The sequence below is a fragment of the Cervus elaphus genome, chromosome 9 (genome assembly GCF_910594005.1).
Source record: "Cervus elaphus chromosome 9, mCerEla1.1, whole genome shotgun sequence".
In the NCBI taxonomy this organism is placed as follows: Eukaryota; Metazoa; Chordata; class Mammalia; order Artiodactyla; family Cervidae; genus Cervus; species Cervus elaphus.
In genome coordinates, this window is record NC_057823.1 from 10,445,399 (window position 1) to 10,585,143 (window position 139,745).

At 52.3% G+C, this 139,745-nt stretch overlaps 3 protein-coding genes across 9 annotated transcripts; 2 read left to right on the forward strand and 1 right to left on the reverse strand.

Annotated features, from left to right (window-relative positions):
- Positions 1–2,023: 2,023 nt before the first annotated feature.
- On the forward strand, positions 2,024–107,552 carry EPS15L1 (epidermal growth factor receptor pathway substrate 15 like 1). Of its 4 annotated transcripts, XM_043911085.1 has the most exons (26): positions 2,024–2,147; positions 26,747–26,788; positions 26,987–27,076; positions 27,547–27,594; positions 29,412–29,507; positions 30,204–30,266; positions 37,360–37,485; positions 41,143–41,202; positions 44,417–44,650; positions 48,627–48,784; positions 50,475–50,631; positions 50,915–51,000; positions 53,769–53,841; positions 60,969–61,130; positions 61,635–61,832; positions 63,886–64,050; positions 68,571–68,694; positions 69,582–69,632; positions 71,368–71,504; positions 77,404–77,464; positions 78,463–78,545; positions 85,591–85,723; positions 88,085–88,132; positions 90,210–90,308; positions 101,608–101,813; positions 106,943–107,552. In XM_043911085.1, exons 1-26 carry the CDS (start codon positions 2,115–2,117, stop codon positions 107,087–107,089), a joined length of 2,880 nt encoding a protein of 959 aa, XP_043767020.1. In that variant the 5' UTR covers positions 2,024–2,114; the 3' UTR covers positions 107,090–107,552. The 4 variants fall into 4 exon arrangements, with proteins under 4 accessions (XP_043767020.1, XP_043767021.1, XP_043767022.1 ...); XM_043911086.1 differs by lacking the exons at positions 88,085–88,132; positions 90,210–90,308; XM_043911087.1 differs by lacking the exons at positions 85,591–85,723; positions 88,085–88,132; positions 90,210–90,308; positions 101,608–101,813.
- On the forward strand, positions 90,315–101,598 carry LOC122699308. 4 transcript variants are annotated; one of them, XM_043911101.1, is made up of 3 exons: positions 90,315–93,766; positions 93,843–94,136; positions 94,547–101,598. In XM_043911101.1, the coding sequence occupies exon 3, from the start codon at positions 98,291–98,293 to the stop codon at positions 99,221–99,223; it is 933 nt and encodes a 310-aa protein (XP_043767036.1). In that variant the 5' UTR covers positions 90,315–93,766; positions 93,843–94,136; positions 94,547–98,290; the 3' UTR covers positions 99,224–101,598. The 4 variants fall into 4 exon arrangements, with proteins under 4 accessions (XP_043767036.1, XP_043767037.1, XP_043767034.1 ...); XM_043911102.1 differs by having other exon boundaries at positions 93,989–94,136; XM_043911099.1 differs by having other exon boundaries at positions 90,315–94,136.
- Positions 107,553–132,348: 24,796 nt separating the features above from the next.
- On the reverse strand, positions 132,349–134,746 carry KLF2 (Kruppel like factor 2). The gene is made up of 3 exons (XM_043911107.1): positions 134,554–134,746; positions 133,548–134,370; positions 132,349–133,022 (listed from the first exon to the last, which is right to left on the reverse strand). Exons 1-3 carry the CDS (start codon positions 134,626–134,628, stop codon positions 132,847–132,849), a joined length of 1,074 nt encoding a protein of 357 aa, XP_043767042.1. The 5' UTR covers positions 134,629–134,746; the 3' UTR covers positions 132,349–132,846.
- Between the last annotated feature and the right edge of the window lie 4,999 nt (positions 134,747–139,745).

Sequence of the window (139,745 nt, forward strand, 5' to 3'; positions counted from 1 at the left end):
TCTGTAGCACTTATCACTGTGTCTACTTATCTATTTCCTCACGTGATTTTTTTTTTTCTTTTGGATTTTTTTTTTCCGTTCTAGACTTGTGGTTCTCACAATGGTAGGGGCACGGGGGTGGCCTGAGACCAGCAGCTTCAGCACCTCCTGGGGATTTGTATGTTGTTGTTCAGTCGCTGAGTCGTGTCCAACTCTTTTTGACCCTATGGACTGCAGCACCCCAGGCTTCCCTGCCCTCTACTGTCTCCTGGAATTTGCTCAAATTCATGTCCACTGAGTCGGTGATGCCATACTCTGCCACCCCCTTCTCCTTCTTTGCCTTCAGTCTTCCCAGCATCAGGGTCTTTTCCATCAGAGTCTTTGCATCAGGTGGCCAAAGTACTGCAGCATCAGCTTCAGCACCAGTCCTTGCAGTGGCTAATCGGGGTTGATTTCCTTTAGGATGGACTGGTTTGATCTCCTTGCAGCCCAGCAGACTCAGGTCCCACCCAGAGCTATAAATCAGAATCAGAGACCCAGTCTGTTTAGCAGACCTTCTGGGTAGCTCCAGGGTGAGACCCATTTGTGGAGAGCGTGTTGTGTGCCCAGCTCACCAATGGAGCACCTGTGTTCAGTGAACATTTGACTGTGAATAGTTTGTTGGATGAATCACAAAGCACGTTGTGCTCATTTGAGTGGCACAGGGTACATCAAGTTGCTGAAGACCCTGGAGCAGGAAGCTCGTGAGACTTCAGAGTGGAGGAGGTGGACCGGAAGCTGTGCCCTCACCACCTCAGGATTGCTCAACCTTTCAGCTTGACTGCCTAAGAAGTGCCGCTGTCACAAGAAAGACCACAGAAGGGGAACCTGTGCTGAAGAAGCCTGTGTCACTGTGGGCAGTGCCCAGTGGGACCTTCCTTCATCATCCTTTCAGTGGAAATTGGCTAAGGATCAGTGGAAAGAAAGAGTTGTGTTTGATTCTTTTTGACCCCATGGACTGTAGCCCACCAGGCTTCTCTGTCCATGGGATTCTCCAGGCAAGAATACTGGAGTGGGTTGCCATACCCTCCTCCAGGGGATCTTCCTGACCCAGGGATCGAACTCCGTTATTCTGTGTTGAAGGCAGATTGTTTACCGTCTGAGCCACAGATGAGCAGGTGTCCATAGCTAAAAGAAGGCAACACATGTCTCAAGAAATAAATGCCTCTCCAGTAATGGTCCTCCGGCAAACATCAAATGCCTGCCCTGTGCAGGGTACAGTGCAGAGGTAGAACGACAGCAAATACATACTACCATTTCCTCTTTTCAGAAGTGGGGACTAGGGGTGTAGAGAGGCTACTTGCCAAGGTCACACATCAAGAAGGTGGCGGTTGGGAAATAATCTCAGGTGTTGTGGGTGCTGCTGCGGTGCAGAGAGGTGAAAATACTGCAACCCTGTTTAGCTGACACCCATATGACACACACACACACACACGCACACGCACGCACGCACACACACACACACACACACACACACGCCCCTATCCTGGGACAGGGTGCCTTGTTGGGAAGGGTGGTATACACATACACACACACACACACACACACACACACACACACACACACACACAGGGCCCTTTGTTGGGAAGGGTGGTGTACACACACACACAGAGACCCCTATCCTAGGAACAGTTGTTGGGAAGGGTGGTGTGTACACACACACACACATAGACACACACACCCTATCCTAGGAACTGGGCGCCTTGTTGGGAAGCGTGAGGATCCTTTTTGCCAGGCGCACGGGAATGGGAACGGCATCCCTTGCAGAGGGCCCAGAATCGCCAGGGACCTGGAGAGCTAAGGGACCTTGGCACAAGAACGGAGAAATCCTGGAAGACATGGTGAAGGAATGCAGGAGGAATTCTGCAAAGGTCCCGGATCCGCGCACCTCCCAGGCCCCGCCCCTCTCGGCTGGGGCTTGGCGCGCGCGGCCCCGCCCTCGACCCCGCCCCTTCAGCTTAGCGGATCGTGCACCGCCCCGCTTTGGCCCCGCCCTCCCCTGGGCTCGGCTGCGCGCGCACCGCCCCTCGCACCAGTGCGCGCGCGCGGCCCCGCCCCATTCCCCGCCGGCGCTGGGAGCCCGAGTCCGCGGGAAGATGGCGGCCCCGCTCATCCCCCTTTCCCAGCAGGTACGGGCCAGACGGGCGAGGGTGCGGCGTCGCCGTGCGGGGCGCGAGGCGGGTGCTGCGGGGAGGCCTAGGCGTGGGGAGGCCCAGCAGGGTGACGGCGGCTCGCGCTGAGGGTCCCCGGAGGAGAGCGGGCGAGTGGGCGGGCGGTCCTGAAGGTGACAGGCCGGTCCGGCCCGCGGCCTCCCGCACCCTGGCGACCCTCTGCGGGCGGCAACCCCGCAGGCAGGGCCGCATCGCGTGTCGGCTCCGTCCGGCGCCCGGTATTCTCCGCAGCTTCCATGCCGGGTGATGCATGGTAGCATTCGGCTGCCTCCCGGTGAGGTGGGCGAGGGGCACGAGCATTTTTGCGGGTGCGGCGGCCCCACGGGTCTTTGTCTCCTGTCGGGTCCCAGCGCCGGGGCGGCCAGCATTTCCGCCGCGGTGGAGGGCAGAGCCCCCCCGGAGCCGGGACCCACCAGCATTGCGACCCCGGACTCGTCTCGTCCCTTGGGAGCCCCTTCCGGCACCCCTGCGCTGTGAAAGGGAGTTGGGGGTCTCAAGTCTCCGGACTCCTTGCTGTGCCTCAGATCAGCCTGATGCTCTTACCGAGGGGCGACACAGACCTGAAGTGAGAGCCGTGCACAGGCAGCCCTGCCTTCTGGGAGGCACGTTCATTCATTTACCCATCCTTCAAATGTGCATAGGGCCAGGTGCTGGGAGCGCAGCAGTCACCCAGACTAACAAGGTCGCTGCTCTCCTGGAGGTGACACACTCGTGGGACCTAGAAAGTACCCATGTCCTGCTGATAACAGCTGCCCTTATTTGCTGAATTTCTGTGTCGTACCAGGCACCAAATTTTATGCAGTTTGCCAGAATGATCTAGCACAGCGTTGGGATTCAGAGTGAGGACACAGGGTTACATTATCACGTGTTCAGATCTTGGCTCTGGGTCTTACTTCTCTGGGTGTCCTTGGATGACGCCCTTATCTTCTCCATGCCTCAGTCACCTTATTTGGAAAATGGGAATATTAAAAAAGTATTGGGATCAGGTGAAGATTAAGCATGTCAAGCGCTTACAGCAATGCTTGGCATATTGATATCACTCAGTGATCGTGTAATTAGGACCATTATTTCCTTCTCTGGCAGATTGGGACATTTGGAAGTAGAGATGACAGCAGTGAGAATGCCCAACCCCAGAAGAGCTCTTAGGCAGATTATCATGACTGGTCAGCTGATCCATGGAGAGAGATGGTGCCTACTTGCTAGATATTGCCAGAACTAGCCAATTTGTAACACTGTCACTAAATTCAAAGCACTGGAGACCTGTGGTTATTAATTAACAGATATGAAAGTGCTCTGTAAACTATTAAGTTCCCTGCAGATGTTGCATATTATTATTAATGGCCAGTCGCTGCATTTTAGGGTATGGGGGGGTGAAACACCCATAGGCTCATTTAATGATGAAGCGCCTCTGGTTTTTAAAGCTTCCGATCCAAATGACACTTGCCTTAATTTGCACTTTGATGACAGTAGCTAATGTTAATTGAGTGCTTTAGAGTTTATTAAATAATTTCTAACTTGTGCTTATCCACACAACAGAGAGGGGATTCTTTACCGATGAAGGATTAGCTTTAGAGAATGGCAGTGGTTTTTAGAGAAAGGCTGCTGTGAGGTCAGGTGTGAAAACCTGAATCAGGTCATGTGATTCACCTGCTTAGAATCCTTTAGACTAAAGTCCCAATCCACCCCCTCGCCCCCGCAACACCGCCACCTCGCCACCGCCCTGCAGGAATCCCTGGTGGCCAGGTACCTGTCAGCCTCTCCTGCCTCTTCCCCACTCTGGCACCCACATTGCAGCCCTTCTTGTGGCTTTTCTCCTCCCATAGCCTGAGCTCTGTCTGTCCTCCCGGTGTCCTGCAGGCTGTTCCTCCTTCCTGAAGCGTCCATCCCTGTTTCTTCCCTTGATGCTGCCAGAGCCTGGCTCCCTTCAGGTGGCAGCTCACGTGTTGTTCTGAGAGGCCTTCGCTGCTTACCTGTCCTAAGTAGCCCCCTCGCGCAGCAGTGTGCTGCCCTGACACCACCCATCGGCACCAGCCGTGGTCCACAGACGTCTGTGGGTCTCTCTGCTGTGTCCCCATTCGACCAGGCGCAGGCCTCTTGCTCAGCGCCCCTGACTGTGCTCAGCACCCAGGGGGTGTTAGGTAAACCCGTGAAGCAAGGACCGAGGAGTTACACCACCCAGCACCCTTCACGGGTGGCCTTTCTTCTCTCCATCTGGCCAGGGATCTGGGCCTTGGGGGTAGGGAGCTCCACCGAGTGGATCCCCTGGTCTCTGACAAGTTCAGGTCATTCATTGGCTGGTGTGCTTTTTCCTGTTTCTTTCTCTGTACATTTGTTGAATAATGCCATGGCCAGACTTTCTTCCTTGGATAATCTTGTCAACTGTTGACACTTGTTAAGTGAAGCGCTGCACCACGGATTCCTGTCGACCCAGATCTACCAGCCGCTTCCAGTCTAGCTGAGGGCCTCCCAAAAGTTCACGATTATTACTGGGGAAGCATGGGTATGATTCCAGGGTAGTTTCTGTTTGGGGGCAGTAGGGGAGCCCCCTCTGGATCAGGAGGCCGTGAGCTGGCTGGATTGAGGTGTAGGGCAGCATTGGAATGTGAATGGCCAGTTGAAGGTGAGTGAAGCTAGTAGCCAGTGAGTTTGTGGAGGGTGGGGTGTTTTTCCTCTGCCTCCAGCCCTGTCTGGGTTTTTCTTATCAGCCTCATTCCTGCTCTGCTCCCTACTCAGCTGTATCTGTGATGTCCTCGCCCCATATAGTCTCTGCTGACCCTGAATATAAATCTTGTCAATTTGAAGAGTGGATAGTTCTTCCTTTAACGGTGATTTTTTTTTTCCCTCCGTCAACATCTCATTGATTTTTCTTTCTCCCATGCCCCCCTCTACCTCTCCTCTTGCAGCCTGCCCAGAAGTGCACCTGTGTTTCTTACCCTCTTTGTCCCAGGTGCTCTTGTAGTTTACCGGCCGCCTTGCTGACCTTAACCTGAGTGGCCTATCTTTGGGGCTGGTCCTCCTCGAGCCCTGCAACACTTGTCAGCCACTGTAGCCCGCCCTCAGCCTTTACCGTCTTCTCTCCTGCTTGCATCCTTTCTTTCTGTGTGTTCCCGCCTCTGGTGCAGAGCACTCTAACCTCCTCTCCCACCCCAGACTCCCTGGCCAGAGCCTCATGCCGCGACCTCCTGTCGAATGCTGTCTGCCCCAGAGGCCTCTTTGGTGTGATCTCCGCTCAGCTCCACTGGGAGTTCTCCCCCGTGTACCTTCTGTGGGTCCCTTACGTGGCCCCCAGACCGAAGGAGCAGTGGTAACGGGAGGAGAGCATTGGGCCCAGTGGTAATGAGTCTGCTCAGCGCTCACGGAGTTCCTTCTTCCTTCCTTTCCTCTTTGTCATGAGTTTCTTTTTAAAAAATATTTATTTTTATTTTGCTTATTTTGGGCTGTGCCGGTGTCTGTTGCTGCGCGCAGCTTCCTTTAGTTGTGGTCCGCAGGCTTCTCATTGCGGTGGCTTCTCTTGCCATGGAGCACAGGCTCTAGACATGAGGGCTGAGTGGTTGTGGCTTGCAGGCTCCAGAGCACAGGCTTGGTCGTTGTGGCACACAGCTTGGTCGCTCCTCACTTCTTGTTAATGCGTGCCACTCTTCCGAGGAGCTTTTATTCCCATTTTACAAACGGGAAACAGAGACTCAGAGAGATGAAGTGTTAATAACTCGCTGAAGTGCCATTGCTGCTGAGTGCAGAGATGGAGCTAAACCCACTTGTGTCTGCCTGCAGAGCCCTGCAGTTTCTGCTCTTCCAGGCGGCCCACTGGGAGCCCCGCCCACAGCATCACCCAGCAGATGTGTCTGGAGTGAAGGCTCAGGGCTTGGGACCCTTGTTTGTCCTTTCCTCCCTTGTTTCTCCCTCCAAAGTAATCGCTAGTTTCTTTATCTCACTCAGATGCTAATGCGGTATAACTTGGGGGTGGATGGGGTAGAGAGTCAGGCTTTAGAGTAAACCTGGCCCACCCTGTAAGATCCAGAGATCCCGGCTGTCTCTGTCTTAGTGACCCACATCAACCTGGTTTTTGTTGACTATGTGGCTCCCAGTCACGCAAAGAACATGTAAGTTTTGTCTCTTCTGCCCCAGCTTTGAGCTTTAAAACAACTTTTTCCATGCCTGGTTCTTAATCCCGATCAGCTGATGGGGGAAGTGAGTGAGCATCTTTGATCAGATGTACCGAATAGAGGGTTTTTCCTTTAGTCATGTGTGGATGTGAGACTTGGACTATAAAGAAAGCTGAATGCCAAAGAATTGATGCTTTTGAACTGTGGTGTTGGAGAAGACTCTTGAGAGTCCCTTGGACTGCAAGGAGATCAAACCAGTCCATCCTGAAGGAGATCAGTCCTGGGTGTTCATTGGAAGGACTGAGGCTGAAGCTGAAACTCCAGTACTCTGGCCACCTGCTGCGAAGAACTGACTCATTTGAAAAGACCCTGATGCTGGGAAAGATTGAGGGCAGGAGGAGAAGGGGACGACAGAGGATGAGATGGCTGGATGACATCACCGACTTAATGAACATGAGTTTGAGTAAACTCCGGGCGTTGTTGATGGACAGGGAGGCCTGGCGTGCTGCAGTCCATGGGGTCGCAAAGAGTTGGACACAACTGAGCAATTGAACTGAACTGAATAGAGTGGTCTTCCCAGGTGGCGCTAGTGGTAAGGAACCTGCCTGCCAATGCAGGAGACATAAGAGACATGGGTTCGATCCCTGGGTTGGGAAGATCCCCTGGAGAAGGGCATGGCAACCCATTCCAGTATTCTTGCCTGGAGAATCCTATAGACGGGGGAGCCTGGTGGGCTGTGGTCCATAGTGTTGCAAACAGGCAGATGTGACTGAAGTGACCTAGCACGCACGCACCGGATGGAGTGTCCACTCTCTGGTGCCTCAGGCTGTGCCAACAGACCCAGTCAGCTCCCAGATGAGAGGCACCTCGTGAACCGCACTCCAAGGAGGGGTCTTGGGTTCCCTCCGCCTGACCTGACCTGAGCAGAAAGCTGCTTGATATTCTTCCATGGGACGGTGCTCGCAGGGCCCCATTATCCTTTGAAGCCCCATCAGGGTGCCTGTTTTTCCATGTTCGGGTATTCTTTCAGTGACCTTAGTTGTGCAGTACTTTCTGTACCTCAGTTTCCCCATCTGCAGATTGGGAATACTCCTCTACTTGTTCTGTCGGCTTCACGATAGTGGAGTGTCAGGATCCCTCAGAGTGGTAGATGTGTGCGCAGTGTGCCTCCATTGTCTTGTTCGTTCAAGTGTTTTTACTGGGCATCTTCTCTGGGCAGGTGCTTTCCGGGCAGCAGGTTATGCCTGTGACCCTGAAGACCCCCCTGCCTCAGGGAGCGGAGGTTCTAAGGAGGGGCCTGTCGTTGACCTTTAGTCACTAAGTTGTGTCCGCCTCTTTGCCACCCCATGGACCGTGGCTCCTCTGTCCATGGGATTTCCCAGGCAAGAATACTGGAGCAGGTTACTGTCTGCTTTTCCAGGGGCATCTTCCCGACCCAGGGATCAAACCTGCATGTCTTGCATTGCCAGGTGGATTCTTTACCACTGAGCCACTTGGGAAGCACGGACATGCAGAAATGCACAGACATGTCCACAGTGAAGCGATGCCATCTGCACTCTGAAAAGTATAAAGCTGGGGAGGGCGGTCAGCTGTGGAGGTCTGGGAAGGCCTGGAGTCCATGCAGCCTCCCAAGGACTGAGCAGGACAGGCATTTGGTTGGCTCAGATCGTTCTCCCAGTCGGTCTTCTCCTTGGCTTTATAAAGTGGTAAACGGGGCCCAGAGACCTTGTGTTATTTGCCAAAGGTCGCACCCAGCAAGCTTATGCCGATATGGCTCTTCTGACCATCTCCCTGGGCTCTTCGTTGCTCTGTAGTTTCCTGTCTTGGAGTTTGTTTGTATTTTGAAGCTGCCAAACGTTACAATAGTGTGAAGTCTCATCTGTTTTTAAACAGTGTTCATGCTGCTTCATCATTGGGTTCTGCAGAGTCTAGTGGGGAGAAAATCACTTGGTTATGTTTTTATCGATTTATTTTTGGCTGCGCTGGGTCTTCGTTGCTGCACGGGCTCTTCTCTAGTTGCAGAAAGTGGAGGCTACTTTCTTGATGCGCAGCATGGACTTTAGGGTGTGGACTTCAGTAGTTGGCGGTACGTGGATTCAATAGTTGCAGCTCCCGGGCTTACTTGCTCCATAGCATGTGGAATCTTCCCCAATCAAGGATCGAGCCTGTGTCGGAGATGCTTTATCACTGAGCCTCCAGGGAAGCCCTACATTTTAATTTTATTGTTTTAATCTTGTCTCAGTGGAAGGGGGAGGGGGTGGGGGAGATGCAAAAACCTCCTCATTATCTTTATGAGGGGACAGCAAGTTTCCCTGCTGGCGTGGCTCCTCAGTGCTTCCAGAGGCTGACGAGGAATGAGCGGGCCTCGCCCAGCCCAGAGGGAGCTCGGACTCTGCTCAGGCCAGGGCGGCTCAGGTCCAAGCTGGAGGAGGGGCGGCTGACTTGCTTGGGTGTGTTGGAGACAGCTGCGCGGACAGGGCCGTGGGGATCCTGGGAGGGGAGATAGGCATGCCTTTCTGACAGAGGCAGGACAGAATGAGGTGAAGCCGAGAAACTGGAGCTCCAGCTCACAGGGCTGTCGTGGCTGGGACTTTGGGGTACATGTCCTGCTTTTAACTAGGGTGACTTAGGGTTGGAGGGAAGAAGGTGGCTTGGTAAAACGGGACACAGGAGTCTGTGCCTGGCCTACAAATCAGCCTGAGACAAAAGGGCCTGACGGGTGTCCGCTCGCCCAGAGAGGGGCTGACGCAGACGCGGGGGAGGAAGGGAGATGTGCTGGCTCACAGGCCCCATGGCTGCTCCTGCGTGCAGGCCCGCCACGGCCATCCCGGTTCTTACTGCCACTCGCTAATGGGGGGAAGCAGAGGTTACAGATGACCACAGACAGCCATCTTCGCAAACAGCCATCTCCTTGGATTGCCACTCGCTCTGCCTGCTGGGCGGGATTCCTACAGTGTTTGGTCGTAGGATTTACTGGCTGTGTTCTGGCCTGGCTGACACAGAGTCGGTTCTCCTTTTGTGCACGCTGGCTGAAAGCAGGGGATGGTGGTGCCTGGCCTCCACTGTCTGTGGACTGGATCGGGGCCCCTGCCCTGCCCCGCCCCACCCTGGGCACCCCTGTAGCCTGCCCCTCCCAGACCTGTCGCTCTGCCCTGCAGCCCCCAGGCCCTGCTTTCAGTAGCTTGCCCCAGGGCCTTTGCACATGCTTCTTATGGCCTTGCTGGAGTGTCCTTTTCTCTCTTCAGCTCTGGGTAATCCCATCTGCTCTTCATATCTCAGCTAGCACATCGCTACCCTGACAGACTGGCCCAGCTTTTCTGTACTGCCTTAGGGGAGATCTTGTACTTTTCTACATACCAGTTTGTAATTTTGTGCTGGTGGGAGTCTTCGATTGATGGAGTTTCTTCCCCACTGCGTGGACTGTGTCTACGAAGGCATGGACTGTGCTGGTTTTAATTTGTCCTTGGGTGTGCTTCCCCGATGGTTCACTGGTAAAGAATCTGCCTGCGATATAGGAGCCATGGGTTTGATCCCTGGGTCAGGAAGGTGGCCTGGAGAAGGAAATAGCAACCCACTTTGGTATTCTTGCCTGGGAAATCCCGTAGACAGGGGTGCCTGGTGGGCTACAGTCCATGGGGTTGCATGAATCGGATACGACTTAGTGACTGAACATCAGCTTTAGGTGCTGGTAATCATCTGTTGAGCTAAAGGGTGACTGGTTGGGCAAGTCCACTTTATAAGAGAGAGTTAGGCTCTCTGGCAGTTCTTGAGGAGTGAAGCGACAGGCATAGATTGTCTGTCTGCTTCTCCAGGGAATGGCCAGAGTTGGTACTAGCTCGGAGACATCTGCTGTGATGGGCCCTGCGGTGACACAGAGCAGCCTGGCCGGAGAGGGCCGGAGGGCAGAAGGGCTGGTGGTCAAAGCAGTGTGTGGATTGGCTGCTCAAACGGGGTCCTCCGAGGGCGCGTGGAAAGCAGCTGTGGTGTGGGCAGGCAGCAGGACCAGACGGGCCTTCCTGGGAGCCGGTGGGTGGCGCCAGGCGGTGGCTGTCTCCACTGAGACCAGACCGTATTTACCTTTGCAGCAGTCGTCCAGGCCGGGCTAGACTCCACACAGAGATGCAGCCCGTCCCCTGGGGACACCCCCATGATGTTTACCGAGCACTTAACTAAGTGTGCTGGCTCAGGCCCAAGATGAATAAAGCCAAGCTCCCGCCCTTCAGACAGCTGAACTGGGGCCGGGCTCCCAGACGATCAGAGGTCTCGTGGAGGTCAGGTGGCAGCCGGCAGAGGTGGAGTGAATGGCCTCCACTGGGCGGGAAGTGAGGAGAGGGGAAGAGCGGACCTGCCTCTCCCCTCTCCCACCCCTTGCGGCCAGTCAGAGCCCTGGCTCCTGGACTCTGGTCACCCGGGTCCCCCAGAGCGGTGCTGGGGAGAGATTTGGGGCACAGGTCTTGCGTGGAAGTAAGGGGGTATGGCTGGACACCCCTTTGTGCCCCTTCACCACTGATTCCTTGTCAGGGAGGTGTCATCGCCATCATCCCTATGCTTATTGATTCATCGCTTTTAATATTTATTTATTTATTTGGCTGAGCTGGGTCTTAGTTATGGCATGCACTGTCTTTAGCTGTGGCGTGTGAACTCCCAGTTGCGGCAGGTGGTATCTAGTTCCCTCACCAGGGATCGAACCCTGGCCCTCTGCACTGGGTGTGCAGAGTCTTAGCCACTGGACCACCAGGCAAGTCCGAGGATGGGCTTTTCAGTTTTACGTTTCCAGTGGAAACAAAACTGTTCTTCCAGGCTGTTTTTAAAGAGGAAAGATTGAACAAGAAAACAGCTTGACAATGAGGCTCTCTTTTGGAGACAGTATAACCATTAGGACTCTGAAGTTTTGGGGCTGGGACCAGCCTCTAAGTCGCCCCACACCCGAGAGACAGCCGTGTTGGAGGTCCCAGAACCTGATTGACTTCGGTGTGTGTGATTACAAATGTTTCTCCCTTTGGATGGTTTCTTTGATAAGGGTTAGAACGGCTTCTGTGCCCTCAGCACACTCCTGTGTCCATTTTGAACATGAAAAAAATATTTATTTGGCTGTGCTGAGTCTTAGTTGCAGGATCTTTAGTTGCAGCACATGGGATCTAATTCCCTGACCAGGGATCAAACCCAGGCCCCCTGCATTGGGAGTGTGGAATCTTAGCCACTGGACCACCAGGGAATACTCCCCATTTTGAACACTGTCTATGCAGAAGGGGGGCTCCCCAGTGGATGAGCCGACACCCACGATGCTGAGTGAGTTGGGCAAGCCTGTGGGTCACTCTGGTGCTCACACATCAGGCCGTGGAATCAGCAGCTTTTTCCACCAAGGTTCTAGTATTGGCTTTCTACTTTTTGATTTTATTCTGTTGCCTTCTTGCCACTAGAAAATATTCTTTCATTCACAGTCCTGTATGTGGGTTTTTGTTGGTATGTACTTAGCATACTGTGGGCTTTCCTGGTGGCTCAAACGGTAAAGAATCTGCCTGCAATGCAGGAGACCTGGGTTCATTCCCTGGGTTGGGAAGGCCCCCTGGGAAGGTCATGGCAACCCACTCCAGTATTCTTGCCTGGAGAATTCCATGGACAGAGGAGCCTGGTGGGCTGCAGTCCATGGGGTTGTGAAGAAATCAGACGTGACTGAGCAACTTTGTTTCTTTCTTTCTTTAGCCCACTATGTGTGAGATTATATGTGAAATAAAAATGAACCACAGAAACTAAGAGAACTGAAAGACTGTTCTGTCCTGGTGTTGAGAGAGAAAACGAGAGTGATGTGTACCATCGTGTAGCCAGCACTTGGTGAAATATTTTACTGTTTGCTGAAAAGATCGTTCGGCATGGCCAGCTGCAACATGGTTTGATGTCGCAGCACACGTCCTAACAGCTTTGTCTGACTTCTATCCCAACAGTTCTTTGTAGATAAAACCTGGTCTTCTGTCTCGGTGACAATAATAAAAGCCACCATGATGATAGATCTTGTAAGTGCTTCCCTTTGCAGAGTGTGCTTTATCTACGTTTTCTCACTTGATAGAGGAGCAGATGTCTTACAGATGGGGAAACTGAGGCCCCGAGAGGCTTCAAGCTCGTCTTCACTTTGCCACCTCCAAGTGGGAGCCTTGTCTGCCGGAGGGCTGACCACCTTCCACCCATCTCAGCCCCTCCCTTCCAAGGCCAATCTAAATCTCACCCATCCCACGAATAACCTTTTTCTGACCCACCTGTTGTGGGTGGGGCTCATAACATGTGAGTGTGAAACTCCATCCTCGAAGAAGTGAAATGTAGGGAAGGGGGCCCAATCAGTATAGTAGTCTTAACATAAATTAGGCTTGAAGAAGTGTCTCTTTTGTAAATTTGGGGCTACGTAAGCGTGGAAGAGAGGCGCTCACTTCAGTGGGGAATTCGCACTACTTCTTAGAGCCGGAGATTTGATACGGGGGATGGAAGGTAATTGGCTTTCAGCAGGCAGACACACACAGCCACATGCCCCACTAGGGGTGATCTGTGCTCAGACAGGGTGAGAGGTGCCCAGCATGTAGAGTGGGGCATCCGCCAGACCGGGAGGGAGGGCAGGCAGGGTTTGACGGCTGTGTGTGTGCGTGTGCGTGTGCGGGTGGGTTTGGGGGGCAGTTAAGCCATCAGGGCCAGACGGTGGCACGGGAGCGCGGTGAGCAGGACCGGGTGGGACTCCATACGCCTTCAGCAGCCACCGAGGGTCTCTCTGAGCCGAGCTGTGACCCGGGGATGCCCAGTGGGATGCAGAGGGAGCGGGCGAGTGCGGGTGCCAGCTGAGAGGCCGAGGTGTGTGCGGAGCGCGGCGCGGGTTGGAAGGCCGCCCTCGCTGCTCTGTCTCCATGGCCCTTCCCTCCTTCAGGCCGAGGCTTCATTCCTACGCTGTCCCTGCCCGTGCCTTTGCTCGTCTACCTTTGTGGTTTGGTCTCTGACCAGAGCTGATGCTCTGCCCTGTGGTCGCAGGGACTGTCTTTTCACTCACTGTGAAACGGGGGAGCCTGGCTCGGTGCCGGGAACTCCGAGAGCCCCTGGGCTCTCCAGAGCTGGGCGCTGGGAGGCCTGACGGTGCCACCTGCAGAGGGGAGCAGGGAGGCGGCACGGAGAGCTGCTGACCCCACCTGGCCTGGGTCCTGGTGTCATTTGCACCAGGGCTCAGAAGATGGCAGGGATGTTGGGACCCTGGGGTGGCCGACATAGGGATTTGGGGAAGGCTCAGGGCATGTTTGGGGCTTCCCTGGTGGCTCAATGATAAAGAATCCGCCTGTCATGCAGGAGACGTAGGAGACTGGGGTTTGATCCCTGGGTCGGGAAGATCCCCTGGAGAAGGAAATGGCAACCCGCTGCAGTGTTCTTGCTGGAGAATCCCATGGACAGAGGACCCGGCAGGCGGCAGTGCATGGAGTCACAGAGTTGGGCACGACTGAGAATAGCAGGAGGGCACGCTTGGGGGAAGTTGGGAGCACTGTGAGGAGCGGGCACCTTCACGGAGGGCAATCAGTGCCTGCTGTGTGTAGGGGGCCCTGACTGCTGAGGCGTCACCCCTGTGAGTCTCTACAGGGCCTGGTCCCTCAGATGGAGGAGGGGAAGAGACAATGGAAACGACGGGGGAGGGGCTGCTCTCTGAGACGCCTGGAGGAGCCCTGTCTAGGAGGGCTACGAGCTTCCCTGGTGGCTCAGAGGCTAAAGAATCTGCCTGCAGTGCAGGAGACCCGGGTTCGATCACTGGGTGCGAAGATCCCCTGGAGAAGGGCATGGCAACCCACTCTAGTATTCTTACCTGGAGAATTACATGGACAGAGGAGCCTGGCGGGCTACAGTCCGTGGGGAGCCCATGGACAGAGGAGCCTGGTGGGCTACAGTCCGTGGGGAGGCCAGGGCTGCGCTGATCTTCAGCAGGAGTTTGGGGCTGGAAGCTGCTCCCTGCTGCATCCAGGCGGCCTGGGCAAGGTCCCTGTCCTGTCCCGCCCACCTGCTCCACCGCGTGGCTGCACTTAGCCCCGTACCCCTCCCTCTGTGCCTGGCAGTCCCCCCAGGACCCCACCCCCTGGGTGTTTTCTTGCCAGTGGCGCCTCCTTGTGGCCTGTCAGGGCCCGTCTTCCCCCAGAGCTTCAGCGCAGGTGCTCAGCGTCTGGGGTCCCCTCGGGCAGGCTCGCCCGAGGTGGCCGCCGTCTCTCCCTGCGGCTCGGTGTCTGTGGGCCCCTGAGTCGCTCCCCATCCCGCCTTCTCCTCACAGCTTGCGCCCCGCTGTTTTCATTGTCATGTCTAATGCCTCCTTCAGAGCAGGAGCTCCAGGAGGCTGAGGGGGGATCCCCTTATTCACTGTTGCACCCCCACTGAGGCCAGTGCCCAGAACCAGGCAGGCACTCCGTAGGTACTGCGGAGTGGAGAAGGGATTGCCACCTCGGTGCCCCGTAGAGACCTCACAGAGAGACATGTTCGGGGCGAGCAGCCCCTGTTCTTGTGTTTCTGCACGATGGATGGCTGCATTCTTGGGTGTCGTTCCTGGAGGGCAGGGCAGTGTCTCCCCAGCTTCCTCCACTCCCTGCTATCACCCTCTCCCAGTAGCTGAGTGTATACTCAGTTCTCCTCCTCACAAGCGCATCTGCCCAGCTCGCCTTCAGGAGGATGGGATGATGTTCTGACCTCTCAGCAAGGGGTGGGCAGACCTGTTGTCACTGTGCCTGCCCTTCCTATCTCACTGAAGCGGCTGAGTGACCCCGAGTCCCTGCTGGGGGACTTGCTCCAGAGCCTCGCCCGTCCCTGACCTCTCCCTCTGACTCTGCGGGCCTGGGACGTGTCTCCCATTGTCACATCCGAGGCTCCTGCACTGGAGTCCTGGGCTCACTTTGCCTGCCTCTCCCCTTTCTTGAGCCTCAGAGCTCAAGTTACGAACCTGTATCTGCATTGGCAGGTAGATTCTTTACTACTGAGCCACCAGGGAAGTCCAATGTGTACACATTAATAAGTGAATGAATGAATTCGTAAGTTCCAGAGCAGAAAACTGGCAAATCCAAGGGCGTGCCACTGTTCTAAGAAGTTGTCTGTGAAGGACAGGAGGAGCTTGGTAGTTTGAGATGCAGTCATGATGGGGCGGGCATTTCAGAGCATAAAGGAGCTGGTGGAAGGAGAGTGATGTGCGAGAGGATAGGACTTGACAGGCCAGTGTTTGACGGGTGCTTACCACATGTCAGCGGCCAGCGGCGGGAGTCCTTGTCCTCTTTCCAAATGAAGAAATCAAGGCACAGAAAGGCTGCTCAGCCTCCGCAGGGTTGCACAGCATCCCAGTGGTGGGATAGGACTTGAGTCTACACGTGTGTGGTGGCGCTGTTGACCTCTGTTTGGCTCTGCTTCCCCTGGTGATGAGAAGACCCGGCCAAGAGGTGTGGGCAGAGGCTTTCTTGGGGAACGTCGGGGCTCCGCGTAGGTCCTGCATCCCACGTGGATCAGTGTGTTGGAGCCAGAAGGTGGCCTGTAGTGACTTCATTCCTTTCTCCCTTCCATTTCTGGTAGACGGGGCGGAGAGCTCTGGTCTCCCGGGAGCATGGAAGCTGTCCCACCTCGGTTCTGTGTTCCTCCAAGTGGCTTCTCGCCCTGAACTCCCCAGCCTGCCGTGTTCCCCTTGACGCGTCACGGTCTGCCGGGACCTTCTGAGCGCTCCTGCTCCATGGTCCTCCTTGTGTGTGTGCTCAGTTGCTCATGCTTCTCTGACTTTTTGCAACCCCGTGGACCGCAGCCCGCCAGGCTCTTCTGTTCATGGAATTGTCCAGGCAAGAATACTGAAGTGGGTTGTCATTTCCTTCTCCAGGGGATCTTCCTCACCCAGGGATCGAACCTGAATTCCTGCCTCTTCTGCACTGAGCGGAGTCTTTAGCACTGCGCCTCCTGCGGAGTCTCCTTGTAGGCGGGGACTGTAAACATAAAAGGCCCCGAGGTCTGCATGGCTCGCAGGGAGGCCCTGCCTCCTCTGCCACAGGGCAGGTGGGCACTTTCATGGCCTTCATCGTGGCGTCATTTGGGTCTCCAGGGAGAATCATGTATCTTCCTTCAGATCCCTCATCTTCCGCAGCTCCTTTTCCCTTTTCTGTTCTGTCTACAGAAGCAGTGTGTGTTACCTGGAGAACTCAGAAAGCCGGGGGAGGTCCCAGCTCACAGGGAAGAGTCACTGCACACCTGTGGCGTCCGTCCCGCCAGGTTTAGATCCCCGGGGACGTGGTCGCTGTGTGCTCCCCAGCCAGGTCATCACCGGGCCTTCTGCTCTGGGCCCTTTTCACTTAGGCAGACTTCTTAAATGTTCTGTCTGGGCTGCTTTTACTGTTGTATGGTATTCTGTCCCCAGGAGACACAGTAATCCATTTGTTGGCTTAACCAGTTATTGACTGCTTGCAGTCCTTCACTGTCAGCTGCAGTCCCCGCCCGCAAGAAGGGCACACGTATCCAGTCTTCTGGCCCTTCTGCCTTCCTGCATATCCGATCGTCAGTGAATCCCTGGGCTTGTGTGTTAAAGAAATTCTGGTTATTATTATTTGACAAAAGCATGATCCTGCGCATGGTAAAGCTGCTCTTCATTTATCACACTTGAACCTGAAGCAGCTTGTATCATGGAAATCCTTGCCAGAGCAGAAACACATCAATTGTTGGTCTTTAGTTATGTGAAAATTTTAAACAGACTAAAAGCAGAGGGAAGAATTCAATGAACTCCCATGTACTCACCACAAGTTCACAACAGATGCCAACATTTTGCAAATATCTTTACCCAAGTTTGTTTTCACCTTAGAAATCATATTTCGAGACTTCCCTGATACTCCAGTGGCTAAGACTCTGTACTTCCAATTCAGGGCTCCTGGGTTTGGTCTCAGGTCAGGGAACTAAATTGCACATACTACAACTAAGAAGTTTGCATGTGGCTTTGAAGGCCTCAGAGCAGCAAAACAAATAAATATTAAAAAAAAATTCATTTCAATATGCTCCTCTAGTAGTTGAGACTGTTTTCTTTACATCACCGCCGTGCCCTACCACAACATAAAACAGTTAGTAAGAATTGCTTAGTATTATTTGATACCCAGTCCATAATTCAAATTTCCCTAATTAGCTAAAAATATCACCTTGCATTTGGTTGTGAAATCTCCTGAGTCTCCCTTTAAAATTTTTTGAGTTTGGTGGCAGTCCACTCCAGTGTTCTTGCCTGGAGAATCCCCACGGACAGAGGACCCTACAGTCTATAGGGTTGCAGAGTCGGACGTGACTGCAGCGACTGAGCTCGCACCTAACCAGAAAGTCACGTGCTCTACAGGTGGACGCGGAACAGTTCCGTCCCCGCGGGATCTCTGGTCGCCCTTTTACAGCCACACCCTCTTCCCTCCTACCTCGTTCCTTCCTCAACCCTTGGCAACCACTGATCTGTCCATTTCCGTGATTTCAGCATTTTGATGATGTGCAGTGGACTCATACAGTATGGAACCTCTGGAGATGGGCCTTTTTCACTCAGTATTGGTAGAGAATCCACCTGCCAATGCAGGAGACGTGGGTTTGTTCCCTGGGTCAGGAAGATCCCCTGGAGAAGGAGATGGCAACCCACTCCAGTATTCTTGGCTGGGAATGGACAGAGGCGCCTGGCGGGCTGCAGTCCCTGGGGTCGCAAAGAGTCGGACACGACTGAGCAACTACACAGCAACCACTACAGTGGTGCTCTGGAGATTCTCCTGGGTGGCTGTGTCTATCCGTAGTGGGTTCCTTTTCATTGCCAGGTAGTAGTCCATGGTGCTGTGGGACCATGGTCCATTAGAACAAAGACCCATTGAAGGAGGTCTGGCGTGTCTTCAGTTTCGCAAGACTATTAGTAATAAAGCTGCACTCAGCGTTTGACTAAGGGTATTCTGTGAATTTAAATCTCATTTCTCTGAATGCCCAGGATAGTTGCTGGTCTGTGACAGTTGTCTGTTTAGTTAGTTGTTTTTTTGTTTTTTTAAAGAAACTGCATGCCAGGGTGTTTTCCAGAGTAATTGTACCTTTTTACATTCCCACTAGCAATGTATAAGTGACCTAGTTTCTCTGCATGCTCACCAGTGTCACTGTTTGCTGTTCAGCCGTTCTGATAGCTGTGTGGTGGCCTCATTCTGTGGTTTTTCAAGAGAATTTTTTTTTTTTTAATTGAAGTATGGTTGATTTGCAATATTGGGTTAGTTTCAGATGCACAGAAAAGTGATTCAGTTATAAATATAACTTCTCAGATTCTTTTCCATTATAGGTTATTACAGTATATTGAATATAGCTCCCTGTCACTATGGTTTTTAATTTGCAGTTTGCAGCCGAAGGTATACTGACCATCTTTTCATGTCCGTATTTGCCATCTGTACATCCTGTTTAGTGAAATATCCCTTCATGTCTTTTGCTCATGTTCTCATTGAATTGTTTCCTTTTTGTGTTGTTGAGTTTTGAGAGTTCTTTCTGTATTCCTTCCTGGCTTCTGTGGTGGCCCAGATGGTAAAGAATCTGCCTGCAATGTGGGACACCCGTGTTTGATCCCTGGGTTGGGATGATCCCCTGGAGAAGGGCATGGCTACCCACTCCAGTATTCTTAACCTGCAGAATTCCATGGACAGAGGAGCCTGGCAGGCTACAGTCCATGGGGTCTCAAAGAGTCGGACATGACTGAGTGACTAACACTTCCACTTTTACTTTATGTATTCCAGGTACCAGTCCTTTGTTGGATATGTGATTTACAAATACAGTTACCCTTGAACAACACAGGTTTGAACTGTGCAGGTCCACTTATATGTGAATTTTTTCTTTTCTTTTTACTTTCTTGAGCAGGCCAACCCTGAAGGAGTGGCCTCTTTTTCTTTATTTTTAAAACTTTTTTTTTTTAAGTAAATGTGTACTACAATCAAGTACTACTTGATCCGAGTTTGGTTGACTCCATAGATGTGGAACAGAGGAGCCGCATACAGAGGGCCGACTATAAGTTACACTTGGATTTTAAACTGTGCAGAGGGTGGGTGCCCTAACCTCCACAGTCAGTGTTCAAGGATCAGCAGTATTTCCTTCTAGTCTGTGGCTTGTCTTTGCATCCACTTATCAGAGTCTTTCATAGATCAAACATTTTAAATTTTGTTGAGGTCCGGTTTATCGATTTCCTTCTTTTTTTTTGATTCCTTTTGAATCAGGCTTTTGGTGGCAAGTCTGAACTCTCTCTTCAGCCCCCGATCCTGAATATTTTCTCCTTTGTTTTTCTTCTGAAAGTTTTCTGGCTTTACATTTAAGTTCGTGGTCCCCTTGGCATTAATTTTGTAGAAAGTGTGAGACTTAACGTCTCCAGGCTCATTCTCCCTCTGGAGGGTGGCCCGTTGCTCCAGCACCAGTGGACACAGGCCTCTTTCCTCCTGGCTGGCTTCCGCACCTGTGTCAGAAGTCCGTTGGGCATGGGTCTGCTGCTGGGCTCATTGCTGTGGGCCATGGTTCTGTGTGTCTTTACCTCCATCAGTGCCACACTGTCTGCGTTCCTGGAACTTTATAGCAGGCCTTGGGATCGGGTGGACAGAGTCCTCCCACTCTATTCCTTTGCAACATCGTTTCAGCTATCTTAGTTGCTTTGCCTTTCTATTTAATTTTAGAGTAATCATATCTGTATCAACGAAGACTTGGTGGAGTCACGTTAGACCATTAGACCTGCGTGTCGGGGGCATGCAGGTGTACCACATGTTGCCTTGGCCTCCAGAAAACCCCTCCACCCACTTCATTTTCCTACTGGCAGGGCCCGGGTCGTGTTTCACCTTTGCCAGCCTCATGGCACACACTGGCATTTCCTGCTGTTTTGCAGTATCTAAACTGAACATCTCCCCTAACTTTGCTGCATCCCTTCTTTCAGAATTGCCTTTTTCTTATCCTTTGCTGGTTTTTTAAATTTGGGATATCTCTGTCCTCAGTATTTATGAAGGCTCTTTCTGCTGTCTCAGTTCTTCCTGCAGTGTTTGCCTTAGCTGTGGCTTAGGAGCCTTGGATCCAGCAGTTGGAGGGAGCTGTCAGTTTCAGGGAGGTTCAGGATGCCCCAGTGTTTGCTGATGCTCTGTGAGAGCTACAGAGTTATATCCTGGTTTCCTTAGCTGCAGAGTGTGGTCTGGCCTGCCTGGAGGGCTGTACACACAGCTGGGGTGATGGTTGTGCACACAGCCGGGGTGATGGTTGTGCACACCGCAGGGGGAACCTAAGAGGAAGGCGAAATGCAGGGATTAACAAGTGAGCACTTCTCTAGCCCTGTTTTGGCCTCAGTATCTGGCTTTCCGAGTTGGAACTCACACAGGGATGTCTTCTGGTGGTATGTGCCTAACTTCCTGCAAAACTTGGCAATAGATTTGAGAAACATGGCCATTATGGAGTCTCAGTTTTCCTGAGGAAATGGCAGGCTGCCCTGGTTTTCAGGTCAGTTCTTGTGCTGAAGTCAAGTGTTGCACTTTGACCACGTCCGTTGACTGCAGTCTACCACGACACAGTCACGTGTTTGCAGCTTCTCAGGCGAGTGTGCACAGGAGGCTGTGCAGTGGGCCTGTGTCCAGCTCTGTCACGCCCTGGCTGTTTTTGCAGAGTGGGTTTGTGTCTCATGGCCTGGGTCTCCTCTGGCTCCATCACTCCTGGGCTGTGTGACCCCAGGCAAGGTAACTTCGGTCCCTTCACCCGTATATTGGGGCAAACAGTAGTATCTACCCCGTAGCATTGTTGAAAACAATTAAATGAGATACAGGACAGAAAACAGTGAGCATTCAGTGAATGTGATCCACTATTTATCAGAACAAGGAATTATAGATACTTTTTTCTAAAAGTAAAAGTGAAAATGGGTTTACGTTAGAAACGTTTTGAAACAAGCAAGGGAGCGATCATGGTTTTGTTTTGCAGAGGAGCTCCTGCCCTGTATGAAAGCAGGAGTCAGAGCTGATGGACTCAGTCCTGAGAGGATTAGAAAGCCCAATCCTCAGGGCTTCCCCTCCAAAGTAGTAACTGCTGTGTTCCTCATCTCAAGCTGCTTTTCCCCGAGTGTTAAGATTGCACACACTTGCATGAACTGTGGAGTTTTAAAGGCCTCCCGGCAAAAGGATGTGAACTTGTTCCCTGCTGTGTTCCCCTCCCTGTCTGTCTCCCCATCTGTACATTGCCTCTTGGGCTTCCCCTGTGGCTCAGCTGGTAAAGAATCCGCCTGCAATGCGGGAGACCTGGGTTTGATCCCTGGGTTGGGAAGATCCCCTGGAGAAGGGAAAGGCTACCCACTCCAGTATTCTGGCCTGGAGAATCCCATAGACTGTATAGTCCATGGTTGCAGAGTCAGACACGACTGAGCGACCTTCACTTCTGGGCTGGAGGATAGAGTGAAGAGGCCCTGGAAACTTCTCTTAGTGTTTTAGGAGACCAGCTGAAGGATCAGATTCAGAGGTTTTTATTTATTGGGGTGTGCCAGGTCTTAGTTGTGGTATGCAGAATCTAGTTCCCTGACCAGGGTTTGAACCCGGGACCCCTGCATTGGGAGTGCAGAGTCTTCACCACTGGACCTACAGGAAAGTCCCCAAAGTGAAAGTCATACTGAATGTCAGTGAATAATGCAGAGTCAAAGGTGGCCCCTTAGCACCCTGGTCTGGTGGAGGAGAACGCCCTCCTGCACAGGCTCTGTCTGACTTCCGTTCTTGAAGCCATCTCTGAGTTGTCCGCAGCCTCTGAAGACTGGAGGCCTTGTCCCCTGGCCTGTTCCCTTTCTGCCTTTGCCCTGGCCTCACTTCGGGGTTGGACAGAGGTGGGCAGCTCTGGTGCCCACTCTCAGCACTCGGGGCTCTGTCCTAGCAGAGTGGCTGCCCGCAGCAGTGAGCTGCTTGTGTCCCAGGCCTCTGCCTGTCATCCAGGGGCTCGAGGCCTTAGCAGCGTTTGTCTTCAGTTTTGTTGCAGTCATGTATGGGGCAGCTGGCAGGCATGACTCCACTGTCCCTGGGGGGAAGTTGTGTGGTAAGAGGAAGTGCCAATTAGATCTACTGATGTTTCCCCTTCCCCGCCCGTTTCTGCTTATGTAGTGGCTGACGTATGTGTAATTAAATCAGAACCTCTTACCTGCTGTCATTGTCCCAGGTTACCCAGACTGATTCCTGTATTTAGTGAGGAATGAGTGAGGCATACTCTGTGGTTTTCCATTAGCTGTAGGTCATCTGGGATCGACCTCTGACTACAGATTGCCTATGAGAGGAGCTCTTAGCACTGACAGTCCAGGCGTTGGGGCCTGGGGCTTCAGGGCCTTTTCTGGACTATTTAAGGTCTTGTTTCTCCTGATCGTGGATCTGATTCGGAAGCATTTGGGAAGTTTGAAGAAGTAGAAGTGAAGTCACTCAGTTGTGTCCGACTCTTTGTGACCCCATGGACTGTAGCCTATCAGACTTCTCTGTCCCTGGAATTTTCCAGGCAGGAGTCCTGGAGTGGGTTGCCATTTCCTTCTCCAGGGGATCTTTGGGAAGTCTGAGACAGTTATTAACCCTCGGTGCTCCAAACACCATAACTCTGGTTTGCACTGGGATCACAGTAGCTTAGAAACCTCTCTCTTGCCTAACATGAGATCTTAAAAAAAAAATACCACTGGAAATTCGTTTCAGAGCCATGCCTTTCTGATTGCTAGCAACAAGGGCACCTTTGTCCAGGTTGGGAGGGGGGGTCCCTGTGGTCTTGAATTCTGTTCCCATGCACTACGAGTACATGATGTACTATTGGGACCCAGCACCACCACCTTTACTGAGAGGTGACAAATAGCCAGCCTGACTCTGCTTCCTCTCTTGGCCGTATTCCTCCAGGGTGATGTGTTTTTGAGAGCATGTAGACCTTTAATTAGTTAATTATTTTAAATTGAGATTATAGTTGACCTATGTAACGTTATGTTAGTCTCACTTGTACAACGTGATGATTTGTTATTTATTTGTTATTCATGTTGTGAAATAATCACAATACTTAACATCCATCACCACACATAGTTATAAAATTTCTTTTCTTGTGATGAGAACTTTTAAGATGTCCTCTTAGTAACTTTCAGTATACAATACAATATTATTAACTAACTTATTTTATAGCCAGAAGTTTGTACCTTTTGACCATCTTTATCCATTTTGCCCACCCCCTATTCCCACCTCTGGCAACCACCTGTCTGTTCTCTGTATCTGTGGGTTTGGTTTTTTGTTTTTTAGATTCCACATACAAGTGAGATCTTCTTCCCCTGTGTAACTTATTTCACTTAGCATAATCCCCTCAGGGTTCATCGTCACAAATGGCAAGATCTTCTTCTTTAAGGGCTGAGCAGTATTCCTCTCTCTGTGTATGTACACACCATGTTTTCTTTATCCATTCATCCATCAATGAGTAAATATTTAGGTTGCTTCCAGGTCTTGGCTATTGTAAATAATCCCGCAATGAGCATGGAGGTGTTTGTTTGTTTGTTTTCCTTTGAGTTAGTGTTTTCATTTCCTTTGGATCAGCATCCAGAAGTAACATTGCTGGATCGTATGGTAGGTCTAGTTTTAATTTTCTGACGACTCTCCGTACTATGTTTCATAGCGGCCGTAGCCATTTACACCCCACCAGCAGTGTTCAAGGCTTCCCTTTTCTCCACATCCTCACCAGTACTTGTTCTTTTTTAATCTTCTTGGTGCTAGCCTTTCTAACCAGTGTGAGGTGGGGTACTGTAGTTTTTGATTTGCCTTTCCCTAATGATTAGTGATGTTGAGTGTCTTTTCACATGCCTGTTGGTCATCTGTAATGTTTTCTTTGGAAAAATGTCTGTTCAGATCCTCTGCCTATTTCTTCATAGGCATATGAAGACTTCAGGTCATAGTGGGTTGTTTGGTTTTTTGCTGTTGAATTCTATGATTTCAAGTGGAATTTTAAATTCTGGTGATCAAACAGGGTGTGATGGTGGTCACTACTGTCTCAAGTCATAAAAAGCTAAGGGGACAGCCTCCCCCAGAATGGTATCTGCAAGGGCCTGGGGTGGGAGGAAGCTGCCGGCCAGGGAGTTGCCGTAGCTGCTATACGCTTAGCTTTTTTTCTTTTGGCCGTGCCACACTGCTTAATTCCCTGACCAGAGCTTGAACCTGGGCCCATGGCAATGAAAGCAGCAAGTCCTAACCGCTGGACTGTCAGGGAAGTCCCCGCTTAGCTCTCGTGTCTTCTCACTGGTGTCCTTGTCTTTTCTTTCTCAAGCTTCGGCCTTTACCCTCCTTTCTTGCTTTTTTTTTTTTTTTTAAAGCTATCTATCACAGTAGTGTATTTTAAAAATATTTATTTATTCATTTTGGCTGCAGCGGGTCTTAGGTGCAGCTCCACGGAAGTCTTAGTTACGACATTTGGGGAATGGTGCCCTGACCAGGGATTGAACCGTGGGCTTCTGCCTTGGGAAGGTGGAGTGTTAGCCACTGGACCACCAGGGAAGGCCCGTTTCTTGCTTTTTCATATTGCTCTGCCTCTCTTTTTCTGTCTTTTCAGGACTTCCCCTCTTTCTTTTGTTTTGACTTCCCTCTGCCTCCCTTTCTGGGCTTTATACTCCTTTTCTTCTATTTTCATTCTCTATTGCCGCTGTTCGTGTACTTTCACTTCTTCCTGTGTTTGCAGGTGTTGCCATCCCCTGGAGAAGCTGACCGTAATCTGGCCATTATTTTTAAACTGAAGTGATTTTTTACCACACAGTAGCGTGCAAGTGTTGAGCTGGTTCAAGTCAGTGAATGTAGCTGAAAGGAACCCACCTCCCCTGTTTTGTTCATTATGAAAAATTGCACAACAGTGTTTGAAGACTTTTAAAATGAACACTGTCATCCCAGCTGTCATCCGGTGCTCATTTCTCCCGGCGTTCTTCTCTTTAGCTGTTTACACACCTGTCCTTCCATACGATTAAGCACGATGTTGTCTTCCTCGCTTTTCTCAGCTCCCTGAATCAGCAGCACCTTTGCCGTGTCCTGCTTTTTTCCTTTCACTCAATAAAAGACCTTGGAGGTGGTGAATTACTCTTTTCCTTTCACGCAATAAAACACCTTCAGTTCAGTTCAGTTCAGTCGCTCATTTGTGTCCGACTCTTTGCGACCCCATGAATCGCAGCACGCCAGGCCTCCCTGTCCATCACCAACTCCCAGAGTCTACCCAAACCCATGCCCATCAAGTCGGTGATGCCATCCAGCCATCTCATCCTCTGTTGTCCTCTTCCCCTCCTGCCCCCAATCCCTCCCAGCATCAGGGTCTTTTCCAGTGAGTCAGCTCTTTGCATGAGATGGCCAAAGTACTGGAGTTTCAGCTTCAGCATCAGTCCTTCCAATGAACACCCAGGACTGATCTCCTTTAGGATGGACTGGTTGGATCTCCTTGCAGTCCAAGGGACTCTCAAGCGTCTTCTCCAACACCACAGTTCAAAAGCATCAACTCTTCGGCGCTCAGCTTTCTTCACAGTCCAACTCTAGGGGTGCTGAATTCCTGCCCCTGCTGGCACACTCCCGCGGATCTTCTCGCCATTGGGGGGAGGCTTGCTGAGGTTGGGAAGACCCCACAGAGGCTGCTGGATGTGTGAGGGTTTCACCACCACCAAGCTGAATCCAGGCGTGTCTCAATTAGCCTCTTGACTGTAGATCAGGTGGTTATCTCTCTGAACAGCATCTTAGGAAATCTGGTGGCCGGAACGCGGAGTGTCTTCCGTGCCAAGCTCAGGACTTTGAACTTCCTGCCTGTCCTAGTGGAGGCTGTCACCGGCCGAGTCTTTCCTGGTGCTTGGGGCTGGTCAGCACCTTTTTGCCCAGTCCTTCGGGTGGATGGCTGGAGGAAGACCAGATGGGTGGGGATAAGCCTTGGAGCAGGGAAACCAGTCTGAAGCTGGTGTGACTGGTGATTCATGGTGACTTGTGGAGACTCCTGTTCCGGTTCTGCAGCCAGAGCACAGTCTCAAAGGATAATGGTGTCTGTTCCTGTGAGCTCCCGGACGCACCGAAATCCCATCGGTCAGTGAGTGGAAACCAGCCCGGGCTGCCACTCCTCCTGAACAACCGCGTGGTTTGTGTTGGAATCAGGACTTATTTGAGAGCATTAGCATTTCCTTTTTCTAAACTGAGGAAGTGTGAGATGTCTGTCTGAGAATAAACTGCAGTCTCTGTTTTTTGTTGTTAAGTCACTCAGTTGTGTCTGACTCCTTGCGATCCCTTGGACTGGAGCCTGACAGGCTGCTCTGTCCCTGAGATTTCCCAGGCAAGAATACTGGAGTGGGTTGCCATTTCCTCCTCCAGGGAGTCTGTGTAGAGAGGACATTTAAAGTGCCTACATTTTGATTTTGATATTTATGTATTTTCCTGATGACAGATTGAGGGGATGACGCTTTTTTTAAAGAGAGGCTTTGTGTCCATGTTTGACCAATGTCTGTGGTTTTGTTTACAGATTCCCACCGGAAATCCATTATATGAGTCTTACTACAAGCAGGTAAGTTTTCACTAGTGTCTTTCCGGATTGAGCTTAGAGAGGGAGTGACTTGGAAACCCCCAGCTGTGAATTGCAACCCAGAGAGGCCTCCCCTCCCTTTGTTTCCCAGCTGTCAGCCAGCAGCCAGTGTCACGGGTGTTGCTTTACCTGCTGCTCAGCTGCCAAAGCCTTATCTCACGTGTTGCTCCCCAATTCCAGGTAGACCCAGCATACACAGGGCGAGTTGGGGCGAGTGAAGCTGCACTTTTTCTAAAGAAGTCTGGGCTCTCAGACATTATCCTTGGGAAGGTATGTGATGAACGATAGCGATTTCTCTTCTGCAAACACCCTCAGGGCTCCCCTGGCAGGTGGAGACCAGCCTGTGCAGACCCCTCTTCATGGGGTCTGTACTCCTCTTGGGAAGCAGGCTGGCCATTGCGAACCTCTCAGGGCTATAACTGGTGGATGCAAATGCTCTAAGGGTTGCTGCCCCCCTTTGCATGGGTAGCGGACAAGAGGCCTGAGCGATCTTGGGGTCTTAGCTGTGGCTTTATGTTGGCCTTGGAGCCTAGTACACTTGGGAGTTCTCTGGACTATGCTGCTGCCTGCTATGTGCCTCCCTGGGGAGAGGGAGGGGTCCAGGCCGCTCACCTCGTCTGGGTCTGCCTGCTGGGACCTATACATGAGGCTCACGTGTATGGGTGAGTGGCGACGGTGGCTCCTGTGTGGTGAGGAAATGATCGGAGGTCACACTCACGAGCACTTTTGTGTTTCCACAGATATGGGACTTGGCCGACCCAGAAGGTAAAGGGTACTTGGACAAACAGGTACATACACGTACACACACAGTAAGTGGAAGGGCTGGGCCAGAGCCCCCAGGCCAGGTCGCCCCTCACTTCCTCCCTGTCGTCGCCACCGACAGGTGTCACCAGACATAAGTGGGGCCATCAGACCGTTAAAGCGCCAAGGTTTCATTTCAAAATAAAGGCCTCTTGAGCTCTTGGAGCCATGTTTCCTGGTTAGCGTAATCTTTTTAATATTTTGTGTGGTTACAAGTGACTCAGATGTTTTCCCAACGTTCTGTAAGTTTAGACTCTCAGGGAAGTTGCAGAAAAGAGTTGAGATTGTTCCCGTGTGTGCTTTCCCTGTCTCCCCAAGGCACGGTGCTCAGGTCCCGTGCAGCGCTAGACCAGGGGCCTCACCCAGAGCTGACCACGTGCGTAGGCACTTTGGTCTGGTGTTGTCCCTGGTGTATAGAATTCTGTGTAATTGCATCACTCGCATAGATTCAGGTAACCACGGCCACTGTCAGGATTAGGACATTCTCACTGCCCCCAACGAGTCCCCCTCATGCTGCCCCCTGGGTGTCACACCCTGAGCCCTGGCAACCACTGGTTCCTTCTCTGATGTGATCCCATCATTTTGAGAATATTCCATAAGTGGAATGTTATAGTGCTTTAGATTTTTTGTGCATTGGCAGTTGGATTCTTCACCACTGTGCCACCTGGGAAGCTAGTACTTATGATTTTTAACTGGTCATATTTTAATTTAGTTCAGTCTTTCCCCAAACTCTATTCCAAGGGGTGTGGTTCCTGGTGTCTCACTGTCCATGATCCGACCTGTGGAATTAGCACCATGCGCGCCTCCTCCCTTGCTTGAGATTCATAGCGCACGTTTGTGTGTTGAGGGTTCAGAGGACCTTTGTGGGAGAGAACCCTGTTTTATTTCTCTTTTTAAAAATTTTTTGGCCGCAGCATGTGGCATGTGGGATCTCAGTTCCCTGACTAGTGATCAGACCCCTGCGCCCTGCATTGGGGGTGTGGAGTCTTAACCACTGGACCACCAAGGAAGCCCCAAGAACGCTGTTATCTTTGCTGAATGCAGTTCTTCTAACTTTACTGATGTCCCCATTTCTCTACATGCTACACGGACATTCTGTAGACATCAGCCTGAGACAGGCTGCTCTAGTGCTCACATTTCTGTGAAGGAGATTTTAAAACCATAATTGTGTTTATAGCTTTAAAAAGAATTCATGTTCTTAGGCCTGTTGATCAATTTAGAAAAACTAGGTGATCCTGCACAAGTCCTCTAAGCCTGTGGCATGATCAGTCTTCGCTTCGGAGGAGGGTGAGGAGGAGGCAAGGCCCCTAGTTCAGGTCCTTGGTCCTTGTGTGGGAGAGGAAGTCCACGCCCGGCCATTGAGGAGCAGTGGGTGAGGGGGGATGCTCTGTTCAGCGAGGCCAGGGGGATCCACTGAGCTGTGAGTGTCAGGCCCCAAACAGCTGTGTCTATTCCAAACCATTTCTAAAAAGTCAGTGCATAGTTCAACCACCCTTTAGACTTAAAACTGTACACTCTAGCATTTCTTAAATGTTGAGAGCTCATTGTTTCTGAAAATACAGCTGTTTGAAATTTTATAGCGTTCAGAAAGCAATGGGCTAAGTCTGTTTTAGCACATTCACTTAAGCAGTGCTCCCAGGGTGAGACCGGCTTTGCTTGAGTCTGTAAGAGACTTGAGCATGTACGGGCTCCCCTGCTGAAGCGAAATGAAACGCCTCGGGCCCCCAAGCCCCTGACTGCAGACAGCTCGTCCGCCACCGCTGCCCGCCGGGTGGGGTTTACGCCTGCCCCTCTTGGATTGCAGGGTTTCTATGTCGCATTGAGGCTGGTGGCCTGTGCGCAGAGCGGCCACGAAGTCGCCTTGAGCAATCTGAGCTTGAACATGCCGCCGCCTAAATTCGTAAGTGTCGGAAGCCTCCGTGCTTCTCTGCTTTGTCTGTTCGTCTCTCTCGCTCCATGTTTTTTCTTTCTCTCTCTAATTTTCTTTTAATTGCGGGGAGATTCCCGTAATCTAAAATCAATTTAACAAATGAACCATTGGGCTGTTCAGCACGTTCACGGCATTGTGTAACCGTCACCTGTCTGTTCTAGAACATTGTCACAGTCCCCCAGAGAAAACCGTGTACCCACGAAGTGATCATTCTTGACTCTGCCTGCCCCCAACCCGGCCCTCAGCCCTTGGCTTCCACTGATCTGCTTTCTATCTCTGTGCATTTTATAGAGTCATACATCGTGTTTCTTTCACTCAGCATAATGTTTTCAAGGTTCATCCAGTTTGTAGCATGTGTCAGTACTTCATGCCTCTTCATGACTGAATAAAATTGCATTCTGTGGTCTGCCTCATTTTGTTGATCCTTTCGTCTGTTGGTGGGCATAATAATTCATGTACAAGGAATTGTTTGCATGCCTGTTTGCAGTTCTTTGGGGTCTTTACCTAGGAGGAGAATTGCTGAGTGATGTGGTGATTCTGTGTTTAACTTGCTGAGCTCTTTCTCCCTTTTGAAAGCACTTTGAAATGGATATCCCTACCATGAACCCGTGCTCCTGTGGTAGAATTCGGGGCCAGCTACAGTGGAATGTCTCTCTCTCTCCTCAGCACGACAGCAGCAGCCCTCTGATGGTCACGCCGCCTTCTGCAGAGGCCCACTGGGCTGTGAGGGTGAGTGCCCGGGCCAGGCGCCCCCTCAGCTCTCTCACATGCATTTCTGTTAGTCTTTATGACGTTCAGCACGTTTCACAGGGTGATTGTATCATCCACTTTGTTTCAGAGTGACTGTGCCACCGAATTTGGATGAAATACTTCTCCAAATTAGAGTCTTTTGCAAAAACCATCACCTTTTCCTGTCATTGGGTATTGTTGCCAACCAAGGCAGGCAGATGTTGCATTCTGAAAATTTCACAGTGGTTACCTTGTACTTCTAGGTCATGTTCTGTGATTTTGCTGCCCGGGTAGGTTAATCAGGATAGAAGGAGAAATTGTGAGCTTTCAAGCGTGGAGACTTCCAGAATGTCTTCATAGCTTTCTCCCTTATTTCCAGCCAGTTTATGCTTTACAGTTCTTTCCTCTCTGTTGCTGTCATTGCTTTTTGAAGAACGCTCACCACTTAAAGTGTTCTTTTAAAGATAGGATGTTGAGGCCACAGAGCTGTGTTACTGCTTCTAGAAAGAAAAGAAATGAGTGATGTGTTTCTTAATAAGTGCAGAATTACTCCTGAAGGCAATTTGTGTATGAGTCACAGAGATGGTCAGAGATGGTCTCCCAATGAGACTTCCTCCCCACTCATGGTTATTACATTGCCTCAGTTTTATTTGGCTTAAATACCAGTATTAATAGCAGTCCTGCTATCAAATAGACACCTCTCTTCAGTTGAAGTGAGGTGGATGAACCTAGAACCTGTTATACAGAGTGAAGTAAGTCAGAAAGAGAAAAACAGATGTACGGGATCTAGAAAAATGGTGCTGATTTGCAGGGCAGGGGTAGAGACACAGACATGGAGAACGGACCTGCGGCCACAGCAAAGCCAAGAGGGGGTGGGATGCATTGGGGGAGTAGCACTGGCACATGTACACCACGTGTGTAAGGCAGACAGCTCGTGGGGGGCTGTGTCCAGCACGGAGCTCCGCTCAGCGCTGTGATGCCTGGAGGGCTGGGACTGGGGGTGGGGCGGGGGAGGCCTAAGCGGGAGGGGATACATATGTACTTATGGCTGATTCATGTCGTTGTACGGAAGAAACCAGTACCACATTTGTAAAGCAGTTATCCTCCAATTAAAAGGAAATTTTAAAAAAAGAGACACCTCCCAGCCCCAGGTGGTTTTTTGTCCTTTTTTATAGGGTTGGAAGGGTTCAAGGAGGGAACCCTGGGGAGAGGTCTGTGCAGGGACAGGGCGGAGAGGCCTCAGCTGACCCAGGGGCAAGGAGTTGCCTTTGTGATAAATCAGGCACTTTGCCAGCCATGATCATAGTACCGAAGGATTTCTTTCTGTGTAGTCCAGTTGCATGGCATCTACTTTGAAAAGCAGCTGCTTCATTGTGAAAGACGGTTCTAAACGGCTCTTATTATTCCTCAAACTGTTTCAGCCCCTTTCCAGGAGGGGCTGTGTTGAGTCCTCAAGAGAAGAGCTGGTGGCTGAGGAGCCTGTGAGGCCTTGAAGAGGGGAGTCAGGGAAGGAATGGTGCTGTGACGGGGCAGAGAGCTTCGAGTCCCTTCAGAGATCATGACGAGTGTTAGCATTCTTTTCTGTCGTGAAAGTCCCTGGGCTTCCTGGAGCCAGAGTGGGCAAGTCTGCCAGATCCGCGAATTCCACACCCCAGGCAGATGCAGGGAGGTGGGCTTTTGGCGCTGACGGCGACTCGAGCGCGCAGTGTCTGCTTCTGTTCTGACTTCAGTTTCTTTCTCTTGAGTCGTAAAATACACATCACTCATTCACTGTCTTGCATGCACGCGTGCTCTTTGCTGCCCCATGGACTGTCGCCTGCCAGGTTTCTCTGTCCACGGGATTATCCTGTCAAGAATACTGGAGTGGGTTGCCATTGCCTCCTCCAGGGGATCTTCCTGACCCAGGGATGGAGCCCAAGTCTCCTATGCCTCTTGCATTGGCAGGTGGATCCTTTACCACTGAGTTACCTGGGAAGCCCCGTTCACACTGTCTTAACTGTTTTAAATTGAAACATAGTTGATGTACAGCATTATATTAGCTTCAGTCTCAGTGTTAGTTTTCATAGCGACTTGACATTTGCATATGTTGATGAGATGATCACCATGGTAAGCCTAGTAAGCATCTTCTATGTATAAAGTTGCTACAGTGTTGCTGGCCGTATTCCTTATGCTGTGTGTTGCATCCCCTGGCTTATTCCTTTTGTACCTTGAAATGTGTACCCTTTACTTTCCTTCAGGTGTTTGCCCAACCTTCCACCCCCTCCCCTCTGGGAACCACCTTGTTTCTTCTTTGTATCTAGGAGAGTTTTCCTTTTGTTTCTTAGATTCCACATGTAAGTGAGATCATATGGTATTCCTTCTTTTCTGTCTTCTTTCATCTGGCATGAAACCTTCTAGATCGATCCATCGTGTCATGAATGGCAAGAGTTCTTTTTTTTTAAATGAGTAATAATTCCATTGTGTGTAAGTATGTATGTGTGTGTGTATATATGCATATACACACAGCACATCTTTAAAAAAATGATTGTATTTAGTTTTGACTGTGCTGGGTCTTCATTGCTGCGTGGGCGTTCCTCTAGTTGCGGTGTGCAGGCTTCTCACTGTGGTGGCTTTTCTTGTGCAGAGTGCGAGCTCTAGGGCACACGGGCCTGTCGTTGGCACCCGTGGACTCAGTAGCTGTGGCTCCTGGGCCCTAGAGTACAGACAGGCACAACAGTGGTGGCGCGTGGGCTTAGTCGCTCTGCAGCGTGTGGGATCTTCCTGGATCAGGGATCAAACCCGTGTCTCCTGCTTTGACAAGCAGGTTCTTTACCACTGGGCCCCCAGGGAAGCCTCTGCCACAGTCTTCTTTTCAGTCTTCTATTGATGGACCCTTGGGTTGCTTCCATATCTTGGCTGTTGTAAATAATGCTGTAGTAGACATAGAGATCACGTCTTTTCCAGTTAGGGTTTTTATTTTCTTTGGAAAAATACCCAGAAGTGGAATTGCTGGATTGTATGATTGTCCTGTGTTTAACGTTTTGAGGAACTTCCATCCTGTTCCCGATAGTGGCTGGACCATTCTATAATCCTGCCAACAGTGCACAAGGTTTTTTCTACACTCACACTAACATTTGTTATTTGTTGTCTTTTTGTCAGTAGCCATTCTGACAGGTGTGAAGTGATACCTCATTGTGGTTTTGGTTTGCATTTCCCTGATAATGACATTGAGCATCTTTTCACGTGTCTGTTGGCCATCTGTAATACTTCTTTGGAAACATGTCTGTTCAGATCCTCTGCCCATTGTTTAATCAGGTTGTTTGGTTTTTGATACTGAGTTGAATGAGTTCTCTGTATATTTTTAGATATTAACCCCTTATCAGGTAAATCATTTCCAAATCTCTTCTCCCATTCATAAGCTACCTTTCATCTCTAATTTTATTGATTTTAAGTCTTCCCCCTTTTTTTCTTGGTGATTCTGGATAATTTGTCAATTTTGTTTATCTTCTCAAAGAACCAGCTTTTAGTTTTATTGATCTTTGCTATTGTTTCCTCCATTTCTTTTTCATTTATTTCTGCTCTGATCTTTATGATTTATTTCCTTCTACTAACTTTGGGGGGTTTTTGTTCTTTTCCCAGTTGCTTTAGGTATAAGATAATGTTGTCTATTTGATGTTTTTCTTGTTTCTTGAGGTTGAATTGTATTGCTCTAAACTTCCCTGTAGAGGTGCTTTTGTTGCATCCCATAGGTTTTGAGTCATCGTGTTTTGTCACTTTTTTTTAAGGTATTTTTAAAATTTTCTCCTTGACTTCTTCAATAACCTGTTGGTTATTTAGAAGCATATTGCTTAATCTCCACGTGTTTGTGTTTTTTACGTTTTTGCCCCCTTGCTGCTGCTGCTAAGTCGCTTCAGTCGTGTCCGACTCTAGATATCCCTAATTGATATCTAGTCTCATAGTGTTGTAGTCACAGAAAAGATGCTTGATACAACTTCAATTTTCTTAAATTTACCAAGGCTTGATTTGTGACCCAAGATATGATCTATCTTGGAGAATGTTGTTTGTGGCATTTGAGAAGAAAGTGTATTCTGTGTTTGGATAAATGTCCTGAAGATATCAATTAGGTCCATCTGGCCTAATGTGTCATTTAAGGGTTGTGTTTTCTTATTAATTTTCTCTGTGGATAATCTGTCCATTGGTGTAAGTGGGGTGTTAAAGTCACCCACTATTATGGTGTTACTGTTGATTTCCCTTTTTATTCTGTTAGTGTTTGCCTTATGTATTTGGCTTCCCTGGTGGCTCAGTGGTAGAGAATCTGCCTGCAATGCAGGAGATGTAGGTTTGATCCCTGGATCAGGAGGATCCTCTGGAGAAGAAAAGGGCAAGTCACTGCAGTATTCTTGCCTAGAGAATTCTGTGGACTGAGGATCCTGGTGGGCTACAGTGCATGGGGTCACAGAGAGCTGGACACGCCTGAAGCGACTGAGCACACTCCTGTGTTGGTTGCATCAATATTTACAGTTGTTAGGTCTTCTTTTTGGATCGATCCCATGATCATTATGTAGTGTCCTTATCTCTTGTAATATTGTTTATTTTAAGGTCTGTTTTGTCTGATAATGAGAATTACTGCTCTGGCTTTCTTTTGATTTCCATTTGCATGGAATATCTTTTCCAATCCTCTCACTTTTGGTCTGTATGTGTCTCTAGGTCTGAAGTGGGTGTCTTGTAGACAGCATATATATGGGTCTTGTTTTTGTATCCATTCAGCCAGTTGGTGTCTTTGGTTGGAGTGTTTAATCAGTTTATATTTTAAGAAATTATTGATATGTGTGTTCCTATTAGCATTTTATTGTTTTGGCTTTGTTTTTGTAGGTCTTTTCCTTCTCTTGTGTTTCCTGTTTTATAGAAGTCCCTTTAGCGTTTGTTGTAAGGCTTGTTTGGTGCTACTGAATTCCTTTACTTCTGCTTGCCATTAAAGCTTTTGATCTCTCTGTCAATTTTGAATGAGATCCTTGCTGGGTAGAGTAATCCTGGTTGTAGATATTTTTCCCTTTCATTACCTAAAATGTATCCTGCCACTCCCTTCTGGCCTGCAGGGTTTCTCCTTAAAAGTCAGCTGTTAATCATATGAGGTTTCCCAAAGCACCAAGTATATTACTTGCTGCTTTTCATACTTTTCTTTTGTGTCTGATTTTTGTTGGTTTGATTAATAAATGTCTCAGTGTATTTCTCCTTCAGTTTATCCTGTATGGGACTCTCTGTGTTTCTTGGATTTGGTGGACTTTCCTATTCCTTTCCTATGTTGGGGAAGTTTTCAACTATAATCTTTCCAAAAATTTTCTCTGACACTTTCTTTTTCTCTTCTTCTCCTAGGACCTCTATAATTTGAATATTGGTGCATTTGATATTGTTTCAGAGGTCTCTGAGACTGTCCTCAGTTTTTTTTCATTGTTTTTTTCTTTATTCTGCTCTTTAGTGGTTATTTCCACCATTCTGTCTTCCACGTCACTTACCATTCTTCTGCCTCAGTTATTCTCCTATTGATTCCTTCTAGAGTGTTTTTAATTTCAGTAGTTGTGTTGTTCGTCACTGTTTGTTTTCTCTTTACCTCTCTAGGCCCTTGCTCAGTGTGTTAAATGACTCTTGCGTCTTCCCCGTTCTGTCTGAGATTTTGGACCATCTCTGCTAACGTTGCTCTGGATTCTTTTTCGGGCCCTATTCCCTCTTATTCGGTCCTGTGAGTTTTTACCTCACCCCTTCACTTGCACAGCGTTGCTCATCTTTTCGTTTTGTCTAGCTTACTGTGTGTGAGGTCTCCTTTCCTGAAGTCAGAGGGTCATAGTCCCTCTCAGTTTTGGTCTCTGCCCTTGGCGAGTGAGGCTGGTCCGGTGGCCTGTGTAGGCTTTGTGTCGGGAGGGGCTTGTGCTTGTGTTCTGGTGGGAGCAGGTGACAGGGTGTGTTTTGGGGTGTCTGGGGGAAGCCTGTCTGCTGATGACTGGGTTTGTGTTCTTACCTTGCTCCTATTTGGGTGTGGCGTCCTGCGCTGGGCGCTACCGGCAGTTGGGAGGTGCTGGGTCTTGAGTCCGTGTGGTCCTTTCTGGTGGTCAGGGACTCCTACCCGTGCTCAGCTGTTCTCTGCAAGATCTTCTGCATCTGAAGATGCACTCCTGATGCGTCTGTGGAGAGAGATGTACTCCACTTCCACCTGCTCCTCCGCCGTCTCGTCTCTCTGCCTTCTCGTTTTGTTGATGGTTTTCTGTGCTGTGCAGAAGCTTTTAATTAGGTTCCATTTCTTTGTTTTTGTTTTTGCTTTTGTTTGCTTTAGGAGACAGATGAGTGTTGTGCCTATGTTTTGGGTTCTGGTCTTACATTTAGGTCTTTGATCCACTTTTTTTTTTTTTTTGTATGCATGTTTTTATATGTGGTGTAAGACAGTGTTCTGGTTTCATTCTTTGACATGTACCTGCCCAGTTTCCCCAGCACCACTTACTGAATGGACTGGCGTTTCTCCAGCGTATGTTTTTGCCTCATTTGTCCTAGACTAATTGAGCATAAGTGTATGGCTTTACTTCTGGGCTCTCTGTTGTGTTCCCTTTATCTTTGTGTCTGTTTTTGAACCAGTAGTATACTGTTTTGATTACTGTAGCTATGTAGTATAGTCTGAAGTTAGGGAGCTTGATATTTCCAGCTCTGCCTTTTTTCTCAAGACTATTTTGGCTATTTGAAGTCTTTTGCATTTCCATACAAATTTTAAAATTACTTGTTCTCCTCTATGAACAATGCCATTGGTATTTTGATAGGGATTGAATCTCTGGATTGCCTTGGGCTGTTTTTGTTGTTGTTTAGTCACTAAGTCATGTCCGACTCTTGTGACTCCATGAACTATAGTCTGCTAGGCCCCTCTCTCCTCTGTTGACCTTTGCCATCATATCCGTAGTCACTCGAGGACTGTATCCTTCTGCCTAGACTTGATTTTGGAAGTGCAGGAAGACTGTCCCATGCTCTTAGGTGAGCCCATGCTGGATCCTTGCCCACTTTCAGTCAGCTTTAAGGTCAGGGCTCATTTTGGACACTCATACTTTTTCCCTCACTCAGGCTGTTTCTTTTCAACTAGGTAGAAGAAAAGGCAAAATTTGATGGAATTTTTGAAAGCCTCTTACCTGTCAGTGGTTTGCTGTCTGGAGACAAAGTCAAGCCAGTCCTCATGAACTCAAAGCTGCCTCTTGATGTCCTGGGCAGGGTAAGTGGTTCTCTCGCACAGGGCTCTACTGCTGAATCCGGTTGGTACGCCACCCTGCCACCTCCCCTGACACTTGAAGGACTCACGGCACAGCTGTGCACCATCAGTTTTCACGGGAGCTGACGTGGATGGAGTAGTCACTGCATTTGGGCTGGCTCGGGGCCTCACAGGGTGCAGCTCACAGAGGTTCCCCAGCACGCATGGGGTGGCGACCTCAGAGGTGCTCTCGCTGCCCAGGGCTGAGGACAGGCCAAGCTGGACTTGAACCCAGACCTCTAGGGGAAGAGTATGGTCATATATGTCTATTTCCTTTCTATTTTTAATTTTTTTCACTCCCTGTGAACCTAAGGTAAAGATAGTTTCAGTTCTGCTGCAAGTTTAGATAAAATTTTATGCATTCTCCACCCCCCCTCCCCTTTATTTTAAAGCCTCAGTTTTGTTCCTATTAAACACAAGTATTTAAAATTTTATTTTTTGGCCGCACTGCACGGCATGCGGGATCTTCGTCCCCCAACCAGGAATCAAACCTATGCCCTCTGCAGTGGAAGCACGGAATCTTAGCCACTGGATCACCAGGGAAGTCTCTACAAGTTTTTTTAGATACAGCTCTCGAAACCTGACTGTTTTCCTTCTGACGAGATTTGGTTATGGCCCCTCACGTCTGCCCTGTGCACATAGCCGAGTTCTGCAGTGGCTGTCTCTGTGCCGCTCTGGATCGAGGGGGATGGATGTTGTCCTCTGTCTGGATGGAACTGCTGATGTGACAGGTGCAGACCTAGAGCAGGAGGACAGAGCAAGGTCCCTGCTGCCCTAGGCCACACCTGGGGGTCAAGCTCATGACATTTGGTAGAACCGTGGGGAAAGGGGCAGATTCCTGCCCACTAGGATTCAGCTAGTAACGTCCCTGTTTGAGTTGCACATTTGCAGATTCTGGCCCTTTTTATAGCACCCAGATAGGACTTTGTTTGGAAATGAGGCCACTAAGAAAGGGGCTCTCACAGATCCCCGTGTCTTCTTGGTCGTGGTGTGGTGTAGATGGAGACCGTGAAGGGGACACATGGTGACCCCAGTGGTCTTTATGAGGCAGGATGGGGTGGCCTGCTCCTGCAAGGCGTGTGCCTTTACGTGGCAGTTCTTCACGGTACCTGACAGTGGCTGCGATAGTGTCATAGAGCCAAGTCACGCGCAAGGCAAGGAGATCACAGAAGTGGGGTGTGCCTTATTAGAAGGGGAGCTGCAGCTTGGAAGGGTGGGTTCTGCAGATCTCCTCCCCTGGCACCAGGTTTTGTCCACAGGGGTCACTTCTCTGCTCTTCTCTCATTCTCTCCCTCCTTCCAAACACCAACCCACATGTGCACCCGTTTACCTGTGCATGCACACCTCCACGTCCACACACCCACCCGTCCATGCGTGCACACCTCCACGTCCACACACCCACCCATCTATGCATGCGCATATCGGTGCACTCAGGCATCCATCCATGCATCTCTGCACACTCATTCATCTGTGCCCCCCTGCACCCACACATTGGGTATCCATTTAGTCATTTAGAATCTTTTTTTGGCGTCTGCTCTGGGTCAGCCTTGTGCTGAGCACTGGGAAGAGGGGGAGAGAATTATTAATAGATACAGTCCTTGGAGGTCAAATAAGTAAATAATAGTTAAGATCCTAGTATTTATTTATCGAGGGCTTAGTATGTGCCAGACCTAGTTCTAGGGCTTTGCAGGAATGAAGTCACTGAGTAACTTGTAACTACGTTGTTATGGATGGTATTATGGATGGTGTCACTTTTGTTTTCTTTCTTATTTTTTTGGGATACAGCATGTGGGATCTTCCCTAACCGGGTCTTGAACCAGTGCCCCGAACCAGTACCCCCTTCACTGGGAGCACAGAGTCTTAACCACTGTACCACCAGGGAGGTCCTCCATTTTCCATATGACGAAATGGGGGCCTTGAGCATGGGCAGTCGTTCGCACAGGGTTTCATGGAAAAGGGAATGAGGTCCTGGTGGCCCCACAGCCCTCGCTTTTCCCTGGTGCTCCCGTGCCCCACCACTGCCTCCTTGGTAATCATACTTCTGCTTGGTGGGGACAGTAGAAGGGGAGGTACCTGACCCCCCTGAGCGGAGGGGTTCAGGGCAGGCAGGGAAGGCTGCCTAGAGGAGATGGCCCTGGGTTATAGCCTCCAGAGGGATGGAACAGGGGCTGATGATGGGTTGAGAAGGCCGGGTGCACGATGGCATGCGCAGAGGCCGCCCAGCATGCCGAGGAGGGCTGGCGTTCTCACCAGGCAGCTCCACCCACGGGGGATGTTGAGCAGTGTCTGGAGACATGCTTGGTTGCCCCACCTGGGTTGTGTACTATGGATCGCAGGTGGGCAGAGGCCAGGGATGCTGCTCGGTATCCCACCGTGCACAGGGTGGCCTCCACAGAGATGATCTGGCCCCAAACATCAGTGGTGCCAGGGTGGGGCAGGACTGTGGAGCCAGGAACACCTCTGTGTGCTGTATTTTGGGGAATGTTACTCTTCCTGAGCTGCTACTTCCTCAGTTGAGACCATGGACGTGAAGCACTCAACCCAGTGCCAGACACTTAAAAGGGCATCTATGTGCTTGAGGCGACTGTGATCAGTTTGAGGTCCCTAGAGGTCAAGGTGGAGTCCCAGGAGGATGGGCTGGGTTGTGGAGACCAGCTCAGGGCACAGGGCTCCCTGTGCCAGGCAGAGGGGCAGGGTCTGAATGCTGTCGGTGGGGTGAAGTGGGGTGAGAGTGCATTCTAGGGCAGGTCCTGGGGTTGCCCTGGGGACAGACAGGACTAGAGGCAGGGCGTCCAGCTGAAGCTCTGGCGTCTGTGGAGTGATGGGGTGGCCCAGGCCAAGGACACAGCAGCAGGAGGTAAAGAGGAGGGTCTACACATGACAAGCAACCCTGGGCTGAAGCAGCTAGTGGTTGACTGGGGGTCGGGTACTAGCATCCATAGCGTCATGGATGGACTCTGGCCCCTTGCCTGGCTCTGGGCACTGGTGTCTGCGTCAGGTCGGCCCCCCTACTGGTCCTGGATGGCTCACCTGGGTCAGGAAGCTCGTGCCTTGATTGTGCTTTGGAAAACCTAGCACATGGCATCTGATCTGTGCCTGCCTTGTCTTCTTGGGTGCTAGGTTGACCTGGCATAGTTTGTGGCCTCTTTCTCGCCATCCACTGATAGGGGAGAGGAGGCAAGGTCCCATAGTCCTATTCAAGTGCATGCCCGTGGCCTTCCCCAGCCATAATGGGGATAGGGTGGGTGGGTGGGTACCTGTGTGCGCACATGCGTGCGTGTGCACATGCGTAGGGGGGCAGGCTTGTGTTCAGAGCAGCAACTGTACTAAAACCAAAGACTAAAAACCAGATTAGACATCATTATAATCATGGTCATCTGTTAGTGAAAATGGTGGAAATATGGTGGAAAGGATCTTGGAATTGATAACGCTTCATCGGATGATGGCTTTTCAGAGAACCTAAAGACTGGTTTTTAAATGCACTTTGATTTCCTTGTCTTAACCTGGGTGTGCAGTCAGAATGTGAGTTCTGGTGGGCGTGCCTGCCACCACACAGCCCTTCCTGCCTGCGGGAAGCCCAGGTGCCGTCCCCCACTAAGCCTTGCTACTCTTCCCTTGCAGGTCTGGGACCTCAGCGACATTGACAAGGACGGGCACCTGGACAGAGATGAGTTTGCAGTGGTAGGTCCCTGCCGAGACTCTTTCCCCGCCTCCTGAGGGTGGGGACATGCCACTCGTGTGGGGATTTCTGGACTTTTTTCCTTCTTTTTTTATTGGAGTATAGTTGCTTTGCAATATTATGTTAGTTTCTGCCATACAATGAAGTGAGGCAGCTGTATGTGTACATATACACATATCCCACCCTGGATATTTTTTTTTTTTCTTCGTTTCTTTATTTATTTGTCCATGCCTTACGGCATGTGGGATCTTTGTTACCCGACCAGGGATGGAACCTGTGCCCTCTGCATTGGAAAAGCAGCATCTTTAACTGCTGGGCCACCAAGAGATTCCTCTTGTTTAACTTTTTTAAAAAATGTTTATTTTGACATAATTTGGGTTTAATTTGACAGAATTGTTTTGCATCTTTGCTCAGATTCCCAGTGTTGCCATTTTACTACAGTGACTTTTTTCTCCCTCCCTCTCTTCCACTCCTTGCCCCCCTCTCTCCTCTCATTTGCATATGAAGGTATACAGGCATATATACACACACACTTTGATTTTTCCTTTGAACCATTTTAGAGTTTTAGACATGGGCCTTTTCATCTTGAAATACTTCAGTGTGTATATCCCCAAGCCAGAGGGTTCTCTTATGTTACCACCGTCTAATTCAAGATCAGCAAATTGGCATTGACATTGTGTAATTTATTGTAGTATCTGTTATTATAGGTTATACCATATATGCTTTGTAGATATACACGTGTATATATATTATGTGTATTATTTTATTAATCTGTTGTCTGATCTAAGGATATCATTCACATTTTGCTAGTTCCCCAAAATGTCCTTTATAGTGAAGGAGACTCCAGCTTTGTGTGTCTAGTCCTGTTTCTTGTAATCTAGGTCAGCTCCTGCAACTGTCTTCCTGTCTCGTGGTCTTGTGGGCATTTTAGGGCCAGCGGTTTGTAGAGTGTCCCTTGGTGAGGGGTTGTCTGCTGTTTCCTTGTGATGATCGGCGCTTGTACTTGTTCTCCGCAGGGCACAGGCCATCGATAGGACGTGTGATGTCTTATTACGTGTCTTCTACCTTGATGTCACCCTGACCGAGGTCAGGTGGAGGCTTCGGGATTCCCTCCGCAGTTACTGTTTTCCTTTGTGCTCTGTCTTCCATGAGAGATGACATGTGAACACCCTGTACCCTTGCACCTCTCACCTGCTAGCTGTCGCATCCTCCCAGGAGTCTCACCCGAATCGCTCAGGTTTCTGAGAGCTGCCTCGTGAGGATTTTCTGGTTCTGTCCTTCCTTGTACATTTTCTAGCTCGCGCTCTACTGCGAGGGATTTGTTCACATCACAGTGCACTTAGGGATGTGTCTCCTGTTCTCTGTTCTGTGGTTTAGAATCCTTTACTCGCATGTTTATTTTGCCTGGTGAGAGCTCCTTGCAGCCCAACTCCTTGCATGATGCGATGTTCCCGGCTCTTGCTGTGTACGCATTCTCTCAGCTCCATTATCAGCCATTTCTCCAGGACCCCCAGTTCCTTATAGTGGAGAAGGGTATTAAGAGACCACGGTCTGGGCTCTGGAGTGCTCAGTGACCCCTGGGATGCCACGGCTTCCTCTGGCCCTTTCAGCAGACAGAGCTGGGAAGCAGGGGTGTGTATACACATGACCACCGGGTGTCGCAACGCTTCCGTGTCGGCTTCTGTCCATGCCAGATCCCTGACACTCCTGCCCTCTTCTCCTTTAGCAGCAGTGCTAGATCGCTGTGTAGTTGGGGGCTCTTAGGTCCCGTGGGCTGCCTTCCTATGCAGCTGCCCTTCCTCCACACCCCTGCAGCTCCCCACCCACTTCTCCCAGCTGCCTGCTGGGCTGACTTTGCCTGGCCCCCTCTCCCCACCCTGGGCCAGTGTCATTTCGTCCCCTCTTTTTCTTTCTCTCTTCCCTCCTCCTCATTCGCATCTTTGATCTTTCTCTCTGTTTTATGACATTTATTCACTCATCTCATTCCATTAAATGTCAAACGAAAATAGAATAAAGTAGCCCCTTATAGTTAAGGACAGTGCTTTAATAAATAGTAATTAAGTTCAGGGCTTCCCTGGTGGCTCAGACGGTAAAGAATCTGTCTGTCGTGAGGGAGACCTGAGTTTGATCCTTGGGTTGGGAAGGTCCTCTGGAGGAGGGCATGGCAACCCACTCTAGTATTCTTGCCTGGAGAAGCCCCATGGACAGAGGAACCTGGCGGGCTACAGTCCGTGGGGTTGCAAAGAGTTGGACGTGGTTGAGTGACTAAAAAGCACACACATGATTAACTTCGAGCAAAAAAAAAAATTGCTGAATAATCTGGGAATTCCCAAGTAATAGAAAAACAATGAAATACAGCCATATCCATCTTCTGTTTTAGGAATTTTAAATGTATTTAAGATGAAATTTTACAACATACAAATGAGTTAAAGCTTATTACTATCTTACTATACTGTGGTATAAAGCCTTTGAAATTTTAAAATTCTAGATTAAATTTAAACATTTTCCAAGAAAACTACAAATTTCTCATGTGATTCCATTAATAATTCCTTACACCCCACACTATTCAGTTGTGATTTTTTCCCCCTACACACATCAACTTCTTTGAGCATTTCCTGTGTTTCTGTATCATCCTGTTCTTTTCACTGACCATTATTATTCTTTAGTTTGTGGTAGAATACATGTAACACAATGTACCATCATAGCCGCTTTTAGGTTTGGGGGTTTAATGCATTCATGTGGCTGTGCAGCCATCACTGCCATCCCTCGTCAGAGCTTTTTGACCTGGCAAAACTAAAGCCCTGTCCCCATTAAACACTAATCCCCAAGCCCCTCATGCTTTATTTTTATATTTCTTTTTTTTCAAATATATTTGACTGCCCCAGGTCTTAGTTGTGGCAGGCAGGATCTAGTTCTCTGACCAGAGATCAAACCCAGGCCCCCAGCAGTGGGACTGTGGAGTTCTTAACACTGGACCACCAGTGAAGTCCCTCTTTTTTTTTACTCATTTCAGTGTTGTATGATTGAATCAATGTCTTGGAAAATCATGCACTGATGGCATAGCTCATCAGAAAAGTTTTATTTTCACTCGTTCCGTTTGGAAGCAGCCTCAGAAAGAGCCGTCTTCATGGCATCCCTGGAGCCACTGGAAGAGCTGCCCTCCACCTGCCCTGGCCCTGGGCCTCGTGCCCCAGATGTCTTCTTTTGTCCTCACAGGCCATGCACTTGGTGTACCGAGCCCTCGAGAAGGAGCCTGTGCCCTCCGTCCTGCCCCCATCCCTCATCCCGCCCTCCAAGAGGAAGAAGACAATGTTCGCGGGTGCCGTGCCTGTCCTGCCCGCCAGCCCCCCACCAAAAGACAGCCTCCGCTCCACGCCTTCCCACGGCAGCGTCAGCAGCCTCAACAGCACTGGAAGCTTGTCTCCCAAGCACAGCATCAAGCAAGCACAGGTACAGCCCTCTGCGTGCTGGCCACGCCTCAGAGCAGCTGTTGGTGCTGCCGCGTGGAGTCCCAGAAAGAGGTCGCTCAGGGGTGAGTCGTTTGTGGCCCGAGAGGGGTAAAGTCTGGGATTAAATCACACCTTTATAGCACGTGTCTTAGGCCATCTGGCTGCTGTGACAGTGCCATAAACTGGGCGACTTCTGGACAACAGATTTGCTTCTCGCTTCTGGGAGCAAAAGCGCAAGGTCACGGTGCCAGCAGGCGCGGTGTTTGGTGGGGCCGCTTCCCGGCCCACAGATGGCTGTCCTCTCGCTGTGTCGTCACACAGCCGAAGCTCTCTGAGGTCCCTCTTACAAGGGCACACTAATCCTATTCACGAGGGCCCTGTTCTCACGAGTTAGTCACCTCCCGGAGGGCCCCCCACCACTCCTGACACCATCACACTGGGGATGAGGGCTTGTGTATGAATTGAGGGGGTCACAGACATTCAGCCCATAGCAGCAGGGCTGCAGAATTGACTTTCTCCTTCACTTAGACTTCACTTCACTTAACACCACCTTTCCCCAAACACGCTGAGCACGCTCCCACCTCGGGGCTCTCTGCTCATCCCCCGCCCCTCCTACCCCAGGCAGACCCCAGATTGCACACCGAGGCACCCAGCATCACAAAGCCTCTGCTCATAGGTCACTTGTCTGGAAAGCCTGGTGTGACTACTGCTGACCCTCTACTTGCTTTCTAGATCTTGCACACCTGGCCTGGTCTGCAGTTAATTATGCATCATCTGTTCAAGTCCCCCCTCATCCCCGGCCCTCTGCTGTTAGCTTTGTGAAGGCAGAGTTAGTTCCTGATTATAATGTCAGCGTCGAGAAGAATCTCTGGTGCTTTGATGCTCAGTAAATACATGTTGAGTAATCAGATGATGGAGGGAGGCATCTGCCTCATGTTAGGAAAACAGGAGGGGCTCCACCTCTCCACATGATAGCACCTTATTTGTCAAAAAAGATGCTTCTCACTGTGGCAGCATCGTAAGGGGCTTTTTATGAAAAGGCACCTTTGACATTGTCTGAAACGTGCAAGAACAGGAGATCCATCTCTGCCTCACTTGTGGTTTCAAAGGCAATGAATTGTGACAAGACCAGCCAGCACCACATGCATGTTTGCAATATGATGAAAATGAGAAACGTGTAAGAAGACAGTGAGGTCTCTTGATAGTGACATTCGAAAAAAAACCCCAGTCTTATTTATTTTTGGCTGCACTGGGTCGTCGTTGCTGCACATGAACTTACTCTGGTTGCGACAAGCGGGGCTACTCTGTGCGGTGAGCAGGCTTCTCACTGTGGTGGCCCCTCTTGTGCACAGGCGCTCGGGCACATAGGCTTCAGTAGTTGCAGTGCACGGGCTTAGTTGCTCCAGGGCATGTGGGATCGTCCTGGACCAGGATGGAGCCCGTGTTCCCTGCATTGGCAGGTGGATTCCTAGCCAGTGGACTACCAGGGGAGTTCCAGTGATCGTGACATCTTTAAAGCTCGGTTTTCAACTTATGAGGCTCAAGGAGCTCACGTATCTTGGGAATTGGAAAAAAAAAGGTATCAGAGAGGGAGGAGGAGGCTTAGTCCTAGGAGCACGTTGGAGAGGCATGGCCTCCGACTGGTGAGTTGTGTGTGGCTCTCGCTGAAGGGCAGTCGCAGCTGGCCTGGCCCAGGCGTGTTTCCCAGCCCACCAGCTGTGCCCAGTACTTTCTGGGGCTGCCCTCAGGGGAGACAGACGATAAACTAAGCTTCAGATGATAAGCTTAGCTTACATCGGTAAACTGAGGAAGCTCCAGCAGTCCTGAGAAAGCAGAACTTGGCCTGGCCTGGAAGTGTCAGGGTGAGGAAGGGTCGCCCTCCTGCAGGTGGTGCCAGCTGGAAGGCCCCTGCTGCGGTCACATCTGAGCTGACACCTGAACGATCAGAAGCCGCCCAAGGACTAGCGCCTGGCCCGGCTCTGAAGTGGGGACATTCCCTGTGTCCTTGAAACAGGAAGAAGGCTGGGACAGGGTGAGCCGGGAGATGGTGAGCTGGACTCAGAGAGGTGGGGCTGGGCCCAGTGACTTAGACTTACACAAGCTGCTATTTTCCAAGACCCAACACCTTTTAAAAGTTAGTTTGCTTATCTGTGGCTGTGCTGTCTTTGTTGGTGCATACGCTTCCTCTGGGCGCAGTGAGCGGCTGCTGCTCTTCACTGCGGTGCTCGGACTCCTTCGTGTGCCGGCTGCTCCTGCCGGGGAGTGTGGGCTCTGGGTACACCAGCTCTGCTTGATCCACAGCAGGTGGGATCTTCCCGGATCAGGGATCAAACCTGTGTCCCTTGCATTGGCGGGTGGATTCCTTTTCACTTGTACCACCAGGGAAGTCCCAGACCAAGACCTTGAGTCTGCAGAATTCTTGCCAAGAGTTCTTAAGTACCATAGGTTAGGCCGTGTGTGGTGTGTTTTACTGACAAGGGAGCAAGTGGGGCTGAGGTTCCTGATGGGGGCAGGCGCCCCCCCCCCCCCCCCGCCAGTGGTTTGACGGCTCTCTCCGGGTCCCAGAAGCATGCTGCTGCTGACCTCCCCCCCTGCCTCCCCACGACTAGATGGTGTACTGCTGGCTATGGTTGGAGGTCAGAGGTGGGGGTATGTGTGTCCCCTTCCCCAGGAATAGGGGCAGCTTGAGGAATCACGGATATGAGAGCAGGCATCTCTGTGGACCCACAAACTCCATGCCTCCCCCCGCCCCCCGACCCGATCCCTGCTATTTTCCTCATCCCTAGGCAAGCAAAGCCCTACCTGGGCCCCCAGAGGGCCAGTTACGGGGCCCCAACCCCATGTCTCCTGCATTGGTAGGTGGACTCTTCACCACTGAGGCACCGGGGGAGCCCTGCCCTGGCCCTGGTGGACCCTGGCACCTGCCCTCCTTGTGTAGGACTTGAGCAGGTCGTGTGAGGAGGGATCACACGGGTGCTGGGTGACCGACCACTGAAGTCACAACACCTTGCCGGGCTCTCAGCTGCATCCGCCGCAGCAGGGCTCCTCCGAAGCCCGGGCTCCCGCACCAGCACTGCGGACTCTGGGGGCCCACCCTCCCACGGGCGCAGCTTGTACATCAGCCCCACTCACTGCGTGGCAGTGCCCTGTGTGTGCTGACGCCTCCCAGGGGGTCTGCTGTGTCTCAGGGAGTTCAGGGTCTGCAGCTGCAGGCCGTGAGGCTGGCCCTGCGGCAGCAGAGAGCACCTGCGGGTGGAAGACGGGGGCCAGGCCTTCCAGAACCAGCGATCAGGAGGGTCCTCTCGGGTGCATGTGAAGCCTCCCCCCGGCAGGGGTTACCGCCTTTCCCTTGTGTCCCAGGCAGCGGGGGTGGGCGGGCTGTTGGCAGATAGACCTGCTGGGTCTTCACCTTTCTCTCGGGACAAAGGTTCAGGGCGCTGTCATGGGGTTGCAAGAGGCACAGACGGGCCATCGGGTGAGACTGACCGAGTCAGCATTCACCTTTCCGAGCCTCAGTTTTCCCATCTACAGACCAGAGATCCTGTCTGCCCGTTCATCTCACGGAGGGTCTTTTGCTGAAATGAGCATGAGAAGACTTTAATAGTGTGATACCTGTAGGTGATAAAAAGCCTGAGGATGTTTTTAAAAATGAAAGTTTATTTTTGGCTGCGCATGGTCTGCGTCACTGCACTCAGGCTTTTCTCTCGTGTAGAGCAGGGTTGTCGTGCGCAGATTTCTCATTGCAGTGGTTTCTCTGGTCGCGGAGCACAGGCTCTAGGGCTTCAGTCGTTGGGATTCCTGGGCCCTTGAGCACGGGCTCAATAGTTGTGGCACAAAGGCTTAGCTGCTCCATGTCACCTGGGGTCTTCCCGAACCAGGGATTGAACCCATGTCTCCTGCATTGGCAGGCGGATTCTTTACCACCAAGCCACCAGGGAAGTCCCAAAGCTTGACTAACTTCTGAAAACCCCTTTCAGCCAACAGTAAACTGGGTGGTGCCAGTGGCAGACAAGATGCGATTTGACGAGATTTTCCTGAAGACCGACCTGGACTTGGACGGCTATGTGAGCGGCCAGGAGGTGAAGGAGATCTTCATGCACTCGGGCCTCACCCAGAACCTTCTAGCACACATATGGTAAGCGCGGACCGATGAACCTCTGCTCCTCAGCACTGGGGGCCTCACTGACCCTCCCAGTGAGGTTTTGTGTGTGTGGGCAAGGCTGGAGCGGGCGGCTGTCGGGGCCGAGTGTGAGGGCCCATTCCCTGTATTCTATGCGTGTCCACATAGTCTCCTCCAGTGGGAAGGCTTCCTGTTTTGTCCCCCTGGGGAGCTCAGAGGCGATCTGAATGGCCAGGGCAGTTCTTGCTGGTGGTCCTGCAGCTTTCAGCACAGCCAGTGGAGCTGCAGGTGCTCGATCCTGGCCCCTTGGGGGTGCTGTGTGCAGTGAGGACGCCGAAGGCTCCAGCAGGGCCACCCTGGGCCTCAGGGCTGCGGCCACATCCCTGAGAGGCCGTGCCTCGTGAAGGCCAGTGACGTGGGGGTGGGGAGAGGGAGGCTCCAGCCTGCACCTCAGGACCGGTCAGGGCGCCATCTCCGCGGCCGTTCCCTCCCGGGCCGGCAGGACAGTCTTCACGGCCTTGCGATGGCCGGCGGTGGCAACCACTTCCCAGCTGTCTTCTCTGGGGGCGAGCCCTCGCTTAGAGGGCTTTACCTGGGAGCTGTCAGAGAGTTCCCATGCAGCTTGAGCAGTGAAGCCCTCCCGGCAGAGCTGTAACATTCACTGGAGTGACTGGGGGAAATAACTGTCCTTCGCAATAACTGAGAGATGGCCGCATTGTGAGGTGAGGCCCCAACCGAGAAAACGGACTGTGCCTCCTCAGGGAGCACGTGCCTCCCAGTCAGTCCCTGGGGGAGGCCCAGCTGCTGGTGATGACTCGGGCGGCCTGCGCCTTGGGTGCTGAAGTGCCTGTGAGTGGGATTCAAGTCATGGCCCGATCATCATGTAAAGGAAGGTAATTTATAACATGGATCTCGACCTGTAAGGGCCGACCCATAAATGACACAACGAAATCACAGATATACTCGGATTAAAGGAGGGCCCATGGAAGGGATGACAGAGAGTGAAGGCCGAGGACCAGAAGAGCGAGCTCTAGACTAACCATCGGTGCGGTGGAAGGACAGTCTGGGGTGGCTGGGGGCAGAGGAGGGGGACGAGACTAAAGTGGAGATAACATGCCAGGAAGGATCGCAGGGACCGCACAAGGCTGTGGGCCTGTCCCCTGCAAGTGCCCAGGGAGCCTGTCAGGACAAGCAGAGCGACGCCGCCTGAGTGGACTCGGACAGAGCAGCCCCAACGTGTGGGCCGGAGCCCCTGCACCTTCAGTGACTGGGAAGAGGGGCGGGCCGGAGAGACGAGACTGCAGGTTGAGAGCCGCTGTGGGCTGGGCGCGCTGCAGACTGGCCCTCGCCAGGAGCCCCGGGAGAAATAGTTGCAGTTCAAGCTTTCCTGTCCTGCCCTTGAGTGGAAGCAAGAACAAAGATGTCTGTAAACCAGCCTTTGGTGGAGACACTCGGCTCTCTCCCAGCCCTGGTGGTCAGTGTGTGGGCCCGAGGCGGTTCTCCAGCCCAGAGGCGCGCCCTGCTGCCTTGGCGCCTGGGCTGGGGGCTGCCGTGGCGGGGCCGCTCTCAGTGAAAAGGAGGCACGGCTGTGCTCTGGTGTTTTCAGTTACTGTCGTGGTCCGTTTTTCAGAAGTGTGGGTTCCTCGTACTCAGAACCGATGCTGGTGCTTGTGGTGTGTAATCAGCGTTGCCGTGTCTCTCCCAGGGCCCTGGCCGATACGAGGCAAACGGGGAAGTTAAGCAAAGACCAGTTCGCGTTAGCTATGTATTTCATTCAGCAGAAGGTCAGTAAAGGCATCGACCCCCCTCAAGTCCTCTCGCCGGACATGGTGCCGCCCTCGGAGAGAGGCACTCCCATCCCGGTGAGTAGCCGCAGGCCCGTTCATTCCCATTCATTCCCCTAGTGTTCGCGGCGCTCCCCTCAGCCCGCCACCAGGTGGCGCCGGCAGCCCACCGAGCAGGCGGGTGCTGGCGGTCTGCCCAGCCTTCGCGGGGGCCCGCGGGGTGTGTCTGGACTGCCCAGATGGTTTCCAGGTTGGGGGCTGGAGATGAATGATTTTACACCTCATTCCAAGACCTGTCGCCCCTGCTGTCTTATGAGGTCATCTTGCCAGTTTGTAATTCTGTGTCTGAATTTGGTTCCAGGATAGTTCAAGCACTCTTGGATCGGGGGAGTTTACCGGTGTGAAGGAACTTGACGACATCAGTCAGGAGATCACCCAGTTACAGAGGTATGCTAAAATGTCCCCTTCCCCTCTGATTCCAGCCTGTTTCCCCAGGTTAACATTGCAAGCAGCAGAGGATTGTGGACTACCTCTCAACTTGGCCATCACGAGTTTGCTCAGCAGGAGCGAAGGGACACAGATTCTCCCAAGTTCCTGAGTTGACTTAATGAGCTCAAGTCCTGACCTCCTCAGTGGGAGCCAGTGTGGGCTGTGGGGTCTCCAGCACTGAGGGCACCCCATCCCCTCTGCAGGAAGGCACTGTAACATCCAAACATGTAAAGCAGCTAGCCACAGGTAGCGAGCCTGTGACTTAGGAGGAACCACTGAACTCTGTGAGAGGCCTTGGGTCCAGGTTTCCACCTTCACTCCCAGCGCCCACCCGTAAAGAAGGGCTTTGGCGGGTGTGTCTGTATTCTCAGCGTGTGGCTGAAAGCAGACTTCTACTTGCGGTGTGCCCTGTGGTCTTCTGTACAGCAGCATCGTCTTACCAGCTAATTCTGGGGGTGGGGGGTGGGCTCTCATCACTTCCGAGGGCTGGGGAGTGGGGCTTAGCCAGCGGAAGGACCAAGGGCACCCTGCCATCCACCAGAAAGGGAGTGTGTCTGGGCCGAAAGTAGAAACGGTGTCCCTTTGCCGGAGCAAGTGAGACCCTGCTTACAGCGGGCGCCCCTGGGCGGTCTGCACGCTGAGCGAGGCAGAGCTCTGAGAGGCAGAGGTGGACCAGGAGGCGTGGGAGACCAGTTGGGTGGGTGCCTGGCTGGCCGCCAAGCTCAGCCTTGGCTGCCCCTGAAGCCAGATTCTCCTCTTTGTGTCAGCCCAGGACACAGCTCCTGTTCTGTCCCCGGCTCCCCCAGGGCTGTATTTCCAAACCAGAGGTCAGTGCAGGCAGCCTAGCAAGGCAGAGAGGGTCTGTGAGGATGGAGGCCCAGTTTCTTAGAGCCAGGGTGAGGCTGTTAATCAGGACCGTAGATAGAGGAGGGAGGGGACCCTGTAACGTGAGGGTTGGGGTCTTGGTGTCTGAGTCAGGCCAAGAGAGCCTCTGCACAGCTGTGTAGCCTCGGGCAGCCTGGAGCGTTTCCCTGTGAAGGTGAGAGGCAAGTGTGTGTAGAGCAAGCGTGTGCAGGAAGCCGGGCCTGGGTGGCCTCGAGAGTGACCTTCAGGCTTGTTGCCTAGCAGCGTGGTGAAAATGCGCCTCTCCCCTGGAGACAGGACCCAGTCGTAATGGACCGGAAGGGGCGTTGTATTGTTGGGTGGTCCTTAGACTTGGAGGAACGAATATGCAAGCTCACGGTTGTTTCATGTCTGACCCAGCGACCCCGAGGAGGCCTTGCTGTCGAGCGAGTGCTGGGTTCCTGGCAGGGGAGGCAGGGTGTGTGGGCCACGTGAGGTTTCCGACACGGAGGCAGCCCCTTCGGGTACTTGGTGCATTCAGGCTGCTCTAACAGGCTGCCCCAGACTGAAGGGGCTTAAATAGCAGACACACAGTCTCCTCATCATGGAGACTAGCGGTCTAGATAGAGGTGTAGATGGGTCAGGTGTCCGGTATGGTGTGTCTCCTGGTCCACAGACAGTGTCTTCTTGGGGTGTTCTCCCATGGTGGAGGGGTGCGGAAGGTCTCTGGGGTCTCTTGTAAGGGCACTAATCCCCTTCCTGGGAACCCTGTCCTCATGCCCCAATCTCCTCCCAACGGCCCCACCTCCTAACACCCTCACGGGGGTGGTTAGGATTTCACTGTATGAATTTGGGGGAGGGGCACACAGCCTTTGTCTTCCAGGAGAAGAACCAGACTGGTTGCTGCCGGGGTGGGGGGCGGTCTGCCGCTGAGGTGGCAGACAAGGCCCCAGCAGGCCCCCGGTGTGCGTAGCGGCCCACTGCAGCCTCCTGTGAGGAGTAGCCGGGCTCAGAGACCCTCCCAGGCACTCCTTGCGGCCAGCCCTCTGGAGTCCCTAGCCCACTTTGCATCACTGTGGACTCAACCGTGGCTCCCCTGCTGAGCTCTGCCTTCCTGTGCCCGTTGACAGGAACGTTCTTCGGTCACATTTTCTCCTCACAGGCCACGTCCTCAGTCCTTCCTGGTCGCCCATTGCAGGACACTCCCACCCCCTTTCCTTATCCCGTTGGATTTCCCTCCATGGTACATAGGTTGTGTGCATTTGTGTGTTCATCTGTCCCCTGTGAGCTCCCTGAAAGCCAGGCCCCTTTCCACATGTCCTCAATGCTCCGTCTTCTGAGAAGGAGGCGCTTACCATTCATGAGCAGGCGCAACCAAGGATTTAGAGGGCATGTTCATTTTCTCTTGCCATGTGTGGAATGGCTTAAAATAGCACAGATTCATTCATGCGCAGCTCTGCAGACCAGGAATCCAGGAGGGCTCAGCTGGGCCCCTGCTCAGGGCTTCACAGGGCCGAGTCCAGGGTGCTGTCCAGGTTCCTCAGAGCTGGGAGTCTGGGGCCTCCCTTCCTGCTGTATGTCAGTGGGGCCCATTCTGCTCTGAGGGGCAGCCCTGTGCCCCCTCCTGTGACCCCTCCATCTTCAAAGTCAGCAGAGGCACGTCCAGCCCTTCTCCCCCTGGGCGTCACTCCAACACCCTCTACTTTAAAAGTCTCACGTGACCATGTTGGGGGCCAAGCCTTGTGGCACCCACAGGTTCCACCCACGCTTGGAGGGGAGGGGGTGACTGAAAGCAGATGGTCGTTGGGGAGAATTGTGGGGGAGATGGTCAGCTCACTTCCTCATGCTGTCTCTCTGTGCTTTCATGGACTGTTCAAACACAGAGAGAAATACTCACTGGAACAAGACATTCGAGAAAAGGAAGAGGCCATCAGACAGAAAACCAATGAAGTACAGGTAAGCATGCAAGCTGGGTTTGGTAGGATGGACCTTGTACCAGGTGTGGTTCAGGGATGCCTGGCGGGGGTAGTGGCGCAGGGCAGAGGGGCAGCGTGGCACTCACTGGAGACTCAGGCTTTGGGGATTTACAAGTGATTTATTTTGAGTTTCCTATAACTGTAGATAGTGGATTTTTTTAAAAAAAATGAGATATTCACGCAACATAGCATCCATTCTTCTGAAGTATATAATTCAGTCATTTTTAACATATTCTTTATATTGCTTAACCATCACCTCTGTCTAGCTTCAGAACATTTCCATCACCCCAAAAGGAGATCCCATCACAATCAGCAGTGACTTCCTATCTCCTCGTCTAGCCCTTGATGAGCTCTTTTCTGTCTCTATGGATTTGCCTGTTGTGGACATTTCACAGAAAGGGAATCATACTACATCCCATCTTTGATATCTGGTTTCTCTCGCTTAGCCTGAGGTTCTGAGGTTCAGACAGTGCTGTCTAACCTGTCCTCGGGACAGCCCTGCCTGGAGAGTCTCCTTGCGGAGGGTGGTGACGGTGGACACTGGGGGTCTGAGTTGTTTTCCAGTCGTTCAGTTGGGTCCGCCTTTTTGCAGCCCCACGGACTGCAGCACGCCTGGCCTCCCTGTCCCTCACTGTCTTCTGGAGTCTGCCCAAGTTTATGTCCACTGAATTGGTGACGCCCTCCAACCATCTCATCCTCTGCCGCCTTCTCCTTTTGCCTTCAGTCTTTCCAAGCATCAGGGTCATTTCCTCTGAGTCAGCTGTTTGGGGTCTGAGTGCCAGGGCTCAAACCTGGCTCGTCTTAGCAGCTGTGTGCCTTTGGGCAAGTTATGTAACATCTCTAGACCTTATGCAACATTGGTAATGAATGTTCCGCTCCTCCGGGCCGTGGGCTGGTGCCCGGGGTCTGGCAGGCACGTCGCGCTCACTCGTCTGGGCAGAGTGAGGCTGTGCTGGAAACGCAGTGGTCAGTGCCTGGGAGCTGCACGCTCCAAGAGACCTTGGTTCCCAAGATGTCTCAGGTCTGGATGAGTAGAGAATGGCTCTGCCACCAGGGGAGACGCGAGTTGTCTGTGCCCCCGCTCCCCCAAGCATGCACACTGCTGGGCCTGCTGGTCCCTGTGTGGGGCCTCTGAGTGCTCTGAGCTCAGAGCTGGGGAGAGGAGTGGGGCGGAGCACTCAGCGCTGTGGCCCCACCGTGGCTCACCCGGGAGACTGCAGGCGCGTGGCGCAGCCTCCCTGCCTCGGTCTCCCCCCCGGCCGCGGGGACCAGCGCCGGGAGCAGCGCTCTCCCACCACCCTGCAGTGGCTGGTTCTTTCTGGGCCGCCTGCTAGGGCAGCAGCCTGAGCCAAGCCGGGGAGGCAGCACCTGACTCAGTGAGGCTCGGGGGTCTGGGTAGCACTGTATGCCCCTCCCCGTCCCCTGTCACACGAGGGCTGGGGGATGTCATGAGACAGCCAGCGGACAGACGCGTGCAGCGCCTGCTCACCAGGCAGGAAGTGTCCTCTGTCGCAGCTTCCGTCTGCAGCTGGGGTAGGGTGGTTCTCACTGGTCCCCACACTGCAGTGTCCAGACTCTTCTTTCCTGGATTCTCACTCTGTACACGTTGGCATCGGGGGTTGGGCCTTAGATAGTCCCCTGGAATGTTTTGGATCAAAAGGCAGGGAACAGCCTGCCTCTATCATATTTTTTGTTTTGTTTTTTCAGCTCAAATAAGCTGCATTATATATGAGGCCACGTGAAGGGACTCTATTTTTCTGGGCGTTTGCATGTTCGTTCTGGTGTATTCCTCTCACCTCAGCCCTCTGATTCCTACCCGTGTCTGGGAACTGCCCTCCCTCAGACTCAGTTCTCATCTTCCCGTATCACTGACCCTCCACGTTGTTTGGTGCAGGGACGCTGGTCTCATCTTCCAGCTCACCCTGGCCCTGGCCCAGCCAGCCACACGAATGCCTGGGCGGTCCTCCCTCTCGTGTCTTTGTCACTCTGTACGGGCTTCTGTCCCTGGGGATCTGGGTGCTGTGACGTCCTTGAATTCCAGGGAAGCCAGTCCCCAGGTCTCTGACCTGCTCCTGCGCGACTCTGAGAAAGCCGTCGGGCCGGTCTGACGGCTGGAGCTGCTGTCCCCTTGGTCTGCACAGCAGGCTGCGTGAGGCCCCCCAGAACCTCGCTGCCGGGCTCCGACAGCATACTCCTGCAGCCTTCGAGACGTGGTGTCCCTGTGCACCCCCATAGCTCTTCGGAGCTGGAGCGAGGCCAGCTCCAGCCAGGCCAGCCCCTGCTGCGTGGGAGCTTCGTTTGTACTCAGACCAGGACGGGGCTCTACTCTAACGAGATGGCAGCTCCTTAGGCAGCCACAGAACACTATTTGTTTATTTATTCAGACCATGCCATGTGCAGCATGGGGGATCTTACTTCCCCGGCCAGGGATTGAACCTGTGCTCCCTGCGTTGGAAGGCAGAGTCTTAACCACTGGACCACCAGGGTCCCCTCAGAACACTATATGTACTAAAGCTCTTTTGTGAAAACCAGGTCTGACTCTGGTTCCTGTTGCCTTTTCCCAGATGGGTTTGACGAGGAAATCATATGTCACACCTGCTAGCATGGGCTCTAGGATAGGGCCCAGCATTGACGAGGAGGCCTTGGTCCTCGGGCCAGTTTATGTTTGGTTTTAAGCAATGGGAGCTTCAGCTTCAGCCCCCAAAGGCCTCCCCTTCCCCCTCCTGCCTGAGGGGGTCTCTCCATTTCCATGACTATCGTCCTAGTGAGATCCTGTGGCATCTTTACCTGGTTTACTGTTCTGTTTTGTGTTTCTAACAACAGCTTTATTGAGCTGTAACTCACATACCTTACAATTCATCCATTTAAAGTATGTAATTCAGTGGCTTTTAGAATATGCATGAAGTTGCACAGCCGTCACCACAGTCAATTACAGAACATTCTCATCCCTCCAAAAAGCAACTCCATGCTCATTAGCTGTCCCCAGTCCTTCCTAGCCCTTGGCATCCACCCGTGTCCCTTCCATCTCTGGATTTGCCTGTTCTGGACATTTCCTATCAATGGAATCATACACGGTGGGCCTTTGTGTCTGGCCTCTCTTCCCTCAGCGTCGTTTCAAGGTTCATTCATGTTGTTGCATGTATCAGTGCTTCCTTTCTTCTTTTAAAGATTTATTTATTTATCTTTTGTTTCTTGTTTATTTTTTATTCTATATTTTGTTTGTTTATTTTTGACTGTGCCGGGTCTCCGTTGTCGCGTGTGGGCCTTCAGTTGCGGTGAGCAGGAGCTGCTGTCTAGTTGGGCTGCTCAGGCTTCTCCTGCCGCGGAGCACGGGCTCCGGGTGCGCGGGCTGCAGTGGCCGCGGCCCCCAGGCTCCAGAGCACAGGCTCAGTGGTTGTGTGCACGGCTTCGTTTCCCTGCTGCATGTGGGACCTTCGCGGACCAACGATTGAGCCCATGTCCCTTGCATTTACAGGCAGATACTTCACCACTGAGCCACCAGGGAAGCCCCTTCTTTTTTTTTAAATAGCTGAGTAAATGCTTCATTGTGTGGCTGCACCACACTTTATTCATCTGTTCACCAGTTCATCGCTATCTGGGTTTTCCTGTTTTTTAGCTATTGCAAATGATGCCGCTATGAATAGTAACGTGCAGGTTTTTGTGTGGACCTGTGATTTCACATCTCTTGGGTATGTATATCTAAGAGTGAAATTGCTGGGTCACTTGGTAACTCTGTGTTTAACCCTTTGAGGAAATTCCAGACTGTTTTCCAAAGTGGCTGCACCATTTTTCATCCTCACCAGTAATAAGGTATTCCAGTTTTGCCACATCCTCACCAACACTTGATGTTAGTCCTGTTTTTTTTTTTTTTTTTTAATAGCCTTCCTAGTCGGTCTGGAGTGGTATCTCACTGCCCATAACGCTTCCCCTAATGATGGTGAGCATCTTACTATGTGCTCATTGGCCATTTGCTTATCTTCTTGGAGAAAGGCCAACTCATATCCTTTGCCCATTTTTTATTGCGTTATTTGCCTTTTTGTAGCTGAGTTTTAAGAGTTCTTTATATTTTCCAGATAAATTCTCTTATCCAGATATATGATTTGCAAATATCATGCCCCCATCCTGGGGTCGTCTTTCTTGACAGTGGTCCTTTGAAGCACAAAAGTTTTAAATTTTGATGAAGTCTGGCTTATTTATTCCATTTTTCGCTCTTTTTTTTTTTTTTTTTTTAAATTTTTTGGCTGTGCCACTCACCCTGTAGGATCTTAGTTACCCAACTGGGGACGAACCCATACCGTCTATATTGGAAGTGAGGAGTCTTGACCACAGGACCCCCAGGGAAGTCGCTGCTCTTTTGGTGTCATACCCAGGAACCCATTCTCAAATCCAAGGTCACAAAGATTTACCCCACATTCGTTTCTAAGAGTTTTGTAGTTTTAGCTGTGAAATTTACGTCTTTGATACATTTTGAGTGAATATTTACATATCGTGTGAGGGAGGGGTCCAACTTCATTGTTTTCCACGAGGAGGGCCAGTTAGAGTTAGGGCCTTTTCTTGACGAGACTGCTCTTTTTTTTCTTGACGAGGCTGCTCTTTTTTTTCCCCTCACTCAATTGTTGTGGCACCCTTTTCAAAAATCAATTGGTCATAGACATGTGGATTTGTTTTTGAACTCACAGTTCTGTCCCATTGATTCCTGTCTCTCCTTATGCCAGAATCACACTGTCTTGATTACTGTTGCTCTGTAGTAAGTTTTGAAATTGGAAAATATGCATCTTCAACTTCGGATTTTTTAAGGCTGTTTTGTCTGTTCTGGATCCCGTGCATTTCCTTTTGAATCTTGGAGCCTGCCTGTCAGAAGATGGCAGGCATTCCAGTTGGGATTGAACTGGGTCTGTAGGTTGTCTGGGGTTTTTTTTTTCTGTCTTCTCTTTGCTCAGATATCTCCTCCACTCTGACCCCGGCATCCTTCTTAACCAGCAGCTGGCAGCCCGTCTTCCCCTGGGCTCCTCCACGACTGCTTCTGCGTTACAGAAAGAGGCCCAGATTCCTTGACGTCCCTCTGTCCAAGCTGCTGGGTCTGACCCTCCTTCTGCCTCTGTCTCCCCACCTCCACCATCACTTGTCCTTCCCTCGGATGTGGCAGACCCACGTTTCTACTCTGCCACTAGCCTTCTCTCAAAAACATTTGATTTTATCCCTTCCAGACTTGTCACACTCAAGGTCTGTTCTTCAAATTAAAAGTCAGGGACAAGGCGACTGGGGAGCAGGAAACCCAGTCCCACGGATAACTCAGAGATGTGCTTTGGCGGACGAAGAGGAGCGAGCCATGGCCCTTTGTCCTCGGAGCAGGGAGTGGGAGGGACTTCCCTGGTGGTTGAGTGGTGAAGTCTTGACTTGCAGTGTGGGGGTGCGGGGTCGCTCCCTGGCCAGGGAGCTGAGAGCCCACACTCCCAGGTGCCGCAGCTGGGGTCTGCGCACAGCCTCAAACGGTCCCGAGTGACACAGCCAAGATCCGCCGCGGCCAAATGAATGAAGAAATATTCCGTAAAAACTAAAAAAGTGGGGAGACGGAGACCCTGCACCTCCTTTGGGTTGTGTTCTGAAGGGACATCAGCCTCTGGCAGCCCCAGCCAGTTCTGGGGCTCGGTCTCACCACTTCTGTCTCCCCGACCTCCCAGCGGTCACCTCGAGTCCACCTCTTCCCTCAAGTCCTACAGCCCCCACCTTGCCCAGGCTGCCGTCACCTTGCCCTCGGCCCCAGCTTGAGTCCCCTCCCCTCCGCCATTGCTTCCTCTTGTCAGCCTCAGGCCGCACTCTCCCCTCCCATCCTGTGTCTCCTTTAGTTCTCTACCTTACAGGTAGATGTGACATTCATCTGGTTGAAAATAAGACGGGCGCCTCCTACCCCCGACCCCCTTTCCCCCAGAGGCACAGTCCATCAGCTCCCACAAGGCCTTGCAGAAAGCTCTTGTGTGTGTTTAAGGAGAGATGTCTGTGCCTATTCTTGCCTTCCTGTGTGCACAAGTGCTGGTGTGCCTCGCAGGTGCATGCTCTGCCACATGCCTTTTTCTTTTCTCTCTGTAACTCGGCCGCGAGGTGCCGTGTCGCTCAGGGTGCATTGTGCTGAGAGTCCAGCCAGCTCCGCTGGGAAATTTGCATCGCTTTCAGATTTTGTCGTCATAGACAGTGCACGTTTTCACACTCGCCCTTCCACCTCTAGGATCCTTCCCCTAGAAGTCTTAACAGTCAAGTCCGAGGACACCTGCATTGTCCGTTTTGGAGCCAGGCTCCCCCCACTTGGAGGAGCTTTAGCGGTCGGGACCCATCATGTCCTGCTCCCGAGTTTGGACATCCGCAGGGCCTTCTGGCTGCAGAAGCCAGTGGCATCTCTGGCGTGGCACGTGGCCTCTGGTGCTCTCAGCCTGCTCTCCTTTGATCCAGGGAGAGCACGGCACCCCCTCCTCTTACAGGTCCTCTGTGGCCCCCCATCTTCTCTTCACCTTCCTGGCTTTTTTCCCGGCTGCCACCTGCTCATCCTTTGGGTCCACTGAAGTGCGCTTCCCTGGGCTCTTCTCCACCCATGCAGCGTTGGTCTGGTCTCCCCACGCCCCTGCGACTCCGACAGCACCCAAGCTGTCCATTCGTCTCTGCTCACTTATGTCTGAGTGATGCCTCTTCCCTCCCCTCATGACCACCAGTCACTGGAGAGCTCGTCTTGCCAGGAACCCCGCCCCTGCTGCTGCCTGGCCTCTCTTAGGACGTCAGTAAATGCTTCTTGAGGGCCTTAGTGAGAGATTCAGCTGGGGCCGCCACGCTGGGATGTGTGCATTGTTCGCTGTGGCATGTATGGTTCTGTAGGCCATCTTCTGTTGTAAATAATTTTTATTATTTTTTGGCCGTACCACACAGCATGCAGGATCTTCTGTTCCCCAACCAAGGATTGAACCCTGGCTCCCTGCAGTGGAAGCACGGAGTCCCAGCTACTGGACCCCCAGGGAAGTCCCTGGAGGCTGTCTTGAGGGCTCCAGCCTTGGCTGTGACAGTTGGCTTGGACGTGCCCCCATTTTAATGAGTCTCAGGTAAATTCATGTGACCCTTCCCTAGGAATTACAAAATGATTTAGACCGGGAAACAAGCAGTCTGCAAGAGCTAGAAGCTCAAAAACAGGATGCCCAAGACCGCCTGGATGAAATGGACCAGCAGAAGGCCAAGCTTCGAGACATGCTGAGTGACGTCAGGCAGAAGTGCCAGGATGAGACCCAGATGGTGAGTCATTATCTCTCCACACCCCCAGCCCAGCAGGAGGAGAAGGCTTTTTAGGAACTTCCTTGAGCTCACCGTGACCTGGAATCAAGGCTGAGACATCCTACTGGTTTAGTAGAGTAGTTGAACCTATCATTTGGGAAAGTGTCCAAGCATCTGTGGCCTGACCTCCATCTTACCCGCCTTGTCACACATATAAGTGTGAACCTATGTGTGGACACCCCACCCGGGCCCGGGCGACACAGCATGCCTGTCTCACCTCCCCCGGGTGTCTTTGCTGCTTGTCACAAAACAGGGAGGCTGTGACCTCAGCAGATCTCTGAGACGAGGGGATGTTCAGTGCCAAGTCAGTCAGATTGCCGATGCTTCTCCCATGTGTGGAGAGGGGTCCCTGTAAGGAAGCCCGGCGTCCACATTTTGGGGCTGGTATCTCCCTCCCTGGGTCAGCTCATCTCAAGAAACACAAACCAGAATTCTTCCTCGAAGTCACATTTCATCTCATTTCAGATTTCCTCGTTGAAGACACAGATCCAGTCTCAGGAGTCTGACCTCAAGTCCCAGGAAGACGACCTGAACCGGGCCAAATCTGAGCTGAACCGACTGCAGCAGGAGGAGACGCAGCTGGAGCAGAGCATCCAGGCTGGGAAAGTCCAACTGGAGACCATCATCAAGTCCCTGAAGTCCACTCAAGAGGAAATCAGCCAGGTATCCGGGGGGCGGGGTGGGGCAGGCCTGCCTCCCCTGGCTGGGGTGCGGGTGGGGTGGGGCTTCTGGGGGCTCCTGCCGAGCAGGGTGGCTGCCACAAGCAGAGCAGTTACGGAGGTGTGTGCGCTGCCCACCTCATTCACGTTAGGTTCTCTCCTTGGGAGGCTTTGTTCAGCCTGCAGGTGAAGTGCGGAGACCCCCCCAGCATATATTCCCTGTCATATTGACTGTGGCCTGGTGGGGTCTGTTTTGCCTTACCAGCCTTCTGCTTCCCTGCTGGAGTGTGCATCGTTTTTGGAGGAGTGGGTGCGGGCTGGGTGAGCACATGACGTTAACTGGTTTGAAGAGAGCCTAGGTTCAGGACCTGTCTCACCAGCCTGGGCCCTTGCACAAGCAAGAAGACAGAGTCCAGGATGCCTTCTGTCCCCATGCAGCTCAAGAGGCGGCACAGCGAGGAGGCCCCACCCTCTCAGGAGCCCCGCTCCTCCCTGGCCTGCTCTGGGGAGAAGGCCCCGAGGCCTGCAGCCGGCTGCCCTGTATGGAATGGCCAAAGGCCTCCTCGCTGGCCCTCGGATGTCCCACCTACATAGGGAGGGTTATGTTTGACCTTGGCGATATCAAAATGCATATCTGTGCTTCTTTTCTTGACCGAATTGATCTCTTGGCTCTTTTTGCCAGTTTACAGGCAAAAGTTAATTACAAACTCAAACCTCAGGGATTTGATAACATATATTGTGCTTTATGGGGCTTCCCTGGTGGCTCAGATGGTTAAAGAATCTGCCTGCCGTGTGAGAAACCTGAGTTTGATCACTGGGTTGGGAACATCCCCTGGAGAAGGGAATAGCTACTGTAACTCCAGTATCCTTGCCTGAAAAACTCCATGGACAGCAGAGCCTGGTGAGTTACAGTCCGTGGGGTCACGGGGTCGGACACGACTGAGCAGCTGACAGTAACAATGTGCTTTATTGTTGATTAATGTCTGTAGAGGCCTGTCCCAGTCAGCCTTTTTGTTACTGTTGTTCAGTTGCTCAGTGTCCGACTCTTTGCGACCCCATGGGCTGCAGCACGCCAGGTTCTTCTTTCTTTTACCATCTCCCGGAGTCTGCTCAAACTCATGTCTGTTGAGTTGATGATGCCATCCAGCCATTTCATCCTCTGTCGCCCCCTTCTCCTCCTGGCTTCGATCTTTACCAGCCTAAGGGTCTTTTCCAGTAAGTCGGTTCCTATTAGCATCAGGTAGCCCAAGCAGTGGAGCTTCATCTTCAGCATCAGTCCTCCAGCCTTTATAAAACAGCAGCCAAGGGGAGGGAGGCGGGAGGGGGGATCGGGGTGGGGAACACATGTAAATCCATGGCTGATTCATGTCAGTGTATGGCAAAAACCAATACAATATTGTAAAGTAATTAGCCTCCAACTAATAAAAATAAATGAAAATAAAAAACAAAAAACAGCAGCCAAGACATAAATGTATGTTAGTGATAATAATAATGATGTTAAACATGATAGCTACTACTTACTAAGGCCACCCTGCCAGACAGTGCAAGAGGGCTCTTACTCATCAATTCCATTTTGGAGAAGAGGAAACAGAGGTGAGGTCACCAGTGTGCAGGAGACAGTTAAGATAAAGCAGGGGTCTGTCTGCCTCCACAGATTGCCATCCTTTCCCTGGCCTCACATGCCTTCTCCAGGAACAAGGAGGAGCAAATGGCAATAAAAATCCCATAAAGCAAAATGACTGCTGAACATCACTTTGAATAGTGAATCTGGATTTTGTCCCAGTTCATTCCGAATCAGCAAACATGTATTTGAATACTTGCCTCTCTCAGGGACCAGGGATACAAAGAGGCCGCCTGAGGGCAGTCATAACGGGATCTCTCTCTCTCGGTTTCTGAGCAGCTTCAAGTCTTGTAAACTTGGCTGCAGGGACATCTGCTCTGTAGACAGGTAACTCAGTTATCTGCGTGAATCATCTGGGGCGGGATGCCCTGAGAGAAAAATGTGTGGCCTGATGCTTTCCACCGCTTTCCGTGCCAACCATGCCTCTCTCGTCCAGGCCAGAAGCAAGCTGTCCCAGCTGCACGAGAGCCGCCAGGAAGCCCAGCGCAGCCTGGAGCAGTACGACGAGACGCTCGCCGGGGCCCCCGGCGTCGGCCTGACCGCCCTGGCAGAGCTGAGCGCGGGTGTCTCCCTGACAGAGAGGGGCGGTTTTGGAGCCATGGTAAAGGTTGAATAAGTGCTTTCCAGTCCTGGGATTGGGTCCTGTGTTGGGCTCAGAGAAGGCCCCTCCTGCTGGACCCAGCCCTCACCAGCCTAATCCCATCCACGTGCAGGGTGTTTCTCGTGTTCGCTGCTCTGCCCCTGCCCACCAGCCCTGCAGCCCGGCATCTGGGGCAGAGCCGAGCATAGGCCTGGATCCTTTGTGAAACCAGTTTGTGAAGACCTCCATCTCTGTGGGCTAGTGCCTCCCATTGGGAGGGCTTCCCCCAGTGGGATCAATTCTTACACATTGTGAAACCCCACATTCTCCTCACTGGGAGGCTGGAAAAGTGTGTGTGTGTGTGTGTCCGTGTTTCTACAAGGAGCACCTTGGAAAATCACAGGTGGAGATAAAGATCAATAGGAATGGCAATCAGCCCTCCCGGGATGTTGCTGCGTCACCCACAAATGGGCCCATCTCCTGAAATTTTCGTGACATTTGAAATGTCAGCACTTGGGTTCATGCCGCATGACCCTGGGGGTCCTGGTGGGGGGCTGCTGGCATCCAGACAGTGTTACTTAGTCCCCTGTTCTGGCCAGAGTTCACTGCTGTGGTCCCGAGTCCTGGCGTGTGCCGTTTCCGGCTCACTCGGGCTGAGGAGGGCATCTCTGTGCTGCTGTGGGAGCCGGGGGGACACAGCTGGTCTCTAGTTTCCTTGTGTTCTGCCCCAAAGCCTTTGGCCGCACGCCCTGCGCTGCTGTCTCTCTCCTCCAGGCTCCTGCTCCTGGCCTTGTTCGCTTCGTGGATTCCTTCCCCTCCCCATAACAGTTCAGCCTCTCTGTCTCTCCTCATGTGAGACTCTGGGCCTTTCTCGACATGTCTCTTTCCTCAGTGGCCAAGTTCTCTGTCCCTAGGATTTACGGGAAAGCTTATGCATAATTCTCCAGAGTGCTCAGAAAATGCTCCTGGTGTTATCTGACTCCCATCTTTGGCCCTCCCTGCCTCCCCCTGCCATTCACACGTTCCTCTCTACTTGGAAATGGCAAACGAGGGAATTTCGTATCCGCTCCAGGGCCCATTTAGGCAGCTTCATCGTTTGAATAGAGACTGGGAACGGTCCTCCTTCCTGAGGTGGAATTTCCCGCCTGACCGTCCGTCTGTGTGTCCCAGCTTCACAGCCTCGCTCTTACTTGTGCGTCTCTCCAGGTGCCCTCACAGCTCTTGGCTTGCCTGTCCTGTCTTAGTTCATGGGACAGCTCACTCTTAAATTCTGTCGCACAGGCTTTGATAAGACGGGTTTCTTTGGATAAAAAGTTGGCAGGGAAGTGTCATTTGGAAAATAGGGATTCTCCCTCACCCCTGCCCCCCACAGATTTTTTTGCTTTTATTTTTTATTCATCTTATTACAGATGTTTATATGATGGTCAATCCATCTTGAAATGTTGACGTCACATGTGTTACATAGAAACCCACAACCACTGTTTGGAAGAAAAACTATATCTTGTTGCACAAATACAATCTTTAAAGCACTCACTTTTTGGTTTGTTTCCATTTCTTAATAAACAGTGTGAAGAGGGCTTTTGTTCACTCCTGGACATTTCAAGACTGTTCCCAAGGAGAGGGAGGTTTCTTAGTTCTCTTCAAAGGGGATGAAAGTAAGGGGCTTAGTTTCCCGAGAACAAGTGTAACCAAAGAGGTGCGTCTAGAACGTTCTTAGTCTGCACAGTTTTACTGAAGTCACTGGGTTTAGTGTTGGGCTCACATGACTTTACTTTGTCCAAGATGGCAGGGTTCTGAAAGCCATGTTTATTCCTTGTGTCTCATCTGCTGATAAGGGTACAGACTTCTTATGCTCAGCCAGCCTACTAGAGAGAAGCAGAATTCAGCTTCACCACAAACTCATCACGAAGGACGGGCTTGTCTGTCACATTCAGCCCTTGGCCTACTGGAGCCACTTTTACTGACTCTTCAGAGCTGATGATTGAATAGGAATTTTGTAAAGGTTAGCTCCACCTTTGGTAAGTGGACATCAGCCCCAGTGGGGGTAGTGATGCCATGGGAATTGGCGCTGGCTATCAAGCAGAGCTTTTATTTTCTCTTGAGAGTGTTGATTGCACCGGCACACCACCACCCAGCCCCCGTCTAAAGGGGAGGAATGTTGCGGAATGCCACCCTGATGCCCGTTCGGAGTTGTCACGTCTGTTTCCTGAGAGGTGCAGAACTTAAGGCTGGCCAGGGAGCTTCTTGTTCACAGTGCTTGCTCTCTGCCACAAGCGGCGCCGATCACCCCAAGCTTGGCCACCACACTTGCGTCTCCCAGGTGGGCAGATGGCTCTGTGCTCCTCAGTAGGTGGTCAGCAGGTGGTGGAGTTGATGGCCCCTTTGTGCCAGGGCAAATCTACTTTCTGCTCCGAGCCTGAAATGGAATCCGAACCCGTGGTTACCCTAACCTCGTGAGTCCTGCCGGGGGCCTCAGGCTTCTCCTTTGAAGGGGAGGGAGCGGCCGCTGTCTCAGGCCGAGCAGTTGCTCCTAGAGAGAGAGAGCAGACCTGCCTTTCAGTTGGGGGATTGCAGCCGGAGCACCCAGGAATCGGGGTCCTCTCCGCCGTTGTCCACTGTTAACTTGACAAGTCTTTCCAAGTGGCAATTGAAAACATTAAAAAAAAAAAAGTACCAATTAGCAGTGGTACATTACTGCTAATTAAAAACCAAATAGAAGCTTCTATTCTATGTAGTTTTCCACGTTGTCATTCTTAATTCACTACTTTATCCAGGTCGTTCATCATCTCTCTCTCTTCTTCTGGAACAAATACGTTCCTCTCCCCAGGGCTGCAGGGCGTTGCTTTTCCATGCCGGCCTCCTGGCTTCCGTTGATTAGGTCTGTTGATGTTGGTCTGTGTTTCAGACCCCCACTGGGTGCCTGCTGGCGCGGGCGCCTCATGGTAGTTGGCACCACAGCATCCTTACTGAGTCTGTGCGTTGCAGACTTGGACGCCGCGCTTGCGGACGTTGGTACTCACTTGTCCAAGACCTGGCTTGGCTTCCCCACCTCCAGGTAAGGAAAATCGTTCCACATCCGTCAGAGGGCAGGGGTGTTGGTCCATTCCTTGGGAGCCTGGGGGTTCCTGTTGGCCTGGTACCTCTGAGACACGTCCTGCTCCCTGGAGTCACCCGGCCCTGTCAGGACCCTCCCGTGGGCACCTCTGACGTCACTGCCCTGTATTTTCACGGACGCTCCGGCTCTCTCATCATCTGGTCTCGGTCAGTTGGAATAATGGCTGAGTTCGCCAGCCCCAAGGATGCTGACACATTTGCCACATTCAAGGAGGATGTTGTGCTTTTTAATGTCATACTGAAACCTGTGTGTTTTCACTGAGGGTGTGTCTTTCTGAACCAAAATATCTCAGTATTTCTAAACCAAGTGCACTGTTTTCCCGCATATATTGTGAGGTCCCTCCCCAACCCCTTTCAGGTAATTTTTCCACTATAAAAACTTGCTCTTCAAAAGCAAAGTTCCCCCCCTGATTTAAATATGCTGTTTGTTTCTACAAATAAGCACTTTTTAAAGAAAAAATGCAAAGTGCTGTGTATGCTCTAGTAGTTCTAACTGCATAAGCACGCACTTCCTCTCTGGATGTAAATAGCCATCATGCCTCTTGGTGTAGAAACAGGCATTTTAAAAAATGCCCACATAGGCAGGCACACTCTGAGGAGGTGGAGGGAGGTGCACCTTTGAACAAGGAGGCTTTGAGCTGTAGTCATTGAAGGGACTCGTTACATTTTCTTTCTGACATTTCCAAAAATATGACTTTTTTTCTGACACAGTGATTTATTAAAAAATATTTCTAATTATGGTAAAAGACACATAAAGTTTACCATCATAGCCATCTTTCATTATGCAGTTCAGTAGCGTTAAGTATATTCATGTTGTACGGTCAAGCTCCAGAATTTCTTCATACCCATTAAGCACTGCTTCCCATCCTCCTGACCACCCACTATTTTACTTTCTATCTCTATGAATTTGATGGCTCTAGGGACTTCATGTAAGTAGAATTACACAGTATTTGTCTTCTGGTGATTGGCTTCTTTCACTCAGCCTAATGTCTTCAGGGTTCATCCATGTTGTGTGTGTCAAAATTTCCTTCCTTCTAAAGGCTGAATGATAATCCATTGTATGGACATACCACGCTTATTCGTTCATCCATCACTGGATGCCGGGGTTGCTTCCACTCGACAATTTTTAAATAGACTTTCATTTTAGAAGACTTAAGGAAAACTTGCAAAGATAGCACAGAGAGTTCCTGTATAACCCACAGCCAGCTTACCCTGTTATTAATGTCTTGTACATTTATCACAATTAATGGACTGTTGTTGACGTTATTATTTAAAATCCATCTTCTGTGGTTTTTTTTAAAAAAATTACTCTCTTTAGGGTCACATCACGTAAGAGGGGAAAATATACCAGTTTAGTATAGAATTCTGTGCTTGGCTTTAAATCTGAAATAATGAAATCCCTGTCCTGTCTCTTTGCAAAATTACAGGATGATCCTTTCAAAAATAAAGCCTTGTTATTTAGCAACAACGCCCAAGAATTGCATCCGGATCCCTTTCAGGCAGAAGACCCCTTCAAATCTGACCCATTTAAAGGAGCCGATCCCTTCAAAGGTACCTCATTGGCACCCACTTTGTCACCGAAAGGCTGTTTGTTTTCTGCCCCTCTGGGTTGTCTCGTGACTGGCAGCACCCTCTGACGTGGGGGAAGGAAAGAAATTCTTGGAGCCTAACAGGCCTCTTGAGTTTTTCACTTCACCTGGTTATGAGGAGCTGTGGTGTTGAGTGGGGGGTGGGAAGAGCTCCAAGATCACTGCTAGATGGCCTCGTGCAAGGGACAGGCTCGGCCCAGAGATTGCGTCCACCTGGCAGGACTAAGATATGTAGATGTAGTAGTGATTTTGGAGCCCCTGGTAAACAGCAGATCCCCCCACCCACAGTCTCTAAGGTCTTAACACAGCGAGTTCACCCAGAGCCACACACGAGTTGAGAATAACTAAGAATTCTAGAAACAAGATTTCCTAAGTTTTCTTTCTTTTTTTTTTTTCTTTGCAGAGCAAAACTATTTCCAAGAAGGCTATCTGTATTTTCCTGAGAAAAATGCCAGGGCAGGGAGGGGGCAGTGGGAGTGCCTTTCCAGTTAGAGACTTGGAGTGGAAGCACCCGGGTTCTGAGGGCTGACTCGGGCAGCTGCCGAGGCTCAGGTGTCCCAGGAGGCGGAGGAGGGGGCAGCTCTGGGCGCTCAGGTTCTTGGAACCCGGGGGTGATGGGGAGGGGAGCGGTGAGCCTTAAGCAGGGCATAGAAAGAGAGTGAATTCAGGCTGGTCCTACATTTCCCCGCCGTTGGGCCCACGTTGAGTAGCCAGAGTTCTTTTCGTTTCATCTTCATCATCCTTGCCATGATGAACTACCTCAGCCACTGGCCACCCTTGCTTTCCCACTTTGCTCTGCCAAGGTCATTTCCAACACAGAGCTGAATGGTTCTCTCTTCTCTAATCCAGGTGACCCATTCCAGAGTGACCCCTTTGCCGAGCAACAGACAGCTTCAACAGGTAAAAAAAGCCTTCGTTAGAAGAACCGTTGTGTGAACTGGTCCTCAGAATATTCCCATTCCTAGTAGCTAATGAGAACCTCCTGTATAGCAGGGGAGCTCGACTCCGTGCCCTGTGACGACCTAGATGGGAAGGAAACCCAAAACAGAGGCGGTGCATGTGTGGATGTATCTGATTTGTTTTGCTCTGCACCAGAAACCAACACAACGTTGGGAAGCAGCTATTTTGTTGTTGTTCTTGAGTCGCTGAGTCATGTCTGACTCTTCATGACCCCATGGACTACAGCCCGCCAGGCTCCTCTGTCCATAGAATTTCCCAGGCAAGCACACTGGAGTGGGTTGCGGTGCCCTCCTCCAGTAACAATTAAAAAAGAAGAATGTTCCATTCCTAGTTCAGGGTGAGGGGAACGGAGAGACACCTTGCCGCTCCTGTGCCAGGGGAGCTGAAGGCAGCCCCGTCGCGCCTCCCACTCTCAGTCCGGTGCCCCTTCCTGCCCGTTGCAGGCGCCGTGAGAGCTAGGACGGGAAAGCCAGCCCCCGACGGTCGCGGGAGCCGACGGGCGCGCTCCTGCCTGCTGTCACCTGTGGTGGCGTCAGGCTGTCCCGTGTGGTACCCGCACACACTCGGGGTGGCCGTGGAGTGAGCAGGGAAGGACAGCATCGCTTCGCACAGAAGCCTAGCATCTTGGGCTTCCCCGGTGGCTCAGTGGTGAGGAACCCACCTGCCGATGCAGGAGACACAGGTTCAGTTCCTGACTCAGGAGGACCCCACACGCCTTGGAGCAGCTGACCCTGGGCTCCACAGCGACTGAGCCCATGGGCCCTAGAGCCCGTGCTCAGCAGCAAGAGAAGCCGCCGCGGTGAAAGCCCCAGCACCGCAGCGGAGGGGAGCCCGAGCAGCAGCGGAGACCTAGCACAGCTAAAAATAAACAAACAAAAGTTTAAAAAAAAACTTTAAAAAAATTGGTCCACATCATAAAGAAAAAAAAAAAAAAAAGCCCAGCATTTTGTTTGCTCCGGGTGATGGGGGCTGCCTTCTCGGTTGCCAGGCCTGCACCCCACATGAACACACTCTGGGCGTGGTGGTGTTGGCATCTTGCTGCCTGTTTATCTCCTCCTGCCTGGTTATTTATTTGTTTCTCTTGAGGTGCAATTCATGTAACACAAGCCTAACAAATTTGCATAGCACAGATTAGCCATCTTAAAGTGCACATGTCACTCACCTGCAGTCGGTTCAGTGTGTTGTGCGCTCACCACCTCCATGTAGTTTCAGAATGTTTCTGTCACCCTGAAAGGAGACCATGTCTGCCACTTCCCCCGACCCAGCCCCTGGCAACCTCCAGTCTGCTTTCTGTCCTTATGGACTTACCCACATTGCTTGTTTCTACTGATTTTATTTTTAAAAATAAGTGTTACTGAGAGGTATAATGAACATACCACAAAACTCACCCATCTTAAATGTAGAATCAGATGTGTTTCAACATGTGTGTAGTCAGATGAGAAAGAAAACATTTGCACTGTCCCCAAAGGTCCCCTCGTGCTCCTCCACCCCGTGCCACTAGGGCTCTGGCAGCTACTTTCTGCCACTATAGTTTTTCCATTTTCTAGAATTTCATGTAAATGGTGTCAGTCAATCGTGGTGTTTTTTTGTTTTTTTTTTTAATGGGAGTTCTCTCACTAAGCATAGTGTTTATTCATGGGGTTTTTTTTCCTTCTCTTTCCAAAACACCTCCCAGATCCATTCGGTGGGGATCCTTTCAAAGAAAGTGACCCATTCCGTGGCTCCACCCCTGATGACTTCTTTAAGAAGCAGACAAAGAGCGACCCGTTTACCTCAGACCCGTTCACGAAAAACCCTTCCTTACCGTCAAAGGTGAGTGATCTCAGGAGGGCCGCTTTCTGGGTCCTGCCCGTCTGCATGCTCTCCGTGTATGAAGGCAGCCCTTCCCACCCCCCTTGGACCAAGTCAGGGCCTCCCTCTCTCAGACTGAGCTTGCTAAGCCTGGCAAGTGAGAGCCGTCAGAGGCCGGGCCATTCCCTGGGAGCTGGCGAGAAGGCCCAGCCTCCTTCCTGGACGGCACGGTGACCGTCCCTGCTGGTCCCTGCAGAGGCTTGCCCTCTGAAGCCAGGTGTCACGCCCAGCAGTCCGGTGAGCCCGCATCAGGATGGACTGTGTCCTGAGCGGCTATCAGCCCTCCATCCCTTTTGGTGCCCCTCTCCTCCAGCTCAGGCCCACTGGCTGGGTGCTCTGCTTGGCCACTGCAGCCCCCAACAAAGACGAAACAACGTGGCGCGCTCCCACGGGTCTGCCCGGCTGCCCCTGAGTGCCCAGTGCTGAGGGGACACTGGCATCAGTCTGCCCCGGCGGCCCCGCCGTGGCCGGAGGGGATCCGGACACACAGCCTGCTGCACTGAGAGCGCTCCCCTGCCCCCAGCGAGCAGTCAGCCATGTGTTGTGTACATGAGGCCCAACAGACTGGTTTAAATTGCTGTCAGCGAGGCTTTAAAAAGCAGAAAATTGACTTTGTGATGGAATGAGAATTTTGTGTCTGAGTGAGGGCCATGTGTAGCTTTCCTGCATGCTCTAGGCTGCATCTCTGTCCTCATTTTACCCATGCCTTGGTTTTTCACTTGTCCATGGACCTACTGGTCTGCAGGACTAGCCCCAGAGCTCCTTGAAGGCAAGGGTTAACCTGGAACATTTCTGTCTCTGAGACCCGTTGTGAGGTCCCCCTTTCATTCCTAATGTTGGTGGTCTGTGCTCTCACCTCTGTGTTTATCAATTTTATTCATCTTTTCCACAAGCCAACTATTGGCTACGTCAATTTTCTCTCCTGTTTGTTTTCTGTTTCACTGATTTCTGCTCATGATTTCCTTCTTCCTACTTTGCTCTTCTGTTTCTGACTTCTTAAGATCCAACCTTAGGTCATTGATCTTGGATCTTTTTTTCCTAATGTGAGTGTTTAATGCTGTGTATTTCTGGGCTTCCCTGGTGGCTCAGTGGTAAAGAATCCACCTAGCCACTGCAGGAGACACAGGTTTGATCCCTGGTCCGGAAAGATCCCGCATGCCGCGAGGCAGCTGAGCCCGCGCACCGCAACTATTGAACCTGTGCCCAGAGCCCAGGAACCGTAACTACTGCAAGCGCCTGGGGCTTGTGCTCCACAAGAGGAGCTCCCGCAACGAGAGCCTGCACACCGCAACTAGAGGATAGCCCGCACTTGCCACAACTAGAGGGAAGCCCGCAGAGCAGCAGAGTCCCCGCACAGCCAAAAATAAATACAATTATTTTTATAAAAACTTACGCGTTTCTCTTCAGGCACTGCTTTCGGTGCATTCCACACATTTTGACATGTTGTATCTTCATTGTCGTTCAGTTTGAGATATTTTTCAATTTCCCTTGTGAATGCTCTGTTGAACCATGGATTATTTAAAAGGTATTGTTTCATTTCGAAGTACTGCCCCCCTCCAGGTATTTTATAATATTGGTTTCTAATTAGATTTATTGTTATTAGAGAACCTATTTTGTATGTTTTCAGTCCTTTTAGATTTATTGAGACTCGTTTTTGGTCTTTGTTGGTGAATGTACAGGGTACAGTTGAGAAGAATATCTATTTGCCAGTGTTGGGTATAATGTTCTGTAAATGCCAGCTAGGTCAAGGTGGTTGTTCTGAAGATCTATGTTTTTCCCCCATTTTTTTTAAGGGGACCACGCCCATGTAGCTTGGGGGATCTTAGTGCCCCAACCAGGGATGGAACCTGGGCCACAGCAGTGGAAGTGCTGTGTTCTAACCACTGGGCGGCCAGGGAATTCCCCCTTTGCTTTTTTTTAATTGAAAGTTTAGTTGATTTATCGTGTTGTGTTAGTTTTTAGTGTATACTACGGTGATTTAATTATACATATATATATATATTCTTTTTCATATTCTTTTCCATTATGTTCTATTAGAGGACTGATTGTCTATTTTTAAGGTGTTTGTTAGCTCTACTAGTTGCTGAGGTGTTAAAATGCTCTCCTATGATTGCAGCATTGTCCATATCCCCCTTAATTCTGTCAAGTTTAGCTACATGTATTTTGAAGCTCTATCAGTTGCCTACATATTGATGATTGTTGTATCATCCTGATGCAGTGACCTTTTATCTTTAAAAGGGTTCCATTTTTCTTCTGGGGATAATCTTTGTCTTAATTTGTTTTTATCACATTTTAAAATCTCCACCTCATTTTTCTTATGCTTACTCTCTGCATGCTTTTTTTATGCACTTAACTTTGAACCTATCTGGGAGTTGAAGTTGATGTCTTTTGTGTTGAGCATGTATCGACAGTTGGGCCTTGCTTTTCTATAGTCTGGAAATCTCTGTTTTCTAAATGGAGTATCTAGTTCATTCACATTTAATGCAGTTACCAATATAATTAGATTCGTCTACTATTTTATCATTTACTTCCTTTTATTCTCTGTGTTTTATTCATCTGTTCCCCTCTGTCTTCTTTTGGGTTATTTGCATGTTTTCTAGGATTCCATTTTGTAGTACTTATTGGCCTCTTTTAACTATACTGTTTTTTATTATTTTTAGAGGTTACTTTAGGGATTGCCATTTTCACACTTAGCTTTTTGTAGGCTACTTGGAATTAATACTATGTCATTTGCTGAAGCTGAAGCTCCAATACTTTGAAGACATGATGCGAAGAGCCGACTCATTGGAAAAGACCCTAATGCTGGGAAAGATTAAAGGCAAAAGGAGAAGGGGGTGGTAGAGGATGAGATGGTTATATAGCATTACAGACTCAATGAACATCAATTTGAGCAAACTCTGGGAGATAGTGAAGGACAGAGGAGCCTGGCATGCTACTGTCCATGGGGTCGCAGCAAGTCGGACACAACGACTGAACAGTATCAACAAACAACACTTAATGTAAAATGTAAAAAACTTGCCATCATGTAGATCCATTTATGCAACCACCCCTAAACAGCAGTGTCTCTGTTATAGTTGTCCTATGAATGTAACACGTCTAAATATATTAAATGCCTTAAGACAGTGTTATAATAATTTTTGCTTTAATCCACTGTATCAGTTTTAAACCAGTTTTAAAGTCAGTTTTAAACCAGTCAATCCTAAAGGAAATCAGTCCTGATTATTCATTGGAAGGACTGATGCTGAAACTGAAACTCCCAAGACTTTGGCCACCTGATGCGAAGAACTGACTCATTGGAAAAGACTCTGATGCTGGGAAAGATTGAAGGCAGGAGGAGAAGGGGATGACAGAGGATGAGATGATTGGATGGCATCACGGACTCGATGGATGTGAGTTTGAACAAGCTTCGGGAGTTGGTGATGGACAGGGAAGCCTGGCGTGCTGCAGTCCATGGGGTCACAAAGAGTTGGACATGACTGAGCAACTGAACCAAACTGAACTGATCAGTTTTAAGGTTGAAAAAAGTAGTTCTTGTTTTCACCCATATAGTCCCCATTTCTCAAGTTCTTCATCCCTTTCTCAAGGTCTGATTTTCCCTCCATGATCATTTTCCTTCTGCCTGAAGAACTTACATTAGCCCTTGTGATGCAGGACTGCTTTGTTTTCATCCTTGAGTATATTTGTGCCCAATCTAGTATCATTTTCCCTTTTGGCACTTGTAGGATGTTGTCCCACTGCCTTCTAGTCTCTGTTGTTCTTAATGAAAAGTTACCAGCCTTTCAGATCGTTGTTCCCTGCATGTAACATGTTCTTTTCTCTGGTTGTTTTAAAAAACCTCTCTTTATCTTTGTTTTTCAGTTTGTGTAGGGTCTGGATATAGTTTTCTTTTTATTTATGGTGCTTGGGGTTTGCTGAAGTTCTTAGGTCTATAAATTAGGTCTTTCACCAAATTTGGTATGTTTTCAGCCATTATTTCTTCAACAATTTTTTCTTTTTTATTCTGTCTTTGTGGGATTCCAGTTACACAGGTGTTTATATTATCCTCAATATCCTCAAAGTTCCCTGAGGCCCTGTTTTTTTTTTTCCCTCTCTTTTTTTCCATCAGATTGTGTAATTTCTACTGATTTATCTTCAACTTCACTTACATTTTTGTCGTTTGTTGGTTAGCTGATCTACTGAAGCTTTTATTATGGGAATTGTACTTTACAGTTTTAGAATGTCCATGTTTCGTCTGTATACTTTCCACTTCTCTACCAGGATCTCCTATCTTGTTGTTCATCTGAAGTGTATTTACCTTTATCTCATTAAGCCCAGTCACTGCTGCTGTAAAGTCATCCTCATCTGAGAATTCCAGTATCTGGGTCACCTTGAGATCATCTCCACTGATTGTCTTTTTCCCTTGAGAACCACATTTTTCTTGTCCTCTGTATTTTGAATAACTTAGAGATATATCCTGTGTGTTGTGAGTACTCTGTTGTGGAGACTTGATTCTGTTGCATTCTTCCAAAGAGTGTGGATGGTTTTGTTTCAGTAGGCAACTAACTTGGTGAGACTCACACTGTAGTCTCTCCCTGTCTGGCCTGTGGTTTCATTCCTGTGGCCTTAGCTATAGACTGCTCTGAGTCTGCCCACCCACACACAGTGTAGGGGTCAGCTTGAGACCCGGGCAGAGCTTATCGTGGAATTTGGGACTCCCATTCTCTGTCTCTCCTTTTAGACCCACCCTCCTTTTCTAAGCTTTGGAAAAGATAGTCTTTTAATAACTGTTTTATCACCATGTTAAGTCAGGCAGTTACAAAGTAGTAAGAAATTTCTGAAAGGATATTATTGTTAAAAAAAAAGAAAAGTTCATTCTTAAATAAATAACATCCAGCACTTCATTGGGACACTGCTGTTCAAAAGGCCCTGGCCAAATAACTCCCAAATAAAACACAGCCCCAGGTTGTTTGCAGCCATGTGGGGATGAAGCCACGTGCAGAAGACGAGGCCTCTAAAGGAGGACACAATGTCAGGACCCGTCGGGGCCCCTGGCAGTACTCAGCGCCGCCAGCCAGACTCCAAAGAGGGAGTGCAAGCGGGTTTCTTTCTGGGATACTCTACTTGAATTATTGTTCAATTAGTCAACACAGTAGATCTTCATAAGAGAATAGTTGATTAACATGATAAGAAGGTTACTTAACATTCTTTGGATTATACTGTTGTAATTATGGTTAGTAAATTCCAAGAGTCTTAACAAAAAGAGCCTGCATCATTTGCAGGTATGAAGATAGCTTAATTCTCCACTGGGCTTTTTGTTTTTTGCTGGGCCACATCCCTTTTTCATGGCTGTGGCTGTCCTGGGATTCCCGCCTCTGAGCTGCAGTGCAGAAAGGCAGTGAGTTTTCTTTTGGAGTCCGTAGCCTCTCAGTATTCTCAGACTGTAGCTATCAAGATGGAAAACCTGGGAGTTCCCTGGTGGTCTAGTGGTTAGTATTCAGTGTTTTCATGGGCCGTGGCCGGAGTCCAGTCCTTGGTTAGGGAACTGAGATCCCACAAGCTGAGCAGTGGGCCAAGATAAAACCTGGAAAACCCAGCCTTGTGCTGTTTTTTTACTACCAAATTTCAGTTCTCTTCCCAAGTCTTGCTGCTTTGATTCACTTCCTAGGTCTTTAGGTGATTGCTTTTTTTTTTTCCCCCGGTCCAGAGCATTTGTTGGTATTACATGCAGGAGGGGTTGGTCTGTTGGACTCTGCCAGGATTAGGTTTAAATCACTGTGTCCTCCCCATGGCCAGGGAAGATGTTCAGAGAGTTTGTGGTTGAATGAATGGGTGATGGGCACAGGAACTGCTTTTCACTCTCTCCTCTCCCCTTTTCCCTCAGCTCGACCCCTTTGAATCCAGCGATCCTTTTTCATCCTCCAGTGTCTCCTCAAAAGGATCAGGTGAGACCGATGGCTTCTTTTACTTCTCTTCCCTGGGCAGCAGAATGGCCCACCTGTTCCAAAGCTGGTGTGTCCTCAGCGTTTGTGTCGTTAGTAAGTAGCACCCAGATCCTCGCCCGAGGCAGTGTGGCCCACGCCACGGCCCTCATCTTCCTGAGCGGGAGCGGGCATCTGCTGGGAAGGAAGCTTGGCTGTAGGGATTAATTCAGTAATAACACCGACATATTAGTTACTCTTTACACAGTCTTCCTTAAGAATGTTTGGTTCGTATGTTTGACTTTTTTTCCTAAATAAATCCAAAGTTCTGTTGAGTCTTGTGCTGTGGGTGCTGGATTTGAGGGACCCTCCCTTCACAGCATAAAACCCTTAGGTGTGCCTCTAACGGAGGGGAGCGTTTGCGGACTGCCTCCCCCGCCCCACCTTGCCTGTGGGAACAGGCCCCACTTGGTACTGCTGCCTTGCCTAGCATCTTGACTTGTTAGTTACAGAGCTTGACTTCATAGGTGGGCTTGTGGGCTACTCCAGGAAAATCACACCACCCACCGAAGGAAAAAGCTCAGCAGAAATCCCTGCCCACAGATGCCCTCCCCACGTGAGCCGTGTGCATGGCAGTCCCCTCCCTCTCACTCCCCCAACCCGGTCCAGCAGGACAGACACCAGGCCCTGTCTGTCCTTCCACGGGGGTCTTGTCACTCCTTCCGTGACTGTGAATGATGCTGGCTGGCAGCCCAGCCACAGGGCTGAGTGCCCCTAGCTCGCGTGGCTGCAAACTGTCTGGCTGAGCTGCACCAACCACAAGCCAGAGTGGGCTGGGCGGCGGGTCGGGGGGGGCGGTCCTGGTTGAGGACCTGCACCCAGAGTCAGCACCCCGCAAACAGACGTGAGCACCCTGGATCTGCCCTGGTGCTGTGGAGAGCTGAGAGAGGCACTTGGGCTTGCCCCCAGGAGGTGTGTTCCGTGAGCGCACTGTTAACTGCCTCTCCTGCTGCTGCTTGCAGGTCCCTTCGGAGCCTTAGACCCCTTCGGAAGTGGGTCCTTCAATAGTGCCGAGGGCTTTGCTGACTTCAGCCAGATGTCCAAGGTAAACCTCTCCCATGGAGCCTCTGCCTCCGCAGTGTGCCTGTGCTGTGGTCGTGGTTGTGGTCTTGTCGTGGCTGCCAGACATAGTTGTTTCATGCCACGTATGTATTTCCTTGGCACCTGTCCAACTCTGAAATGCGAAACGCACGCTCACGTGACGTCGTGAGTCCGCAGACAGGGTCTACAAGGTGTCCGTGGCTGTGGCTGGACCCATTTCCCTTCCTCCAAGTGGCGCTGCCAGAGCCGAGTCCCCCCCGCCCAGGCATAGGCGCGAGGGGCTCCCTTCTGCCCTCACTGGTGTCTCACGGCCGTCAGACCTCAGGTGATAAAGTCGTCCCAATGGCCAAACAAAGCAAGAAGGTGTTGGGCACAGGGGGCCAGGCCTGGCGTGCAGCCCGTGAGGCCGGAACTGGGGGCCGTGGGCCCACATGCAGGAGATATGTCTGCAGCTGCCTGTGGGCAGAACCCAAGAAGAATGTGGAAAGCGAGGGCTGGGCTCAGTCGTTGAATAAATACGCGGGTGCAAAGTAAGCTGTTCAGGAAGGCCTGTAAGTCACTCCTGTTTGGCCTGGGCGGTGTCTGCGCAGCCATAATTACCTGAACTGACTGCAAATGTAGCCCCACACGTGGTGGGATCACTCTGTCGAGAGGGGCTCGAAGGAGGTGTGGCTGGAGAGCTAAATCTTTAACATAGCAAGAAGTCCATTGGGAGAGACTGTCCAAAACAGAGCAAGCAATAAGAGTAGAAGCCCATGACTCTGAGGTACATTCCAGAAGAAACTGCTGAGAAGCTGAAAACGTTGGCCATGGGGAGCTGATCTGCAGCTTCTGTCCTCTGTCCTAACCTTCAGCGTCCCTTGGTTTCGAGTGCAAGCCCGGGTTAACAGGAGTTGAGGGACGCGTTCGGTGTGTGTGTCTTGGCCTCGTCGGGAGGGTGGGGTCCCCCTTCAGGATATAGAACCTGGTGCAGCACAGCCTGTTGAAGCCCCCGTGTTCTCCGTTTATTCCTCCAGTGTTTTCCAGCCGCCTGCTCCCGTCCAGGTGGCCCGGGCTCCATGGCCATGGGGGCCCTGGTGACCACATGCAGATACCGTTCCTGTCCCTGCTCTTCCCCTTAGCTGGGGGGTGGGGGGTGGCTGGAGGAGGAACCCTGGAATGTGTGGGAGCAGGCACCCACAGCCCGGAGTCCCCTACCGCCCACGCCCTCGTACCCCGCATGCCAGCTCCTCAGAGGGGCATCCCGCCTGCTTCACTCAGCCCGAGGGGTGCACAGCTGTCTGGGTGCTGAGTGCTTGTGGTTAGCGACGTGTGATTGTGGCATGTGGCTTCCAAGAAACGTTTGAGGTTTTGTTCAGGTTTTCAGAGAAGCGCGTGAGTGTAAACTGTCGAGGTAGCAAATCTAACTCCTGGCTGGAGGCAAAGCATCTGTTTGCCCACTGGCTGCCGCGGGAGGGAGCCTGGGGGTGCCAGGGTTTCCGTCTTGTCTCCTTCCAGTGCCTGGAGGGAGTCACCCTCCTATGGGAACTGGGACGCTGATGGTCTGGGATCCGCCAGAAGGGGCCAGAGCCTGAGATGTGCCTTCATGTTTACGTGTCACTGTGTGGCTGTTACACACACTCCTCCAGTGGAGCTGTGTGTCCTTGGCTTATGTCCCTGCTTTGTGGGCGGGAAACTGTCCCCTGAAATGAAGAAACCTCTGCCACATGGGGGCGGCAGCCTCCAGGGAAGGGGCTCACACTGTGTTCTCAAGCCAGCACAAGTGGGCCCTCTCCCTCAGAGTCAGGGGAATGAGGGTGAGCAGTGCCCCCAAGGTGGGCCCAGGGGACGAGGACGGGGCATGACCCGAGCCCTCTGCACCAGGGAGCATGGGAGGCTGCGTGGAGTGGCCGCCTGCTGCAGGCAGCGCTCACCTGTGTCCCTGCTGGCGGCCCGAGCCAGGCCGTTCAGAGCCTGGCCCTTCCCTCTTGGCGCCCGTTCCAACCTAGAGTTGCGTTTTCCCTCTTTTATTCCGCTTTTCCTCTCCTTGATCTCGTGTCCTGGATCAGGCCACACACACGTGCACTTGTGACTTTAAAGCCAGCGCCCCTTCCTGTTGGTGGCACTGGGCGGGACAGGGCTGGCTGGGGCCGTGGAAAGTTTGTCCGGCTGTCTGTTTGTTTCCACGATCCCATCAGCTCCTGATCTCATGCCACTTGCCCAGCTCAGTTCAGCGCCATAACCTCGTAGGCCTCTGTTTTTCCCTTTTGGTTCCCTTTCTGTTTTTCAAGAATAACATTGTGTGTATAAATAAAATGCCGAAGGAAATGAAAGTAAAGTGGCAAGAAGGTGTTTTTTTTAACTGCTTGGGTGTGTGTGTGTGTGTGTTTTGAACATCGCTGTCTTTTCTCCACCTGAGTGGGGTGGGGAGGCCATGCAGGCTGGCGCCCTTTCTTAACTTCAGCCAAAACTGGTGCGTGCTCCCCTCTGCCTGGCCGTGCTGGAGGAGAGAGTGCCAGTCTGAATTCCCTGGATTCCTCTGGGAGTTTCTCCAGGTTTGCGCCCTTAGTTGAGGTCCCCTCATACCTGAGGCGATTTTTCTAGGCAGTATTACCTTGCGTTAAGAACACCTTCCCCAAAATAGATCTCAGAGCATCTGATAATAAAAACAAGACTCCAGCTTAATTATTTCACCCCTCCCACCCTAGGATTAAAAAAAAAAGCCAACTATGAAATACTTGACTGCCCTTTGTCAGCCCATTTTCAGTTGTTTTTCAAGCATGCATTTCTATTTAGGGCTTTTTTTTTTTTTTTTAAGTTGAGGGACATTTGTTTTAAGTCAATTCTTTAAACTATAAACCTTTTAGAGCTGCATCTTGTATAGTAGCTTTTCTGTCTGTGCGTTTTCCTTCTCTGTTTTTTTTTTTTTTGGAGCACACTTCACTATAGCCCAGCCAGAGAGCCCCTACCGGCTTTACTGAAACCCTTCTAAAAATAGCAACTTTCCCTGAAGCCGTAGCCTGAGTAGGAACCAGTCAGGTCCCAGAGGAGGCTTCTTGGGAAACTTCAAGTCATGAAAGTCAGGATTCGGAAATGACGCAGGCTTTTTGGTGTCAGAAGTGATAAAACTCCCTGCTGTGGGCGAACTCTTTCTCCCTGGAGCGGGTCCACCAGCCACGCAGTGGGTTTAGACAGCTGAGGGGGCGGAGAGTCGGCTTGGCCCACGGTGTCCCCAGCCAGCCAGGAGGCTCAGCGCAGCTCGCGCTCCGGGGTGCGGCGCACAGCCTGGGTGGATGAGGGCCTCGCCGTGAGCCACGCAGCTCTGGGGCGGGGGGCGGGGGGTCCGCACCCAGAGGCTCCCAGGTGTCCCTCTGCACCCCTTCCTCAGAGCTGGCGCATACCCAGCTCCCAGGACAAGAACGGGCCCACGCAGGGGCCCTCGGAGCTGGTCACGCCCCCTGTTTGCCAAGAAATTGGTTTTGGTTCTCGCCTGCCCGTCTCAGGTTGTGGCGAGCGTGGAGAGCGCTGTCAACCCAGGGCATGTCCTGGGAATGGCAGAAGCAAAAGCAGCTGCGCGCGCGCTCCATCTCCTCAGCGGCTGCTCCGTCTTCTTTCCCAAACAGCAGAGCCTAACCCACTCACTTAGAGCTGAGCTGCAGGTCTATGCTGCACTGTGGCTGTCCGGCTCGCTCCATCTGGGAAAGGCTCTGTGGATGATAGGAAGCAGCAGAAACTGTCGGTGGCCAGCGGGCATTTGCAGATTCTTGCGGGCATCCAGGAGGAGCCTAGTCACCTGCATCCTCGGCATGATGCTGCTTGCGCTGTCTCTGCTGATGTGGTCAGGCGCCGGGTGGAGCCGCTTATGCATTCCCTTTCGACTTCTCGCCCCAGCCCTGCGAGCGCGGGCCAGTCATGATGGTCATTTCACAGAAGAGGAAACAGAGGCACGGAGCCCGGAGCCGGGCCTCCGGGTCCCATCCTGAGGTGCTGTGTGGTCAGCAGGCCATGTCTCCTCCCAGTTCCTAAGCTTCCCTGCATGGGAGATGGAAGGGGTGGCCGGAGGGCTCTGTCCCCAGGCCCGTGGGACGATGTGATGAGATCAGCACAGAATGGATGTCTCCTACCCTGGGGGCCCTCTGAGGTTCCGGGGAGGAACCGGGGTGCCCAGCAGTCTTGGCTGAGGGTGCCGCCGCCCTCTCCAGGCCCCCTCCTTATCTCTGTGGACCAGCCGCCTTTCTCCCACCTGAGAGGAGTATCTGAGACTAGGTACCTGGGACAGGGGTGGCCGAATCCGTGTCCCCGTGACCACAACCCCGTGACTGATGCCTGCCCTTCTCCGCACTGCTCCATCCACGCGTGGGAACCCGGTGCCTAAGGAAGTCCCCAAAGTGGGCTCCCCTCACCCTGCTCTTCCTTCTGTCCCTGACTGGCCCCCCACCCGCGCTGGGGAGAGCACTGCAAGGGCCCGCCCCGGGCCCCCGTGCATCGTCTCCGCTCACGCCCGCTCCGCCCCCGCCCCGTGCGTGGTCTCCCCTCACGCCCGCTCCGCGCCCCCCGTGCGTGGTCTCCCCTCACGCCCGCTCCGCGCCCCCGCCCTGTGCGTCGCCTCCCCTCACGCCCGCTCCGCGCCCCCCGTGCGTGGTCTCCCCTCACGCCCGCTCCGCGCCCCCCGTGCGTGGTCTCCCCTCACGCCCGCTCCGCGCCCCCCGTGCGTGGTCTCCCCTCACGCCCGCTCCGCGCCCCCCGTGCGTGGTCTCCCCTCACGCCCGCTCCGCCCCCGCCCTGTGCGTCGCCTCCCCTCACGCCCGCTCCGCGCCCCCCGTGCGTGGTCTCCCCTCACGCCCGCTCCGCCCCCGCCCTGTGCGTCGCCTCCCCTCACGCCCGCTCCGCGCCCCCCGTGCGTGGCCTCCCCTCACGCCCGCTCCGCGCCCCCCGTGCGTGGTCTCCCCTCACGCCCGCTCCGCGCCCCCCGTGCGTGGTCTCCCCTCACGCCCGCTCCGCCCCCCGCCCTGTGCGTCGCCTCCCCTCACGCCCGCTCCGCGCCCCTCGTGCGTGGTCTCCCCTCACGCCCGCTCCGCACCCCCGTGCATCGTCTCCGCTCACGCCCGCTCCGCACCCCCGTGCATCGTCTCCGCTCACGCCCGCTCCGCACCCCCGTGCGTGGTCTCCCCTCACGCCCGCTCCACGCCCCCCGTGCATCGTCTCCCCTCACGCCCGCTCCGCGCCCCCCCCCGCCCCGTGCGTCATCTCCCTTCACGCCCGCTCCGCGCCCCCCGTGCATTGTCTCCGCTCACGCCCGCTCCGCGCCCCCTGTGCGTGGTCTCCCCTCACGCCTGCTCCACGCCCCCCGTGCGTGGTCTCTGCTCACGCCCGCTCCGCGCCCCCTGTGCGTGGTCTCCCCTCACGCCCGCTCCACGCCCCCCCGTGCATCGTCTCCGCTCACGCCCGCTCCGCGCCCCCTGTGCGTGGTCTCCCCTCACGCCTGCTCCACGCCCCCCGTGCGTGGTCTCTGCTCACGCCCGCTCCGCGCCCCCGGTGTGTGGTCTCCCCCACGCCCGCTCCGCGCCCCCCCCCTCCGTGCGTGGTCTCCGCTCACGCCCGCTCCGCGCCCCCAATGCGTCGTCTCCCCTCACGCCCCCTCCGCACGCGCCTCCCCCCCCCCCCCCCCCCCCGCCCCGCACCCGTGCGTAGTCTCCCCGCCCCCAGTGCATCTCCCCTTCTGGGCTCTTTTGAGGATCACATCCGCGCTTTCACTCTAGTGTCTGCTACTTCCCTTTGTGTCCAGCAGCCCTGAATCTCCTCTCTTCCCTTTTCCCTAGTTCTTTTTTGTGTGAGTGAACACGATCCCCACCCATAGAGAAAGCGATCTCTCTTCAGGGCGCCACTGGTCCGTGCGCCCATCCCTCCGTCAGGGGAGGTTTTTCGTGCCCAGCGCCGTGCTGCGGCTCCCAGAGGGGCGCACATACAGACGATCCGTGCCCGCCGCGGGCAGGTGTGCGCCCTGTCGGTGCCTCTTGCCTTTCAGGCCACTCAGGTAGACAGGAGGGTCCTGGGTGCCCGACCCTGGCATGATAAGCTGTGTCCTGTCAGCTCCCCCTAGGACGTCCAAGCCGGTCCGGGAAGCGGTGGCTGGGAGGGGTCTGGGGGTGGCAGCGAGCTCCAGCCCGTCTCTGAGAAGGAACAGGGGCTCAGGTTGGACGGGAAGGGCTGAGCGCCCCCAATCAGGGACCCTGTGTGTATGGAGGCCTAGGGGTGGGGCACCCGGGGCTCCGGGCACCAGAGGATTGCCCAGAGAGGGTTGGGTCCACCGCAGGGGTGAGTGCTGAAGCGTTGTGCAGTGAGGGGGTTGGGGGCTGCGAGGAAGGCCGTGTGTGCCTTGAGGAGTTCTGGGGTTACCTTTAAGCTTCAGGGTCTTTTCACGCTACTGCCTACCCGCCTGTCATGCTTAGCTTCCCACCTACCTTCCTGCCCACCCATTTCTCCAGGCGTCTCTCTGTGGCTGCTGTGACATGGTCCGATTTGGGTGTGAGATGGTTGATGTCGGGTAGTGGGAGCGCGGGTGAGACCAGGGCAGGAGGAAGCTGGTGGAGGGGCCAGGCCAGAGGCAACAGGAGCCCATCAGAGGCGGCGGTGGCTGTGCCAACATGCGTGGGGTGGGCTCGGGCTTGAGTCCCTGGGGGGCAGCTCAGTGGTGCAGAGAGGGTCTGGTGCCGCTCTGACCAAGTGCCCGATGCTGACCAAAGGGAGAGGGGGTGGGACACATCTCTGAAGTATGAGCAGGAAGCCCCGATACCCCCAGGCGGGTGGCAGGGAACAACTCCCCCACCATGCCCCGCCGCAAGACATAAGCCCATCCAGGCTCTGGGTGTTCTTGCCTGATCTGTGTGTCTGTCAGCTGCCCCTCATGGGCCAGAGGACCCCGTCTGTTGAGGGTGGAGGAAAGCAGGGGTCTGGCGAGCAGCCCTCGGGCCGAGCGGGGGCCCTGCCGCACACCCTGGAGGGCTCGGTGGGCGTCCCTGCCTCCATGTTAATGATTGTTTCTGCCTCTCTTTTCGTGTCCTCTCTTGCAGCCCCCAACTTCTGGGCCTTTCACCTCCTCCTTTGGAGGGACAGGATTCTCAGATGACCCCTTTAAAAGTAAGCAGGACACTCCCGCTGTGCCTCCGAAGAAACCTGCTCCTCCGCGGCCTAAACCGCCGAGCGGTCAGTACGCTTCCTTCTCTCGCAGCCGCCTGCCCACCGTTGCCGGGCGGCGGGGGTACGGCGGGCCCCTCAGCGCACCAGCCCAGAGGGTCCGTGTTCGGAGCCAGATGGGCTCCCCTCTGCCCGTCACGTGGCTCTACACACCTGTGTGCCTGGCGGCGCCTCTGATCCCTCCTGCCCTCGCTGCGTCCTGTGGGCCCCTGGGCTCTGGGCTCTGTGAAGACCTCCAGGGGGGTCTTCAGAGGCCGGGGGCTAAGAATCCTCCGGGCGGTTGGCAGAGCTGCTGCGTGGCCCCTGGCTCAGCATGTAGTCGTGGCCCCTCCGACCTCCCCACCCATCCCGAGCTCTTTCCAGGTTGGCTCATGGAGGGCCCAGGGCTGGGGGCTGGCAGAAGCAGTGGCTGAAGCCACTGCACCCATCCTGCACCTCCAGATTGGTTTAGGACTTGGGGAGGGGTGGGGGGGGTTCTTCCTTGGCTGTGATTGATGTGAGAGGAGCCAGATGGCTTGGGGCTCCCTTTTCTGCTCCTGCCCCAGCATCTAGGCAGGTAGCTCCGAACAGGGGGCTTCCTGCAGCCCTTCCTTCTCCTGGTTACAGGATGTTGCTGGCTTCTCGCAGGATTTGGTTAGCTCGTGCAGGGTACCTCTCTTGGGTGATGGCGATAGTTCAGCAGGCCAGGTTATCAGACTTAAAAGCAGGAAGCTGTTGCTCCCAGTGGCAGAGGGATTCACTGCATTTTCCCAATCATTAGTCTATTCCCCCTTCATGGTCTGCTCTGGTCCCCTAGCAGAATCTCCTGTGCTGCCCCTAGACTATAGTGTCATAGAAGGACCACGTGCTGCTGCGGTCATGCCTTCTATTCACGGCCTTCCTTTCTTGGTCCTTTCTGTTGGGCTGACTCTCTCCTTCCCACCTGAGCACGCCCTGCCCCCGCAGTCAGCCCCAGGGCCTCCGCCTTGTGGCTGGGCAACGGTGGATGCCCCCTCCACCCCCTGAGGTCACTAGTTACGGGGGATCATCAGTTCAAGGATGGCCAGCCTTCCTACACCTGTCCCTAGAACCGCACAGAGGGGAAGCTGTTTAAAAAATGCACCCTCTCCCCTCCTGTCACCTGCTGGCCAGAACTTTGTCTCAGGAGGACAGGCTCTCTGCCCGCAGTGCCCACTTTGGCCTCCTTGTGGATGGGACATGAGAGAAAGCACGCCCGGTGGGCGGGGTGAGTTTATGAGATTTTCTATAAACCATGCTTCAAAGGCATTTACCCTGAAACAGGGCAGGGAGTTTGGGGGAGGGAGCAAAAACTATGAAGGAATTCCCTGTGTCTGCGAGAGGCCGCTTACACCTGAGAGGCTGTGACCCTCGGGGGACACTGGCTGGTCTCCTGATGCAATGGCGTTGGGCCTTCTCCATCAGAAAGATGGGAGCCATGGCAAACCTGTGCACTCAGTGACACGCTGCACGTGTGCGTGCACACGCTGTCACACTGTGCTTGCATGTGCCTGCATGCACGCTGCGCATGTGAAGGTACAGGCACACACACACACCCCCGCCCGGCAGCTCAGCTCGGCATCTGCTGGGCCTCGTGGAGGAGCTGCTCCCCTCGCTGGCCGCGGCAGGCGCCGAGCTCCGTTCTCAGGGTTTCTTGGAAACATTCATCTCAGCCTCCTCCCCTTCCCTGAACCAGTGCGGGGGTGCTTTTGAAGTCGCCCTCGGCTGGCACCTCCCCTTGTGTCTCCCTCAGTGAGCCTCCCCACCCACCTCGGCTTCTGCTTTTAGTTGCCATGGACTTGGAAAGCAGAGCCCGCTGGAGGTGCAGCTGAGCTCCCGGCGGCTGGCCCCGGGGCTCAGGCTTTTCAGAGTCCTGTCCGTGTTTGGGGGAGTCTGGGCGTGTAACCCGGGGGTCTCAGGCTGCCTTTGCTCATCGTGGCTTTGGCCTGCTGCACCCCTGCTGAGCCAAGGCTGGCAAGGTGCCGGGTGCCCCGAATATCTCTTCACATCACGACCCTCAGGGTGCAAGGTCACGACTGTTAACCCGCCAGATTCTGGCAAGACCTGCAAGACTGGACAGGCACCATGATGCCCTCTTAGCAGAACTAGAAAGGGAAGTGAGGGAGGTTCACATGGATGCCCAAGGTCACGCAGCAAGGGGGAGCAGCAGGGCCAGCCCTACACCCAGTGACCCCTACCCCTGTCCAGGCCTCCCACTCCCCCAAGCCCCCTTAGACAGCTGTAATGAGAACCACGCCGCGAGCTTCGGGTGCTCTGGACAACAGTCAGCCTGTGTGCAGTGCTTAACCCGTGAGCGGCCACACCGTGCCCGCATAGAGGCCTAAATGTCTTTCATCTGATTCTCTTACCTAGAAGCAGTGGCTGAACAGGAAACCCCTGCATTGTACACGTTGCTGGGTGGTAGGTACACGCTGTGTGGCGGGTGCTGTCAGAGCACTTGCAGTGGTGCTGTGATTTCATACTAACCTGTAACAACCTGGGGACTGCCGGCCGATCGATGGCCCTGCGAGGGCCGCCTGACCCAGCAGGTGTCATTGAGCAGGGTGGGTGCTGGTGGGGGGCATGGGCTTGTCCTTTGCAGGCTGCTTCCCCGATCGAGAGGTTGGAGCCCAGCCGTGTGCATGTCCCTCCTCTCCCCCGTCTGCATCACAGGGAGCAAGGCCTCTTCAACTGGAGCCGCCCGGCCGTTGTCTGCTTATTAGCAAGACAGGGCAGCAGATGAGAGAGAAAATCCTGCTTGGAATGTTTGTTATGGAAGCGTCAGGCTCAGCTCTCGTTCTCTTGGCTCCTAAAGATGGGAAGCGTCCAAGGGGCTGTCCATGGGTGGTGGTTGTTGTCTTTTGAGAAAACAGTCAGCAGTTGGCGAGTGAGGGCATCATGGAATGTGCTTTTCTACGCTTCTTGCTGATGCAGCCCTTTGCTGCTTGGAGGGGCCATGTGGCCAGCACGTGAACGTGCTGCGTCGTCACGTTCAAGGGCCCCCTGACGTGTGGGGGTGTTGGTCCTAGGGGGGTGAGCAGGGAGGGGCTGCTCCCTGCTCCCGAGGCCCGGTGGCCTTGGCGGCGGAGCTGTGACCCCCTCCTCCATGGAGGTAGGTGAGCAAACAGTGCAGCCTGCCGGGTGATCGTGGCTTTTTTTACACACACAGTTTCATGCCCACACTCCAGAAACCATGAGGAAGGAGTGGGCTCACCTTTGTCACTCTGTATGGGAAATGGGTCTGATTGACCACACTCCTGCTTGAGGCTCGCCTGGAGGGGACCCAGAGATTTCTAGAGTCCTACAGGTCTTTGTGTCTGGCGTCAGCCCCGACCTGTGAGGCCAGGACAGGCAAGTCTGATGCCGCATCCCTCTGGCGTCTGGGTCCCCTGTCCTGCTAGAATCCCAAGAGGATGCTCGATCAGACTGGTTTCACGTTCTGGCTGCTTCCGTTTCCCGGAGGGACTCTGGGCAAGTGTCTTAACCTTGCTGAGCCTCAGTTTCCCCGCCTGAACTCAGGCGCAGCTGTGGCCTAGCGTGTGGCCTCTCTGGTAAGTGCCTTGCACAGTTGATGAGCATCGTGATGAGCATGGTGTGTACCCACCAACCCGGCCCTGGGGTACAGGGACCAGGACTCAGGGTCCTCCTTCCCCGGGGAAAGACAGAGGCTGGGCCCGAGGCCGTCATATGCATACAGGGAGTTCTCAAGGGATCCTTTTCCCCCATGAGTTGGCAGTTTAGCAGAAATCTTTGCAGCTGAAAAAAAATAGCGTGGGTAGTTGAACTTCAAAGAGGGCTCCAGGGTCCTCTCTGGCAAAGCTCAGCTGTTGTCGCTCACGTGGGACCAGGTGGATGTTTCGGCCTGAGTTAATTCCTGGCTTTGGGGGTGCCAACCTTTGTGCCCCAGAGGCTGCAGTGCTCACAGCCTGTGGGAGCTGAGTTTTGGTTGCATCTTTAAGTTTGATGAAAGATTAGTTGACATGCGATCAGCAACACAGTGTCAGCCTGCACAGTCACGGTGGGGGTCCTGCCAACCGGGAGCCTCACCAGGGTGCTCTGGGAAAGAGTTCTGGCATCCGAGGCGTGTGACTGGAGCAGCCCTCGGGCCGACCATCTGCTCTGACCCAGGCCAGAAAGTGGATGCTCCAGAACCTTTGAGAATCACCCTCTGGGGCATGTGCATGGCGCTCTGGAGTTGGCACTGAGTTCTCTGAGCCCAGAGGTCTTTTCTAGAAAGGTCTATGAAGGTATGCAGTAACGAGCAGGTGTCTGTTCGGGTAGAGAGACTCGGTTTCTTCTAGGTAGATGCAAAACAGACCGCTCCGGCAGCCGCTGAAACCTGTCAGTTAGAATTAGCGCTGGTACACCTCCCCCAGGTAAACAGCGGTGTGCTTTCTGCAACGGACCGGAGATCGAGATCAGTCAGAACTCACCGCCGAAGAGTTTCTAGGTAAAAGTTGTTGATTTGCAAAGGGAGAAACAGATTTTTTTTTTCAAGTGCAGGAAATGGCTGTGTGGGTGTCAGTGATTGGGCCCTCGCGCCTGCGGCGACAGATAGCGGGATCCTGTGCCCCGGGCCCCACCCTCGCCACTTCCTGTAAGTGCAGCCCCACATTGCGGTTCTTGCAGCGCCTGGGTGACACCAGCTAGCGTGCCTTCACCGCTAACCAGCCAGTCACCTTTAACCTCTCCCCAGTTTAATTATTATTACAGCTAATGACCTTTTCACCCACAGAATAAAGCCACGCACACTCCGGTGGTGTCTTTCTGCGCTCTCCCCCTCCTCAGTATCCTTCCAACCCACACCAGACAATGGGATACTATTTAATAACTAGGGTCCTGTTTGATTCAAGTGATTCTGAAAAAAATAAATCATCATTTCTGCCCTAGAACCCGAGTCCCCTCCCACACCTGTGACTGACCCCACACGGTAACAGAACAGGGTCACAGAAGGTGGCATCTTTCTTCTGGGCGCTTTTCTGGTGTCCGCCCGCCCCCAGGGCCAGCCCATTCGCCTGGCGGTCAGCTTGACCGTCCCGGGAGCTGCCACCCAGGAGCTGATCGCAGAGGAAGCCCCGGGTCCCTCCGTGGCTCCAGCCAGGGTGTGTGCTCGGCTCTGAGAAGCCAGGCAGCATGGCGTGAAACCAGGGCGGTTACGCAGTGCCCCTGTGGATCCCGGCCCCTTGTTTATCGCGCAAGATCCACTCTGAAAATGGCTTCTCCAGTTGAGCCGTAGCGGTTAGCACCTCAGCCTTGAACTTAACTACTTGAATTCCGTTCCCACGATGATTTTAGAGAGATAATTCAGTGGGTACATGTGATAGTTCTAGAACAGGACAAACGCAGTTCACCGCCAGCTCGAATGTGGAAAAACGCGGCAGTTGCCGGCCAGCCAGGGTTGGGGTGCTTCAGGGTCGGGGAGCTCCAGGGGAACCTCAGGCACCCAGCCTGGTGGAGCCCTCCTTCCCCCGTGGGCTGCCCACCACCCCCGCCGCCTATCAGGAGCGTCCATGCTGGGACTGCGCAGGACCCCTGACCGCACTGCTCGTGAGCCGGCTCCTGGCCAAGGGAAAAAAGTCACTTTCCTCTCAGCTTCTTAATGTGTGAAACGCCTGGAGACGAATTGTTCTCTGGGGTGAATTTCTGTTTTGCAAAGTCGGCTGAGTTCGAAAATAGAAGCATTTGCCTACCTTAGCCCACGCCCACCCTCCTGCACCCAGAATCGCGTGGTGGGTTGAGTGGGAGTTGAGTGACACTGTCACCTGTTGTGTAGCGGGGTGTAAGTGCCCAGACTCGGGGGGCCTGGAGCAGAGGAGTCGGGGCTCAGCCTGCCGGGGTCTGGGGGGCGGTTATAGCAAGGCCTTGAGGTGGGGTGCAAGAGCCTGGACTCCCCAGTCTGGCGTCTGTGTGTAGGTGTGAACAGACAGCAGCTACCACCCTGCCCCCGGCGCCCCCCTCGCCCAGGGCGGAGGCCCCGAGTACCTCCCCCAGCCCCTTGGCTCCTCCACCTACAGCAAGGTGAGGGGGGCCCAGGGAGACGTTCCCCGCGAGGTGCTGGCTTTTCTGACGGGGTGAGTGTCGCCCCCCATCTCTTCACTCCTTGCATTCAAAGCACTGAGTCAACCCCGCCGCCACTGTCAGCTGAAAGCGGCACACGTGTGTGTGAGTGGGTGGTGGGGCCGGTCCCCCTCCTCCAGGCGCTCTCGGTGCTTTTCGTGCTGCCCCCACGCCGGGGGCCCCCGGTGGGCTCTGCACCCGCCTCTGGCGCACACGAGCGCTGTCTCACCTCTCCAGACCCACCGCGCGGCACCCTGGGGAGTCTTCAGTGTGGGCACGGTGCCTCCCTGCCCGTGCCGAGGTGGCGTCCTGGCTGCACGGGCGCCGCTCCGGAGGGAGGAACCAAGGCTGGGCCGCCGCGGCCCCAGGGCTCCCCCCGCCTGGCTGTAGCTAGCATCTCCCTGTCCCCCCCCCCGGGCACCCCACAAGGCCCCTCACGGGGATGTGTAAGGCCAGCACACGGCTGATTCAGCAGAGTGTTGCAGGCGCAAATCAAAAAACAAATATAATTTTTAAAAAAAGCAGAACTGTGAGACCTGCCAGGCTGTATTGTTTTTGTTGTGAAGGCTGATTTATGATTTGTAAATTCATTGATAAGTCACGTACCCCCTCCCGGTGTTTGCTACAGAACCAAAGTGGCCCTTGTCAGATTTCTTACGAATGTCTTTGGAGTCTTCTGTGGAAACCCCTTAAAAAGTGTGTTTTTCAGTCCTAAGGGTATCTGTCCTTTGAGGACCCCAGAAGTGTGGTGACATTTTCCCCTTCTCACCTTCTTCCTCTGACGGGGCAGTGACCCCACAGCCCCTGGGCTCACTACCTCTGACCATCCCAGGTACCTTGCAGAGGGTGAAACAAGCTCATCAGTTGTGGGGGTGCCTGGTGGATGATAGTAAATATTTGTTCAGCTTTTCTCAACTGTTCAGAACCAAACCTCATCCTGCTCCCTTCAATGCATTCAGCAAATTTGTCTTAAAATTCAGTAAATATTTTTAGTGGAAAATCTCAACGTTGTGATGGTGGGGACCTCAGATTTTATCTTGCCGGGGCTCTGCTGCTTGGCACGGCTTTGATCTGTGGGGTTTGCCTTCTCCTCGCGTGAGCCTGAGCCAGAGTGAGTGGGGCCAGAGTCTGCAGGGCTCCTGGCTGGCAAGCCGCTCGCGTGGCCCTGTGGGTCGCGTCCCACCAGAGGGGGCCTGGTGTTTCTCATGTGTGTTGGTGAAAAGCGACCTTTCTCAGTAAATAAAAAGTTTCTGAGTGGTGCTGGATGTGTAAGGTGACGCTTTGGACAGCCTGCTTTCTCTCTCCCCCAGTTCAGCTTCTTTGCCGGGTTCAGGGCGCAGAAAGGGGGCAGCCAAGGTGACAAGGAGGGCACCTCCGCAGCCTTAGCTCTCCCATAGTACGACTTTCAGAAGTCTGGCGGTTGTGTGGGTGTGCTGCGTTATGTAGGACGAGAGGCAGTTGTGTGTGTGTCCTGTGCTGTGTGGGATGAATGACAGTTGTGGGTGTCCCGTGTTGTGTGGGATGAGTGACAGTTGTGTGTGTGTCCCGTGCTGTGTGGGATGAGTGACAGTTGTGGGTGTCCTGTGCTGTGTGGGATGAGTGACAGTTGTGTGTGTGTCCCGTGCTGTGTGGGATGAGTGACAGTTGTGTGTGTGTCCCGTGCTGTGTGGGATGAGTGACAGTTGTGTGTGTGTCCTGTGCTGTGTGGGACGAGTGACAGTTGTGTGGGATGAGTGACAGTTGTGGGTGTCCCGTGCTGTGTGGGATGAGTGACAGTTGTGTGTGTGTCCCGTGCTGTGTGGGATGAGTGACAGTTGTGGGTGTCCCGTGCTGTGTGGGATGAGTGACAGTTGTATGTGTGTCCCGTGCTGTGTGGGATGAGTGACAGTTGTGTGTGTCCCGTGTTGTGTGGGATGAGTGACAGTTGTGGGTGTCCCGTGCTGTGTGGGATGAGTGACAGTTGTGTGTGTCCCGTGTTGTGTGGGATGAGTGACAGTTGTGTGGGATGAGTGACAGTTGTGTGTGTGTCCTGTGCTGTGCGGGACGAGTGACAGTTGTGTGGGATGAGTGACAGTTGTGGGTGTCCCGTGCTGTGTGGGATGAGTGACAGTTGTGGGTGTCCCGTGTTGTGTGGGATGAGTGACAGTTGTGGGTGTCCCGTGCTGTGTGGGATGAGTGACAGTTGTGTGTGTGTCCCGTGCTGTGTGGGATGAGTGACAGTTGTGTGTGTCCCGTGCTGTGTGGGATGAGTGACAGTTGTGTGTGTGTCCCGTGCTGTGTGGGATGAGTGACAGTTGTGGGTGTCCCGTGCTGTGTGGGATGAGTGACAGTTGTGTGTGTCCCGTGTTGTGTGGGATGAGTGACAGTTGTGTGGGATGAGTGACAGTTGTGTGTGTGTCCTGTGCTGTGCGGGACGAGTGACAGTTGTGTGGGATGAGTGACAGTTGTGGATGTCCTGTGCTGTGTGGGATGAGTGACAGTTGTGGGTGTCCCGTGTTGTGTGGGATGAGTGACAGTTGTGGGTGTCCCGTGCTGTGTGGGATGAGTGACAGTTGTGTGTGTGTCCCGTGCTGTGTGGGATGAGTGACAGTTGTGTGTGTGTCCCGTGCTGTGTGGGATGAGTGACAGTTGTGTGTGTGTCCCGGGCTGTGTGGGATGAGTGACAGTTGTGGGTGTCCCGTGCTGTGTGGGATGAGTGACAGTTGTGTGTGTGTCCCGTGCTGTGTGGGATGAGTGACAGTTGTGTGTGTGTCCTGTGCTGTGTGGGATGAGTGACAGTTGTGTGTGTCCCGTGCTGTGTGGGATGAGTGACAGTTGTGTGTGTGTCCTGTGCTGTGTGGGATGAGTGACAGTTGTGGGTGTCCCGTGCTGTGTGGGATGAGTGACAGTTGTGTGTGTCCCGTCCTGTGTGGGATGAGTGACAGTTGTATGTGTGTCCCGTGCTGTGTGGGATGAGTGACAGTTGTGTGTGTGTCCCGTGCTGTGTGGGATGAGTGACAGTTGTGTGTGTCCCGTGTTGTGTGGGATGAGTGACAGTTGTGTGTGTCCTGTGTTGCCACAAATGGCAGCTTGGGAACGTCCTGTGTTGTGGAGAGTAATAGCTCAGGTGGGGCAGCTGTCCTGACCACAGACCTTTGTTTTTTATTTTTGTGTTTGGTTGTTTTTGTATTTATCTCTCATCTACAGAGCTGCACTTTCCAACTGCAGCCCTGAATCTTATAAATAGAACCCAGCCGCTATCTGGTCGGGATGAAAACACACATTCTGGCTCACGTCTATTTTTGATTATGTTCTATTCATCTGATTTATAAGACCCCGCCCCCACTAGTCACCCAAACCTGTTAAACTCTCCTTCAGGGTAAAAGTTTTCAAGCAGAAGAGCCTGCCTTCCTTCAGTGTTCACATTTCTGAGTCGTGGAGGGGTTTGTATCCCATCATTTTCTCCCCTCCCTGCCGACTCTCCGAGCGGAGACCTTCCCAGAGAAGCTAGGAGGGAGAGGTCGGGGCGGGGCTTCACGACCCCCAGCGCCCCCCGGCCTGCCGCTCCCCGATCCTGGGTGCTGGGGGCCCTCTTGGTCTCGGAAAGTTCAGAAGCAGGAGAATTAAAGACACTGCTGCCAGGGTGGGGCCGGCCACCAGGGTTTTTTTTTAACAGCACACACCGTGGTAAACCATCAGGTTCATATTGTTTTTGCTCAAGGCTGTCCTGTGTGCGGTTTCGGTGCACCGCTAGGGTAGCTGCTGAAACTGCTGCGGTTTCAAATAAGCCCTATTCTGTCCTGTCTTCAACCTTGGTTCCCCCACCCTGGTAATGAAGCCTCCTCTGAGTGCTGGGGAGTCACTGGGGGGCTCAGCAGCAGCTTCCAGCCCCGGGCTGGGGGAGGGTCTTTATCTGATTGTCTGCAGTCACATCCTCCTGTCCACTCAGGCCTCCCTGCCCTGGGCAGAGGTCTAGGAATGACAGCCCAGGTGTCATCCTGGTTATTAGTTTTATACCAAAATTTAAGGGGGGAAAAAAAAAAAGATTGGTGTTCTCTTCTCTGAAACACGCCCCAGACAAGCCTCTTTCCTTCACTCTTGGTGCCCGGAGCCACAGAAAGGCGTAAAAGTGGGCAGCAGTTCTGCCCAGGGGCATGGAGGCAGACTGAGTTACCCTGTCACGTTTAATATGAGCACCACTTCAGAAAAAAACAATTAAGGACTTAGCAGAAGTGGTTACATAAAAGCAGGAACCAGCCCCAGAATGTATGAAAAGTGTAGCTGCTAAAAATAAACGGGGGCTCAGAGTGGGAAGTGTTGTGGACCAAGGGCAGTCAGGGCAAGGGTGTCTTTTGTGAAAGGCTTCTCTGCTCGGGAGCGTCGTGTCAGGCCGAAGCTGGGAGGCCACCAGTTTTGCACGTGTCAGGTCCGATAATTCAGCCTCGATGCCCGAGCACAAAAACAGATAACCGAGAAAAAACCGTTTCCCCCCCGCCACCACCACTCCAAAACAGGAGCAGTTGATGTGCCCTGGTTTCGTATTAACACAGTCATGATTTCTAAATAACAACGGTTTCGGCAGCCGAGCAAAACCAGGCCCCGGGCCGTTCTTGGGTGTGAGTGCCTTCTTTCAAGATCTCCCCGATCATCTCCGTGCTTGTTAGAAACCTCAGCCTGACATTCTTGCCGGCTGGATTCTTAACTGCCCCCCACCCCCAGCCCCTGGCCCCAAAGTGATAAAAAAAAAAAAATACCCTAAATCAAGGGAGGAAGCTCTTCTTAATTTAAAAAAAAAAAAGCGGCACAGACGTGGGTGATGGTGTATTTGAACATGTGCACTGCTGTGGTCACTCTCAGGGCCTGGCTGGGGTCAACTGACCCCGTTAGGCATGCTCGGACATTTGCCGTGCTGGACGGTACGGGGGGTCTGCCTGGTGGAGGTACCTGTGGGAGGGAGACCGCGGTGGCCGGGCTGCAGGGACCGTGCCCGCCGAGGCCAGCGTGCCCGTGCCTTAGAAGGCCATCCCCCTGGGCACCCTGGCAGAGGCGCATGCACTGGCTCGGTTGGCAGGTGAGGCCCCATCCCTCGGGGCCCGGGGAAGGCTGCAGGTGTCCCAGGGGCCCCCGGCACAGGGTTCGCTCAGGATCCTGTCTGTATTCACAATCAGCCTTTGATGACGCCACCCCTTGGGGTTTGGAAAGCGAGGCAAGGTCTGCGTCAGGGTGTATCCTGTCGGGGGGGCTCTTCTCTAGGGGGGCACGCCTGGGCTGTGGCACTGCTCCACCGTGGCAGGGGGAGGTCCCATGGAGGGTTTGAGGGAGCCTGACAGGTGGGGGCCAGTGCAGGGAATTCGGCAGTTCAAGTGGAGGCCACCCCTCCACAGGGGCTGCACACACCCACCCAGCCACACTGCGCGGGGGGCATCTGAGCAACTCTGCAGGCAGGGTTCTCAGTTTCCTTGCGGAGCTCATGGCGGGGTGGAGCTGTCCTGACCTCTGGGTATTGGAGCTACGCCAGCCTGGCGTTGGCAGACTAGTAAAAGGTGATTTACAAAAGCAGACAGCCCCCTCAGGGGCCAACCCCAGCTCTGGCGGCGATGGCGCGCGGATGCTCTTTTACCCCGCCCAAGTATCCTAGGGCCACCATACCGCAGCTGAGACGGCTGAAATGGACCATCCACAGCTGTGGAGGCTGGGGAGTCTGAGATCAAGGTGTGGTCCGGGCTGGTTTCTCCTGAGGCTGCTCTGGTTGGCTTGTAGACGGCGCCCACCCCCGTGCCTTCCCACGGTCTCCCCTCTGTGAATTTGTGTGTCCTGCTGCCCTCTTTTCTCCCAAGATCACCAGTCCTGTTGGATTAGGGCCCACTCAGAGGACCTCACTCTAACTTGATTACCTCTGCAAATATCCCATGTGCAAAGACAGCCACATCCTGAGGTACCGGGGGAGAGGACCTGAGCATAATGAATTGGGGGTGGGGGACCAGTTCATCCCATCACAACCCCATTTCATGGAAAAGGAAGCTGAGGCTGGAGGGGGTGGTTGCCATGTTCCTCCCCATCTTCCAGGGGTCCACAGCCCACTCCCTGCCCAGGGCTGGGCCAGGAGGGCTGAACACAGGCCTGGGGAGATGGTGGGTCTCAGGCACTTAAGGCAGAGGGACTGTCTGGAGAGAAGCCCTGGCCTGGGATCCTGGGGGAGCGAGGTATGGCTCGGGACGAGATGGGGAAGGGTTTTGTGGGGGCTTCCCGAGCTCGCCACGGTGGAGCTTGCATGTTAGAAAGCTCTGTCAGCAGAGCGGTCTGTGAAGCTGGGACACAGCTGTGGGCAGCCGAGCGCTCTGCCTTCTGGAGCTTGTGTTCTCTTGGGCAAGAGAGAAAATACATGGCGAGTGACCTAAAGACAGCATGACGAGGGCTGCAGCGGTGTCTGAGCCAGAAGTGGGGAGGGTGGCCTCTGCGTGCACGGCACCCACGTAGGGAGGGGCGCTCCTGCCTGGGGAGCAGTAAGCGCAGGGTACTGCGCTGGGGCTGGGCCGGGGCGGGATGGCCGGGGCTGGGGTGGGTGCTCCCAAAGACCTGGGGAGAGCGCGGCAGGGTCGGCGCAGCACTGAGTTAAAAGGCCGCCTCGCTGAGCGCGGCGGGCCCGCGGGGCTGAAAGCTGAGAGAGTGGGCTGCCCAGGGACTGTGGCAGGCGCGGCTCCCAGAGACCCAGGAGAGGCGAGGACCACTTGCCTCGGGGGGTGGTGCCACTGTGGGGACCCGAGCTCCCGGGGCTCACGCCCACCCTCCTCCTTTCCCAGGGACCCCCATGATCTGCTTGGCTTCCCATTCAGTCACTGCTCCCAGCTGCACAGCCTGGAATTGACGCGCTGCGGGGCGGGCTGCCTGCTCGCCTCCAAAGAGGGGCTCTCCTCTGCCTGCCGTGCCGGCCCAGGGGGCCCATGCTCAGCCGTCAGCTCATCCCTTGGGCCAGGGAGTAGGCTGCTGTGGAAGGAAGATGGGCTTGGGGGAGGTGGCTCTTCAGGCCGGCACCCAGATCAGGTCTCCCTGTGGTCTGAAGCCCACAGGGCTGAGGTCTGGGAGGGAGAGCAAAGCCAACAGCCAGGCGGACAGCTCAGGGGGGAGCCGCCCGAAGTCTGTGGCTCTGTCACGAATAGGCGAGGAGGGGCCAGAAGGAGAGAACCCGGCCTGTACGGAAGGTGCTGTGTGGGCACAGCCCCCGGGACTTCACTTGAACAAGCCAGCTGCCCTGGGGAAGAGGGGCCCTTGTTCCCACCGCCCTGCGCAGTGGACTTGGCCCCGCCCTTCTGGGGAAGTGTCCCTGCTCCAGCAGGTGGGGCCCACCCCAGGGCTTCAGCAGAGAGAAGTTCGCCTGGCCCACTGAGCCTCGTGGTTGACTGTGACCGGACTTGTGGCCACCGGGAAACTCCTACAGCCTCCCCAAGCCTGCAGCCTTCCCCCTCCCCTCCCTTCTAGGTCAGGGTGTCTCCTGTCGGAGCCTGGGGCAGGTACTAGGAAGGTCAGGCCGCAGTGGGCACGCCTCCCGACCCACAGCCCCACCTCCAGAAAGTGTGTGAAAGTGTGAGTCGCTCAGTCGTGTCCAACTCTTTGCAACCCCACGGGATGTTGTAGCCCTCCAAGACTCCTCTGTCCATGGGGTTCTCCAGGCAGGAGTACTGGAATGGACTGCCATTTCCTTCTGCAGGGGATCTTCCCAATCCAGGGATCGAACCCGGGTCCCCTGCCTCGGAGGCAGTTTGTTTACCGTCTGAGCCACCAGGGAACGTCTCCTATAAATAGACACACGTGGGCGAGGCTGTGCTGTTTGTGACAGTAAGAGCCTGGGAAGGTCAGAGGTCAGCACGGGGGCCCCATGAGGCCACGGGCATGGGCACAGTCCTCTGATGCAGCCTCGGGAGGTGACGGAGAGCCGGGTGCACAGCTGCCTGTGTCTCAAGAGCCCTGTGCGAGCCTCGGAAAGTCAAGACTCTCAGCGTTTCCTTACTCATGCAGACAGAAACCAGCGGCTGCTCTGGGGGTGGGCGTGGCTCGGGGCCTCTGCGTCCCAGCCACACTACTGGCATCCCCCGCCCACCCAGAAGTCCCAGCTCAGGTGGGAGGGGGTGTGGGGATTTTCACCTCGGCTTCTGGTGGGCTCCGCCCCGTCTCTTCTCCGTGGGTTCTCCTGGGGGCAGAACCACACCTCTGGTGACTCGAGGTTTGGAATGAACTGACGGAGTCGGGGCGACCTTTGTACCTTAGGGTCGCCCAGCTGCTGTGTCAAGTGACAAAAAAACCCGTGTATCCAGAGGGGCCTGAGGTCAGGTTGTCACAGGCCCCGCGTGTGCCGAGCCCTGCTTGTGCCTGCAGCAGGGCATCAGTCACGGGCTCTGACCCCTGACCCTTCGTGCCCACTTCCCAGACAGAAGCAGGCCAGCTGGGCCTGAGGCACTGGGCCTGGTCTGGGTCTCAGAACTCAAGGGGACAGGCAGAAGTCCTTAGGGACCCCTGGGGACCCTCAGAAGTGTGGCCCTAGGAAGCAGCGTCAGAGAGCGTGGTCTTGGAGCTGGGCATGGAGGCGGATGTGCGGGCAGGTGGCGCGGCAGAGGCCAGCAGGGTGGGAAGGCAGGCGCCCTGGGCCGAGGCGCTGCAGACAGGTCGGGCGTGACTCAGGGCCGGGGCCTGCCTCTGGACGTGCAGCTGGTGTCCAGGGTTCTGTATGGAGTGTGGCCCCAGGCTTTTGGCTTCTCCCACATTAGTTTTAGAATTGCAAGAGCAAAACACGGGCAACTCAGTTAACAGATCAGAATCATGTTAAGTATGCCCTAGCCTGGGCTTGGACACAGAGCTGCCGAATTGACTGTCTCACCACCTGGGTACCTTGGTAACCCAGGCAGCTGTTGGGCAAATGAATGGTATCAGGTAGGAACCTGGCCTCCAAACCCAGCAGATCCTGGAGGCTCATCCTGTGGGCCCCCCTTGCCAAACGCCCGGAGAGGTCTGGTTGCTCATGGATGGTTCTGACATATCGGCAGGCCTTGCTGGGAGAAGCCCCTCGTCCTTGGGCCACACCCCCCAAGTGTAGCCTCACAGCCTCATTTCCCACCCATTCTGAACACCTGTCTCCCGTGTCCTCATGGAGAGCTGCCTTGCTGGGACCTGGGCCTCCCAGAGCTGCCCTCTCGGCAAGAGCCCACAAAATCCCAAAGCCTGCCCCTTGGAGCCAAAGGGACAGACCCAGGAGCCGGAAATGAATTTCAACCCAGGACGAATTTAAACCCAGGATGGCTGAGTGGGTTTGTCTGGTGAGCTGCACACAGATCCTCACCACTAACATGGCTAACTCCACATCACGTTGTGAAACTAATTCCCCATCCTTCCTGTTTAGTTGCAAGTAATCCCCCACCCTTTTTTTTTTTTTTAATTGTTGGGCTCTTACAGTGATCTTTTTCTGCTCGACCATGACTTTGTAAAAACTCAGTGTGATCGTGAATGTGTTGCCCTGATAAAATGAATCACTTTGAAACACGCCTGCATGTGAGCTTTCTAAAGATGATGTAAATTTTAGCTGTGGTGGATGGGGAGGGGAGAAGGGTCATCTGAAGTGGTTTTCTAGGACCGCCCACAAAACCATTAAGCCTCCGGGATAAAGGGAGAGGAAAGCGGAGACCCACGCCGATTCCCCCCGGAGTCCGTCCCACAAGCCACATTCCAGCTCTTTCCAAGGGAAGGATAGAGCTTCCCAGGGAGCTGGCGCCCGGCTCCTCAGTCAGGACCCTTGTTCTGTCCCTGGTCAGTAACTTGAATTTCTTCTTCTTTTTTTTTTTTCTCCTTTTTTTTTTCTCTCCTAAATTTTCCAGGTAAAAGTACACCCGTAAGCCAGCTTGGTTCTGCAGACTTTACCGAACCCCCTGATCCATTCCAGCCACTTGGGGCCGACAGCAGTGACCCGTTCCAAACTAAAAAGGGGTTTGGGGACCCGTTTAGTGGAAAAGATCCATTTGCTCCCTCCTCTTCAGCTAAACCTTCTAAAGCCTCCTCTTTGGGCTTTGCAGACTTCACCTCTGTAAGTTGAGTTCTCCGCCTTCCATGCCATCCCTTCCTCCCCCCTGCTCCGCTTGCAACTTCCTTGGGGTTATCATTATTATTATTATTATTTGTCTCTTTCAAATGGCAAAGCTCCTCCTGGCCCCAAGTCTCCCGGAACCTCACGCCATCACCCGTGTTATTTATTCTGTACTGCTGCTTGCTGTAAGAAAAAAATGGTTTCTCAATAAAAGAAAAAGAGAGCACTGGTTTGGATACTCTGTGATGAGGATGCCTTTTCCTTCCGGCAGGATGGCCCAGAATGCCTGTTTCTTTATCTTTCATGGTAGACTCTCTGTAGTAGTTCTGTTGCCCAGCGGCTTTTGTGTTCGTTCATTTTTTTGGGAGGAGGGGGAAGCCACCACGTCAAACACTTCTGAAGTACGAAAACAAGATCGCTAAAGTTACATCTGGGTGCTGCTGTCCTAAAAAAGTCTCTGTGCGAGAGTTCTCACGGTCCCAGTTTAGGGCAGCAAGGATTCAGGCGGGTCACACCAAGGGAAAGCAGTTTGATTTGTTTTAAAAAAAACTTTTTATCAGCTATGGAGAAAACTGAAATGCAACCTAGAACAGCCGCTCTGAAGCCCCTTCCTTGTGCAGGGAAAAAAAAAAAAAAAACAAAACCAAAACTCAGAAAGCCGTTTAGCAGAGTGAAATGTCTTTTCAGAAGCTAACCCGGGGATTTTGAAAGCCTGGCTCTGTGTCTCGGTTTGAAAAAAAGATTCCAGGCTGTAAAAGACTTTCATGTTAGTGTACTTTCAGCACCCTCATGAGTACCCAAAGGTCTTGTTCTCAGAGAGCTTCAGATGTTGTCTTCCCAGAAACAGTTTCCCTGTCTGTTGCGCTCCTAATGTTGTTTTTAAGAAGGCTTTCTTCGCTCGGTTTGACAGAGTACCTTGTTTCCTCGTTAGGTGTGAGGTGTATTGTTTATAGATGCTTCAGCTCCTAGAATGTCTGTCTTAAAGCAAGCACCGCCGTTCCTGTGCCCAGCACACGCCTGATTCATGTCAGATCCAGCTCATGCACAGCTAGGCTGTGGCTTATTGAAATTGCCCAAGATGCTGACACGTTCCTGGCTCTTGGCAACCTGTAAATATTTTACAACTGCAGTTGGCCTGGTTTTGTTGACAGCCAGTGCACACTGGATATATACAAATGGTGATATTGTTAAATAAAAGCCAGAAACAAAACCTGCTTTATCTACAGTTTCTTGAATAGCACTGCTTCTATTTTTTGGTTAAAAAAAAAAAAGAAACACCGATGGAAAAAAACTGAGCTATTCACGTGTGACTCGGGTACTGTGTTTAGGGTAGGGGGGAAGGGTAAGTGGATTTTGAACAGCAGTTTGAAGAAATGATTATTCTCTCTCTGAAATGCACAGTTTTATTTCTTACAGTCCCCCTCCTGCCCCCAATGGATGGTTTTTGGAACAGTTTTTTTTTTACCCCCCAAATTTCAAATTATCATTTAGTTCATCATTTCTGGGCATTTCAGCACAGTTGTTAACTTCCTATTTTAAAACACCCGCGGGGTTGAGTCACCCTCAGTTCCAGGCAAGGAATTGGGTTCTGCCAGTTTTCTGGCGGTATAGAAACCGCCTGCAATACAGGAGACCTGGGTTTGATCCCTGGGTTGGGAAGATCCCCTGGAGGAGGGCATGGCAACCCACTCCAGTATTCTTGCCTGGAGAATCCCAGGAACACAGGAGCCTGGCGGGCTACAGTCCCTGGGGTCGCAAAGAGTCGGACACGACTGATAGACTTGCACTCAGTCTGCAGCCCTGCTGTCTTATGTTTAAAATCACCTTTCCCACTTCAGACACCCCAGTCTTCCCAGGGGGAAATCAGCTGACTGGGAGGTTCAGCCCCTTGCGATGCGGGGAAGTGGGGGAAGGCGGGACACCTAGCTGATTCATGTTGTCCCCTCAGTCACACAGAACTGCCCCACCTCTGGGGAGTGTCTTTCATGTTTGTGGTGTCCAGGGACTTGGTCCATTGCCTGATGGTGTCTTTGTTCACTGGACCTGAGGGATAGGTGCCAAGAAGGCCAAAGCTGGTTCCTCGAGTCTGTGTACTTCAGCTTCCTGGGGGAGACACAGAGTGCCCAGCAGCCTGGCAACGTGACTCTTAAGATCAGACGTTCTAAGCATGCCGGCAGGACGTGTTGTGAACCCATGCTGAAGCAGCCTGGTCCGCGTTGGCTGTCAGGGAAGCCAGTGTCACGCGAGTACCCAGTCCCGCTCCCCCGCCCCCTTGGCGCCCCAGCGCTGCCTCTCTGGAACCCTCTGATTTACAGACCCCGAGTCTCCATCAATGGGTTTCTTGTGCTTGTAGCGGCTCACAGGAAGCCTCTCTGGTGTTTCTTTTAAAACGAGCCTTTTCTGTCTCAGGCAAATGTGTTTTATTAGGAAGTCGTATTTCTAGGTGAGCCAAACAGCGCTTTCTTTCGGAAGGCCGCATTAAGAGCAAATATCGGATGGGATAAGTTGCGCTTTGCCTCGTCAGACGAGTTGGATGCGTTTTCAACAGCAGGATGAGCGAGCTAACGGGAAGCGGCGAGAAGTGTCCCCACGCGTGGTGACAGCAGGCGGGGCGCACACATTGTCCATCCCCGTGGAGGAAGGGTGCTGTTACTTCACGTGCAGAGGGCTCTGACCCTCAGATTTCCACGGAGAGGCCGCCAAAATCAACCCACCCAGAGTCTATCGGGCCCCGCTGTGTGAGGTGTCTCAAGGGGGCGGAGTGCTCACGACCTGCTGGGTCGCCTCGGCCCCTCGTCATCATGAGTGAAGTAGGAACCGGAGCTGGCCATTCGCCGAGCAGCCCTGCGCGCGCAGGTGTTCCAGAGTCGGGCCGCCACGTGGCGCACCTGACGCATCCGGGTCGAGGACCAGGGCGTGGCCTGGGCGCGGGCCGCCACCAGGCCCCGGAGGGGATGCGCTGCTGATTCAAGACGCGGAGGGAGCCACAGAGAAGCCGCTGCCTTGAGTCTGCCTCCGACCGCGTGCCCGCTGTGAGTCTGCATCCTGGAGCCTAAGCTCGCCTCCAACGAGTCCTCCCCGAAGGCATCTAGAACGTTCCCGTCAGCACGTTTGCTTTGAACTCACAGACTCCTGGAGCAGGAGGTTGCCGGGCTGAGCAGGCCCCACCGAGGTGCAGGCCTGCTTCTCGTTGGCCCCCCCGCTACCCGCCCGCTCCTCCGGGCTGGCGAGGGCGAGGTCCCCTGTCCGCCCAGCTGCCTGTCCCCTCCCACCGCTGTCAGCGGCACCGTGGAGTCGTTCCCATCGGCATTTGTTGTTCTTTCCTTGTTTTTCTCCTGAAGAGGTGTTGGAAAATTCCCCAAAGGTGGGGGAGGGGAGGGCAGTTATCTGTGGCCAGTGGTGGAAATACGAGGGGCGGGGACTGGCTTTCAAGAGTCCAAGCTGGAGACCCATCTGATCCCTGAGTGTTTTTCTGGGCCATTTCTCTAAGAAACCAGGACTTGACCTTTGTGCCTGGAGGGTGGCTCCTCTTCACACTGACCCTCATCTGCCCCTGCCTGACTCCCCAGACAGGTGGAAGGAGGCCTTCTGGGCTGTCCCATCTCCTCCCCCTCCTCGGGGCCACCCACACCTGGCTCCAAACCAGGCTCCCCTAGGCCATCCCTCCCCTGCCCAGTCCCCATTGTCTGGCCCCATCACCCCAAGACTAGTGGTCAGGTCATGAAACATTGACAAACGGCCAGTCCCATTGCCCCACTTTGCTTGTCCCTGGAGTGTCCTTGGGAAAATCTTAGCTCCTTTCTGGGGCACATGGGTTCACTGTCCCAGATCCTTGGGGTTCAGCTGACTTCTCCACATAGAGGAGAGATGCCGACCCAGGCAGGCTAGGGGCCCAAACGGGCTGCAGCTCTGCTGGGGGTCAGCGGTGCCGAAGGCACCCCACCTGGAGACAGAGCACAGTGACGGGGGTACCTCTGGGGCTGGGGACTCCCGCCAGGGGGAGAGCGTGTGACGTCTGCCTTTCCTTTACATAGAGCTGTAAGTCCATCGCTTGAATGGTTTGAAATCACCCATCTCGGGAGAAGGAAGTGGCAACCCACTCCAGTAATCCTTGCCTGGAGAATCCCATGGACAGAGGAGCCTGGCAGGCTACATTCCATGGGGTCACAGGAGTTGGACACGACTTAGCGAGTAAACCATCATCTTGGGATCAAAACGGTTTCTTCCCTTGTTTTAAAAAAAATTTTTTTAAAGTTGCACCTTTTGGAAAAGGACCCCTACCCTCCCCCCCCACCACCACCAAGAATGAAAAACTGGACCAAATGACCGCGTGATTGCCGAGGGCTCCTGTGAATGTTCAAGTACAAAGTGGCTCTTAGCATCTCCCAGAGCCTCTGGGACCGTGGCTGAGACAGAGCTGCCGCATCTCAGGACCCTGTCATCTCGTTTGGCCTCAAGGCCCCTGAACACGTTGGAGACTCGGAGATCTATTTGAGTGTGAAGTCTCCAGCCCCAGCGCCTCTCGCCCAGGCATCATGGCCTGTCATGGAGGCCCAGGCTCTGCGGGTTCGGCGTCCCATCTCCTTGGGGTTCAGCTGACTCTGCTCCCCAGCTACTTCGAGATGACCGTGCCATCCCCCAACAGGAGGCCCAGTAGAGCTTCTCTGTCTCCCCCCCTCCACCCCCTGTGAAGCCTCCTCCAGGCCGGAGGGGCGGCGGGGGGGTGTCCCTGGAAGTCTCTTAATGTCCCTAATCTGATGCCTGGCCTCCGCCTGCTTCAGCTCCCAGCAGGGATGGGGCGTCTGGTTTCTCTCTGAGGTGGAGGTGGAGGTTAAGGTCAGACCCAGCCCCACATGTCTCAGTGCATGTAACCACCTTCCAGACTGGGGGTCAGGACTGGGGCATGTGCGTCCCCTCTGCATCCCCAACCAAGAGGCGGCTTCTGGCTTTTCCTGGTTTTCACCCCCCCGCACACCAGGCACCCCCCCCCCCAACACATCCCAGCCTGGCGTTTCCCCACACCCGCGATCCCCCCACAGCAGACCTCCACATCCTCTCTGCCCCAGCCAGCTGGCAGGCAGGCACCATTTCAGGGACCGTGTAACCCACCCTCCGTTTTTCCTTTGCAGTTTGGCAATGAGGAGCAGCAGCTGGCATGGGCCAAGCGGGAGAGCGAGAAGGCGGAGCAGGAGAGGCTGGCGAGACTGCGGCGGCAGGAGCAGGAAGACCTGGAGCTGGCCATTGCACTCAGCAAGGCCGACATGCCCGCTGCCTAGGTGCGGCCCCACTCTCAAGTGCCCGGAGGCAGGATGGACAGGGGTCGGGCATGCGGCAGGAGAGGACGTGGAAATCCCTACATATACACACACACTCGCTCTTGGTGGTCCCCGAGTCACAGCCACTGTTACGTCAAGGACTTGCTGGTCAGAGAGCCCTGGGCACTGGATGCCTCACCCAGGAAGAGGAGACACGGTTCACCCCAGCAGAGGGAGGCCCGAGGAGAGGCCGAGGACCCACCTGTTCGCTGTGACACCCCCGCCTCCCTCCTGGAACTGGCAGGCAGAGCATGGGGCGAGCAAAGGAAGCGCCTGTCTCCTTACCCTCACCCGCTGCTCACACCCGGGCACACCCAGCCGATGCCTCCCTGACTCCCCTACCAGACAGACACCCCGGTGATGTATGCATTCATTGTATAAAAATTAAGTTTGAATGATTAATATAAAATATTTTAATACAAAACAGAAGAATCCTTTTTTTTTTCCCACTTACCTGTTGTTTTCCTTGCATGAAGGTCCACACATGATGGACTGCAGGATTTCCCTGCAGTTCAGGGATTAAGACTCCATGCTGCCTGTGCAGAGGCATGGGTTCAATCCCTGGTCGAGGACCTAAGGTCCCACATGCTAAAGGGGGAAAAAAAAATTTCTAAGTGTTTGAGCAGAGGCCACAGAAAAAAGCCAGTTTGGGAAGTTTTCAGAGGTTGCCCTGTAGCTCCGATTGCAGAGTGCGTCTGAAATGGTGGGCGGTGACCTCCCTGCCCTGTAACCAGGGCAGGTAGCCCTCAGTCACCATGCTGCCATTTGAAATGAGATTCCCACCGTACAGTTCACTGGAGCCCCGTCCAGTCTGTGCGAGGGGCAAGGCCGGTGGGGCGGGCCTCCTCAGCAGGCACCCATATTCAGAATCGGCACACAGGGAGAGACTTCCACCAGCATGCAGTCCCCAGAAACCCCTAGAACCTTCCAGAAGCATGGACATCACTGTTGGGATGACATCCAGAGTAGCTGAGGCTGTCACACGTTTGCTTTCTGCTGGGCCTCTTTCGTCCCCAGGGAGACAAAACGGCCCAGGCCGACCGACATCTCTCAGGTGAACATGGTCCAAACGCATGCCTCTGAGCAGCCTGAGCACAGAGAAATGGAGTAGAGAAGCCCTGACCTTAAAACTAGGCAGGAAGGGGGCGAGACACCCTTGCCAGGACTAACGTGGCCCAGACTGTTCCACGTCAGAAGCAGCCTTTACTGGAAATGGCAGGGCACACACAGGCCGAGCCCCTCTGCTACCTAGAAGCCCTTCTCTATCTCTCCCTCTTTTTGTTTTTCCGCAAAGCTCACAACTTGCAGGATCTTAGTTCCCCAACAAGGGATTGAACCCACACCCTCAGCAGTGAAAGCGTGGAGTCCTCACCACAGGACACCCAGGGAATTCCCATAAAAGCCCTTTCTTGAGAAGTTCCTTTTCAGAACGTGTTCTGGGTCTCTAGGCTCCAGTCCCTGTCTTCTCCCCTTCTTTCCTCAGCTTGGACAGCTGTTGACAACCCCCTTCCTACCCCAGATGCTTTAGCCCAACCAGGGAATCGTTCTGAGAGAGGCATCTGTTTGCTTGTTTTTGCACTTTAGGAAACTTAATTTTTTAGACCAGTTTTAGATGTGCAGAAAAATCACAAAGAGAAGAGGAAGAGTTCCCATAAGCCCCTCATGACTTCCTTTCTTTTTAACATCTTACCTCAGGCTGGTATGTTTGTTATAACAAAGGAACCCAGTATTGGGACGTGATTATTAATTAAAGTCTACACCCGATTCATGGGGCTTCCTAAGTGGCACTAGTGTAAAGAATCGGCCTGCCAATCCAGGAGACACCAGAGATGCGGGTTTGATCCATGGGTCGGGAAGATCCCTGGAAGAGGGCATGGCAGCCCACTCCAGTATTCGTGCCTGGGAAATGCCATGGTCTGGGGAGCCTGGTGGGCTACAGTCCATGGGGTCGCAAAGAGCTGGGCACACACACCTGGCTCATATGTCAGTTTTGCACCCTGATGCCCCTTTCCTATCCCAGTATTTCACATGACATTTGGTTGTCGTGTCTCCCTAGGTGCCTCTGGGCTGAGATAGTTGCTCAAGACTTTCCTTGATTTTGACGACCTCGACGGTTGTGCGGAGTGGTCTGCTGTCTTGTATGTGGTCTCCTGTTGAGACGTGTGCATGTTTTCCTCATGGTTACTCTGGGGTGACGAGTTTGGGGAGGACCTCTGGGGTGAAACGCCCTTCTTGTCACATCGTATTGAGTCCATGTCATCAACCGGATTCATTACCATTGATGTTGACCTTCATCACCTGGGGACAGGTGTTTTTAATTTTTTGGCTGTGCTGGGTCTTCGTTTCTGCAAGGGCTTTCTCTCGTTGCAGCGAGTGGGGTCTGCTCGTCATCGAGGTGCAGAGACTTCTCACTGTGGTGACTTCTCTTGAAGAGGCTCTGGGGTGCACAGGCTTCAGTAGTCGCGGCACGTGGGCTGAGCAGGTGTGGAGCCCAGGCTTAGCTGCTCACAGCATGTGGAATCTTCCTGGACCAGGGATTGAAGCCCTGTCCCCTGCATTGGCAGGTGGATTCTTTACCGCTGAGCTGCCAGGAAAGTCTGAGAGGTTTGTGCTGGAAACACAGCTTTTCAGACCCAGGTGTTCAGTCACACCATCGTGTATCAGAGCGGTGCTCTGTGAGATTGAAAGTGAACCATAAGCTAGTGTTTAATAATAGATTTAGGGCAGTGAGATCAACCAGGACAGTGCAAGTCTTAGTAAATCTCCCTGCGGTCCTGGAGGGGGAGAGATTGCTTTGTGTCCGTGGAAGGTGATCTGGGTCTGGGACCTGGTACCTGCTGGGAGGTTGGTAGGCTTCCTAACCTCTGATGTGGCCTTAATCCTCTCTAGAAGAGGAAGCAGTTTCTAGAACATGGCTGGAGGCAATCCTTATAAGGCTTTCTCTTCCTGCCGCAGAACCATCAGAATAAATCTGAAAACCCATGCTGTTCATCCCATTACATCCTTTGGGGTGGGGGATCTGACTGGGCCACCTCTCCCAGAGGTGCTCAGAGCCATGTGCATGCGTGCTAAGTCACTTCAGTCGTGTCTGACTCTTTGCAACCCTAGGGACTGTAGCCTGCCAGGCTTCTCTGTCCATGGGACTCTCCAGGCAAGAAGAACTGGAGTGGGGTGACATTCCCTCCTCCAGGGGATCTTCCCGACCCAGGGATCAAACCCACGGCTCCTGTGGCTCCTGCATTGCAGGCGGATTCTTTCCCTCTGAGCCACTGAGGAAGCCCTTGCTCACAGCTGACCACTCCTCAAAACTCAAGGTCCCTTACCTAGGACACTTCGAGTTGTGAACTTTTAAACAATGCAAACGTGTGCTCACATGTCCAGTCGTGTAAGTTAGTTCACGGGTCTGGTGTCCGTTGTCACGTGTGTGCCTTCTCTACAGATGGTTGTGCCTCTGTGTACTTCACAGTACTGTGTAGAGTACAGTAGTGAAGGTGAAAGTGTTAGTCACTCAGTCGTTTCCCACTCTTCGTGACCCCATGGACTGGAGCCCAGCAGCTTCTTCTGTCATAGAATTCCCTGGGCAAGAATATCGGAGTGGGTTGCCATTCCTTCTCCAAGGGATCTTCCCAACCCAGGGATCAAACTCTGTCTCCTGTGTCTCCCGCATTGCAGGCAGGTTCTTTACCACCTGAGCCACCAGGGAAGCCGGTACTTTACTTCAAGGCCAGAATCTGTGCCATCAACGTGAGTGAGTGAAATCACAGGCATGGGGGAAACCGCAGCTTGCCCTCCGACTCCTGTTGCTGATGATCCTCCAGCTCCATCATCTCACCTCCTCTCCCTCTTCCAGCCAGTGACTCTTCCTGCCTGTTCACTCGATGCCAGCCCCTCTGTGTCAGCCGTGGTACTGTACTGTAAGGTTAAAACTGTTTATTTTTTTGTGTTTGTCTTTTACGTACTGTTTGTGTGAAAAATATGCTAAGCCTAATACAGTACAGTATGGTACAGCTGATTGTATTCGTTGGTTACCTAGGCTAACTTTGAACTAATTAGACTTACAAACATGCTCTCAGAATGACTTGTTCATATGTAGGTGACTTCCTGTAAATCTCTCTGGTCTAATGTGTCATTTCAGGCTGGTGTTTCCTTATTTTTGCCTCAGCAGTGGCCACAGGACTGGAAAGGATCAGTTTCCATTCCAATCCCAAAGAAAGGCAATGCCAAAGAATGTTCAAACTACTGCACAATTGCACTCATTTCACACACTAGCAAAGTAATATTCTCCAAATTCTCAAATTTCTCAATTTCTCAAAATTCTCCAAGTCAGGCTTCAACAGTATGTGAACCATGAACTTCCAGATGTTCAAGCTGGATTTAGAAAAGGCAGAGGAACCAGAGAGCAAATTGCCAACATCTGTTGGATCATCAAAAAAGCAAGAGAGTTCCAGAAAAATGTCACCTTCTGCTTTATTGACTATACCACAAGCCTTTGACTCTGTGGATCACAATAAACTGTGTAAAAATCTTAAAGAGATGGGAATACCAGGCCACCTGACCTTACTCCTGAGAAATCTGTATGCAGGTCAGGAAGCAACAGTTAGAACTGGATATGGAATAACAGACTGGTTCCAAATCAGGAAAGGAATATGTCAAGGCTGTATATTGTCACCCTGCTTATTTAACTTATATACAGAGTACATCATGAGAAACACTGGGCTGGAGGAAGCACAAGCTGGAATCAAGATTGCTGGGAGATATATCAATAATCTCAGATGACACCACCCTTATGGCAGAAAGTGAAGAAGAAATGAAGAGTCTCTTGATGAAAGTGAAAGAGGAGAGTGAAAAAGTTGGCTTAAAACCCAACATTCAGAAAACTAAGATCATGGCATCTGGTCCGATCACTTCATGGCAAATAGATGGGGAAACAATGGAAATAGTGAGAGCCTTTATTTTGGGGGGCTCCAAAATCACTGCAGATGGTAACTACAGCCATGAAATTAGAAGACACTTGCTCCTTGGAAGAAGAGTTATGACCAATCTAGACAGCATATTAAAGAGCAGAGACATTACTTTGCCAATAAAGGTCCATCTAGTCAAAGCTATGGTTTTCCCGGTAGTCATGTATGGATGTGAGAGTTGGACTATAAGGAAAGCTGAGTGCCAAAGAATTGATGCTTTTGAACTGTGGTGTTGGAGAAGACTCTTGAGAGTCCCTTGGACTGCAAGGAGATCCAGCCAGTCCATCTTAAAGGAAATCAGTCCTGGGTGTTCATTGGAAGGACTGATGTTGAAGCTGAAACTCCATTACTTTGGCCACCTGATGGGAAGAACTGACTCATTTGAAAAGACCCTGATGCTGGGAAAGATTGAAGGTGGGAGAAAGGGAAGACAGAGGATGAGATGGCTGGATGGCATCACTGACTTGATGGACGTGATTTTGAGTAAACTCTGCAAGTTGATGATGGACCGGGAAGCCTGGTGTGCTGCAGTCCATGGAGTCACAAAGAGTCGGACACAACAGAACAACTGAACTGAACTGAAATGTGTCATTTCAGGCTGGTGTTTCCTTATTTTTCTGTCTGGATGATCTGTCCTTTGGTGTTAGTGGGGTGTTAAGGGACCCCCCTTAACCAGTTTTAAACCCTGTTCCTTCTTCCCCAGGTACACACACATGCACACACACACCCCTGATGTCTAAATTTGCATGTGTGTGCATGCTTAGTTGTGTCCAACTCTTTGTGACTGTAGCCCGCCAGGCTCCTCTGTCCATGGAATTTTCCGAGCAAGAATACTAGGGCGTGTTGCCATGCCCTCCTCCAGGGGATCTTCCCCACCCAGGGATTGAACCTGCATCTCCTGCATCAGCAGGCAGATTCTTTACCCCTGCACCATCTGGGAAACTGCTGTGTAAATAGCCAGCTTCAAATCCACCAATCCACTCACACTCCGTGGGTTCTCGCTCAGCCTCTTCCTTGGCAGAGAACACTCACACCCTTTCCTGAAAAACAAAGAATATCCAGTTTGAAAAACTGTGTTGTGAAAACTCTCCAAACATAATAGTGAGAAGAGTACAATAAACTCCCTTCACCTAGCCTCACTCTCTGGATTTTGCCACTTTCTCTTCACCCACCCCTTTCTTTCTCTCCCTCTCTCTGCAAACATGCTTTAAAGCCGTTCAGTGATGACATCACTTCACCCTTCCATGGTCAAGTGCACGCAGCTGAGACCTGTGGGACCTTCTCTCGTAACTGGCAGGCATGGTCCTAAATCAAGACTGACACCTTCCTTTTATCAGTCACATCTGTCAGATGGGCGGCAGCTCGTGATTCTGCAGCATCATCAATTTACCACCCTGGTGCTTGGGAGTGCTTAGGGGCTGATGTGCCCTCCCCCCAGGCTCCCACCCATGGCAACTGGTTCCCATCCCCTTCATGGTCCAGCAACCCAGCTCCAGCTATGGTCTGACCGGAACCCAAGGGTCCAGGGTAGCTGGTCTGAGCAGCATTTTATCAAAGGATGATTGGTTATCTACACACTTGCTCCAATGACATGAAATCACATCTTCAAAGCCAAGTTCATTTAAAAGGACATTCTAGTCCTGGAACAGTGGTGGAAAGCTATTTTTAAAACAGGAAGTATCTGAGCAACAAAGAACCTGCCTCTTGAAATAATGGAGTAAATATTTCTGCCTCTTTATCAGATCTGGTGCCTTTGAAACATGGTCCTTTTTTTTCCCCAAAATTTTCCCCGGTAAAAGTTACCAGGAGCTGTACAAATTGTATCATGAGCTGTTGTCGGAAAAACATAGAGGGAAATGGAAATGTGATCTTATCACGAGCGTATTCCAAAGAAATTACGTGATGTGGGCTTGCATGGTTGCAGTTGTGTTTGTCTTTAGCGGGTCTTTAAATATCTCACTTTGATTTGCTTTCTGATGGCCGTGATGTGTGGTCTCTGCTTCGTGACCTTGGTCCCGCAGCCTCAGTCTCCTCATTTGGCTGAGGAGTTTGGACTATGCAACTAATGAAGACTTTCTAGCTACAGGGTCCTTAAGATGATTGTTCAGATCTCTAAAAAGGCACATACTTTAGGATCTCAGGTCATGTATAAGGAGAAAATGGAGTGGATGTCATCCTGCCAGCCTCATCTTTGTTGAAGATGTTTTGTCCACATGTAGACAACCATATTGCATTATAATCATCAAACTTGCTAAGAGACTGGAACTTGATTATTCCCACCACTCAAAATAAATGATCATTATGTAATATGATAGATAGAGGTGCTAATTGCTACCATGGCAATCATATTACAATAGAGAAATGTGTCACTTGCTGTCCACCTGAAACTATCACAACATTGTTAATTGACTATGAAGTGAAGTGAAGTCGCTCAGTCGTTTCCAACTCTTTGCGACCCCGTGGACTGTAGCCTGCCAGGCTCCTCCATCCATGGCATTCTCCAGGCAGGAATACTGGAGTGGGTTGCCATTTCCTTCTCCAGGGGATCTTCCCAACCCAGGGATCGAACCCAGGTCTCCCGCATTGCAGGCAAATGCTTTACCCTCTGAGCCACTAGGGAAGCCCCAATTGACTATACTCCAATACAAAACAGGAAGTTTAGTGAAAAATATATAGAAATGTATAAAATCAGCATGCTATACACCTTAAATTGACCCAGTGTTAAATGTCAAATATATTTCAAAAAATTTTCTGAATAAAAATAAATAAAATATTTTCTATGCATAAAGTTTTAAAAAATATCCCACCAAAGGTGTTATTAAAAATAAACAGGTAACTGACTAAAATAAAACATTTGCAATGCCCATATCTGACAAAAAAAATTTGTATTCAGAATATATATACCACTCCTACAAACAACTCATAAAAAAAGGGTCAAAGACTTAAAAAAAGACCTTTCACAAAGGAAGATGTGCAAATGACAAACAAGCTTAAGTGCTCACCAAGGATAGTGATTTAGGAAATACAAACTAAAGCCATGTGCTATATAGGTGGTCAGATAAAAAAGACTGACAGTGTTGAACATTGACGAGAATGTAAAACAACCAGAAATCCCATACACTGCTGATGGGAATGTAAAAAATCTAAAAATATTTTGCCCACTCTTGATAATGATTTGATAGCTAAGGGGGAAATATTAATTTAAATAACACTAGGGACTTCCCTGGTGGTCCAGGGGTTAAGAATCCATCTTTTATTTTTTTTCTTATTTACTTATTTATTTTAATTGGAAGATAATTGGTTTACGACATTGTGTTAGTTTCTGCCATACATCAACATGAATCAGCCATAGGTGTATATATATGTTCCCTCCCTCTGGAACCTCCCTCCCACCTCTCACCCCATCCCACCCCTCCCATCTCTCACCCCATCCCACCCCTCTAGGTGGTCCCATATCACCACCTCGACCTCCCTAGGTTTGAGCTCCCTACATCACACAGCAAATTCCCACTGGCTGTCTCTTTTGCATGTGGTGGTGTGTAGGTTTCAATGTTGCGCTTTTGGTTTGTCCCGCTCTCTCCTTCCCCTATTGTGTCCACAGGTCTCTTCTCTGTGTCTGTTCCTATTGCTGCTCTGCGGATAGGCTCATCAGTACCATCTCTCTAGATCCCATACATATGTGTAAATATAAGACATTTGTTTTTCTCTTTCTGACTTACTTCACTCTGTATAGTAGGCGCTAGGTGCATTCACCTCATTCGAACTGACTCAAATGCGTTCCTTTTTAAAGAATCCAACTTGCAATGCAGGGAATGCAAGTTTTATCCCTGGTCGGGGAATTAAGATCCCATATGCTGCAGGGCAACTAAGCACCACAACCGCTGAGTCCAGTACTCTGGAGCCTGTGTGCCACAGCTAAGACCTGACACAGTCAAATAAATAAAAATTAAAAAAATAACACGCGTTTCATATGATATAGTGTAATATCATATAGTGTAATACAGTATGTAAGTAATGTAAATCAGTAATATATCAATAGCAATAATATATTGATATAAATATATTAATAAAGTGTATATATCTTATAAGCTTTAAAAAACTAGTATAAGAAACGCTAGTTTAATAAGTGAACAATACTGAATTGCCAACAGTTTTTCTTCTACACTAACTTCAGCCAAGGGGAGAGAGAGACCTTCCCAAAGACCAGAAGCATAAGGACTCTTGAGATAGTGGTCTGCTATGAATACTGTTTCTTTGTACTGAAGACAAAGGGCAGAGTTTCCAATCCAAGAGCCAAAAAAAGACCCAAGACAAGATGTAGCCATTGTTTCACAGTAAACATACTTTTTAAAGGAAGTGGGGATCCTGGGTCTAAGAGAACAACGTGGTAGACCAGAACTCTGATTCCTTTCCGGTTCTAGATCCTAGGATAAGAGTCCCATGATTTCTCTTCTTTGAGGGAAACCACGGAAGACATGAAGCTATGCAGAGGCCATGGGTGTGTTGGAGAGGACACAGCCTTGGAGTCAGACTGACTTGGTGTAAATCCAGCTCCCCTCTTGGTTGTGGGATGAGCCTGGAAAGCCAGTTTTACCTCTACAGTCATTTTTCCTCATGGGTGTAAAGTGGCGATAATAACGTCTACCTCTCAGGGCTGTTGTGAGAATCCACAGCAGAATCCACAGGCTTAGTGAGAATCCAGAAGCTTCTAGATGCTCAAGGTAGTCAGAACGGTAGTAGTTGTTGTGTTTTTTATTTTCTATTACTCACTGTGGTTTGGAAAAAAAACATGTAACATGCAATTTACCATCTCAACCACTTTCAAGTGTACAGTTCAATAGTGTTATGTACATCCACTTTGTTGTGCAATAACTCTCTAGAACTTTTTCATCTTGCAAAACTGAAACTCTATACCCATGGAACAACAGCTCCCGATTTCCCCCTCCCCCCAGCCAGTAGTAGCGGGTTTTGTTATTACTGATTCACATGGTTATTATTAAAGCTGTGGCTGCTTCGATAGTGATTGCTTTGCATTTTGAGAGTAGGGTGTATGTATCCGAGTTCTACTACCCAGGAACAGGCTGAGAGGTAACTCTGTCCATATGAAAAATAAGCTAATCTATTATACCTTATTACAGGAGTCTTGTTCTAAAAGAAATTATTTAGGGTTGAAGAAGACAGGAAACCCAGCCCTGCTGTTAACTTTCTGTATGATTCTGTGGTCCTGGTAGAGAAGGGGGCTCAAGTGTACTGAACACCCTGTACGTACCAAGTCCATTATCAGGAAAATGGCAGTCTTATCAGAAACCAAGATGGTACCATTAACCCGGAGGCTTGGCCAGGGGACTTTCCACTCAAGGGGGACCAGATGCCATGGCCCATCTGTGGCACCATAGGACTCTATTATGTGCTTGTCACCACTTCAACCGTGGTTATATTTATAGCTGATGATGAGACTTTACTGGAAATGGCTTAGCATTTACGTGTAGAAAGCTCCTGCACGTAAACCTGGGTAGTTAGAATGCATGAGCCCTGGCATGAGCCCTTGACTGAGACGTTCCCACAGAGCAGATCACTTCCAGCCCCGGAAGAATTCCAGGGATGCTCAGCCTTCCCGAGGACCAGTTCTCTTAGGACACTTGTTTGAGGCCACGGAGCTATTGTCCTTTCTCCTGTGTCACAGTTCTCTGATCTACAAGGCTTACTTCACCTCCCCTGCCTGGCCCTCCCAGGAAAGAAAGAGATCTGCCAAGACTGAAGGCAGAAGGACAAGGGGACAACAGAGGACAAGATGGTTGGATGGCGTCACTGACTTGCATGAGTTTGAGCGGGCTCCAGGGTGTAGTGAGGGATAGGGAGGACATGACTTAGTGGCTGAACAAGAACAACATGGGGAGAGAATTCTCCCATTTTCCATTCCTCATCCCACTTTCTTGAGTTGTAAGCTTTTCCCAGTTGCCCTCTCTCTCTCAAGCATTGACTGGGCCAAGGAAGGTGGTTCATTGGATGGAGGAAGTGACAGGAACCTGATTTGCAGCTGGGAGGGTGGAAGGGGGGACTCCCTTCAGACATAGGATATGTAACCCATGACCGCATTATCTCTGTTCCCCACACCTGTTTCCTGGCTTGGGAGAAGTCCCTGCATGTGGCATTTTGGAGGATAGTTTGTCTTCAGGGCATTTGTCACATTTCCAGCAATTTTTTTTATACTTTTGTACTGAGGTGTAGCTGATTACATTACGGTAGTTTCAGGTGAACGGTGAAGGGATTCAGCCACACATTCCTGTATCTGTTCTCCCTCAACTTCCCTTCCCATCCAAGCTGTCATATAACGTTGAGCAGAGTTCCATGTGCTATAGGACCTTGTTGGTTACCCATTTTAGCTATAGCAGTGTGTACATGTCAGTTCCAAACTCCCTAACTGTCCCTTGCCTAATCCTTCCCCCCAGCAAGCCTAAGTTCTCTAAGTCTGTGAGTCTCTTTTTGTTTTCCAGCAATTCTTTTTCTCTGTCTCTGACTGCCTCTCTCACATCCACACCAGCCCCTTTGAACCCTGTTTTTGCACACATTGTCTTGCTGACACTGTACCCCAAACCCTAGGTCATTGCCACGTGTATTCCCTGAACTAAAATCCTCCGGAAGCGTGGCTGAGCAAACAAGCAGGCGCTTTCCATCAGTCATGGGCTGATGACTCCCCGCAAAACAGACTGAGGGGTCCCCTGGGCTTGTGTACTTTCTTGGGGGCTGCAGAGACCCTGGACAGATGGGAGATTTTGCAAGGCATCTGAAGGGCTGAAGTCAGCCAGTGAGACTCAGGGAGCTACTCTTGTCTAGGTCCTGCCTTCACCGAGGGCCTGTGGGGCCTGTGACACTGGATCTAGAAAATTCCTCCCACTTGGAGTTGGTTAAATGACAGCAGACCCTGTTCTCACCAAATCACCTTCCTCCTGTTACCCAAGAGGCTGGGATTAGTCTGTTCAAGCCCTGAGTCCTGGACACCCTTTCCTACTGTTTGTCATCTGTAACTTTCTCCTAGGAGCCTTGGTGTGCATGCATGCTGAGTTGCTTCAGTTATGTCCGACTCGTTACGACCCCATGGACTGTAGCCATTAGCTGATTCTACAATGAATTAGAATTCTATATAGAATTACCTAATGAAAATAGAAAAGAGGGTTTGAACTTTCATGCTTTCTGTGTGTCTGTGGCTAAGGTAATACTGTTAGCAAAGGAGATGCAAAATTGCTGTTTGTGGGACCAAGAGGCTACAGGTCAGTTCTGTGTTATGACTCTGATTGCCCTACCTATTTGCTTATGTATTAAGTTGTGGTAAAATACACATAACTTAAAACTCACCATCTTAGCCAATTCCAAGTGTACAGTTTAGTGGCATTAAATACCTTTGCATTGTTGTTCAACCATTGCCACAGTTTTTTCATCTTCCCCAACTGAAACTGTCCCCGTTGAACACTAACTTCCCACGCCCCTCCCTCAGCCCCTGGCACCCATTCTTGTGCTTTCTGGTGGTGACTCCTCTGGGGACCTCATATAAATGGAATCGTGCAGTATTTGTCCTTCTCTGATCGGCTTATCCTGCTCAACAGAACGTCCTCAGGGTTCATCCACGTCATGGTGTGTGTCAGAATGTCCTTTTTAAGGCTGAATAATATTCCATCATGTAGATGTATGTACATTGTGCACACTGTTTGCCCCCGTGTGTATGTACCGTATTTTGTTATCTGTGCATACCTTGATGAAATTTTATTTTATATTTCCACTCATGAAAAGAATTTCATTCAAAACAGCAACATTTTACAACTGAAGTCTCTATCCCCAACTGTTTCCTTTTAAAAATTGTTTTGTTTTTATCCAGGTGAGATCCACATAAAGTAAAACTAATCATTTAAAATGTATAATTCAGTGGCATTTAGTATGTTCACCATGCTGCACAGCCACCACTTCTAGTTCCAGAACATTTCTGTCATCCTCCACAAGAAAACCTGTCTCCATGAGCACTCACTCCCCACTTCCCTTCCCCAGCCCCTGACAACCACTAATCTACTTTCCAACTCCATGGATTCGCCTGTTCCGGACATTTTGGATACATGGGATCATGTATTAGGTGGCCTTTCTTTTCTGGCTTCTCCCTCTCAGCCTGATGTCTTTGAGTTTCATCCATGTTAGAGCATGTATCTGCTCTTCCTTCTCATGGCTGAGTAATATTCCATTTTGTGGATGGGCCACATTTTGTTTGTTTCTCCTTTTTAAAAAGAATTTCTTTGTAATTAGCCTCCAACGAATAAAAATAAATGGAAAAAAAGAAAAAAAAAAAAGAATTTCTTGGCTGTGCTATGTGGCATGAGAGATCTCAGTTCCCCAATCAGGGATTAAACCCATGCCCCTTGCATTGAACGCACAAAGTCTTAACCACTGGACCCCCACTGGTTTAGTCACCAAGTCGTCTCTGACTCTTAGGATCCCATGGATTGTAGCCCACCAGGCTCCTCTGTCCATGGGGTTTCCCAGGCAAGCATACTGCAGTGGGTTGCCATTTTCTTCTCAGGCTTCCTTCCTTCCTGGCTCAGGGGATCTTCCTGAGCTGGAGATTGGCTGCATCTCCTACACTGAAGGCAGATTCTTTGCTGCTGAGCCATCAGGGAAGTTCCCTATTTACTCATTATTTGATGGCCACTTGGCTTCCTCCTACTTTTTGGCTATTATGAATGCTGTGGCAATGGTGGAGTAGGTTGCCATGCCCTCCTCCAAGGGCTCTTCCCAACCCAGGGATCGAACCTGGGTCTCCTGCATTGCAAGCGGGTTCTTCACCACCTGAGCCATCAGGGAAGCCCGTGAACATCCCAGTTGTTTCTTAAACAGAGAAGCCAACAACAGCAACATCAGTAATAAAAATAACTGCCAGAACTTTTCTTCCAGGCAAAAATCGCGCAGGAGCCCCTCCCACTCAAAAAGACATCCTTGAGATACGTGCTGACCCTGGAGCGCGAGGTCACCCAACTGACGCTCTCCTTGTGCATCTCCACTGGCCTCCTAACTTTCTCGTGCAGAAGTCAGCTCGGAGGCCGACAGTCGTCAATGGCGTCAGGTCTGTCCTGAGACGTGGCAGTCCCCTCACTTCCAGTCCCACCTCCCAGGGCCCAGCAGGATTAAGCAGCAAGAGATGGCTTGTTACTTTGAAGTTCCACTGTGTGTTTATGTCTCTCTCTCTCTCTCTCTTTTTTGTTTTGGTTGCACCATGCATCTTGCAGGATCTTAGTTCTCCGACCAGGGATCGAACTGGGGCCCTCAGCCGTGAAAATGCAGAATCCTAACCACTGGACCACCAGAGATTTCCCTGTCTCTCTCTTAATAATGAGGGCTTCCCTGGTGGCATAGATGGCAAACAATCTGCTTGCAAAGTAGGAGACTCAGGTTCAATCCCTGGGTCAGGAAGATCCCTGCAGAAGGGAATGGCTATCCACTCCAGTATTCTTGCCTGGAGAATTCCATGGACAGAGGAGCCTTGTGGGCTTCAGTCCATGGGGTGGCAAAGAGTCGGACGTGACTGAACGACTAACAGTTTCACTTCGCACTTAGTAACAAGTTCCTCATTGAGCACCTACTGTGTGCCAGGCATAGCACAGACCCCAGCCATTGGGCAGCAGCCACCAAGAAACATGCTAAGTTCCCTCTTTTGACAGTGGAGGAAAGGGTGTCCTGGGAGTCACAGATTAACCACAGTGAACCCAGGAGCTCGGCTCACGCCTGGCCAATGTCCACAAGCCCCTGCCCGGCTGCTGGGGCTGCCCCTTTGAGTCAGCAGGGGCTCAGATTTTAGCAGGCAGTGCCAAGCCAGCCACAGGCTCCTGAGATGAACAGCACAGATGCAGGCAGAGGGTTGGTGAGAACCAGCCGTGCTTGATGGAACAGGCGCCAACTTCTGAGATGAGAAACCCTTCCTTTGACAAACCTCGGGTTGACTCAAAATGAACTGACGAGCCCCCAGTGAGCTGGCCTAAGTCACCCCGGGGTGCACTGAGAAAATGAGACATCAGGATGTATTTGAGGTTTGGGGTTCAACGGAAACACACTGGGAATGTGGAGAATTCTGCTCCCGAAAGCTGGGATTGGCGCCTCTGGGCATATTTTAAAGCCAAGTGAAAAATGGGGCTGGCTGGACTCCTGATCCTTGTTTCTCTCCTCGCTTTGAAATATCATAGAACCCCCAAGGCCACAGACAGCGGGGGGTGAGCCAAGGAGTGTGTCTTTCGGTCTTGGGACAGTCCCCAAAAGGCCAACTCGGGGTCAAGGTTGAAATCAGGTGTGTTGGAGGTGGAGGGCAATCAGAATGTACTGGAGAAGGCCAGAAAGCAACCTCACGAACAGTGAACAGCATCTGACACTCGGCGGGTGCAGAACTATTTCCTGAATGACTGTGACAGTTTACAGCCGCACATCTCAAAGTATGGCTGAGCCGATCCCCAGAGCGTGGCACAGATGTCAACTTCTGGGCCCTGCCTGAGCCCCCCAGATGAGATTCAACTTCTCCTGGAGGAATGGAGGCGGAGGAAAGAGCGGAGGTTGAGCTCCCATAGTGTGCGGGAAGGAACCTGACTTTGATTAACTTTTCTGACCAGCCCAGATGGAAGCTCTCACTCCCAGAGACTGAGCAGTTGCCTGGGGCCACAGCCAGAAGACCAGTGTCAGCTGGGGTGACCTGGGCCACCAGACTCCAAGTCCTGTCTACACTGCCTGCTGCACACAACCCCACATTAACATTAGCACAGACTCCTGGAGTCGATCAGAAATCCTATCATCCTAGGAAGGCCTGAATTTGGAGTTTGGTTGCATATGAGGACCTGGGAACACAAGTGCTAGGCCCACTCATGGGTACTGACTCCTCAACTGCCCCCCACCAAGTAGGTAGCAGCCCTCACTCCTGGCTGCTCAGGCCTCACTGGGTGAGGGTGCCAGGTACCCATGCAGGTGTCTCCACCCCAGTGAGGTCAGGCCTGCATGGTGGGAAGAAAAGGTTTGGCTGGGGGAATTGGGGCAGACTTCCTGGAGGAGGTGATGCTTGAGCTAGGCCTTGAAGGATGGATTAAGGTTTCCCATGGATGCGTGGAAAGGGCTTTGGGGTATAAGGAACAGTCTCTGCAATGATGTGAGGTTGGGGAGGAGCCAGGATGAGTCAGAGTGGTGGGGAGACAGAGATTAAGATGAAAGGTGAAGGGCGACATGGAAGAAGCAGCGGTTCAGAGGAGAGAGACTGCTGACCGTTAAAGACCGGAATGGAGAGTGTTTTCAACATGTTCTCAATAAGCAAGGGAGAAGCATGTCTGGACGGCTAGGGGACACTCTCAGAAGCAACCCCCACTGAACCCCACTGGAACCACCAGGAGCTGCCCTTGGGGGTTTGGGGTCACTCATGTGCATCAGGACAGGCTCCCATTCTGTAAGCCACAACCCCTTGGGAACCACAAGAAATCCCCTGGGGACACCAGAGACTTCACAGGTCCCACCCCCACCCCCAGATCTGCAGATGAGCCCCAGGTCCACACAGGCCCCCTGGCAAAGCCGGATGCGCGTCCTGCCTCCCCCTAGCCTTGGAGCTCAGGCCCCTGCAACCAATCTCCCGCCTCTGGGATTTGCTGGCTTTGTCTTGAAGCAGGTCTCTCTGTACTATTGTTACTTCATTTCCACGTATTTCCAAGGTTGCCAACTTTCTCGTGTTTGGGGTTTCTAATTTCATTCCACTGTGGTCGGAGAACATACTTGGTATTATCTCAAGCCTCTTCAATTTGTTGAGGTTGGTTGGTGGCCCATCCTGGGGAATGTTCATGTGTATTCTGCCGCCTTTGGGTGGAGTGTTCTAGACACGTCTGTTCAGTCTTGTTGGTTTCCACGCCTGCGTCTTCAGTCGTGTCTGACTCTGCGACCCCATGGACTGTAGCCTGCCAGACTCCTTTGTTCATAGCATTTCCCAGGCAAGAATACTGGAGTGGGTTGCCATTTCCTCCCCCAGGGGATCTTCCCGACCCAGGGATCGAACCCATGTCTCCTGCATTGCAGGCGGATTCTTTACCACTAAGCCATCAGGAAAGCCCAATTGGTTTCCAGACTCTCTCTATTGAAAACAAAACAAAACAGTGGTAGAGGAGAGAGAAGAATAGAAAGGCTTGTCAATAACACGTTCTGTTCACGTTGATCTAAGCTGAAACAGAGCAGGTCCTGGGAAGCACGGGCCATCGGCAGGCACTCGGCCTGTGTGTCTAGCTCTTGTGACTCAGGGCGGCCAAGGGACCCAGGAGGTCTGGCTGGCCGATCCCGCTGAGTGGCCTCTGCTGCTTCGGAGTGCAGGCAGATGATGTTGGCCTAGCTCAGGCCCTGGCCTGGTGGAGAGTCTCGTGGCCTGGCCTCCAGGCATCTGTGTGCCCTCTCGAGAAGGCTGTCCTGGGCCTTCTGTGCCTGGTAGGGTCGGGTCCTGGCTGCACACAGAGCATCTTGTAGGCTGAGCAGGCGGACGGGCGTGCCGGGTGTGAGTGGCACCTCGCCCGCAGGCCGGTCCAGCTCCCTGGGAGCCTCAGCCTCTCTGCACAGCCTGTGCTGCTGCGAAAACCCCATTTCCGGACGACCCCAAAGCCAGGCCACTGGCAGCGCTCCCCTCCCCTCTGCTGTTGCCCCCATTTTACAGAGGAGGAAACCGAGGCGCAGAGTGTGACTGGTTGGAGCCGACGGTGGTGAGCTGGTGTTGATGCGAGATGGGAACTCTGAGAAATTTGCAGCTGGGCCTGGGCGAGCTGCTCAGAAAAGAAAAACACATCTGAGTTTCCGAGAAGGGGTGAATAAAGCTTTCAAAAGAAAACAAGAGATCCAGGATTCCACTTCTGGGTCGATCACCAAAGAACTGAAAGCAGAGTCTCAAGGCTATGTGTGCACATGCATGTTCATGGCAGCTTTACCCACAGCAGTCAGACGAGAGAGCAGCCCAGGGTCCATCAATGGATGAACAGATAAACAAATGTGGGCTATCCACACAAAGGAATATTACTCAGCCTCAAACAGGAAAGAAATTCTGAAATATGTGATAACATGAATGAAGCTCGAGGACATGATGCTGAGTGAACTAGGCCAGCCATAAAAGGACATATGCAGTATGACTCCACTCACACGAGCTCCCTAAAGTAGTCAGATTCATAGAGATAGAAGGTAGAGTGAAGGGTGCCAGGGCCTGGGGTCGGAGCTGGGGAGTTTGTGTTGAATGGGGCCAGAGTTTCAGCTGGGGAAGATGAAAAATTTCTGAAGATGGATGGTGATAATGGCTGAACCACAGTGTGAGTGTACTTAAGGCCACTGAACCTATGTACACTTAATACTGGTTAAAATGGTTGATTTGGGGACTTCCCTGGGGGGCCAGTGGTTAAGACTTTGACCTCTGATGCACGGGGGGCAGGTTTGCTCCCTGGATGGAGAGCTAAGATCCTACCTGCCATGCAGCCATAAAACCAAAACATAAAATGGGAGTGATATTGTAACAGGGCTTCCATGGTGGCTCAGATGGTAAAGAATCTGCCTGCAATGCAGGAGACCCAGGTTTGAGAGTGGACACACACACACACTCGCAGAGTATTGTAACAAATTCAGTAAAGACTTTAAACATGGTCCACATTAAAAAAAAAAAACTTTAGAAAAGGGTTAGTTTTGTTGTGTGTATTTTTGTTGTTGTTGTTTAGTTGCTTAGTCATGTTTGACTCTTTGTGACCCCATGGACTGCTGTCCTTCACCATCTCCTGGAGTTTGCTCAAACTCATGTCCATTGAATTGGTGATGCCATCCAACCATCTCATCCTCTGTTACCCCCTTCTCCTCCTGCCCTCAATCTTTCCCAGCATCACGGTCTTTTCCAATGAGTCAGCTCTTCACATCAGGTGGTACTTCAGCTGCAGCATCAGTCCTTCCAAGGAATATTTAGGGTTGATTTCCTTTAGGATTGACTGGTTTCATCTCCTTGCTGTCCAAGGGACTTTCAAGAGTCTTGTATGTTATGACAGTGAAAAAAGAAAGAAAACAAGAGATGGACGGGAGGAAGATGAGGAAATGGAGGAGACAGAGGCTGGATATGGTACTCAGTCCTGAAGCAGGGTTTTGTCAGACAGAGTCCCTGTCTCCATTCTCTGTGTGACTCCTAGAATAGCGAGTTTACTTCTCATGGTTGGTCTCAGCCAAGGTCCCACCCAGGGAGCCCCCAGTCAGAGCCAGCCTCCAGGTTCTGGGGTAAAAAATACTAAGGGAACCAAAAGAAGAGTAGGGGAGGGTGTGTGGCCTCAGAGAGAAGGGGGGTGCCTTCCCGGCCAAGGTTATGGTGGAGGAACCATGTTAATGGGCTTGAGGGACATGGCACAAGGCTGGCGGTCACCCTGCCCTTCAGTCCTGCATCCCTGACTCACCCCTGCCTCCTCCTGGGGGTTCCAGCCAGATCCACCTTCTCCCTCTTGAAAGCCCCCTAGGTGGGACCTCCTTCCATCCCTCTGCCTCCCAGGTGGGTCAATCCATGAGCCCTAACATTGGAGGCAGGATAAATGGAGGTCCCAGAAGGCTGAATCAGCTATGTCCTCCGAGAAGCCCAGCAGAGGCTCAGGGATCTGTGGAGGAGACCGGTGGGGCAGGGGTGCAGAACCTTCTAGGACTGGATGGCCACTGGGTCTCAGCCTTGGGGAAGCTGGGTAAGGATTCAGGGAGACGGAACTCCAAGAAACTCTGGATTTCCTGCTGTGTGACCTCAGGCACTTTCCTCCCTTCTCTGCGTCTCCCCGTGCACTGCTCACCTCCCTGGCACATCAAAGAGTTCATCTGCCCTGCCAGCCCCAGCTCCCCCTGTTTGGGTAACATTGTCTAACGTGCAGTCAGGTCCGGAGGAGCCCAGTCATTTGAAAGAAGTCATTGAGTGTGGCCCAGCAAGAGGATGGCATTGATTCCTCCATCCCAGAGAGTGTGTAAGGTTAGCTGGACGGACAGGGCCTGGAAGGGCAAGGAGCAGCGGGCTAGCATTTCCAGCTGCGTGAAAGGCAAGTGCAAAGGCCCTGAGGTAGGTCTGGAAGGCATGTCTGTTTATTCACAGAGCCCACGTGTGGCCATAAATGTAACCCTGCCCCCACCCTCTCTCTCTTCTAAAAGCAGAATTAAAATGGGTGGAGGATGGGGTGTTGAGGTTTGCCTCCTCCCTCTGCCTCTCTCATGAACCAGAGTGAACCTGGCCTTCTGAAGGTGCGCAGTGAAGGGAAAACCCCTACCTTCAGAGTGGGAGTCCTAGCACCAGTGAATGACTCTGGGAAACACCTCCGGGCCTCAGTTTCCTCCTCAACAAGGACAGGGAGAGGATGCCTCTGAGGGGCTTTCCCTCAGTTGCGCTCGAGAAGCAGAGGTGCTGGGACTTGAGATTCCAGGGCCAGCTTCTTTCCCCTGGTGTCTGGTGAGAGCCAGTGGGGCCCCTGCCCCTTGTGTGCTGGCCTCCTGCCTTTCCCCTGAAGATCTGGTGGTGTCTGGCTTTGAGGCCTCAAAGATTCCCCCAGTACAGCTTGGCTTGGCTGCTACTAGTGGCTATGGGAAGAATGCAGGGAACAACATTTCAGGTCTGGAGAACAGCAGGTGCAAAGGCCCTGAGGCAGGACTGAAGAGGAGCATGTCTGGTGACAGTAAGGAGGACAGTGTGGCTGATTGAGCATGCAGGCATGAAAGAGAGTTGGGCAGGAGGAGGTGGGACCCCACGGACCACAGTGAAATCTTTGGATTTATTCTAGAATGATAACAACCTGCTATATGATACCATCTGGTTTTACTGGGGAGAAGAAATTGTCCCCAATATGTGGTCCATGTAGAGGAGCCTCTGGGTCCAATGCCCTAGTTGGTTTGTGTTCTGGCTGCACTGGGCCTTTGTTGTGGCGTGTGAACCTTCTCTAGTTGCGGCGAGCTGGGGGCTACTCTCTAGTTGCAGTGTGTGGTCTCATCGTGGTGGCTTCTCTTGTTTCAGAGGATGGGCTCTAGGGCACATAGGCCTCAGTAGTTGGAGCTCACAGGCTTTAGAGTGCAAGCTCAGTAGTTGTAGGGCATGGGTTTAGTTGCCCCATGGCACATGGGATCTTCCCAGATCAGGGATTGAACTCATGACTCCTGCATTTGCAGGCAGATTTTTAATCACTGGACCACCAGAGAAGTTCCCTTCTTTTGCTTTTCACTGCAACATCTCAGGGAACTCCATCCACCCAGTTAGGCTCCCTTCCCCCAGACACCTATGTTTCCTGAGCCTGCTCTTCTTTGCCCAAGATTTTCCTGAAATATGAGTTTTCCAGGATATTCAGAGGGAAGCCTCTAAAGGACTCACTGGGGCTTCCAGGCCCGCCGGGTGGTGTGCAGGAAGAGGGTGAGTTTGATGCAGTTTAGCATGTAGCTGTTTCCAGGTGTGGGTAGGAGCTGTGACGTCAAGATTGGGCCAACCTGGGTTTGAGCCCAGCCCCTACCAGCTACCCCTGCACTGGGCTAGGGGCTAGCGGTCCTCTCTTGGCACCCACTATCCACATTTGGAAAATGGGGGTGGCCATTCTCTACCCCCACACACCACAGCTTAGTGGGAAGGTTGAAAGAGAATTTGTATCAAGGGATAAAAGCACCTGCCCCAGCCAGGAGCTCAGCTTAAGTTCTCACTGCCTTAGTCATTCAACAAGCACTTGTGGATACTGGCTCTGGGTGATGAGGCGAGGCTGAGTCACTTCTGCTTCCTCAGAACTCTGCTCAGGACTGAGGCACTGGGAGTATTTGCTGAATGAATGAGTGGAGGAGAGAAACAGATTGAGAGAGAGAGAGAGAGAGAGAATGGGACAGAGGTGGAGAGAAGGAAAGGAAGAGAGATTAAGAAAAAGATTATCAGCTATCTATGCATCCTTCATATCTATCTATTATCTATCCATCCATCCATTATATCTATCTATCCATCCATCTATTCATCTATCCATCCATCCATTCATCATATCTAACCATCATCTATCTATCCATCCATCATATCATCTATCATCTATCCATCCATACATTCATCCATCATATCTATCTATCATATCTATATATCCATCCATCTATCCATTCATCCATCCATCCATCATATATATCCATCATCTATCTATCCATCCATCTATTCAACTATTCATCCATCCATTCATTATATCTAACCATCATCTATTTATCCATCCATCCATCGTATCTATCATCTATCTATCCATGCATTCATCCACATTCATCCATCATATCTATATATCCATCCATCCATCCAGTCATCTATCCATCCACCATATCATCTATCTGTCTGTCTGTTTCTATATCTATAAACATGAAAAGAAGTGGTGGGGGGAGAAAGACTTGAAAGTCCCACACACTGACCTCACCCCCACCACCGAGAACGATACGGCCCTGATGTTGATGGTGATGGGGTTGAGAAACCCTGATCTTGTCACACCTGCTCAGCATGAGTCCAGGCAGCTGCTTCATGCTGGTGCCTCTGAGAGCCATTCATCACTGACCTGTTTCCTTGAAACTCTGTAGGGTGTGGCTGAGTCTGTGTGCTAGCTCAGCTTGGCTGATGGGGTAGGGTGCTGAGTCAGGCGTATACTGGGACTCACCTGCTCCTCTGAAGGCTCTCCCTGCCCCCATTTCACACCACATCATTCTGCAGGATGCCTGGGCCTCCCTGACATACAGGAAACCTGGGCGAGAAAAATAGCTCCTATATCTTTCCCCCATCACTGGAGTCACTCTTGGGAGAGCATTTTGGGCAATACCCAAAGCCCTCCAAAACCGTTATCTTTTTCAGCCCTAGGGGGACAATCTGAAATATGGCCCAGCATGTATGTACAGACTCCCAGTGCTTGTTTGCATAAGCAACTCTTGGCCCATCTAAATGGAATATTATGAAGCCATTTAAAATGATGATAAAACCGTATCATGGAGGAAGATGGAAAAATAGTTATAATCTTTCCTGGAAAAAAAAACAAGAGATACAGTGATAGTCACAGCCATGTGAAAACAACTCAACCACTGACCAGCAATCCCTTTCTCCAAAAAACCTTTGATGGGAACTGGGTTATAGAATGAAAGGAAAAAGTTTTTTTTTTCCTGCTTTGATAAATACTTTGTATTTTCTCAAGTGGACACCAGGAAGGAAAAGTGTTCTGTGTCTTCTCACAGGGATGGAGACGGGGCCCAGCAGTGAAGTTTTTATTCATACTTTTCTCTGGGTAGCACCATCTGTCATGGAAGCTTGCTCCCTGAGCTGGAGCCCCCTCCTTGCTGATAAAAGTGGTGAATGAGGATGATAGTTTAGGAACCTGAGTGTTTCAATTGCGACACAAATGACCCTGGGACCGAATGACTCTCTGTGGAGGGAGCTGCCTCACATCTGCTACAATGCTTCTGCAGCATCCCTGGCACCCACCCACCCGAGGCAAGCAGCATCCCCCAGTTGTGGCAACCCCAAATATCTCGAGACCGGATTGCCACTGGCTGAGAACCGCTCATCTGGAAGATGTTAGGCGTAAATCAAGCTTTGGGTTTCAGAAAGGGGCAGAGAAAACAATAAGCGAGGGTTTCTGCATTAATCAGTGCGAGCCGGCTCTTTGCAGGCCCATGTCTCTTGCCGAAAGGTACAGCTGTGTAGGAGCCTGACACTTTCTATTGTATCAGTCGGAGGTACTCAGGAAACAGAAACTTCAGCAGCATCAGTCCCTTCACAAGTAGCCTCTCATTGGGGCCAGAGGCCTCTGGGAGGTGTTTTCAAGCCAGCGAGAAAAATGGTTTTACCCCAAGTTCAAGAAGTCAATGAGAAAGATCAGAGGACCCTACCAAAAATTACTTAAAATCTTTTTCAAGTCATTCTTCTGCTCCTAGTGCCTCTGAAACCAGCTCCGAGCAAAGAGGGGGTGTTTCCAGAGATGGAGGGGGCCAGTGCTCTGCTCTGGAATCATTGTTGTTTTTTTTTTTTCAAAAGCTGCAGAGAGAGGATACAGAAGCTCACACACGCACAATCGCATGCCCTGCATCGCTAGCGGAAGTGGGTCCAGGCTATTGACTCAAGAAAGATGAATCAGATTGTCATCTTCCATTTCTGCTTTTTGTGGATTGCCAAACACTCTCAGCTGTTTCCAGGGCTGCTGGGGAGGCGGGGAGAGGGGGTGGAGGTGGTAGGAAGGATGAAGAGAGGGAGGGAGGGAGGAAATCCCAGCCTCTGTCGCAACAGGGCAAGAGTGTTTTTAAAACAGGCACTGCTTACAAGCTATTTTCACTTTCTGCAAACAACTTGTGCAATTGTTAGTGGCCATAGTTACCCACCCAGGGCTCCGAGAAGGGGGAAGAGGAGGGGGAACCTGGCAGGGAGCAGTACCTCCTTGCCTGATCCGAGGCATCCAGGGTGCTGTGTGGGGATCCTGTCTTGCTCACGAGGTAGACTTCTGGAGTGGACACCTCCAGCCATCAAGGTTGGGGCTCTGATGTGACTCTGTCACACAAGGGCTGCTGGGGAGGGTCTTCTAACCCTCCAACATCAGCAGCAGGTGGCTTGTTACAGAAATCACTCTAGTGGGATCTGGAGACCCTTGGGAGGCAGACAGACTAGGCTGACACCCTGACATCACTGTTCCATAGCTACCTCTCTGGACCTCTTGTTTTCTCCTCTGGAAAAGCTCACTCACCATCCATGACCCTCAAACATGTATTTCTTTTTTTTTTTCCTAACAGGATGGGGAACTCATCTTAAAAAAAAAAATTCTGCTAAAAGGCAAGACTAGTGAAAGGCAATGCAGGTCAGAAACTCAGCATTTTACCCCTTCCAAAAAAAGAAAAGGTCTGTGCTTTATAAAAGTTTGGCTAAAACCTCAGAAGCTTCCAAAAAGAGGTAAGACTTTTTTCAACCTAGAGAAGGCCACGTCAGTGAGACCAGCAAGCAGTTTCTCCAGCTCTAGGGAAAAGGAGGCAATTTATGGCTCAGGGAACAACCTTAAAATAACTCCCTCAGTCCTAAAATGCAGTGTTTAAATTTATAGAAAAACCCACAGGTTCCTGGCAGCTGGGGGCTGCAACTGGCAACCCCGGGTGCTAGCTGGGGCAGCACCCCCCTCACCCAGACTCTGCCAGGCTGCCCTCTACATAAGCTGCCTGTCCCCACATCCCCTCACTCCTCCCAAGTGTCCCAAGCCCCCAGTTATACAAGCGGCCGGACCAGGGCTGTGATTTTTTTTTCAAACGATGCAAAACTTTTTTTAATAAAAAAAAAACAACAGTAAAATCTTATTAAAAACAACTAGGTTGTCAAAATGCCCAGTAGTCTTATTTACAGTAATACAATATATCACAGTCTCTATGTACAATATTATAAAAAAGGTTGCACAGTACAAATTAAGGCGTTATTTTTCACAAGGCATCAAGCCTCGATCCTCTAGTGTAGACCCGGTGGGGCGGGGGGAAGACGACGCTTAATTATTGCACCATTTTGAAAACAAAACTCGTCAAGGAGGATCGTGGTCTTCTCCCACCGGGCCTTCAGTCTCTGCTGGGGGTCGGGCATCGTGGGGGGGGCGGGGCGGGGAAGGGCGCCCCCTCGGTGGCCACGCTGTGCCCGGCCCCGGTCCTCTGGGCCCAATAAATACCAGTCACAGTTTGGAAGGGGGCCGTGCCCGGCGCGTGGGACCCGCCACGGCCGCGCGCGGGTGGGGGCGGGGGGCGTCCGGGCTACATGTGTCTCTTCATGTGCAGCGCCAGGTGGTCGGAGCGCGAGAAGGCACGGTCGCACAGGTGGCACTGGAAGGGCCGGTGGCCCGTGTGCTTGCGGTAGTGGCGCGTGAGCTCGTCCGATCGCGCGAACTTCCAGCCGCAGCCTTCCCAGTTGCAGTGGTAGGGCTTCTCGCCTGCAGAGAGAGGGCGAGAGCGGGTCTTAGTTTCCCTTCTGTCGGAGACTCCCGGGACTCACCCCGCTGCTTAGCGGCTACTCGGGTGCACCCATCCTACCCCCTAACCAGCTCCCAGAAGTGCTCCCGGCTGCTTTTTGAACCTGTAGGTATCCTAGGCACATTATCCCCCACTCCCCGGTCTCTCGATCCTCACTCCCCGGGGGTCCGAGGCGCACCCTGTCCGCTGCTGGTGTCTAGAGCCACGCCTCCAGGGGGCTCCTAAGCCTGCCTCCGCAACAGTCTCAGACACAGCGTCCCCCTAAGGTTTCCTAAGTGCACACCCCTGCCCAAAGTCCCGAGCCACGCTCCCAGGAGGATCCTAGGGGCGCGCCCACGCCCCAGGTTCCCGAGCCACGCCCCCAGGGGGCTTTCTAAGACCTTGCCCCCTGCCCAACCCTCGGGCTACGCCCTTTGGGGGTTCCCAAGTACGCCCCTCCTCTGGCGCGCCCTAGCAGCTGTCCCCAGCCTGTGCCCGCCGCCCACCTGTATGCGTGCGCAGGTGCGCCTTGAGGTGCGAGCTCTTGGTGTAGGTCTTGCCGCAGCCCGCGTAGCTGCAGGTGTGCGTGGCCGTGCGTTTCCGCGGCCAGGACCGGCGGCCGCGCTTGGGCTTGGCCTCCAGCAGCTCCAGCGGAGACGCAGGCGGCGTGAGGAGACCTCGGGCGGCGGATGGCGCCAAGCCCAGAGCCGCGGCGGCGGCGGCCGCGTCGTCAAAGAGACCGAAGGCGGCGGGCGCGGACGGCGCGTAATGCAGGCCGGGCCCGGGCGCCCCGAAGCCCGGGCCGCCGAAGGGAGGCGGGAAGGGGGCGCGCGGGCCGGGTGCAGGAAGGCGCGCGGGGCCATCGGGGCTGAGCGGTGGCGTGTCGGCCGGTGGCGGGGGGCGGCCCCCGGGGCCTCGCATGCACGCGGCGGCCGGGCCCGGGGCGCCTTCGCGCTTGAGGCCCCGTGGTCCGCGGGCCAGGCCGGGCGGGCAGCCGTAGCCGCCGCCGCCGTCTGCCTCGGGGGGCTCAGCCTTCACCAGGCGGCCCGGTGGCGCCAGCAGAAAGCGACCGTGCAGCGCGGGTCCCGGTGGCACGTCCAGTTCGGGCCGCAGCAACTCGGACACCAAACCGCCCGCGGGGGCGCCATAGGGAGGCGGCGCGCCGGGGTCCGGGTAGTAGAACGCAGGCGGCGGGGGCGGCGGGGGTGGCGGGGGCTCCGGGGCGGACTCAGCTCCCAGGCCGTCCAGCCCCATGGACAGGATGAAGTCCAACACGCTGTTGAGGTCGTCGTCGGTGCCGCCTGCCTCGGGCTCGGTGCGCGGCCAGCGCTGCGGGTGACAGGGGATACGCGCGGGCGTGAGCGCGCGGAGGGGCGGGAATCGCGGCCCGCTACCCGCCTTCCATTACCCTGAGCCCGCCGTGCCTGCCGCCTGCGCTCTCCTACCCCGCAGCCCACGTTCTGCTACCCTGAGCCAGCCGCCCCCGCCGCCCGCGGTCCCTGCCGCCCTCACCTCCTGCAGGCCGCGCTCCCGGCACGGGCTAGCGAAAGTGGAGAAGGACGGGAGGATGGGCTCGCTTAGCGCCATGGCTGGGACCCGGGGCTGACGCGGATTCGGGACACCGGTGAGAGGCTGCCCGAAGCCGGGCTGGTCGGGGCGCGGGCGGGCGGGGACGGCTCTGCGGGCCGCGGCCCGGCCCGCCCAAGCCTTATAGGCGCGGCGCGCGCGGGGGCCGGGCCAAGGCGGCGGCGGCGGAAACGCGTCCCGGATGGGGACGAGCTCCGGGCGCAGCCTAAATTTAGCCGCGGTATATAAGCCGGCGGGCGGCGGCGGCCGTGGCCACTGAGGCCGCCAGGGCCCTGAACGGCCGGCTCGGCCCCTAGCGCGCGCAGCCAGGCCGCGCCCCCCCCGGGCCCGCCCCCGCCCGTCTCCCAGGCGACGGCGTCAACACACGCTCCACAACAGCAGAATGACGCTCAGGGATCCCCGCTGTCCCCCGGTGGGATCCCGCCTGCGCGAGGACAGGGAAGACCCGGAGCGGGGGATGGCATCGGGGATCCGAGACTGTGAATGGAGCGGGGTCCCTGACGGACGGGGAGATGGGCCCCGCAGTCACAGAAGGGTCCCCAGAATCCTTGATGGATGGGGGTAATGGGTCTGGCGAGCTCAGAGTGGTGTTCCCTGGACTCCTGATGGATGGGGAGACTCGGCGGCTCATTTCCTTGGGACCCACCAAGCCCTGATCCACTGTTAGGCCCACCACTCTGCTTGCATGATGACATCAAGAAGTTTTTGAGACGTTCTGTCTCAAGGAAGCCCTTCAGGGAGGGGAAACTGAGATTCTGGACGTGCTGGGAGAGGCTTGAGGTCTGACAGCTGTCCGCAGGCTTGGTGCCTTTTCTGACTCATGTAAGTGAAGAGACTCAAGACAAGGAATCTGACAACACAGACCCAGAACCAGCGGGGCCAGTGGCAACAAGCCTCCCCTGGGAGCATCTTAAACACAGCCCGCTAGGTGCCCCACACCATGCTCAAGGACCTGCCAGGAAGGGACTGTCACTCCTGCTGTTACTGCGTGCTGATTCTCTGTGAGCACTGGGAACACGTTTGCCAACAGGCAGACAAATCCCTGCCCTCGGGGCTTTCACTATAATGGGGGGTGGGGAGGAGATGTCAAACGAGCAACTATTAGGGGGAAAGCAGGGGCCAGAGATAGGTGGTGAGTGTGTGTGAGACGGGGAGAGAGAGAATGTGTGGAATTTTGAACCTCACCCAAGAGGAGATGTGTGAGTCAAGATGTGGGGGAAACGGGAGCCAAGTGGGCATCAGAGGGAGAGCATCTCATGGTGTAACCTGGAGCTGGTATCCAGTCTTGGCCTCTTGATACCAGCACCCATGTTCAGGCTTGGAGGTGTCCATAATCAGGTAGAGTCCCACAGCCAGGTGGGGAGGGGTGTAGGCAGCTCCTGACCTGAAAGCCTTCCCTGGGGTCAGGAGACTTTGTCTCAGATAGCATCTGGACCCACCCCCCCCCCCCACAAAGCCCAGGGCCACTGCAGGAGGACTGCCTTGCCACCACACAGACGCCAAGAGACCCCCTTTGGGGTCCACAGTCCTGGATCCTCCTCGCTGGAAGGAGCCTCAGGGGTATGCCAGCTCATCGTGATTCATCAGATTTTGGATTAGGCAAACACTTGTTGATAAGCCCTGTTTGCCAGCTGTGGGGCACCCAGAGGTGCTTTCAGTCCCAGGCACAGCTGATGACTTCAAGTTGAGCTCCAACATGCTTCTTGCGGCCAGCCACTGTGATGGTGGAGAGTCCGTCTTAACCACTGACCACTCCCTATGTGACCTCGAACAAGTAGCTTTGCGTCTCTGAGCCCGCAGAACATAATAATGCCTTACCCCCACAGGGATACTGTGAGAGTCATGCAGATGCTTCTTCTTTGGTGGAAGTGTTGATGAGATCCTGTGAGCTTACCTGAAGGGCTGATTGCTTTGCTCATTGACTTTCCGTTCTCTGGGCCTCAGTTTCCCCAAACGATAATGAGGGGAAGTCGAAGGGAGGCGAATTTGTTTCCCAGGTTGTGTGATTCTCAGGCAATTGCAGACCTCTGCTCCAATGGCCCCTGGGTCGTCCTCCCCCTCAGAGAGGTCCTACAGCTGTCTCCAGCCCATCCCTCTTCCTTCCCTACTCTAGTTTCCCTGCAGGTTCTGAAACATACCAAGCACATTATCTTCCCCCTGCCCCCCAGGCTTTGGTACTTACTGTGCCTTCCACCAAGCCTTCAGTCCTCTCACTTTCCACTTGCTGGGCTCTGGCTCATCTCCCACCCCCTCCTCCCTCAACTCATGAACTTTATTTTTATAGAGGAGTGCCAGGTTTACAGAAAAAATGAGCAGAAAGTACAAAGAGTTCCCATATATCCTCACAATACACAGTTTCCCCTGTTATTAACACCTTGCATTAGATACATTTGTTACATATTGATGCATCATTATTGAGCCAATGTCAATACAATATTATTAATTCAAGCCCCCAGTTTACCTTAGGGTTCACTCTTTGTGTTGGACACTCTATGGGTTGCAACAAATGCATAGTGACATATATCTACTGTTATAGTATCATCTACAACAGTTTTACTGCCCTAAAAATCCCTCCCTCCCTCCCCTCTAAGTCCTGGGTTAAGTTCCATAGTTTTGCCTTTCTTGGAATGTCATAGAGTTGGAATCACAACGTATGTATCTTTTTCACACTGGCTTCTTTCACTCAGCAGCATGCATTTAAGATTCTTCCTTGTCTTTTGGTGGCTTGATAGCTTATTTCTTTATATCAAGGAATAATAGTCCCTTGTAGTAATAGCCCAATTATATCCATACCATCCATGGTATGGGTACACCACCGTTTATCCATTCATGGTAAACAATCTGCAGGAGACCCCAGTTCGATCCTTGGGTCAGGAAGATCCCCTGGAGGAGGGCATGGCAACCACACCGATATTCTGGCCTGGAGAATCCCCATCCACAGAGGAGCCTGGTGGGCTACAGTCTATGGGGTCTCAGAGAGTTGGACATGAGTTTTACATCCATTCACCAATTTTTTTGTAATGATGATAGTAGTAAATTATTTCTTAAATATTTATTTTTATGTATTTATTTGGCTGCACCAGGTCTTAGTTGCAACATGTGGGATCTTTAGTTGTGGTTTATGAGATCTAGTTCCCTGATCAGGGATCAAACCCAGGCCCCCTGCATTGGGAGTGTGGAGTCTTAGCCACTGGACCACCAGGGAAGTCTGTCTTTTCATCTTTTGAAGGACGTCTTGGTTGCTTCCAGTTTGGGCCAATATAGTTGCAACTGAATAGACATTGGTTATGGCTGGTGTAACGGAGAAGGCCATGGCAACCCACTCCAGTACTCTTGCCTGGAAAATCCCATGGACGGAGGAGACTGGTAGGCTGCCGTCCACGGGGTCGCTAAGAGTCGGACACAACGGAGCGACTTCACTTTCACTTTTTACTTTCATGCATTGGAGAAGGAAATGGCAACCCACTCCAGTGTTCTTGCCTAGAGAATCCCAGGGACGGCGGAGCCTGGTGGGCTGCCGTCTATGGGGTCACACCGAGTCGGACATGACTGAAGTGACTTAGCAGCAGCAGCAGCATGGCTGGTGTAAAGTTTCATGTGCAGGTTTTGCCTGGATAAGTCTTCAAATTAACTGGATAAATATCTAGGAACACAACTGATGGATTGTAGGATAAGACTATTTAGCTTGGTGTAAGAGACCACCAAATTGCCTTCCAAAGTAGCTGTGCCGTTTGTGTTTCCATCAGCAAGGGATGAAGGAGAATTTTGGTTGCTCCACATCCTTGTCAGCGTTTTGTTGTTCAGTTGCTCAATTGTGTCCGACTCTTTGCATGGATTGTAGCACACCAGGCTTCCCTGTTCTTCACTACCTCCCAGAGTTTGCTCAAACTCATGTCCAATGAGTCAGTGAGCCATCCAGCCATCTCGTCCTCTGTCGTCCCCTTCTCCTCCTACCTTCAATCTTTCCCAGCATCAGGGTCTTTTCCAATGAGTTGGTTCTTCACATCAGGTGGCCAAAGTATTAGAGCTTCAGCTTCAGCATCAGTCCTTTCAATGAATATTCAAGGTTGATTTCCTTTAGGATGGACTGACTTGATCTCCCTGCTGTCAAAAAGCACCAGTTCTTCAGTGCTCCGCCTTTCTACTGTCCAGGCCTCACAGCCATACATGACTACTGAAAAAACCATAGCTTTGACTATATGGACTTTTCCAGACAAATTAATGTCTCTGCTTTTCAATATGCTGCCTAGATTTGTCATAGCTTTTCTTCCTAGACAAGGAGTAAATGTCTTTTAATTTCATGGCTTCAGTCACCATCTGTAGTGACTTTGGAGCCCAAGAAAATAAAGTCTGTCACCATTTCCATTTTATCCACATCTTTTTTCCATGAAGTGATGGGAATGGAAGCCATGATCTTCGGTTTTTGAATGTTGCATTTTTGAATGCCAGATTTTTTTTCCTTTCCTCTTTCACCTTCATCAAAGAGGCTCTTTAATTCCTCTTTGCTTTCTACCATTAGGGTAGTGTCATCTGCAATATATGAGGTTATTGATATTTCTTCTGGCAATCTTGATTCCAGTTTGTGCTTCATCCAGCCTGGCATTTCACATGATGTACTCTGCATATGGGAAACAGTGGAAACAGTAGCAGACTTTTTTGGGGGGTGGCTCACTGCAGATGGTGATTGCCGCCATGAAATTAAAAGACGCTTACTCCTTGGAAGGAAAGTTATGACCAACCTAGATAGCATATTAAAAAGCAGAGACATTACTTTGCCAACAAAGGTCCATCTAGTCAAGGCCATGATTTTTCCAATAGTCATATATGGATGTGAGAGTTGAACTATAAGGAAAGCTGATAGCCGAAGAATTGATGCTTTTGAACTGTGGTGTTGGAGAAGACTCTTGAGAGTCCCTTGGACTGCAAGGAGATCCAAGCAGTCCATCCTAAAGGAGATCAGTCCTGGGTGTTCATTGGAAGGTCAGATGTTGAAGCTGAAACTCCAATACTCTGGCCACCTCATGCGAAGAGTTGACTCATTGGAAAAGACCCTGATGCTGGGAGGGATTGGGGGCAGGAGGAGAAGGGGACAACAGAGGATGAGATGGCTGGATGGC

What these genes read in the sequence shown, in the direction of transcription:
- LOC122699308 (XM_043911099.1), top strand. Translation starts at nt 98,291, where the DNA reads ATGGCCGGGGCTGGGGTGGGTGCTCCCAAAGACCTGGGGAGAGCGCGG.
- EPS15L1 (XM_043911085.1), top strand. Translation starts at nt 2,115, where the DNA reads ATGGCGGCCCCGCTCATCCCCCTTTCCCAGCAG. An exon ending in ACAGAGATGAGTTTGCAGTG is followed by an intron (nt 41,203 to 44,416) that starts GTAGGTCCCTGC and finishes TTGTCCTCACAG; the next exon opens with GCCATGCACTTGGTGTACCG. An exon ending in GGGGCGGTTTTGGAGCCATG is followed by an intron (nt 64,051 to 68,570) that starts GTAAAGGTTGAA and finishes GCAAAATTACAG; the next exon opens with GATGATCCTTTCAAAAATAA.
- KLF2 (XM_043911107.1), bottom strand. Translation starts at nt 134,628, where the DNA reads ATGGCGCTAAGCGAGCCCATCCTCCCGTCCTTCTCCACTTTCGCTAGC. An exon ending in GGGAGCGCGGCCTGCAGGAG is followed by an intron (nt 134,371 to 134,553) that starts GTGAGGGCGGCA and finishes TGTCACCCGCAG; the next exon opens with CGCTGGCCGCGCACCGAGCC. An exon ending in GCACCTGCGCACGCATACAG is followed by an intron (nt 133,023 to 133,547) that starts GTGGGCGGCGGG and finishes CTCTCTCTGCAG; the next exon opens with GCGAGAAGCCCTACCACTGC.